The sequence below is a fragment of the Adiantum capillus-veneris genome, chromosome 24 (genome assembly GCF_014529385.1).
Source record: "Adiantum capillus-veneris isolate H3 chromosome 24, ASM1452938v2, whole genome shotgun sequence".
Taxonomy (NCBI): Eukaryota; Viridiplantae; Streptophyta; class Polypodiopsida; order Polypodiales; family Pteridaceae; genus Adiantum; species Adiantum capillus-veneris.
In genome coordinates this window covers 21,766,303-21,910,481 of record NC_140954.1, presented here as the reverse complement: position 1 = coordinate 21,910,481, position 144,179 = coordinate 21,766,303, and the positions used below count along the sequence as shown (strand labels likewise).

General features: G+C 43.2%; 2 protein-coding genes and 1 pseudogene across 3 annotated transcripts in view; 2 read left to right on the top strand and 1 right to left on the bottom strand.

The window, feature by feature from the left end:
- Positions 1–1,297, top strand: part of LOC147426068 (uncharacterized) — a 2,902-nt gene extending 1,605 nt beyond the window's left edge. The window contains exons 2-5 of the mRNA XM_086498953.1: positions 1–61; positions 452–619; positions 700–828; positions 908–1,297. The exon at positions 1–61 is cut by the window's left edge and continues 1,010 nt beyond it. Coding sequence (XP_086355079.1) covers positions 1–61; positions 452–619; positions 700–828; positions 908–1,006 — 457 coding nt within the window. The 3' untranslated portion in view covers positions 1,007–1,297. The remainder of the gene's footprint in view (positions 62–451; positions 620–699; positions 829–907) is intronic.
- A 53,956-nt stretch (positions 1,298–55,253) lies between these two features.
- Positions 55,254–59,855, bottom strand: LOC147426067 (uncharacterized; annotated as a pseudogene).
- A 1,732-nt stretch (positions 59,856–61,587) lies between these two features.
- Positions 61,588–141,661, top strand: LOC147426066 (uncharacterized). 2 transcript variants are annotated; one of them, XM_086497806.1, is made up of 12 exons: positions 61,588–61,999; positions 101,906–102,007; positions 102,099–102,370; positions 102,483–102,618; positions 103,585–103,701; positions 104,177–104,289; positions 108,224–108,314; positions 108,483–108,575; positions 134,202–134,294; positions 139,164–139,370; positions 140,211–140,381; positions 141,281–141,661. In XM_086497806.1, the coding sequence occupies exons 1-12, from the start codon at positions 61,613–61,615 to the stop codon at positions 141,548–141,550; spliced, it is 2,052 nt and encodes a 683-aa protein (XP_086353932.1). In that variant the 5' UTR covers positions 61,588–61,612; the 3' UTR covers positions 141,551–141,661. The 2 variants fall into 2 exon arrangements, with proteins under 2 accessions (XP_086353932.1, XP_086353933.1); XM_086497807.1 differs by having other exon boundaries at positions 61,717–61,886.
- Positions 141,662–144,179: the final 2,518 nt, after the last annotated feature.

Below are 144,179 nucleotides of genomic sequence, written 5' to 3'. Positions count from 1 at the left end.
CTTGACGGAAAGTTCACCCACAACCCCCATGAGGCGAGTGTGCAGTACTGGTGACATTCAGGTAACTTTTTCTCCATTTATCTACAATTAAGTACTTGCAAATTATTGTGTATTTATTTAAGCACAACATTTATGTGTATATGCAATCTACACTAGTTGTTCATCTTAGCAAGGTCTTTGCATTTGCTTGATCTATTGTGTGGAGAGAGAGAGAGCTAATTAAGCTTGCATTGTGATTATATAATGTTTTAATGATTGTACATATTGTTATGTATTTAAGCATGATTATATACATGTTTTAATGATTATATGCATATTTTAGCGTGATTATATACATATTTAAATGATTATATGCATATTTTTATGCAATTATATACATGTTTTAATGATTATTTGCATATTGTTATTATGAATTTAAGTGTGCATTGGATTTTATATCTGATGTGGTTAGGGTCTGCAATTATTGTACGGAGACAATAATCCAAGTCGATTTGAGCACCTTGCTAGTGAGGAAAATACGGGGTTCAAGGTTGGCCATTACTCCTTGGAAGAAAGGAAGCTAAGATTAAATCGATATCGTCAAAAGCGCAATGAGAGAAATTTCAGCAAGAAAATAAAGGTACTCTTTGATTAAACGTACCTGTATTTGCATAGTGTTGGTTTTCCATTCAATGAGATTCAACTATTTTTGTTTCAAAGTATGCGTGCAGAAAAACTCTAGCTGATAGTCGGCCGCGAATAAGAGGGCGATTTGCAAGGACGCTTGATGACTCTGGAGAACCACTCTTAAAAGACAATGGGGCTTCCTACGATGATGAATATGAGGAGGTATATTGAAGCTTTTTTTGAAATAAATCTTTATGACTTTGTGTGAAAAAAGCACTCATCAAACGCAAATGCACTTCAGGCGAACACACCAAATCTTTATTGCAACGGGGCTCACAATCGCGTAGTCAGCTTTTGGAATGCGACAGGAATGAATGCGACTATTCAACATCGTCATTAAGCCGACCTCAATCGGCATTCGCTAATCAATATTCTTTCAGGGGTACAACCAAATAGAGTGCCTCAATAATAACTAATCAAGTATTGATTAAGCTTACTTTGTTAGGGAGGGATGAAGACCTTTTTGGGTCGTGCATTTCCGGTCCCATGTACAGAACTGATATATAGATATATATATAAATATATATATGTAAGGTACTATGGTAGGTAGTAAGGTAGCATTGTCAGCCTCTTACCTTTTGTAGTGTGTGTATTGACAGTGGGTGTATATAACAAAAGTTGTTGTTTCATAGTCTGATCTAGCTCCTTCACTCTTGGCCTATTGCCACACATAAAGCATGGCTTTGGCATGCAAAAAACATAGAATACGGAATGGTAGTTGTATGCTTATTGTCATCAGATAAGTTTTATTAGATTGAAGTGTTCGAAGCTGCGAGGCTGGTTGGTTGATTGTATGTCACAGCTGGTTGGTTAATTGTAAAGTGGTAGTAAAGTTATGGTCAATTGCTTTGATGGATTGGCATTAGTTATATTGACGTCTTGTTTTATTGTCGAAAACAATAAGTAGGCTGCGCCTTTTTCTCTTGGGTGTGTGCGAGCTGACATGTTGATTGGTGCCCAAAGTGACAATGCTCTCACCCTCGCCGATGATGGAGACAAGCCCAAAAAAATCACAATAAATGGGGACTAATCTGAACCAGCATGCTACGATTTCACTTAATTTTATTTGCGTCTTTGTTGTCTGCAGTGGACATTGTCTGCATAGGACTGGCTGCACATCTCTCATGTGTACTCTTTATCATTCGACATTGAATCTTGAAGGGCTGCAGGTCTTGACATTTGTGACGTGTTCACACACACACACACACACACACACACACACACACACACACTAGTTGAGCTACTACTACATGTTCTTTGGTTGCTCAACAATAGCATTATCCAACTAATCGAAATGCTTTAAACAACGAAAAGGAATTCCTATGGGTTTCTCTTGTTCACATGTATTGTACTCTTGCTACTTGTATCTAGCATACTTCAAATACAAATGGTACATTAAACAACCTAATAATCTTGAATCACAAAAGAGATCAGCACAATTCACCCGTATTGCAAGATATATGGATGACATCTTCAGCTTAAATATTTGATATTTCAAAGAACTCTTGAGGGACATCTATCCACTTGACATTCTCACAATTGAGAATACTATCATTTTGCTAAACGATGAGTAGTTTCCGACTTGTGGTACTTATCTTACTTTAAAAACTACTAGAACTTTATGGGTGATTTACTACAAGACATAGATAGAAGTGGGATAAGTTTAATTTCACTATTATTGAGTTTGTAGTAATAGATCCTATTAGAACGTTCTAAATACTTGTTTGGATATTCTTTACCTCATTATGTACTCCTTTAGCAAACTTGTTAGTTGCATTCGAGAAAATCTCTAACTAGTCAACAAATTCCTACAGAACGGTTTTTTGAATCAAAAAATAATCAATACTACCACTAAAGCTCTGCTAAAGAGTGAATGGCCATGTATTAAGGCTAACAACAATAGGCAATAGGCCCACTCTATGGGCCTGCCGCCTCATAGAGTCAACGTGCCTAGGATTGGGCAAGAACACACACACATACACGTCATTGTTCTACTTTGGAAGTAATCACCGCTTCTCACGGAAAAGACTCGCTAAAATGGTCTTGTACCAGAAACTCATAACTCCTCTAGGCATTAAACCTATTCAAAACAAAAGGTTTTCTTTCTTTAAACTACATTTTTTAGGCTCTCTCTGAACAGTAAGTCTACAAAGGCACTTACAATATTCACTGCATCTCTTAGAAACTAACCCTCAACCACTAAGTTGTCTACTTTGGTGATTGGATAACGCCCATATGTTCTCCCACCTTCAAAGAAGAAAGAGAAAAAAAAGGGGGAAGCTCTCACTTTGTAGACCTTACTTAAAAGTTTTGGCGATGTAATTTTTCTATGCAAGGAGCAGTTATAAACCAACTTAGTATGCAAATAAATAAATATTTACTTGGTGAGAGAATTCTTGACGCAAGAAGAGGCCACTTGACGTGATCTTAGCCATTGGCTTTGATCCGAATCGCATGGCAAGCAGCTCTCAAGGATCTTTTTTTTGCCTTTTTGGCTTTCTAAAAGAAACCCTTAGTGTTGGGCTGGGTTAGGGGGACTTTCAGTGCATGATGGAGACTTACCTTTCATTTCACATCATGTCTTTACTTTTCTTGCATTTTATTGTTTTAGAATGCTAAAGTGAAGTTTCACCTTACATATTTTTAATAAATTTTACACACACATACACATGTTTTTTGGCCTGTGGAAGACCATAGGGTTTATTGTGCAAGGTTGTTGCAAGACTCAGGCCGTTGGATTCTTTGGCTGGATGAACGCCACATGGCAAGGGTCTTTGTAAAATATCTTCGTTGTCCTTTTTGTTTCCTTACATCACCTTCTTTGAGAGACAAGTGTCCCTAAGGGATTCAAAAGTCTTCTAAATAGAAAGCTAAAACTTTGGAATAGAAAGCTATTCTCCAAGGCAACATTTACTTTCTCTACATGCTTGAAAATGACTTTAGAGATCAAAACATTAAACAAAATATTCATAGGAGTTTGATCTTATGATGCAGTCTTCGAGAAAGTCCTTTTTGTCTAAGCGGCAAGCTTCCTCCTTATACAAATACTAAATATTCGAACTATTTTCTAGTATATTTTATCGGGTTTTTTCTTCTTTGCCATCCTTTGCAACCGGCTAATCTCGATTTTCAATCGGCTTAAGTCTAAGCTTAGACACATCTTTCTCAAACACCAAGGTATTGATAAAAGATTCTCTCATTTGAGGATTTTTTTTAAAAATTACTTCACTAAATTGTTTAATTATTTTTTATGCTTATTTGAAGCATTAAAATATTCGTTTGTTTTGATTTTTAATGTGTCTTTTTATTTTACTTCCTTTTTGTTTTATTTTGTTTCAAAATACTAACGTGGAATGTGCACCATTTACCTTATTATTGGGGCTCTTTCATAATATATAAGCCATTTGCAAGTAGCTAGTATCAACTAGAAGAACATTAAAAAATGGCCTCATTGAGACTTATCTTAAATGTTTTTTAAATTTTATTTGTTTTCTCTTACATAGCTTTATGTAGACCATAATGAACTTTCACATTGTTTTTTTGGAACTCCATAAGGCCATTGTAAAAGGGTTACATTTTGGGTGCAATTGTGGACCATTGGTTAAAAAGCTTGTTGATTAGTGTGGCAACAAACTATCTTTTTTGACTTTCTGAAAGAAGCCTTAGAGATGTGTTGAGTTAGGATACTTTCAATGTTTTCAGTGATGATTGAGACTTACCTTAAATGTTATTTTGGTTTTAAAGTATTAAATGGATATTTTTATTTCATCTTAATTCTAGTAAGTTCTATACTATATACATACACATATATACACACATATATATTGATGTGTTTTATATATATATATATATATATTTATTTATATATATATATTTATATATTTATATATATATATATATATATATATATATATATATATATATATATATATATATATATATATATATATATATATTTGAGCAAACCATGATAAAGAGAAGAAAAACAGGTGTAATGATGTCAATTCAAAAAATTTACTAGTATATTTGGTTTGCTTTTTTGAGAGGAGGATACTGGATCGCTTAATAAAAGAGACATTCTTGAATAGTGCTTCACCTTATATAATTGTACTTAAACTCAACCTAAAGATTTTATTACTTTCTTATTGTTTTAGAAAGCCATCGTGATCCTTTCACTTGTTTTGAATCGAGCACTCGCAATTGCTTTTTTTTTTTCCCGACTACTGCACGCACAACAGAACCCCTCCGCCTCTCCTGAACTCTATGCACAATGTCTTGATTGATCACATTCGTCTACCGGGTCCCATGCTCGAAAATTTACCAGGCAGCAAGGCGATATGAGGAAGCTCGAACACACACACACACACACACACACACACACACACACACACACAGATGTGGGCTTCAAAGGAGCAATAACTCAGAGAGGAAAAGATCATCAAGAAGCAGAGCAGTGCCAAGCAAGCAGCAATCTCTTCTATGCAAGCGAACATGGAGACGAAGAGATCAGCTCACGTAAAGCCTGTGCTAAGAACTAGGATACACGTTGATTGTAGGATATACTTGTCTCTCTAGATTCAATCATCTTTAAAGGCATGTGACACTATGCTCATATAGGATATCTTAGCTTGCAACTTCATCCATGTACCCCAATTCTCTGACGTCAGATTAGTGGCAGCGTCGTACGATCAATCGAAGCCCCTCTACGCTCGCTTTTCAAATCTATGCTCGCCTTTCATAGCCAATTGCTGATACCTTTTCAAAGATCTATATAATTTATTAGCAGCGATGTCATACGGTTTCAGAGCAACACCAAGAAAGCAACAATATCTTCTATGCAAGCAAACATGGATACGAAGAGGTCAGCTCACTTAAAGCATGTGCTTAGAAGTAGGATACATGCTGATTGCATGATATACTCAACAAGGGCAGGGACAGAAAGCTTTGGGCTGTTTTCAGTGGATGCAAAGAGAGAGCATTTATCCAGATGCAATCACCAATGCTTGCATCTTGAAGGCATGCGACACTATGTAGAACGACAATATGGGCAAGATAATTTATGATGATATTGCTATTCAAGGGCAGTTTAAACAAAAAGGTTGTGTGTGGCACTACCTTGGTTAGCATGTATGCCAATTGTGGTGTACTTTAGAAAGCATTTATGCTTCCTCACAAGCTTCTTGTCCGAAACATCATCTCTTGGAGCACAATATTGCAACAATTGAGAAGCAAAGACATCTCTCCATATGCAATCACCTTTGAAGGCATGTGACACTATGCAACATGTTCATATGGGCCAAAATATTCATAATGATATTAAGTCAAGGGTTATTTCAAAACAACATAGTGCTTGGGATTGCCTTGGTCGACATGTATGCCAAATGTGGTGTACTTCAGAATGCACTAAGCTTGCGACAGTTTCGGAATGTCATCTCTTCGAGTGCATTGATTGGGGGATTGAAGGATATGCACAGTAGGGATAAGGCCGGGAAAATTTTGATTGTTTTTAGTAGATGCAAAGCGAGGGCATTTCAATCACCTATGCTAGCAACTTGGAAGTGCTGCTTTTTCTCTAGAATGTCGTCTCTCGAAACGCACTAATTGCAGGATATACTCAACAGGGGTAGGGACATAAAGCTTTGGCCTGTTTTTAGTGAATGCAATTTGAGCGCATTTATCTAGATGCAATCGCCTATTCTTGCATCGTGAAGGCATGTAGCACCATGCAGAATGCCCATATGGGTAATATAATTCATGATGATATTGTTAGTCAGGGCTATTGAAACAAAATGTTGTTTGAAACGTCATCTCTTGGAGCACACTATTATAGTGGATGAGAAGCAAGGACCATGAAGCTATAAAACACGCAGAATAGGATGGTTGCAGTTGGCTCTGGGACATGTCTGCATTATTCGCATATTTATGGAGTACATTGGTGAGTGTGTATGCAAGCTTCTCTTCCATCTTCTTCTTCGTATCCTTGACTCTTATTTTCACACAACGGCTTTTAATCACACTATTAGAGTCTTTTTATCCATTCATTCTGATATAATTATGCAGATCTCGATTTTTAAAGTTTGTGTTTGAAAGATGACGATGTTTTCTACCACTTGGGTATTTCTCCTTTCCAGGTCATCCATTGAGCTTCACATTTACTGCCTATTGGATTCTTTTTGTCGTCAAATTTACTTGCGCTCACCAACTGGATGTTATACACTTCTTTCACGTAAACTAATGCAACGCCGGTCTTAACGTGTGTTTTGTGTTTGACAGAGACGACATATATTCACAACAGTGGACATTTCAAGTGCACAAGCACGTCTCCAACCGACAACACTGCAAGATTCGTTATCTGCATTCAATTCCCCATGGCTATGCGTTTGCTTTGTGCAACACATAAATGCTACGGAGCAGGGCACGGCTTTCGTTTCTTATAATTTTTGGAGAGACCACAATGCCAACTCTCCACCATACTTTTGTATGGCACTTTTGCATGACGTGCACTGTATACTTTTCATTTTCAGTCTGTGACCCTTCATTGCAAGGTGAAATGTTTAACTATTCACATTGCTTTTTCTAGCTTCACTCAAATATTGGCCGGCAATTTTGACAATCAAACGTACCTATACATCGTTACAAGTCAGTAAAATACTTTATTTCTTATTGCAGTTCATTGATGCTTTATCCACTTGCTTGTTTTAGAATTTTACACATTGCTTCCTTTAGCTTCATTTACATGTATGTTTTCTTCATTACTATACATTCAATGTCGATCAACATCTATACATATTAATTAGAGACGCAAGTCTTTGCATACGATTGCTAGACAATGCATGTAATGTACTACAATAGTGAATGCACCTTGTGTATCTTTACTTTAGTCCTAAATAGTTGATGCAACACTATATATTGTCCTGGTCTCTCCAAGATCAAGACTATCAAACTCATGTTTCTTTAATGTTTCCTTAAGTTTAGTTTAGCTACACTTTTTTCTCACTAGTATATGCTCAATCTCAATTATCATATCTTTATATCAATAGATACACACTTCTTTTCTCATGGATGCTTTATGTCAATCTGTGTATGCCATATTATGTTCTATAGCAACGCGCACCAAGCAAGACTAGTTATGATCGTAAAAATCCTTACGCGGAATCTCACATGCGACTCCATATTGGGCTCTTGTTGGCAAGTTAACTTAATCTAGTCTACAATCAGGTCTTCCCAATCTCAGAAAAATAAAAATTCTTTCAAAACATATTAAGTGTATAAGTGAAGGGGTGAGTTTAGGAAATGAAAAGACACACGAAGGTGGAAAGTCAAAAGATGAATGAAGGTGGAAAGTCAAAAGACAAATGAAGATGGAAAGTCAAAAGACCTTTTGTGTCTATATAAATAGGTGTTTCTCTGCTCTTTTATTTTTCCTATAGCGTTTTCTTTTAATTCTCTTTAGCGTTTTCCTCTCTCTCTCTCTCTCTCGCAATGTTGTATTGATCTTTCTTAGGTAATATTGTTGCAAATCTATGTGCTTCGTCATTGCCTGTCATTACGTACTATAGATTAACGCATAGTTTTTTTTTTTTTTTTGATTGGAATCTTTGAATTAGGATCACCTTTTAATTCTTTTTTTAATAAATCAAGGCTTTCTCAAAAAAAGGAAACAACTAATATTTCTCCTCATTACACATTTGCCATCAATTACTTTATTCCTCTTTACTTGCTACCCTTCATAAGTAAAGCTACCTAATGTTACCATATACATGTGGTAGTGATGTGTGTGAACACATTTAGGACCGTCGGGGCATTCTAGGAGGTTTTTTCTCATGGTGCATTGTAGATACGTCCATCACTCTAGAGGTATCTATCTTTCCATTGCACACTAAGTAATACACTCTCTGTTGTGTGCCTTGAGCTTCCTTTGTCTTCTTCAAGTTGTGTGTGTTACCCTAATTCCAACAATTGGTATAAGAGCAAGTTGTGTCCTCTCGAGCTTCGTCGCCAGCAGCTCCAGCACACGCCTGCTCACTTTCTCTGATTTCTGTGAGCTTCCACGAGCATCAACAGGTCGAAAAATACTTCAGGTCTCCTCAGATTTGTTATCCGAGCACATTGTGGCTTCTATTTCTGTTATAGGTAGTATAGCACATGTTATTTTGTCACTTTGTGCAGAATTTTTGTCAATGTCATTTTCTACATAACAGGTCCTTATGGTTTGTGGTATATAGCATGTCTTGTTCTCGCTTCATTTCTCCTCTTTTGCGGTAATTTTCACATCAGGTGTAGGCATTTGCCATGGCTGACATCAACACAGATGTGTTCAAGATGTTTGATGTTGAGGATAGATTAGATAAGAACAATTACCCTATGTAGGCTTACATGATGCAACATGTCCTTGTGCCAAAGGGCGTTTGAAACATTGTGGAGAGCATTGATATACGTCCTGGTTCTGTGGATACAGCCGATGTTGAGAATGCTGCAAGGATTGCTGCTATTAGAACTGTTTTTTCGACGGCTAAGCAAGCTCATTGGGATGCAAGAGATGCTCAATCTCATGCATTGATTGTGTTGTGTGTGAAGCGCACTATTACTCCCACATTCGTTCAACAAAATCTGCAAAACGGGCTTGGGATATTCTAGCTAGTCTTTATGCAAGTCGCAATGAGGCTAAAATTGTATTGCTACAGAAAGAGCTGGAGTCGAAGATTATGCATGAGGAAGATGAAATGGAAACTTTCCTTGTTGGTGTCAAGGATATAAATGAGCAACTTATTTCTGCAGGTGAAGTGATTTCTAACAGTTCCCTTGTGCATACTGTTCTTTATGCTTTATCAGATTCTTACCAGACTTTTGCTAGTACTTGCAGACCTATGACCCAAGGAAATCCTGAAATTGCCAAGTTTAATGCATTATGCACATTTCTATTGGAAGAGTCACTTTCCATAAAAAACAGGGCTAAACAATGTGCAATTGAACATGCTTTTATTGTTGCTCAAAGAAAAGGTGGTAACAACAATGTAGCCACTTCTCATGGTTCTTCTGCGAGTGAAAAATCTTATGTTCATAATGCTTTTGTTGGCAGCACTCCATCTAGGAATTCTAGTGATAAGGGAAAAAAGAAGATGTGTTGCCGTTATTGTAAACCTAATGATCATGTGATCAAGCAGTGTCCAAAATTGAAGGCAAAAGAGGCTAAGAAGAAAGAGGCTAGATCGACTGCACGATCCAATACAAGTGCAGCTATTGTAGAGTCTTCTGTAAAAGGAGATTGTGATGCTGATGTATATGCAGAGTAAGCTTTAGTGCATAGTGTACTTATGATCCTGTTTTTTGTGATGTATGCATGTTGTTGATGAAGATTCACGTGTGTGGTATTGTGATAGTGGTGTTACAAAGCACATTACCTCTCATCGTGATTTGCTATACCTCTTATCCGGTTCAAAAAGTTGGAAAGATTGTGCTTATTGCTGTAAATGACAGTTCTTTCACACGTGTTGATGCATTGTATGTACTTGAGATCAAGAAGATCTTTTGTTTGTATCTCTACTTGCTAGATTTGCACTTGTAGTCAAATTTGTGGATGATAGATGTACAGTACATGATCTCAATTTTGGTGGTGAAATTGTTGCATCCGGTATTTTATGTTGTGGGCTATATAAGCTCACTTTGTATGACAAGTGTGAGAAAAAATTTATAAATGTAGTTGTGGATTCTAAGGCTATTTCAGATGCAAAACTTTGGCACGCATGTTTTGGATATCTGAATTTTACAAGTTTGTTGCATTTGCAAAAATCTGATATGGTTGCGTCTTTGTTGCCTCTTGAAGCACCTATCAAACATGTTTGTGAAGGCTATATTTTGGGTAAGATGTAGTGTTCGTGTTAAGTATGGAGCCTGATTTACCCTTGTAATTTTCTGTGGTAAAAGCGCACATTTGTAAGGCCCCCATTATGAGGAGAAGCCATTGTGCGTGAAGGAAAATCACTCACCGGAAACCAAAATTTTCATGGACAAGAATCAGGGGCAACTTTAAAGGCCTCGGGGGCGGAGGCCCCCGAGACTTTTTTTTCGCCGGAATATTATGGCCGGACGGCGGCCGGAAAGTGGTCGGAAAACAACCGGTCGGTTGGCCGGTGGCCGGTAGTCAATGGCCGGTGGCCGGTAGTCAATGGCCGATGGCCAGTGGTCGGAAGTCAATGGCCAGTGGTCAGTGGCCGAATTCAATGGCCGGTGGCCGAATTCAAAAGCGGACTTGTCTTCTCAAGGACGGCCACACATGGGCGGATTGGAGGGTCCGATTTGGACTTATTCGCACAAGGGCGGCTACACATGGCTGTCTCTCATAAGAGAGGGCAGCCCTTTTGGCCTATAAAACAAGGCCATTTCTACACACATTTCATAGTGTGAAGTTGATGCAACAAGGTGAGTGTGAGGTGGTGAGAGTGAAGCAAGGCGGGAGCTCCATTAAGGGTATAATCCCTTTGTAAACTACTTCTTGTTTTGAAGTACTAAAGCCATTGAGTGGCTGCTTTTTCGTGGACGTAGCCCACATTGGGTGAACCACGTATATCGTGTGTACTCTCTCTCTCTCTCTCTCTCTCTCTCTCTCTCTCTCTCTCTCTCTCTCTCTCTCTCTCTCTATAATCTCGTGTATATAAATCTGTCTCTCTCCATTAAGTAATCTACTCAATTATCTATTTAGCTACGTCTTATTTTCTAACAACTGGTATCAGAGCAAGGTTTGCTCGTAGCTAAATTATCTCAAGGAAAGGATTCCTTGAATTGAGTGGGAGTTATGGCGGAGGAAGGGAAGCTCAAGATTGAGAAATTCAATGGCAAAAACTACCAACATTGGAAGATGCAGATTGAAGACTATCTCTACCAGAAGGACCTCTATTTGCCACTAGGCGGTCTTGCGAAGAAGCCCGCAACAATGGCAGATGAAGCATGGATTGTCCTTGATCGAAAGGCACTGGGAACAATCCGGTTAAGCTTGGCGTCAACGGTGGCCTTCAATGTTTCGGAGATGAAGACCACGGAGGACTTGATGAAGTCACTTGACGACTTCTACGAGAAACCATCGGCATCCAATAAGGTATTTCTTATGAAGCGCTTGTTCAATCTAAAGATGGCAGAGAATGGTTCAATTGCAGAACAAATGACTTTAACACAAACATAAGTCAACTTCGATCATTGAAAATCAATTTCGATGACGAAGTGCGAGCTCTCCTTATACTATCATCTCTACCGGATAGTTGGGACAGCCTTGTGATGGCTGTAAGTAATTCTATCTCTGGCACAAATACTCTTAAGTTTGATGATGTTGTGGGTGTTCTCCTAAGCGAGGAAATGCGAAGGAGAAGCACAGGAGAATCATCAAGTGCTGCACTATCAGTGGAAACAAGAGGAAGGCTTAAGGAGAGGTTCAAAAACCAAAAGGGTCGTGATCGCTCAAGGCGGAGCAAGTCACGCACAAAGTCAGTTCTTGAATGTTGGAACTGCGGCAAGAAGGGCCACGTCAACAAGGATTGCTGGTCCAAGAAGAAGAAGGAGACAGAGTCTCAAGACAACAAGCCAACATCGGAGGCCAATGTGGCAGGTAAAGTAGAGCAAGATGCTCTAATTCTCTCATTAGACAATGTGTCTAATTCCTGGATAGTAGATTCCGGGGCTTCATTCCATGCGACACCACACAAGCAACATTTCCAAGACTACACCAAAGGTAATTTTGGGTATGTATACTTGGGAGATGATGAAGCTTGTGAGATTTTCGGCAAAGGTACAGTTTCTGTCAAAACTGCTAACGGAAATGAATGGAAGCTTAAAGATGTTAGGCATGTTCCTTCTCTTCGCAAAAAATTTGATCTCTACAGGACAATCGGACGATGAAGGTCACAACATTGCATTCGGAAACAAACGGTGGAAGATCTCAAAATGATCTTTGGTGGTTGCCAAGGGTGAAAAAGTCGGTACACTTTACTTGTGTATTGTTAGCACGCAACCTTCAGCTTGTGCAGCAACTACAGAAGTTGACAGTGCGGTGTGGCACTACCGACTTGGGCATATGAGTGCCAAAGGAATGCAAATCCTTCAAACAAAGAAGCTTCTACCAGGTTTGAAAGAAGTGGACTTAGAGTTCTGTGAAGATTGTGTTTATGGTAAACAAAAGAGGGTAAAATTTCAAAAATCAGGAAATGAAAGAAAAAATAAAAAACTTCAGTTAGTTCATTCTGATGTTTGGGGTCCTGCAAGTACACCATCACTTGGTGGCTCATTATACTCTGTAACATTCATAGACGATGCGACTAGAAAAACATGGGTTTATGTCATGAAGAATAAATCCGATGTATTTTCCATATTTCAAAGGTGGAAAGCCTTTGTGGAGAATGAAACAGGTACCAAGGTTAAATGCCTCAGATCCGACAATGGAGGCGAATATTGCAGCCAAGCTTTTGAAAGCTTTTGTGCTAGCAATGGCATTCGGAGGCAAAGGACAACCCCAAGGACACCTCAACAAAATGGGATTTCGGAAAGGATGAACAGGACAATCATGGAACGAGCACGAAGCATGCAGCTACATGTAGGCTTATCGCTTGAGCTTTGGGCGGAGGCTGTAAGTACGTCTGTGTACTTAATCAATTGGTCACCCTCAACGGCATTGGATGGGGGAGTTCCAGAAGAGGCATGGACAGGTAAACCGGTGAATTATGCATTTCTCAAAGTGTTTGGGTGTGAGGCTTTCATGCACATAGATAGAAGCCTAAGATCAAAGTTAGATGCAAAGTCCAAAAAGTGTTTCTTCATTGGCTATGGAGAAGGAGACTTTGGGTATCGCCTATGGAATCCTGAAGATGGTAAAATCTTAAGGAGTAGGGATGTAATTTTTAACGAACAAAATATGTACAAAGATTACTTGGAAAGAAAACAAACAAAAGAAACAGGTGATGAGTACATGGCGCTTGAGGACGGTGAAGACTCAAAGACTGCAAACGGTGACAATGTGCAACAACGTCAACCAAATGAGGAGCCTCAACCTATTCCCCGAAGATCTACAAGAGCAAGTAGACCTCCAGAAAGGTTTGTTCCTTCCTTCAACCATCTCTTGATCTCAGATTCTGGAGAGCCGGAATCATATGCAACATGATCCAAAGAAGAATGGACGAAGAGCATGCAAGTGGAGATGGACTCACTACATCGCAACCAAACATGGGAGTTGGTTGAGTTGCCTAAAGGTAAGCGGGCACTTCAAAACAAATGGGTGTACAAGCTAAAGGAAGAAGAAGGTGGGAAGAAAAGGTACAAGTCTATGCTTGTGGTAAATGGTTTTTCTCAAAAGAAAGGTATTGACTTCAATGAAATATTTTCTTCTGTTGTAAAAATGAACTCAATTAGGCTTGTCTTAAGCCTTGTGGCTGCTCATGATCTAAACCTCGAGCAAATGGATGTAAATACGGCATTCCCTCACGGTGACTTAGAGGAGGAAATCTACATGCTTCAACCAAAGGGGTATGAAGTAAAAGGTAAGGAGAAAATGGTTTGCAGATTAAAGAAGAGCTTGTATGGTTTAAAGCAAGCATCAAGACAATGGTACTTGAAGTTTGATCGATGGATGTTGGATCATGGATTCACAAGATGCAACTCGGATCACTGCGTCTACACAGAGAATTTGGGAGATGGGAAATTCATCATCCTAATGTTGTATGTTGATGACATGTTGATTGCAAGTGCTAACATGCAGGACATCAAAGACCTAAAAGAGGAGCTGTCCAAATCTTTTTCAATGAAAGATTTAGGTGCTGCAAAGAGGATACTTGGTATGAAAATATCAAGGGACAAGACGAAGAAGACAATAAAGCTATCTCAAGAAGATTACATCAAGAAGGTACTAAAAAAGTTTGCAATGCAAAATGCAAAACCAGTTTCTACACCTTTGGCTGGTCATTTTAAACTAACGAAGGATATGTGTCCAAAGACACAAAAGGAGATAGCCTATATGTCTAAAGTTCCATATGCTGCAACGATAGGTTCTCTAATGTATGCTATGGTCTGGACAAGGCCAGACATTGCACATGCAGTGGGAGTTGTGAGTAGGTTCATGGACAACCCAGGTAAAGAGCATTGGCAAGCTGTGAAGTGGATACTTAGGTATCTAAAAGGGACAACAACAAATGCTTTGTATTTTGGAGGAACTGATATTTTTCTAGAAGTGTATGCTGATGCAGATATGGCAGGTGACAAAGATACTCGAAGGAGCACTACTGGCTATGTGTTCACGGTTGGAGGCACAGCAGTAAGCTGGGCTTCAAAGCTGCAGAAAGTGGTTTCACTTTCTACCACGGAAGCAGAGTATGTAGCAATGACGGAGGCAAGCAAAGAAATTATGTGGCTTCACAGATTCTTAGAAGAGCTTGGATTCAAACAAGACAATTGTGTCTTGTACAATGATAGCCAAAGCGCTATCCATCTTGCGAAGAACTCAGCCTTTCATTCAAGGACAAAGCACATTGAGGTGAGATATCACTTCATACACACTCTTTTGGAAGAGGGACAACTAACGCTAGGAAAGGTGCATACAAGTGAAAATCCTGCAGACATGTTTACAAAGGTCGTCAACAAGGAGAAGTTGAGCTTTTGCTCATCTTCAATCGGCATTCAAGGATAAGAAGCCAGAATGGAAAGCAGTCACAGGTTTGGTTTGGAGATCAGTCTCCAAGTGGGAGATTGTTAAGTATGGAGCCTGATTTACCCTTGTAATTTTCTGTGGTAAAAGCGCACATTTGTAAGGCCCCCATTATGAGGAGAAGCCATCGTGCGTGAAGGAAAATCACTCACCGGAAACCAAAATTTTCACGGACAAGAATCAGGGGCAACTTTAAAGGCCTCGGGAGCGGAGGCCCCCGAGACTTTTTTTTCGCCGGAATATTATGGCCGGACAACGGCCGGAAAGTGGTCGGAAAACAACCGGTCGGTTGGCCGGTGGCCGGTAGTCAATGGCCGATGGCCGGTGGTCGGAAGTCAATGGCCGGTGCCCGGTGGTCGAAAGTCAATGGCCAGTGGCCGGTGGCCGAATTCAAAAGCGGACTTGTCTTCTCAAGGACGGCCACACATGGGCGGATTGGAGGGTCCGATTTGGACTTATTCGCACAAGGGCGGCTACACATGGCTGTCTCTCATAAGAGAGGGCAGCCCTTTTGGCCTATAAAAGGAGGCCATTTCTACACACATTTCATAGTGTGAAGTTGATGCAACAAGGTGAGTGTGAGGTGGTGAGAGTGAAGCAAGGCGGGAGCTCCATTAAGGGTATAATCCCTTTGTAAACTACTTCTTGTTTTGAAGTACTAAAGCCATTGAGTGGCTGCTTTCCCGTGGACGTAGCCCACATTGGGTGAACCACGTATATCATGTGTACTCTCTCTCTCTCTCTCTCTCTCTCTCTCTCTCTCTCTCTCTCTCTCTCTCTCTACTCTATAATCTCGTGTATACAAATCTGTCTCTCTCCATTAAGTAATCTACTCAATTATCTATTTAGCTACGTCTTATTTTCTAACAGTTCGAAGTTTCCAAAGGATGGTTCAGTTATGGCCACATCCAGGTTGCAGCTTGTGCATAGTAATGTTTGTGGGTCCATGCAAACTTAGTCCTTGGGGAATTACCTTCAATTTGTGACTTTCATTGATAATTACTCCAGGCATGCATGGGTATATCCGCTTAAAGCGAAGTCTGAAGTGTTTATGTGCTTCAAACAATGTTTGGTTATGGCTGAAAATGTCTTGAAATGTACTATGGGCACCCTTCATTCAGATCGAGGGGGGGAGTATACATCTCGTGAATTTAATGCATTTTTTGCTATTTCAATGGTATAAAACACCAATGTACAACACCATTTACACCTCATCAAAATGGTGTTGTTGCTAAGAAGAAAAACATGCCACTTACGAAAATGACACAATGTATGGTCAAAAGTCAAGCTTTGCCGCATTCGTTTTGGCTTGAGGCCATCATGTGTGCCACTTATGTACTTAACAGGTGTCCTACGAAAGCTTTACAGTCTATGAATCCTTATGAAGCATGGCATGATAGAAAGCCTTCTATTGAGCACATGCGCGTTTTTGGTGGTTTGGCTTATGCTTCGGTGCAACAAACGCAGCGCAGAAAATTGGATGATAAGGCTGTCAAATGCAATTTTTGTTGGTTATAGTGCTGAAAGAAAAGGTTATAGGTTGTATCATCCGCAAACAAAGGGTATCTTGTCTAACGGGATGTTGTGTTTGTAGAAGATTATGTTCAACCCTTGTTGTCATGTACTAGAGATAGTAATGTAAGCTCACAAAGATATTTATGACACTTTGTTGCCTCTTTTCAGTGATGGAAGTTTGAATGTAATCCTAATGAGGCAAATGTACAGCCTATGGGGGTTTCTAAAAATGTTACATATCAACCTATTACTGATGCAAATGTACATGATGTACTTGATGAGGAAAGGGCTAAGAATAAGCAGGCTAGAGGTATGCCAAAATGGCTGGTGCATACTTTGGGTGACAGTCGTACTCGTTCAGGTTCTTGCCATGCATCTTCTGCATCGGATTGTTATGCTTTGGTTGTATTTAGCTTATGTGATGTTGAGGAATCTTTGTCTTTTGATGAAGCACAAATGACACATGGACTTTATGTGATTTGCTCCTGGCAAAAAGGCCATTGGTATGAAGTGGGTTTACAAGTTGAAACGCAAGACGAATGGTGAAATTGATCTCTATAAGGCTTGACTTGTTGCAAAGGGCCATGCGCAACAAAAAGACATAGATTATGAAGAGACTTTTTCTCCTACTTGTCGTATGACTACTGTGCATTTTCTATGTGCATTGGCAGCTCATTTGTTTGGGATGTACATCAGTCAGACATTCTTACTGCTTTCTTGAATGGTGACATATTGGGGGTTACTAATCACCAAGCAAAAAAATTCGAGCACAATCAAATTTCAAGCGAATCCAAGGAAAAATTAAATGAGAAAAATGACGATGAAATAAAATAGTTATGTCTTTCTTTTAATCACCACTCAAAACTAGTGGATTGCTTGCCAAAAAATCAAATTAAAGAACCATCATAGAAATCAATTACATACATTCCTTCATTGAACAGAAGCCTACCAAAAATTTGGGACCTCCATTTTCCAAAAAAGGCATAGTAGTCCAACCACACAACCTCACAATTCTACAATGCTACACGAGCACCTCCCAAGGCTTGAAACAACTCCACTTTTGCTAGCATCGCTTGATGCATAAACTCATGTGCAATAGAGTCTAAACAAAGCACTCTAAAGAACAGAAAGTAGATGTGGTTGCAAGACATGTATGTAGCTTGTTTACTATCACGTCTCTAAAAATCCTCACAAGATCACCAATGAGAAAAGTCTACAAGTGTGACAAAATATGTAATCCCTTTCTCTATTGACCCAAATGTACTAACATGAAACACATGAGATGTATTAGGGACCGTGATTACCTCCCTTACCAAAGTGGCATGGATACTCCTTCCACGTACAATCCTATCCTAAAAATCTTTTGTGAGTTTGATCTTTATCTGATGAGTTTGCCATCCCTGAACTTGGGATGAAATGAGCTCGGTACATTACCAGCTATCCTAATACTATGGTTGCACTCAACACTTGCATGTGCATCTTGTAGAATAAGTCCATTGTTTAGCAACCTTGAATGACTGTAGATTAGTGCCCTCTACCACGACCCAAGTTCCAAGTGCAGTTCCAGAAGGACCCACAATCATTTCATCCACATTCCATGGTTGCTTGCATCCAATTTTGGCATTTGAGTTTGTACTCCTCTTGATATGAGGGACACATACAGTTTGTGGTGTGCATAATCATACTCTCTTCTCTTAATGAAGCACACACAACCTTCTTTCTTTGGATTTTTATTCTTTACATCTCCAAAGTAATTGGAGGTATGAACATTAAAGTAATTGGTATGAACATCAATCCAATTTGCATTATCATAATCATACTCTGCTACCAATGGAACACACGTGATCTTTCTTTCTCTACCTTTTTATTCTTTGCACCTCCAAAGTAAATGATACAAACAACAATTCAGCTTGCATTAGTCTCATATGCTATGAAACCCCTAACTTCTGGCTTATCAAATCCCAAATCCATGACCACATTGTTTAGCATTTTCCAAAAGTTAACCTATAATGTTTTATTTTTATAGTAAGCTCTTATGTAGCAAAAGTCAAAAGTTCTCGAGCATAAGGATCATATACATGAGATGATATAGTAGACCACGCACCCACTTGATGCACATGATCAAAATAAATCCACATAAGCTGCAAGTTACATCTGATACGTATGTCTGAGACGCATGTAATTCACCAAGTCCACTCCACTACTAATTAAAACCATTGTGGACATTTAGCAAACATGAGGCTGATGATTGACACCCAACTACCCTAGTAATAATAAATGACTGTCGCATAGGTATTTATGCAATCTGGCATTTGATGACAATGCACACCTACTTACAATTCAACTTCTCAATTGCAATGCAATAATAAATGAGTACCGCACATGCATTGGTGCAATCGAGCATTTGATGACACACACAAGTTTGCCATATTCAAGGCCAATCAATCCTATACGATGTGCACATGCTAGTGGCCCCTTCCAATGACTCTCATTGGAAAGCTTTGTTCTCAAGGGATAGCTACAGTCAATATTCATACACCTCAAAAGACCACAATATCTACTAAAGTGTACAACTCCTTCAAACAGATCATTGAGGCAAGTGACTTACTCTCTCGAGGAATGCCCATCAAGACACTGTTCAATGCCATGCATGCCTAAGTGGTCACCTTGCAGTGGCAACTCAAAATCCGCATAGCCATCATATTGCAATGGAAGCTAATATAACTGCACAACCTCTCGTACTTGACACAGATCAACCATAAGATTTTCTTGCAGTGGTAGGTTTTTGATGATATTTGTGACACTTGCCCATGACGCACAAAGTTTTGTTGTTTATTAAATTGACACCAAAAGAGCCATCAAATGCTGCAATGCTTGTCGCTCTTCTATGACCCTTGCCCATTCTGAGACCTCCAGTGCCATAAGATCTAATGCCATCATATGCTGCAGATTTTGGCAATGTTTCCATAGATTCCTATGCCCTCATTGCTTATTTCAGCATTATTACTACTGCTCTCGACTACATCCCCATCGTCTAATTGTCAATGCTACTTGCTTGTGCCCCATCGTCATCTAGCCATGTCATCATCTATTACATTTTTATCCCCATGGCCTCCTCCACTGTCGCTCACGACAACGCGTTGGGTGACTGATGCAACCAGTTCGGGCCAGTGCTGACTGGTTGCAGCAGCTGCCCAGTACGCTATCGTGAGCGACAATGGGATAAAGTAATCAATGTTTTTTTTCCATTGAAAGGTCATGATTAAAAGATCAAAAGGACGTTTTGTTTTTGTCATCTTTGAATTGCTTGATTCACGAAAATCCCCTCTGGCGAGATACTTCGGTGTCAGACGGCTGCCAAAACCTATGGTGCCATTGAAATGGTTGATTAAAAATGTCTGTTGTGGTGGTGCTAGACGGTTGCTGAAACCGTTCCGCGGCGCGGCGGACTGGTTGCAATAGTAGCCCAACCCATAGTCATGAGCGGAAGCACAATATATGAAGAGATTTTTTATTTAAAACAGGTCCTCTGGTGTTGGTGTTACGTAGGTACCCCTCAAATTTGTGGAAATTCCCAAACTATCCCTCAAATTTTAAAAATTCCCAATATACCCTTGCATCATTTTGGGATGGATTTGCCTCAACTTTTGCATAGTCTAATGTTTATGACAATGGATATCTATCTTTTAGAGTCTTAGAAAAAAAAACATTCACCAATAAGCTCACAAATAGAGGAATTTGTGTTCAAAAATGATGAACAATTTCATCTAAAGAGGCCTACCATCTAAAATCCTAATTCTATCATCATCTATTGTAGAGAACCAATCTTCTTATCAAAAGTTTCAAAAGAAAAATGTTTTTAGGGTTAATTAGTGGTATTTTGAGAATTTTGCCAAAATTGAAGGGCATTTGGGAATTTTTGGCCAAATATGAGGGGTACATTAGGAATTTTAAAATTTTGAAGAGTACTTTGGGAATTTCCATAAGTTAGAAGGGTATTTTGGTAATTTTCTCTTTTTTCAATCGAACCTTTCAATGATTTAGTGAAATGGAAATGGTAACCTATATAAGGGCCAACAAATCATAAAAGCATCCAAGACTCACAAATAGTCTGTTTAAAATTTAGTTTTCATCATTTTGAACAATGATTCTCTTTTTTTCATGTGTATTGGGATAATTTGGTATGTAAAATTCATTTTATATTGTGAAAACAAACATGGCTTGTGTCATCATGTCGTTATTGATGATATTGTTGTCTTTTTGGTTGAAGCTTGGGTTTTTTTGTAGTCCTACAAGTGGGAGAGGCTCCTGTAGAAGAGGAAGATCATATGTTGTCCATTATCTTCCAATAGAAAGCACATTGTATGTAAAGCGTGAGGGTGATGTACTTCTCATTATCGTTCTCTATGTGGATGATTTGCTAATCACTAGACCAAAGAGAGACATATTGATGAACTTAAGACTGATTTGAATACTACTTTCAAGATGAAAGATTTGGGGCTATTGCATCACTACTTGGATATACAATTCAAGCAATGTGATGGCGATATTGCCTTGTGTCAGACAAGTTACATAGAGGCATAGTTTGGACTTGAGGATTGCAAACCTATTGTCACTCTCATGGAAACAAGTTTGAAATTGAGTCTTCATGATGCTGATGATCCTGCCGATGTCACTCTTTATTAAACTCCTATTGTCTGCCTTATTTATATATGCAACACAAGGCCAGATATTCAGTTTGTAGTCTCACTGGCCAACAGATTCATACATAGCACAGGGTCTAAGCATTGGCAGGCTATTTGCCACTTGAGTGGCACTTTACATCTTGGCTTGTTTTATGCCGAGGGGGATTCATTGCCGCCAGACTTACATGCTTTTTCGGACTCAGATCCTCGGGTATTATCACAAGATTCTTGTGCAACTTATGTACAAATTGTAATATTTGGTTTACAATCAACTTTGGATGCATAGCTTCAATAACGAACCTTCATTACTCTTTGATGCCTTCCTAAGTTGAGTAATGGGAGACTAATGTAATTTTTCAAAGTATGCAAACAATCGTATCTTCATCAATTTATTTGTTTACTCGTATATCAAAATGGATTGCTTCTTTGCATAATTATAAGTGTTTTTAAGACAAGACTAGTATGTGGTCCGCGCGTTGTTGTTGCGGCCAAAGAAACATCACCTCTATTCTCATAGGGCTATCTTCTCTTCCACGTGGAAACACTATCAATACTCTCTTCCTACATGTATAGTATATTGCATTTTTAAGTGTGATGCATGACACAACTTATTTATAGATTATAACAAACATGAATATATGTAAGATGCTCCAAGGCATTCTTTGATACCAAGCTTGCTATATTCTCTCAGACATTATTTTTCATGAGGTGCTATCCCTTATTCGACAAAATTAGGAGTGCTCTAATTTTGTTGAGAGAGAGAGAGAGAGAGAGGTGTGTGTGTGTGTGTGTGTGTGTGTGTGTGCATGTGCGCACGCTTGAATCAAACATTTTTCACAAAGGTTTGGAGGCCTCTTGCTATTGTTTTAATACAGGAACTATGTCATTCAAAATTTATATGATGCCCTCTCTCTCTCTCTCTCTCTCTCTCTCTCTCTCTCTCTCTCTCTCTCTCTCTCTCTCTCTCTCTCTCTCTCTCTCTCTCTCTCTAGTACGCATGCACATGTGCGCGTGCGAACACACACACACACATGCTGTTAGAAAATATGACATAGCTAAATAGATATTTGAGTAGATTACTTAATGGAGAGATATATTTCACACACAAGAGATTATAGAGTAGAGAGAGAGAGAGAGAGTACACACGATATACGTGGTTCACCCAAATGGGCTACGTCCACGAGAAAGCAGCCACTCAATGGCTTTAATACTTCAAAACAAGAAGTAGTTTACAAAAGGATTATACCCTTAATAGAGCTCCCGCTTTGCTTCACTCTCACAACCTTACACTCACCTTGTTGCATCAGCTTCACACTATCAAATGTGTGTAGAAATGGCCTCCTTTTATAGCCCAAAAGGGTTGTCCTCTCTCATGAGAGGTAGCCATGTGTAGTCACCCTTGTGTAGATAAGTCCAAATCGGACCCTCCAATCCACCCATGTGTGGCCGCCCTTGAGAAGACAAGTCCGCTTTTGAATTCGGCCACTGGCCATTGACTTCCGACCACCGGCCACCGGCCACCGACCAACCGACCGATCATTTTTCGACCACTTTCTGACCGCCGCCGTCGTCCGGCCATAATATTCCGGCGAAACTTCTCCTTGTTGACCACCTTTGTAAACATGTCTGCAGGATTTTCACTTGTATGCACCTTTCCTAGCTTTAGCTGTCCCTCTTCCAAAAGAGTGCGTATGAAGTGATATCTCACCTCAATGTGCTTTGTCCTTGAATGAAAGGCTGAGTTCTTCGCAAGATGGATAGCGCTTTGGCTATCACTGTACAAGACACAATTGTCTTGTTTGAATCCAAGCTCTTCTAAGAATCTGTGAAGCCACAGAATTTCTTTGCTTGCCTCCGTCATTGCTACATACTCTGTTTCCGTGGTAGAAAGTGAGACCACTTTCTGCAGCTTTGAAGCCCAGATTACTGTTGTGCCTCCAACCGTGAAGACATAGCCAGTAGTGCTCCTTCGAGTATCTTTGTCTCCTGCCATATCTGCATCAGCATACCCTTCTAGAAAAATATCAGTTCCTCCAAAACACAAAACATTTGTTGTTGTCCCTTTTAGATATCTAAGTATCCACTTCACAAGTTGCCAGTGTTCTTTACCTGGGTTATCCATGAACCTACTCACAACTCCCACTGCATGTGCAATATCTGGCCTTGTCCAGACCATAGCATACATTAGAGAACCTACCGCTGCAGCATATGGAACTTTAGACATATAGGCTATCTCCTCTTGTGTCTTTGTACACATATCCTTCGTTAGTTTAAAGTGACCTGCCAAAGGTGTAGAAACTGGTTTTGCATTTTGCATTACAAACCTTTCTAGTACCTTCTTGATGTAATCCTCTTGAGATAGCTTTATTGTCTTCTTCGTCTTGTCCCTTGATATTTTCATACCAAGTATCCTCTTTGTACCACCTAAATCTTTCATTGAAAAAGATTTAGACACCTCCTCTTTTAGGTCTTTGATGTCCTGCATGTTAGCACTTGCAATCAGCATGTCATCAGCATACAACATTAGGATGATGAACTTCCCATCTCCCAAATTCTTCGTGTAGATGCAATGATCTGAGTTGCATCTTTTGAATCCATGATCTAACATCCATCGATCGAACTTCAAGTACCATTGTCTTGATGCTTGCTTTAATCCATACAAGCTTTTCTTCAATCTGCAAACCATTTTCTCCTTACCTTTTACTTCATACCCCTTTGGTTGAAGCATGTAAATTTCCTCCTCTAAGTCACCGTGAGGGAATGTCATATTTACACCCATTTGCTCAATATTTAGACCATGGGCAGCCACAAGGCTTAAGACAAGCCTAATTGAGTTCATTTTTACAACAGGAGAAAATATTTCATTCAAGTCAATACTTTTCTTTTGAGAAAACCCTTTTAACACAAGCCTAGACTTGTACTTTTTCTTCCCACCTTCTTCTTCCTTCAACTTGTACACCCATTTGTTTTGAAGTGCCTGCTTACCTTTAGGCAACTCAACCAACTCCCATGTTTGGTTGCGATGTCGTGAGTCCATCTCCACTTGCATGCTCTTCGTCCATTCTTCTTTGGATTCGTGTTTCATAGCTTCTTCGTATGATTCCGACTCTCCAGAATCTTAGATCAAGAGATGGTTGAAGGAAGGAACAAACCTTTCTGGAGGTCTACTTGCTCTTGTAGATCTTCGGGGAATAGGTTGAGGCTCCTCATTTGGTTGACGTTGTTGCACATTGTCACCGTTTGCAGTCCTTGAGTCTTCACCGTCCTCAAGCTCCATGTACTCATCACTTGTTTCTTTTGTTTGTTTTCTTTCCAAGTAATCTTTGTACATATTTTGTTCATTAAAAATTACATCCCTAGTCCTTAAGATTTTACCATCTTCAAGATTCCATAGGCGATACCCAAAGTCACCTTCTCCATAGCCAATGAAGAAACACTTTTTGGACTTTGCATTTAGCTTTGATCTTAGGCTTCTATCTATGTGCATGAAAGCCTCACACCCAAACACTTTGAGAAATGCATAATTCACCGGTTTACCTGTCCATGTCCCTTCTGGAACTCCCCCATCCAATGGCGTTGAGGGTGACCAAACACTTTGAGAAATGCATAATTCACCGGTTTACCTGTCCATGTCTCTTCTGGAACTCCCCCATCCAATGCCGTTGAGGGTGACCAATTGATTAAGTACACAGATGTACTTACAGCTTCCGCCTAAAGCTCAAGCGGTAGGCCTGCATGTAGCCGCATGCTTCGTGCTCGCTCTATGATTTTTTTGTTTATCCTTTTCGAAATCCCATTTTGTTAAGGTGTTCTTGGGGTTGTCCTTTGCCTCCGAATGCCATTGCTAGCACAAAAGCTTTCAAAAGCTTGGCTACAATATTCATCCTATTGTCGGATCTGAGGCATTTAACCTTGGTACTTGTTTCATTCTCCACAAAGGCTTTCCACCTTTGAAATATGGAAAATACATCGGACTTATTCTTCATGACATAAACCCATGTTTTTCTAGTCGCATCGTCTATGAATGTTACATAGTACAAGGAGCCACCAAGTGATGGTGTACTTGCAGGACCCCAAACATCAGAATGAACCAACTCAAGTTTTTTATTTTATTTTTCATTTCCTGATTTTTGAAATTTTACCTTCTTTTGTTTACCATAAACACAATCTTCACAGAACTCTAAGTCTACTTCTTTCAAACCTGGTAGAAGCTTCTTCGTCTGAAGGATTTGCATTCCTTTGGCACTCATATGCCCAAGCCGATAGTGCCACACCGCACTGTCAATTGCTGTAGTTGCTGCACAAGCTGAAGGTTGTGTGCTGATAGTATACAAGCAAAGTGTACCGACCTTTTCTCCCTTGGCAACCACCAAAGATCCCTTTGAGATCTTCCACCGTTTGTTTCCGAATGCAACGTTGTGACCTTCATCGTCCAATTGTTTTGTAGAGATCAAAATTTTTTTAAGAGAAGAACATGCCTAACATCTTTAAGCTTCCATTCATTTCAGTTAGTAGTTTTGACAGAAACTGTACCTTTGCCGACAATATCACAAGCTTCATCATCTCCCAAGTATACATACCCAAAATTACCTTTGGTGTAATCTTGGAAATGTTGCTTGTGTGCTGTCGCATGGAATGAAGCCCCGGAATCTACTATCTAGGAATTAGACACATTGTCTAATGAGAGAATTAGAGCATCTTGCTCTACTTTACCTGCCATATTGGCCTCCGATGTTGGCTTGTTGTCTTGAGACTTAGTCTCCTTCTTCTTCTTGGACCAGCAATCCTTCTTGACGTGGCCCTTCTTGTCGCAGTTCCGACATTCAAGAACTGACTTTGTGTGTGACTTGCTCCGTCTTGAGCGATCACGACCCTTTTGGTTTTTGAACCTGTCCTTAGGCCTTCCTCTTGTTTCCACTGACATTGCAGCACTTGATGATTCTTCTTTGCTTCTCCTTCGTATTTTCTCGCTTAAGAGAACACCCACAACATCATCAAACTTAAGAGTATTTAAATAGATTTACTTACAGCCATCACAAGGCTGTCCCGATTATCCGATAGAGATGATAGTATAAGGAGAGCTCGCACTTCATCATCAAAATTGATTTTCACCGATCAAAGTTGACTTATGTTTGTGTTAAAGTCATTTAGGTGTTCTGCAACTGAACCATTCTCTGCCATCTTTAGATTGAACAAGCGCTTCATAAGAAATACCTTATTGGATGCCGATAGTTTCTCGTAGAAGTCGTCAAGTGACTTCATCAAGTCCTCCGTGGTCTTCATCTTCGAAACATTGAAGGCCACCGTTGACGCCAAGCTTAACCGGATTGTTCCCAGTGCCTTTCGATCAAGGACAATCCATGCTTCATCTGCCATCGTTGTGAGCTTCTTTGCAAGACCACCTAGTGGCAAATAGAGGTCCTTCTGGTAGAGATAGTCTTCAATCTGCATCTTCCAATGTTGGTAGTTTTTGCCATTGAACTTCTCAATCTTGAGCCTCCCTTCCTCCGCCATAACTCCCACTCAATTCAAGGAATCCTTTCCCCGAGATAATTTAGCTACGAGCAAACCTTGCTTTGATACCAGTTGTTGTTAGAAAATATGACGTAGCTAAATAGATATTTGAGTAGATTACTTAATGGAGAGAGATAGATTTCACACACAAGAGAGTAGAGAGAGAGAGAGAGTACACACGATATACCTGGTTCACCCAATGTGGGCTACGTCCATGGGAAAGCAGCCACTCAATGGCTTTAGTACTTCAAAACACGAAGTAGTTTACAAAGGGATTATACCCTTAATAGAGCTCCCACCTTGCTTCACTCTCACCACCTCACACTCACCTTGTTGCATCAGCTTCACACTATCAAATGTGTGTAGAAATGGCCTCCTTTTATAGGCCAAAAGGGCTGCCCTATCTCATGAGAGGCAGCCATGTGTAGTCGCCCTTGTGTAGATAAGTCCAAATCGGACCCTCCAATCCACTCATGTGTGGCTGCCCTTGAGAAGACAAGTCCGCTTTTAAATTCAGCCACCGGCCATCGGCCAACCGACCAACCAACCGATCATTTTCCAACCACTTTCCGACCGCCGTTTGGCCATAATATTCCGGTGAAACTTTCCTTGTTGACCACCTTTGTAAACATGTCTGGAGGATTTTCACTTGTATGCACCTTTCTTAGCTTTAGATGTCCCTCTTCCAAAAGAGTGCGTATGAAGTGATATCTCACCTCAATGTGCTTTGTCCTTAAATGAAAGGTTGAGTTCTTCGCAAGATGGATAGCGCTTTGGCTATCACTGTACAAGACACAATTGTCTTGTTTGAATCCAAGCTCTTCTAGGAATCTGTGAAGCCACATAATTTCATTGCTTGCCTCTGTCATTGCTACCTACTCTGCTTCCGTGGTAGAAAGTGAGACCACTTTTTGCAGCTTTGAAGCCCAACTTACTGTTGTGCCTCCAACCGGCCATTGACTACCGGTCACCAGCCAACCGACCAACCGATCGATCGTTTTCCGACCACTTTTCGGCCGCCGCCGTCCTGCCATAATATTCCGGCGAAAAGGAATATTCGGGCGAGTGAAAAATTTTACTCGAGATTGGGCGTGAAAATTTTGGTTTGCGACGAGTAATTTTCCTTCACTCACGATGGCTTCTCCTCATAATGCGGGCCTTACAAATGTGCATTTTTACCATAGAAAATTACAAGGGGTAAATCAGGCTCCATACTTAACACATGCTGGGTGGATAGCAGTTGACAAATTAGTGATGCGGTTGAAGTGACGAACCCCAATCAGCATGTGAATAGGACGGGCAAACTTCTTTTTATCAATCATTTTAAAGAAATGTATAGATAGTTGTGATTGCGCTCTCTCTCTCTCTCTCCCTCTCTCTCTCTCTCTCTCTCTCTCTCTCTCTCTCTCTCTAAGGTCTTGAACTTGAGACCATTGGATAGATCTTTGAGATCTCATCGGATCGTTCCTACAACATATTAAATTCTCCTTTCATCGAGACATGTGTGTGTGTGTGTGTGTGTGTGTGTGTGTGTGTGTGAGAGAGAGAGAGAGAGAGAGAGTGAGAGAGAGAGAGAGAGAGTGAGTCAAAAGGTGAAACAAAAATAATTTTTTTCTCATTCAAGCCGTCGGATATATCTTTTGGAATTGTTCCTATGGCATTAAGTTTTTCTTCTTCTTCTTCTTCTCTCTAGATATTCAATTGTTGAAGACTTTATTTGTAACTTTAACGTCTTTGTAAATAAATTCTACACCCTTAAGATTTTTTCTCTCTTTATCTCTCCCCTCTTCTCCTTGTCGTGTCATTCATTGGACGCTAAAACATTGCCATCTCTCTCTCTCTCTCTCTCTCTCTCTCTCTCTCTCTCTCATTTTTGATAGGCACCCTCGCGTGAAAATTTAGAGAATTTATAGATTTTTAAGCATGGCCCATAGTTTAACTCTTAAAAATAAAAAGGACCAAATATATTAAAACTGGGAAAAGGTCCATCAACTAGGCAATCTCTCTCTCCATTTGGTGTACCAATGTGAGGGTTGGCTTTTGTCGGGCATTTATCCATCTTCCATGGGTGAAAGATGTTAGCTACTCTTCTAAAATTATAATATAATGCCAAGAAAACCATAATGTCTTCCAAATTTTAAAGGCTTGAAGGATACCCTTAGTGAGACGTAGTCTTATGAGCTCGATGGTAGAATCTCTCTCTCTCTCTCTCTCTCTCTCTCTCTCTCTCATGCACGTGTATGCGTGCACACACACATAGGCAATGTGCTCTCTCTCTCTCTCTCTCTCTCTCTCTCTCTCTCTCACACACACACACACACACACAGGCAATGCAATGGTCCCTCTCTCTCATATGGTTAATGGATAAAGACCCCTTCCTTTGCATGCATATCCTCAAAGCGAGACAATGCCAAGTCAACGCCAAGCAAGCTTTTTTCTCGCCTCAATCTCTTTAGTGAGATAGAAACTTTTTTTTAAAAAAATATCAATATTGGTCTTGAAAAAAACCCTTAAAAAGATAAAGCCAAATATATCTTCAAAAATTATTTTTTTTATGAACTAACAAAATCTCCACTAAAACTATCTCTTTTTTATTATGTGGAGTTAAATTGGTACATTTATTCTATGTGAAATAGAAAGTATTTTGACTTTACATTCTCAAAAAGCTTTTCATTTCATGTTTGTATATCTTACCCTTCATTTTTGCATTTTACATTAGATGTTCTGTAAGGTTTTTTATGAAGCGAACCGATAAGTGACACGCGAAGGCCCTCTACTTCTTTGAAAATTTTAAGCTCCTTTATATGTGCAAGGAAAACTAAGAAGCTTGCGATTCTAAGGCAAAATAGCTAAAATACCATCTCTCTCTCTCTCTCTCTCTCTCTCTCTCTCGCTCTCTCTCTCTCAATCCGTTGTTAGGTTAGATCCAGTCAAAGCGTGGAGCTTTGTCACACATGCACATTACAAATCTGGTCTTTGACAAATTGGGTGCAATCTCTCTCTCTCTCTCTCTCTCTCTCTCTCTCTCTCTCTCTCTCTCTCTCACACACACACACACACACACACACACACACACACACAGCAGCAGCTATCTCTCAGTGCCCAGGAAATAGGGTAGGTAGCATGGAGTGTACGTGTAGGTCTTGAACTTGAGACCATCGGATAGATCTTTGAGATCTCATCGGATCGTTCTTACAACATATTAAATTCTCCTTTCATCAAGACATGTGTGTGTGTGTGTGTGTGTGTGTGTGTGAGAGAGAGAGAGAGAGAGTCAAAAGATAAAACAAAAATAACTTTTTTCTCGTTCAAGCTGTCGGATATATCTTGTGGGATTGTTCCTATGGCATTAAAGTTCTTTTTTCCTTCTTCTCTCTAGATATTCAATTGTTGAGGACTTATCGTGTAACTTTAACGTCTCTGTAAATAATTCCTACACCCTTAAAATTTTTTATCTCTCTTCCCTCTTCTCCTTGTTGTGTCATTCATTGGGCGCTAAAAAATTGTCATCTCTCTCTCTCTCTCTCTCTCTCTCTCTCTCTCTCTCTCTCTCTCTCATTTTTTATAGGCACCCTCACGTCAAAATTTAGAGAATTTATAGATTTTTAAGCATGGCCCATAGTTTAACTCTTAAAAATAAAAAGGACCAAATATCTCAGAACTGGTAAAAGGGCCATCAACTGGGCAATCTCTCTCTCCATTTGGTGTACCAATGTGAGGGTTGGCTTTTGTCGGGCATTTATCCATCTTCCATGGGTGAAAGACATTAGCTACTCTTCTAAAAATACAATATAATGCCAAGAAAACCATAATGTATTCCAAATTTTAAAGGCTTGAAGGATACCCTTAGTGAGACATAGTCCTTATAAGCTCAATGGTAGAATCTCTCTCTCTCTCTCTCTCTCTCTCTCTCTCTCTCACACACACACACACACACACACACACACAGGCAATGCAATGGTCCCTCTCTCTCATATGGTCAATAACGTGGATAATGACCCCTTCCTTTGCATGCATGTCCTCAAAGCGAGATAATCCCAAGTCAATACCAAGCGAGCTTTTTTCTCCCTTCAATTTCTTTAAAGGAATAAAAACTTTTAATTTTTTATAAATATCAATATTGGTCTTGAAAAAAAACCCTTAAAAAAATAAAACCAAATATATCTTCAAAAATTACTTTTTTTATGAACTAACAAAATCTCCACTAAAATTATCTCTTTTTTATTATTTGCATTTAAATTGGTACAATTATTCTATATGAAATAGAAAGTCTTTTGACTTTACATTCTGGAAAAGCTTTTCATTTTTTACAACCTTACCCTTTCGTGTTTGTATATCTTACCTTTCATTTTTGCATTTTACATTGGGTGTTTTGTAAGGTATTCTATGAAGCGAACCAATGAGTGACATGTGGATGCCCTCTCCTTCCTTGAAATTTTTAAGTTCCATTATATGTAGTATAGATAATAGATTGTGTTTCTAAGTTACGAAGACAAAAAATTTAGTTGATTTAAATATATATATATATATATACCTTTATGGCTTCATGATCACGTTCTCACCATCGCTTCCACATTGGGCCGAGCCCTGTTTGTACTGAGATTGCAGAAGATGAGATCCCGATTGGATGTCAAGGTGTGGGTCTTATGGAACATGAGCCAAATAGACCTCTATGGGAGAGTTTTGTGCCTTTCGACAAGAGTTGTCATTTTGCCTCCTTCCCAAATGCTTGCTACAAATATCGTAGAATTGGTCATTCTGCAAGGAACTGCGTCGAGGCGACAGGGGTCAGGAGGCCGACAACCAACCCCATTCCATAGTGCAGGACGACTTGGAGGCGGGTAAGTAGAGAGGACAAGCCTTCAGAGGAGGTCAATGGAATGGAGGTGAAGTCCAGTGAACATGATGGGATACGCGAGGAGGTGGCTAAAGAAATGGATTGCCTCTCAATGGAGATACAAGAGGAACCAACCGCGTCGATCGATCCCTTGGGTGAGACAAGCAAAGAGATTGAGGGCCCGATGGAGGAGATGCAGGATAGACCGCAGCCATTTGTTAACCAAAGCATTGGGACATCGGCGCCCAATGAATCTTGCAAGCCGGAGCCTGCTGCAACTAATGCTCTGGATGTTGAAATAGACCTTATCAGCCACATTGTTAAGGTTAAGGATACGAAGATCTGCACTAGTGCGGCCAGCTTGCTCAAGAAGAAGAAGAAGAAAATATGATATTTTTCTTTAGCATTCGATTCCAAGTGCCCTGGCTTGGAGGTCGAGGGGTGTGCTTGATAGGGCTATCTCCTTGGTGGCAACCCCCAGACAATCTTGGATCTTTAAGCTTCTTACAATCTTAGGGTGGCTCCATTTTTCATTGATGTATGGTTAGGATGTTGCTGGTAGATGTCATGGCTTGATTGGAGCATGGCTTTCATCATAACATTTTTGTTTTCATAAAATATATAAACTCACTATTGTGAGTTTGGAAGAAAATATATATATATATACATATACTTGACTGGAGCATGGCATTCATCATAACATTTTTGTTTTCGTAAAATATATAAACTCACTATTGTGAGTTTGGAAGAAAATATATATATATATATATATATATATGCGCTAAAACCTTCTTGATACATTGGTTTTGGGTACTAGGCTTCAATAAAGTTGCATCATTCTATTTGTATGCCTTAGTAAACATATATGAGACAAAATACAATTTTGCAATGATACAATAGGCTCTTAACTGTGTTTTTACTACTACTTATCTAGTGACGACCAATAGGAGTTACCCCTTTTAACACTAGGTTGGTAATGGGACACTTTTATGTTCTATTAAGTGTCCATTTTACTTGAATTATTTGAAGAGTTTGAAAATGAATTTCTAAGTGCTATATATCCACAAAGTTGCCTTGTGAGCTGAAAAAAACTTGACATTTTTTTGGAATATTGATCTCACCATTAACCTTACTCACCATTAACCTTACTCTTGCACAATATTTTTGGCCTGCTAAAGAAAGGCCCTAGTATTGGGTCAAGTTAGGCGTCCTTTAACGCATGCCGTCCATGTGGACGTTGTTTGTAAAATCCTTCGCTACAGGTGAACTCGCGACGTGAGTTGTCCAGTATTGCATTCAACACATCTGTGTCATTTTGAGAGAGAGAGAGAGAGAGAGAGAGAGAGAGAACAACACGTATGTTGCAGTTGCACCTGAGACGTCTTGCGTGTGCAGTTGCAGGGCGTGAGTTGTCGACCTGCATTCAATACAGCGTACGCTCCATCAGCGCACTGCAAATGTGGCAGATAGAGAGAGAGAGAGAGAGAGAGAGAGAGAGAGAGAGAGAGAGAGAGAGAGAGAGAGAGCGAGGATGTCATGCGTAGTGTTTCACTGCAGGCAGTGTTAGGGCTAAATGTGTCTCAACTTAATACCATGCCGTTTTCGATTTCTAAAATGTTGTCAACCTCAAACCTCAAAAGAGTTTCGTTGCAGGCAGTGTTAGGCAAAAATGTGTCTCAACTTAATACCATGCCGTTTTTTATTTCGAAAATGCTGTCAACTTAATACCATGCCGTTTTCGATTTCTAAAATGCTGTCAACCTCAAACCTCAAAAGAGTTTCGTTGCAGGCAGTGTTAGGCAAAAATGTGTCTCAACTTAATATAATGCCGTTTTCGATTTCGAAAATGTTGTCAACCTCAAAAGAGAGAAAGTGTTTCGCTACAGGCAGTGTTAGGGAAAAATGCGTCTCAACTTAATACCATGCCGTTTTCGATTTCAAAAATGTTGTCAACCTCAAAAGAGAGAAAAATAGTGTAAAAACGCAAAAAATAGTGCCTAATTTTCCAAAATTTCCTCTTGAAAAATTTTGTTAGGGAAAAATGTGTCTCGACCTAATACCATACCGTTTTCAATTTCGAAAATGCTCTCAACCCCAAAAGAGAGAAAAATAGTGTAAAAACCCATAAAAAATTAGCATGCTTTTCTAAATTTCCTAGCATTTTTGACATTCAAAATGGTATGGTGTTAAGCCGAGGCACATTTTCCTCGAATATTGCTCAACAATGTTGAGGCTCCTGCCTACTTCCATCTTGCGAGCTCTCTGCTTCATGAGAATGCTGTGTGTCTTAAGTTCCTCCTGTAGACGATGGCAGACCCTTGAATTGTCGATCACATCACACACACACACTATGGTACCAAAATATTTCAAGAGGAAACTTCAAAAAATTAGGCTATTTTTTTAAATTTTTACACTATTTTTGTCTATTTTGGGGCGGCATTTCTCCTTTTGCCGTGCCCTCAATCGGCACTTTTTAAATTGAAAACGGCACGATATTAAGACGAAACACATTTTTTCCGAACACTGGAGAGGAATTTCAAAAAATTAGGCTACTTTTTAAAATTTCAACACTATTTTTTATCTATTCTAGGACAGCATTTCTCCTTTTTCCCAAACACTATCGTGCCCTCGAGCGGCATTTTTAAAATTAAAACCCGCACACTATTAAGACGAGACACAATTTACCACGAGCACTGGTTTTTGAAAATCTATTCCCTCCAAGTGCTCAGGAAAAATGATTTTCTCGAGCATGCAAATTTCTTTTCGCTAAGTTTGTCAAGAGAAAATTTTAGGTTTGTTCATTCGTCATTTCTATGGTGTTCAACACATGAGCATGGTGGGAACCCTAGACCACCAACACACACTTGTCCACTAGTTTGTTAATCCCTTTGAATTTGATGTTACCTCTTGCATGTGTTTAAATGTGTCAAATCCATTTATGTGTCAAATCCATTTAATAGATGTGATTGTAGGTTAGCTTTAAGACATAGTGAATGTTGAGAAAGTCAAGGGAGCTTGTAGTATATAAGTGGTCTTGCTGCTTCAAAAATTAGTTCAAAAACATCCCTCTCCCTTATTGATCCTAAGATCCTTGTGACTGTGTGAAGTATTGTTTCTATGAACTTATTTATCCTTTAGCTAAAGGATGTTCTTTACCCTTTGCTTCTTTTGAACACATCAAGTAATAACTGTGTGAACATTATTTACCATGCTCTCTTAATATGGCTGCCTCTTCCTCTTTGCGAAATCCACTCGATGGACCTTACGAACTCAATTTTGGTGGAACGTTTTTGCGGTCAATGCAAATCTACTAAGATTCACCACCAACAAGAGGCATACTTTTTCTCTATTTGCTCAAAATCTACAACTATTGTTTTGGTGCCCAAGCTTGAAGGAAAGATTTTGGCCAACAAAGCTTCCCCAATTGATGTTTCCTTAGCGGGTGACATAGTCAACAAAGTATTGCACCTTGAAGGCCAAAGAGACTAAGAAGAAAGAGGGTGGTTCCACTGCAAATGCTGGTTCCACTACAAATGCAGCCATTGTTGAGTCTTCTGTAAAAGGAGACTGTAATGCTGATGTTGATGCAGAATGGGCTTTTAGTGCAGAGTGCACTTACAATCCTGTTGTCCATGATGCATGCTTGTCAGTTGCTGCATATTCACATCTGTGGTATTTCGACAGTGGTGCTACAAAGCACATTACCTCACATCGTGAATTGTTTACCTCTCTCGAGTCTGTCCCTCATGGGAATTCAGTCACTTGTGCCAGCAATGCCTCTTATCCAGTTCAGGGAGTTGGAAAGATTGTGCTTACAGCTGCTAATGGCAGTTCTTTCACACTTGTTGATGCACTTTATGTACCTGGGAAAGAAGAATCTCTTGTCTGTTCCGCACTTGCTAGACTTGGACTTGTAGTCAAATTTGTGGATGACAAATGTACAGTTTATGATCTCAAATTTGGTGATGAAATTGTTACATCTGGCCTTTTGTGCCGTGGGATGTATAAGCTCACTTTGTATGACAAGTGTTGACAAAATTTTGCAAATACTGTTGCAGATTCAAGGGCTATTTCAGATGCAAAACTTTGGCATGCATGTTTTGGTCATCTGAATTTTGCCAGTTTGCTACGTTTGCAGAAATCTGATATGGTTGCTTCTTTGCCGCCTCTTGAAGCACCTGTCAAACATGTTTGTGAAGGCTGTATTTTGGGTAAGATGCAGCGTTCTAAGTTTCCAAAGGATGGTTCAGTTCGGGCCACATGCAGGTTGCAGCTTGTGCATAGTGATGTTTGTGGGCCCATGCAAACTCCGTCCTTGGGCAATTACCTTTACTTCACGGCTTTCATTGATGATTACTCCAAGCATGCATGGGTATTTCCGCTTAAAGCGAAGTCCGAAGTTTTTATGTGCTTCAAACAATTTCTGGCTATGGCTGAAAATGTCTCAAAACGTACTATGGGCACCCTCCGTTCCGATCGAGGGGGGGAGTATATGTCTCATGAATTTAATGCATTTCTGGCTAGTCGTGGGATAAAACACCAATGTACAGTGCCTTATACACCTCAACAAAATGGTGTTGCTGAGAGGAAAAACAGGTCACTGACGGAAATGGCACGATGTATGGTCAAAAGTCAAGCTTTGCCGCATTCTTTTTGGCTTGAGGCCATCATGTGTGCCACTTATGTACTTAACAGGTGTCCTACGAAAGCTTTGCAGTCTATTACTCCATATGAAGCATGGCATGATAGAAAGCCTTCTATTGAGCACATGCGTGTTTTTGGTTGTTTGGCATATGCTTTGGTGCCACAAGTGCAGCGCAAAAATTGGATGATAAGGCTGTCAAATGTATTTTTGTTGGTTATAGTGCTGAAAGGAAAGGTTACAGGTTGTATCATCCGCAAACAAAACGTATTCTGGTTTCTAGGGATGTAGTGTTTGTGGAAGATTCTGTTCAGCCCTTGTGTCATGTACTAGAGACAGTAATGTAAGCTCACAGGACATTTATGACACTTTGTTGCCTGTTTTCAGTGGTGAAAATATGAATGTAAGTTCCAATGAGGCAAATGTACAGCCTATGGGGGTTTCTGAAAATGTTCTAGATCAGCCTATTACTGATGCAGATGTACATGATGTACTTGATGAGGAAAGGGCTGAAAATGAGCAGGCTAGAGGTATGCCAAAATGGCTAGTGCACACTTTGCGTGACAGTAAATTGGATGCACCTTTGTCTAGTCGTACTCGTTCAGGCTCTCGCCATGCATCTTATGCATCAGGTTGTTATGCTTTGGCTGTGTCTAGCTTACATGATGTTGAGGAGCCTCTGTCTTTTGATGAAGCACATAATTCAAAAAATTGGATGGCTGCCATGCAATCAGAATATGATGCACTTATAGAAAATGACACATGGACTTTATGTGATTTGCCTCCTGGCAAAAAGGCCATTGGTACGAAGTGGGTTTACAAGTTGAAACGCAAGCCGGATGGTGAGATCGATCGCCATAAGGCTTGACTTGTTGTAAAGGGTTATGCACAGCAAAAAGGCATTGATTATGAAGAGACTTTTGCTCCCACTTGTCGTATGACTACTGTGCGTTTTCTATGTGCAACGGCAGCTCATTTTGGTTGGGATGTACATCAATATTACATTGTTACTGCTTTCTTGAATGGTGACATATTTGAGGAAGTTTATGTAACGCAGCCTCGCGGTTTTGTCATTTAAAAACAAGAGGACAAAGTGTGCAAATGTAAGAAGGCTTTGTATGGGTTGAAGCAATCTCCCCGTGCTTGGTATGAGAAAGCTGACACTCACTTGGTTAAACGAGGCTTTCGTAACAGTCCAACAAAAAGCACATTGTATGTAGAGCGTGAGGGTGATGTACTTCTCATTGTGGTTCTTTTTGTTGATGATTTGCTAATCATTGGACCAAATGAGAGACATATTGCTGAATTTAAGGCTGATTTGAAGGCTACTTTCAAGATGAAAGATTTGGGGCTGTTGCATCATTACTTGGGTATACAGTTTAAGCGGTGTGATGGTGGTATTACCTTGTGTCAGAAAAGTTGGATAGAGACATTGCTATGTAAGTTTGGACTTGAGGATTGCAAACCTATTGCCACTCCCATGGAAACAGGTTTGAAGTTGAGTCTACATGATGTTGGCGATCTTGCTGATGTCACTCTTTATCAAACTGTTGTTGGCTGCCTCATTTATGTATGCAACATGAGGCCAGATATTCAGTTGGCAGTCTCACAGGTCAGCAGATTTATGCATAGCCCAAGGTCTAAGCATTGGCAGGCTGTCAAGAGGATTTTCCGCTACCTTAGTGGCACTTTACATCTTGGCTTGTTTTATCCCAAGGGGGGATCATTTCCGCCAGACTTACATGCTTTTTCGGACTCAGATTGGGCTAGTTGTTTTGACACGCGAGTGTCCACAAGTGGTTTTTGCTTCATGCTTGGTAGTTCATGTATAACATGGTTGAGCAAGAAGCAACCTACTGTGGCCACTTCGAGTTGTGAGGCTGAGTACAGGGCAATCTTCACAGCTATGGTTGAGTGTGTATGGCACAGACGCCTTATGACTGATTTGGGTGTTGGACAGGACACTGTCAACACTATCTACACTGACAGTCAGAGTGCATTGGCAGTTGCAAGGAACCCAGTCTTTCATGCTCGCACAAAGCACATTGAGGTGCATTACCACTATGTCAGGGAGAGGCTCTCAGCAGGAGAGATCAGCTTGGCTTATGTGCCAACACAGGACAACCTTGCAGACCTTTTCACAAAGGCATTGTCTCATGAGAAGCTTGAAGCTTTCCGCAAAGCTTTGGGCTTACTACCCTTTGTGGACTGATCATGTCCTTAGGGCATGGCACTTCCCTTTACTCATGTGCTAGCTCTCGTTCACCGCATCACTCCAAGGGGGATTTGTTGCCATATACATGTGGTAGTGATGTGTGTGAACACACTAGGACCGCCGGGGCATTTTTTCCCTCTTTAGGAGGTTTTTTTCCCCGTGCATTGTATATACGCCCATCACTCTAGGGCTATCTATCTTTCCATTGCACACTAAGTTATACACTCTCTATTATGTGCCTTGAGCTTCCTTGTTCTTCTCCAAGCTATGTGTGTTTCTCTGCAACCCTAATTCCAACAAGTAGAGAAGCTAAATCATTTAGAAAGCCGCCTTGTAAGTCCTAGGCTACCTTTCACCAAAATTAGGGAGCTTACATACGATTGTCAATTTGGGTTGCGAGGTAGTGTTGTTAATGTTTTGGCATTCTTGGGGAAAACACAACAAATATTGCCAAGGTTTATTCATGATGAAGCCTTGATACTAGTGGGTATTAAGCATTGTCTACAGTACAATCATTGCTACCTTTTCGGGGCTGTTCGACCATTGCTTACAATGAAAGCCACTGCTCAACTATTGTAAACATCTTTATACAAAAACGGAAAAAATTACTCTGAACAGCGAGTGGGTAAGCGGTTTCCATAGTCTTCATTGTCCTTTGCCTGATTATTTTGCCGACGACAATCAACCATAAGAAGAAGATGATCTAGCTACAGATGTCATGCTCCATGGAATTGAGAAGTCATCACAACAAGTAGTAGATCACAACAACAAAATCTTCTTTGTAGCTCCTGCCGAGTGAAATGATCCTTTGAGTATTTTCAAAGGTGAATACTGTGAAGAACTTAGTTTCCCTACTATTTTCTATGGTGAGCCCCGTAAATAGCATACACTTGCTAAGCATAAATATCAACACATGGCTCAATGGGAGCTTATGCATAGTGATAGAAGGTTCTCACTAAATTTAGAGAATCTTTTTTTCAAACAGTCAAAGTAATGACTCAAAAAATCATGGGGTCCATTTGGATCCGTATGCGCAAAGGCAAGCTAAACCACAATACACTAGTGGCCGCACAGGTGTTTGGAGATACTAACATTGAGAAGGTTTTGTCTTCCCAACTTGGATATCGTGACTTCGAGGCATTGCGAACATCACCTAACTACAAAGAGAAACTAAAAAAAAACGCCTTCGCTATTATTAGACAACTTGCACCACCAACATTCTTCATCATATTTTCTGCGGCGGTTGAGACACGTTGGAAGCCCTTGATTAGAGCACTTACTAAGCTCAACCCCATCATGCGTGCAAGCACATAGAGAGAAGCATCATACATACGAGATTTGGTCCGAGCCGACCCTGTAACAACAGCCCGCTTTTACTTGAACCGATTTAACGGGATGAAGAAATTGCTAACCAAGGATATAACCATATTAAGAAAACTCAAAGATTACTTTTTTGTAACCGAGTTTCAGAGCCGAGGTAGCTAGCATGATCATGGGCTCCTATGGATAGAAAATGCTCCTATCTACAGGAAAGATCCCAATGAAGATGTTGTGGATTTCATTGATAAGTACATAACAACTGACTCCATGCTCCTTCCTATAGATTTACAAGAAATTCAAACACACAAGCATAGGAAGACTTGCTTCAGAAAACGCAAGGGATACCGCTTTGAATTTCCTCGCTACCCGATGCCTTTTACTATGATTTTAGAACCTTGCCGTTCTCCACATAACAATATCCAATACAAAAGAAAGAAACACAAACAAATCAAAGATAATCTACTACTACTAGATTATAAAACAAATATTACATTCGAAAAGTGGATCCTATCTATGCACCTTAAATTTGACGATTACATCGAAGCAATATCATCCACAATCTCATGCCCAACACTTTTGTTGAAAAGAAATATCAAAGTTATTTACACAAATAACTTCGATCCAACCATTTCAAAGCTATGGGATTCGAATTCAGATATACAATACATTTTAAATGTGAAGGAGTACGAGCGGAAGTGCGACGCGAGAGAGAGTGCGAGAAGAAGAGCACGATGATATGGAGAACTCACTCTACTGTAATGTGTAGAGCATAGTGAGTTCTTATTAGGTTTTTACAAAAGAATATGTGTACATACCTGGCGGCCCGCCCACTTACCTGGGCGACCACATTGGGCTTTATGCCCCAACAACCTCCCACTTAAAGTCCAATGTGGTACTTTAAGTGTGAGAGAAGCTACTATACAAGCTAATATACAAGAGATGTAGAGAAGTGATGTACTACCCTACACCTAATTGCTTGCGAAAATGCGCAAAGCTCTCTGAGGGAAGTCCTTTTGTAAGTAGATCAGCAGGATTTTCTGTGGTGTGAACTTTGACAAGCTGAAGTTGCTTATCCTCGAGCATTTCCCTGATGAAATGATACTTCACATCCACATGCTTTGTCTTTGAGTGATAAACTGGATTGCGAGCCAATTGTATAGCACTTTGACTATCACAATATAACACAGGCATCTCTTCTTTGATTCCCAAATCTGTTACTAGTCGATTAAGCCAAATTGATTCTTTGCATGCCTCTGATGCTGCAACATATTCAGCCTCTGTAGTAGATTGAGTAACACAATCTTGTAATCTAGAACGCCATGATACTGCTCCACCAGCCAATGTAAAGACATACCCTGACGTAGACCTTCGGTTGTCTAAGTCACCTACATAATCTGAGTCTGTAAAACCCTTTACACTTAGCTCCTGACTCCCATAGCATATACGCATACTCTTTGTAGCTTTCAGGTATCTCAATATTCCTTTCACTGCCTCCCAATGTTTCTTGCCTGGGTTTGACATGTATCGACTTACTACTCCCACTGCAAATGCAATGTCTGGGCGAGTAGCAATCATTGCGTACATCAAACTACCCACTGCATACGCATATGGAATCTTATCCATTTCAGCATGTTCTTCCTCAGACACAGGACAATCTTGTTTGCTAAGTTTCACATATGGTGGCAATGGAACACTCAATGCCTTTCCCTTCTCCATATTGAAACGTTGCAAAACCTTGTCAATATACTCTGTTTGAGATAACCAAATCAACTTCTTTGATCTGTCTCTCTCAATGCGCATACCAAGTATATGACTTGCCTCACCCATGTCTTTCATGTCAAACGATTTTGCCATCTTTAACTTCAAAGCTGAAATTTCTTCCAAGTGCTTGCCAACAATCAACATGTCATCCACATACAAAATAAGGATCAGCCAACTACCATCCTTAGCCTTCTTTGTATATAGACAGTGATCGAACTCACTACGTTTGTAGCCTTGAGAAAGCACAAACTTGTGGAATTTATGGTACCATGCCCTCGGTGATTGTTTTAAGCCATAAAGACTCTTTAACAACTGGCATACCCAATCTTCCTTGCCTTTCTCAACAAACCCTTCTGCCTGCTGCATGTAAATTTCCAAATCTAAATCACCATGCAAGAACGCAGTCTTGACATCCATTTGGTGCAACACCAAATCTAATATGGCAACCAATGCAAGAAAGCATCTCAATGTAGTCATCTTGACCACCAGAGAGAAGACTTCATCAAAGTCAATGCCTTGTTCTTGCTTAAAGCCCTTGGCAACAAGCCTTGCTTTGTACTTTGGCTGACTATCATGAGCGGTAATCTTATACCTGTAAACCCATTTACAAGGTAGAGCCTTTTTGCCCTGTGGTAATTTAACTAGCTTCCATGTCTTGTTTTTATGCAGAGCTGTCATCTCTGACTGCATGGCCAATTGCCAATTCCCGGAGTCCTTCATTTGCACTGCTTCCTTGTAACATGAAGGCTCATTGCAATCAATCAACATGACATAGTTCATAGATGGAACAAACCTATCAGGAGGTCGCGTGACACGTCAAGATCTATGTACAATAGGTGGCTCAGGCTCGGCCACAACCTGTGGTTCCACTCTATCCTGTCCTTGCTCCTCTTGAGCCCTGACATTTTGTCTTGCACGTGCAGGTCCATCTTCTTGGAAGACAACTCTTCTAATCTCCTCAACCCTCTCTGGTTTAGAATGATATTTGGATTCATTAAAGTGAACATCATTGCTGCGGACAACCTTTCTGGATTCGGGATCCCAAAGTCTGTACCCCATCTCACTAGAATTACCATAGCCTAGAAAGATGCACTTTCTACTCTTTGGCTCAAGTTTGTTCCTAAATTCCTTTGGAACGTGAGTATATGCCTCACAGCCAAAGACTCTGAGATGCTTGTATGAGGGCATTTTGCCTGACCATACCATCTCTGGCATTGAATCCTTCTGCAAAACCTTGCTAGGAGATCTATTTACAAGATGAACAGCTGTTGATACAGCTTCAGCCCAAAACCCATTTGGCAGTTGTGCATTATACAACATACTTCTGACCTTCTCTTGTATGGTCCTACTCATCCTCTCAGCAACACCATTTTGAGGAGGATTGTAAGGAGCAGTAAGTTCACGTTTTATACCTTTTGACTCACAAAAGTCCTGAAAGGCCTTTGAAACATACTCTCCACCATTGTCAGTGCGTAAGCATTTAAGCTTCTTGCCACTCTGATTCTCCACAAGTGTCACAAACGTTTTGAAAACACTAAACGCTTCATCCTTGTGCTTGAGAAAGTAAACCCATACTTTCCTCGAGTAATCATCTATAAATGTCATAAAGTAAGAAGCTCCCCCTAGAGATAGGTTAGGCATAGGTCCACACAAATCACTATGAACAAGTGCCAACTGTGTATCTCTTCTATTGCTTCTATGCTTATGTGGCTGCTGTGTTTGCTTACCATACAGACAATGTTCACAGAATTCAAAATCATTAAATGAAAAGCCAGGCAAATAACCAGAACGAGACAAGATTTCCATTCCCTTCTTGGACATATGTCCTAACCGGCTATGCCACAAAGAAACGTTCGGCTGCTCGGTTACATTGATTACATTTTTAGAGACATTTGATACATAAATCATGTAAAGTCCTCCAGACTTTACTCCATGTGCTACTGTCATAGAACCCTTGGATATCTTCCACATGTTCTGTCCAAAAGTGGTGACGTAGCCAGCATCATCAAGTAAACCTGTGCTGATCAAGCTCTTTGTAATTGCGGGAACATGTCTCACATTTTTCAGCGTGAAAGAAGAGCCATTTTGAAACTTCAATTGAACATCTCCAACACCTAAGATCTCACATGTCTGCCCATTGCCTAGCCGAACATGATCTTTAGTGGTCACATAAGAAGTAAACCACTCCTTGTTTGGAGACACATGAAGTGATGCCCCTGAGTCTATAATCCAGTCACTCAGTGCATTTCCATCAGATGCTGTAAGAAGAGCTGAGTCCATTGTATTCTTCAAGAAGTAGATGTCTCCTGACACTAGACTGTCATCCTCTGCAACAGTGTTTGTCACATTTATTTCTTGAATCTTCACTGAGGACTTGTTCTTCTCACTATGGTCTTCAGCTTTCTCTTTGCCTTTTTCTACTTTCCATTCTCTGAAGTCTCTTTTCATGTGACCCTTCTTGCCACAATGGTAGCATTCTATGTCACTCTTGCCTTTAGCACTGCGGGACTTGTTACGAGACTGATTCCTCTTTCCACCTTTGTACTTTTCTTTGGTCCTTCCCCTGACAACTAAGGCTGTTCCTTTGCCTTTGTCCATTGTCTTTCTATTGGTTTCTTCAGTAAGCAGACTTCCTTCTACACCTGCTATGTTCAAACCATCTGGAGGTGCAGAATTACTCAAAGCTGTGCGAAAAGTGTCCCAACTTTCCGGCAATGTGATCAACAGGAACATAGCTCTAACAGGTTCATCAAACTTGACACCTTGAGTTGACAACTGACTATAGATTGTGTTGAATTCATTCAGATGATTGGACATAGGTGTCCCTTCTTTCATCTTCAAGTCAACAAGCTTCTTAAGCCAGTATACCTATGAAGCTGCACTTTGCTTCTCATAAAGATCACTCAGCTTTAACCATGCTTGATAAGCCGACATCTCGTCTGCTACATTGAAGTAAACGCTTTCTGCCAAAGTCAGCATAATGGTAGAAAGTGTCAATTCATCCATTTCGCTCCATTCATCTTCGTCCATATCTTCTGGTTTTATCCCTTTGAGCTTTATAGGTTTTATCTGCTTCTTTTGTACCAACATGTGACAAATCTGCTTCTTCCACAATGGGAAATTGGTTCCATCCAGCTTCTTGATATTGTAAAGAGCAGTGTCCTGTGATCCAGCCATAGCTACGCTTCACAGTAGTTTACTTTCCTGGGAAAAATTCGGCAGAGTTTCCCCTGTAAACTGACCTCTGAACCAAAATCAACCTGTCAAATGAACCAAGAAAGCTTCAGATTCTGCAGAAATTTTGGCAGAGTCTCCTTTGTAAAATGGCTCTGGTGTACTAAAAAACAGACCAAAAAACAGCTCAAAAACACTGTCTCTCTGACACTGTAAGCTGTGGGTAAACCTGTCCTGCACCTGTACTGTCTCTGACTGTTCTGTCACTGTCCTGTAAGCATAGACTGCGACAATGCCTCAACGGCAGTAAAGCAAAGATGCAATCCCAACTGTCTAACTCACAGTCAATACATCCTAGCTGCCTATCTAAGGGTGCTCGAGGGATCGCTCCAAGACCTGTATCACCGAAAGGATCTCAACATTCGAGAATCCCCCAGCTCAATAAAACCTCACTAGACCCTCAACAAAGGCTGCAGTAAATCTGACAGTACATAGACTTCCCACAAAGTCATACATCCACAATTTTCCCACTGTATGCTGTAACCGTTGCGGTGGTTGTTTGCTGCGTGACTCACAGCCAGCAAACCCTCAGCAGACATACATCATCTCTGACAATACATCCCATGTGGAAGTACCTGCAATGTCAGGATGAAATCTGGAATATCAAGCAGCAAACACAAGCTACCTGATGAACTAGTGGATGTCGCCTACAGTCTGTGTGTAGATGCGCTCGTGTCGTATGTGACACGCCTCCAAGAACTGTGAGCCGTCCTTCGATGTGTAGACAGCCACAAATCAACACTCTGGGAGTGTCGATATCCTCAGCACCTGCAGTCGTAGGCCGAAAAACCCCAAATTTGCAGAGTCGGATCTGCACCCGTCGAGACCACGTATTCGAAAATGTCCTGCGCAGACCTTTGTCGAAGCCGAACGGTGGCCGAGATGACCTCAGAAGGAGATTTGGGGCCGTGTCTTCGCCTGTCGAATTTCACTCCAATCTGAGTTGGTGACTCTAGCCTCATGCAGTGCTGCCCCGAGCCTCGATCTGAGCTCTGATACCAGTTGAAGGAGTACGAGCGAAAGTGCGACGCGAGAGAGAGTGCGAGAAGAAGAGCATGATGATATGGAGAACTCGCTCTACTGTAATGTGTAGAGCATAGTGAGTTCTTATTAGGTTTTTACAAAAGAATATGTGTACATACCTGGCGGCCCGCCCACTTACCTGGGCGACCACATTGGGCTTTATACCCCAACAAAATGCACACGGAGTAGCTACCTATCGCACGTCATATATAACAAAATTTGATAACACACTCATCAAAGCAATCAGAGAACAATTTGACTCTTGCATTGAAAACAATGCAACTACATTTGATAGACTTTGAAAAATAGGAAACACAATACTAAACACAGAGCAAATAAGCTCACAACAAGCAGTTTATATTGCACTTTCCCTAGCTCTCTATAGCGCAACTCGAGAATTTATGTTCATAAACACAAACCCTCCACGAGAGAACAATGCTTCCCAAGTGAAAACACCTCCTACAAAACATAGACCCGACTAGCACATAAATCTTTTATGAGACAAACATAGACAAATATTGTACACGTCCTGCCCAGCTCAATGCCATATCATTGGCAGAATTTGCCTCCACATACAATACAGCAAGCAAGACATACAAAAAACGTACCAAACCAAAAATTATACGATATGTCAAATATAATGCCGCAAAAAATCAGATAATTATTATAGAGAACAATGTATTCTATTTCTACCATGGATAAATAATGAAACTCAACATCTAACCGATGGACTCACATGGAAAGATGTATACAATCAAAATAAACCTACCATCGATACAAATGAATCCAAATATAACAAAACCACAATACTAAAAGACAACCTTAACACCGACTCACTAGCCACCAATTCACCTTCGACATCTACAACACTATCTAATATTTCCTCCCATATTCGTGTTGACATCACACAAGACTTAAATATCCAACACCACCATCTGCATACACACACTATACCAACCATAAAAATACTACTGCAGCCAAACGATATGTATTACAAGAGCATTCCACTACTTAACACACAACAAAGGCTAATATTCGATGATATTATGCTAAAAAAACGTATATTTCCTACAAAACCAATCCATATTTTCCTGACTGGAGGCGCAGGAACAGGAAAAACTTTCATCCTTTTGATTGTCCAGGGACTTCTACGTTTCTATAACCACAGATAACATTCCAACCCAACAACGACAAAAGCTTTGCTAATGGCATACATGGGCAAGGCTGCTTTTAACGTTGGTGGAACCACTATCCACTCGGACCTCCACTTGCCACTGCTCACATCATCTAACACTTCCCTATCACCTGAGAGGCTGAATGAGCTACGACTGCTTTATCGCGACCTGCAGCTAGCCGTTTTCGATGAAGTCTCCTTGATTGGAACCAGCATCTTTACTATGGCAGACTCTCTCCTACGTGCAATAAAAAACAACTACGACCTTCCATTTGGTGGTGTTGATGTTCTCTTGTGCGGCGATCTTTGCCAAGCGAGTCCTGCGCGCGACTCTTGGATTTTCTCCAGAAAACATCAGTTGCTCGAAGCTATCTCACCCTCTTTTTGGCATGACCGCATAAAGTGTTATGAGTTAACAAGCACCATGAGACAAACTAACAAGACATTCATCGACATACTCAACAGGATACGCGTTTCAAAACACACCAACGAAGACATTTCGTACCTCAATACACATTACATGCGCACAGTACCTCATCCAACCATGGTCTCCCACCTTTATTATGCGAACAAAGATAAAGACCTACACAACCAACATATTTTCAACACTACCATAGGGACACCACTATTTATTGAAGCACAAGACAAAGGGCAAAAAATTGCAGCAAAACTATTCAATACCAAGAGATCCAAAATTGACAGCAGGTCTTCACAAAAAACTTCACTTAAAACCAGGCCTAATTGTAGAACTTTGTGCTGGAAATATAGATGGCCTAGTCAATGGAGCCGACGGTATATTCAAAGTGATAACACAAAACTCCACAACACAAACCATCTGGATTCACTTTCAAACCACTAAAGTAGGCCAAAAAACTAGGTATGAAAACCAACAACTATACATTGCATCAATAGATAGGCAATGGACACCAATCCAAAAAATAACACGTGAGTTTCAAATAGGAAAGAACTTCCTGAACACTATTACTAGAACACAATTCCCAATTCAACCTGCAGCAGCTGCTAGAACCATACACCGTGCACAAGACTTGACACTGGATACCTTGGCTTTCGATCCAACCAGCATTCGAAGTCACGGCCTTGTGTACACTGCCCTCTCCCGCGTAAGAGATCCCAACAACCTTTACCTCCTGGCAGAATTAACTTCCAACCATATTAAAGTAGACCAAACAGTTCTAACTGAGTTACACCGCTTCAAAACACATGCTACTTGGCAACCTACACAGCTTGACCTCCACTCTTTTCCCGACAATCACTTGATAATACAATCTCTTAACATTGTGTCCCTAAAGAAACACCACAACAACCTTATTCATGATAATAGCTTAATGGCCTCCCACATTCTTTGTCTCCAAGAAATAAAACTACAACATCCTAATGCAGTGGCCATAAACGGTTACACACACACTTAAACAACTGGCCCCGTGGGAGTATCCCTCTTCACATCAAATAAAAACATACATCTACAACACCACAGCATCATTTCCACGAATGAAATAGAATGCATTACAGCGCTCCTCAGCACGCCACATAATCCACCAATAACCTTGATAACATTGTACCGCAAACCCTCAACTCCACTTCCCTTGCTCCTGCAAACATTGACTACACTACTCACACCTCACCTCCAACACACCCCTACCATTTTACTGGGTGACTTCAACATCAACGCTAACACCAAACACCTGGATACCTTGCACTTTCTAACCTTCTCTCCACACACAACATGACACAACATATAACCCAAACCACAACAATCTACGATTCAACTTTGGATCACATTTGGACTACAAATTCCTTCACTAACATAACAACAGGCACTAACTTCTCGTTCTGGTCAGACCACTCCATTATTTACTTACTGCTCCCACTAAACTCCAAAAACACATTCCATTGCTCCCCTCTTCCTACTTCTGAAAATCACCTCCACAAATCCTTCCATTGGCAGGCCCTCGTGATCCCTCACCTTGTTTAATCTAAATTGTGTGAAAACACAAGTCCTATTTTTTGTTTTTTTTTTAAGTTTTGCAATCATACCACTCTGAAATTCATGTTTGTGAGGTTTACATTTGTAGAGGATTATCCTTCGTAGTTCTCAACATGTTTTGATGCTTCCAGAAAGAATTAAGTATTAAAGTTGAAAGTTATTACAAGAATTGCATGATCCTATTTTTTGGTCAAATTTAGCATTTTTATGATTTTTTTGGTGGCTTTCTTGATATCCAAATGCAACTTTGGTTGTGTAAGTGGTATGTGTAACATAATGCTAGTCTCGCTTGAGTTTTGGGACACATAATACCCTATATAGCATAGTATATGACGATGGTTGAGTTTTTCAATTGCAGAAGAATATGAGACATTTTAGTGTAGCAAGTATAACTTTCTCAATACTACTATTTTATTAGACCAATTGTGTGCATTTTGTAGGTAGTAACCATATCTAATCATAAAATTCAAATTTGGCTAGATATTGAGTGATTTCTATGGGATTCTAGAGGTCATAATGCTAAACTTGGTTTTCTCATGTTTGCTGTATTTAGCACTTCATCATTGTCCCCAAGGTTTCACTTGGTAAGAGATCTATTATTGTTTTGACATGCTCCATGGCTCCTTTTGAATCCAAAGGCCCAAAGGGAACTAAGAAACCATGTATATAGTATTTGTATTGAGCATAACTATTGAAACTTTGATGATAGGTCCGTAGAAGGGAAAAACTGTAACTTTTTGTACCTTTTTTTTTTGCCAAATAAAAAAATAGTGAGGCAAAAGCATCCATATTTTTTGATCACCAACCCCATTAAACTTAACGTGGAATTTTATCTCATGTCCTATAAAACCCCTATCTCATTTATATGCAATAAATCATAAGAAATGGTTGTTTTGGGCGAAATGGAATGATCCATCAACTTTGTAGGCTTGTTGTGACCAAGAGATAAGAAATTTTACAAGTTTCTCATTTTTGCTATATGTAGTAGTCTGTGATTTTTAAGCTCGTGAAAGGATTTTCTAAGATGAGTGCATCTACTATGGTTTTGGATTTTTTTTTCAAAACCCTGAAATGCCACTTTTATGTCATGTTAGGTTACCAACCTAGTGTTAAGAATAATCATCTTTCATACTTATACTTGATGGATTACTGCTGGCTTTGATATTATATTGTACACGAATCTTCTGAGATCCGAGATTGTAATTCATTTCCTAGCTTGGCGCACACAAAGCAGCAAAATTCACAATTAGTATCCAGATTTGAAATTCGATGGGCCGAGCTTGGGTATCCTTAAGCTAACTAGCTCAGCGAGCTGCCTTCGGTGATGACAACTCACACTTTTAATTTATTAAAAAAATTATTTCAACCCCTTCCCAGGCCCTCGTCCACCTGTGCCTTGCTGCTAAAGTTCATGCCATGTGTATTGACCTCTCTCCCTCCCTCTTGCGCTTCCGCTCCCTTCGCCTTGTTGTTGCCCACGCGTCGACAAAAGCACTGTCATTTAACAACATCATCTTAGATTTGTGATATAATAACGATTTTTTTAACATCGTAGGGACATACTTAATGGATTATAGATAAAATTCAAGATGTTTCAAAACTATAAAAGGCTACTTCCAAAAAATTTGTTGTAAATAGGATGTGTAGAATCTTCTAACCATGCTCCCTACCAAAAAATTATTGTACATAGGATGTCCAGAATCTCCTAACCATCCTCCTTGACCAAAACGGAAAAAAATTATATTGCGTTGATTTAAGGAAGGTACTTCAAATTTTTGTCACTTTAAAAAAAGCTTATTTGGTTCAATTTTACAATTTTACCTTATTTGCTTGCCATACTTGCCTACATAAAAAGTCTTGAACTTCTATGTAGGCATTACGTTTAAATTATTCCCACCTTAAGATTATATAGTTCAGACTTGAGCTTCTTCGCAAGTTAAAAAAGAGACTAATTTTATCATGGTTCGTTTTAAGACTTACTACATTAGTTGGGTTTTTCCTACAAGCTCATATGTTTCATAAATTTAATTCCTCTAAATGTATTTTGTAATAACTCGTGATGTTTCTCCTAGAATTCTTCTTAGATGCGCTACCAATTTTTTGGTAGGCAGGAGAATCTTGGATTACCTTCACATTAAGTATAAGACAAACATTAGGGAACTTCCCTCATAAACAATATCTCTCTACTTTCTACTTTACCAGCTAAGGCTCTTTTGGAAAAAGCTTTTAACAAGCTTTCTAGAAACAAGGTACAAGAGCTCATTTTGAAAAATTACTTTAACCATGATCATACATGGATGTAAGACACAATATGCATTTAGTTTGTATTGAACAAACATGGATGCAGTGATAAGAGGGACATGGATGACAACTGTGAGGTTTGTCATGTACCTGCATTCCATGTTTAAACAAAAATGCTAATAATTTTTTGTTTGCATGATGGTTGTAGGTAACGACTCCGACTTCTTTTATCTCTGGAGTCAATGGCTTCTCATTTGATTGATGCAAAAACCACTTATTATCGTTGCAATATCTCTTTCATTTTAGAAGATATAGTCAAACAACAAATTTCCATATCATTTGTACAAATGTTCTCAAAAAAATATTTAGATCCATTTATACCAGGCTTTGCCAAATCTCTCGTTGAATCTCTAGGTTCAAGTTGTGGATAATGTATACAAATTAAAAATCAAACACACACACAAAATCAATCACAACTACATCTATGTCTTTGTACTTATATATGCGTGTATATCTATATTCTTATATACGCGTATAAACCAATGCACATATATTCATAGATGTATATATGTTAATAGATTTACCTTCACATGGCTACAAATGTCATTGGCGTTTCAAAATATAGATATAATAGCTAGTTTAAACATAGGAAGGCATGTTTACATGAAAGCGTTAAGATACATCATTTTTCTTCAATTCCAAATAGTTAATAGAGAGAATTTTTCCATCGGCAAAGTCTCAAAGACCTCAATGTGTTGGTTTAAAATTTAGAGAAAGACCAAAGTATGTCATTTGTGCCTTAATAGCTCATATTTAACATCTTCAAAGTATGGAGCATATATCACTAGCTAGTTTTATCTTTATTGTTGGGCAGTGATGAAGCAGTAAGAGTATTGATGTGTGCAATCACTTCTATGTATGATTGAGGTGAGATTTTTTTTTGTTTTTGGTCTCAATCCTTTCTTTACAGTTGGATTTGGGCTCTTTGTAGAGAAAATTTCTTGTTAAAAGCCATTTTACTCACACCAACATAGATACTTACTTTGGCCTCACCGTGAGAAATGTTAAGGATAATATTTTCTTTTCGGAATAGTAAAACTCAATTTTATGCGATGGATGGGTTATTTAATTGTATGGTGGCCAACTAAAACACCCATATCCTGTTCTTTGACTTGATACTTGATCAATTCACTTGGAACATGCAATTCAGGAAAGTTGCTTTGTACAAGTTCAAAGACACAAACGGGGCCTTCTTTGAAAAGTGATTCATGCTGCTTATTTTTTGGATATGGAAGTCCCATATTGAAAATTTGTAGTATTTGGTTGTCCATTGCTCTAGAACCCATGTAAAAGAGTTCCATGTACATCGCCTATAGTCATGAAAAGGCCTCAAAGCAATGAAATGGGAGAGGGTAAAGTTACCTCTTTGAAATCTTCCATATTGATGGGGTAAAGGATGCATGTGCCTTGCCCTAGGACGGACGTCCAGTGTACGTTGCCCACTGACTCCACTAACTTACTCACTTATTCTTTGTATATATAGAAGAGTAAGGAATAAGTGCTTCTTGCACCCCACTTTGTGGGAACCCAATGGGAGCTTGTGAGCCCTACTAAGAGTGATGTATGCTCTTGTGAAAGCTCAAAAGACAATGTGGAAGATAGTATGTAGGTGAAGGTGATAGCCAAAAAATGTTTGTGTGCAATAGCACTGTTTTGCATATTGTTTTCCTCCTTATAAAGTGCAGATCCAAACATTTTTGTCCGCAATTTTCATGTGTTTTGACATGGTCTACAACTTTGCAGAAAAGATTTTGTAAATTCCATTGTTTTGTTGCTATTCAACTCAGACTGATTGTATGCTGAAATTTCAAGTTTATTGTTTCAGGCAATGTGTGAGTATGATGCACTTTTGAAGGCACAATAGGTGCTCAAAGTTGGGTGCATAAATTCCAAGGTTAGACTGACTGTATACAAGAAATTTCAAGTTTTTGGTTTCACGCAGTGTGTGAGTATGATGCACTTTTGAAAGCATTAGAGGTGCTCAAAGTTAGGTGCATAAATTCCAAGGTTGAAGATGCAATTTAACCTTGTGCAAAGCTTGAGGTTTGAGGATTTTAGGTAGATTCGGATAAAGAAGAAGTGGCCTTGGAAGTGGCAAATTCACAGGTTTATAAGGATTTTTGACAAGTTCCATTGCTCATAGAACCGCTTGTTCCAGAGTGAGCTAGATTGATAGGATTTTGGTATTTTATGTATACCATATATAGATTTTCTATTGAGACATCGAGTGTCTGTTTACGGTCTATGCATTTTGATAATTTTTATATATTTTTCTCAAAGTACAAGGGAAAATTTTGTCTATCTTTCCCATGTTTTCTACATATCTATAGCTTGTTAAGTATGGAGCCTGATTTACCCTTGTAATTTTCTGTGGTAAAAGCGCACATTTGTAAGGCCCCCATTACGAGGAGAAGCCATCATGCGTGAAGGAAAATCACTCACCAGAAACCAAAATTTTCACGGACAAAAATAAGGAGCAACTTTAGGGGCCGAGACTTTTTTTTCCCTCGCCGGAATATTCTTTTTCGCCGGAATATTATGGCCGGACAGCGGCCGTAAAGTGGTCGGAAAACAACCGGTCGGTTGGCCCGTGGCCGGTAGTCAATGGCCGGTGACCGGTGGTCGGAAGTCAATGGCCGGTGTGGCCGGTGGCTGAATTCAAAAGCGGACTTGTCTTCTCAAGGGCGGCCACACATGGGCGGATTGGAGGGTCCGATTTGGACTTATTCGCACAAGGGCGGCTACACATGGCTGCCTCTCATAAGAGAGGGCAGCCCTTTTGGCCTATAAAAGGAGGCCATTTTTACACACATTTCAGAGTGTGAAGTTGATGCAACAAGGTGAGTGTGAGGTGGTGAGAGTGAAGCAAGGCGGGAGCTCTATTAAGGGTTTAATCCCTTTGTAAACTACTTCTTCTTTTGAAGTGCTAAAGCCATTGAGTGGCTGCTTTCCCGTGGACGTAGCCCACATTGGGTGAACCACGTATATCGTGTGTATACTCTCTCTCTCTCTCTCTCTCTCTCTCTCTACTCTATAATCTCTTGTGTGTGAAATCTATCTCTCTCCATTAAGTAATCTACTCAAAAATCTATTTAGCTACGTCTTATTTCCTAACATAGCTTACTCTCTAATGCTTTTGTCATCAAGATTTACTCTCACTTTGACAACAATCGAGTTTTGACTCTCACTTTGATAGGTTTTGTTAGTTTGGACATCGATTTAGTGTCCTTGTATCCACTCTCATAGGAGTGAGATTTGTATATGCTTGTGTGGCTACATCTTACATGTAGTCATAGACTTTACAAGTTCTATAGGTTTTTGCGTCGTCGTCAAATCGTTGCAAGCAATTTTCCTGTGGGATGTGTTTTGAGCACTATGTTTGCTCACTACTTATGTATATGGTTATCCATTTTGATGCTTGTATGATAGTTGTTTATCCAAGTCTTGTGTCTTTGCTACTCGTTGTGCCTGCATTATCACGTGGCGCTTGTTTATGCGCTGACTTTGCTTGAGATTTTTCTCAGTTTCAAGAGAGACTCCACCAGATTTCTCCTAGGATTTTTGCTATAATTTTGGTTTCTTGACATCCATCATGTGTGTGAGTTAAGATTTAGACTCGTGAGAGATTGTGGTCTCATAATTGCCAATATACGCGATGTTGACATTGCGATCACACATGACACATTACGTCTCATGTGCCAATGTATGCAGGGGACGACCATAATCGAAACGATTATTACAACACAACCCTCTTTGGCCAGAGCATATGTGCTACCATCAAGAGCGGAGAATCAAACAAGGGAAGCCTCCGAAGAAATCTTAGAGGTAAAGAAGAAATCTTAGAGGTAAAGAACGTTGGCCCTTGATAACATCATACATGTTGAGGTGAGAGTCACATCTAACAAAAACGCAGATGCGACCTGAGGGATGTATGGAAAGATCTAAAACACTATTTATGTGACCCTTCGTGGACTTGTAGAGAAGCCAAGATTTTGTATCCCACAAGCACACAACGCCACCTTCAGAAGCACTCAACAAGTTGCTCGAATACGAAGTGGAACCGTAGAAGAGAGCGTCGTGTCTGGAGCGTGACTACTCCAGTGTGATGAGTGAGAGTGTCCATATCTGTGTTCGTATTTGTATTGAAGATTTTGATAATGTCGTCCGCCTGGCCTGTGGCAAGCACGGAGCCCCACGAAGTGATGCATTTGATGGGGCCGAGATGAGAAGGGTAGGAGAACATGGGCTGCAGCTCCCCATTCTTCTTTTCCACCCTTCAATCCCATCTGCTTTGTGCTTAATCTTGTTTTGTGCACTCATACAATCCTATCACGAGCTTCATCACACTTAGAAGAGATCTCTCTCTCTCTCTCTCTCTCTCTCTCTCTCTCTCTCTCTCTCTCTCTCTCACACACACACACACACACACACGAGAACGAGAGAGAGAGAGAGAGAGAATCAATGGCGGAGTTGGAGGTGTGGAAGGAACTCGGGAGACACAAGGGCTTGTACACAACTGAGAAATAACAACAAGAGGTCGGGAAGAGGCACTTTTGTTGACGACAAGGCCGCCAACTAGTTGGGGATCATGTTGTAATGGAAAGCCTATTGGTTGAGAGGGTGGATTTGGGGCAAGGAGCACGACTTGAATTGTGATGGAGCCTGGAGATTATTGGCCAAGAAAGGCAGCATGAAGAGGGAGAGGATTACGCGGGGGTACTGAACAGATGACGAGAAAGGTGCTTTAGTTGCTACTGTTGGTGTGGAAATCATGTATGGTTTGCTCAGTCCGGCCGGACCCAAAAGACGTATGAAATAAAGTTTGATAACTTTTAGTTACCACCCACGAGCTCTCTTTTAAAGACTTCAAAAACCAAATAAAGAAAAATATGGCCAATTGGATAGTCAGAGAGGGGTTTGTCTTTGTTGAGGATGGCTCTCACACACCCAAACACACACCCTTAAGATTATGAAGATGATTAAGAGGGGCTAATCTCCTCCAAATCTAGAGGTTGCAAATGCAATTGAAAGCGTTTTTAGAGCACAATCAAAGCACAAATTTGTAAAATGGAAATGGGAATTTTAATTATGCAATAAGACGAAGCAAAGACCACACAAAATTAATGCAAAATGGAGCATAAATGAGCACAAAATTAACCAAAAATTGAACCAATGAGGGTTTAATTGCAGCAAATAATGAGCACACAAAGCAGGACTAAGCTAAGATCCCACCACAAGCTTCATTACACTTAGAAGAGCTCCCCTCAGAGAGAGCTTCCTCACAGTCTCACTGTGTGTATGAGTACAATGTGAGAATGAGTGAGAGCTCCTTATTCTTTGTATGTATAAAGAAGAAGGAGATAAATGTGGGCGGTCGAACACTGACCGGTAGACACGGGCAAAGCACGGTGAGGCACACCGCCTTTACCTAACATTCTCCCACTAAAGGCTGTGTGGCGATAAGTAGCAAGAAGACTAGCCTACAACTAGTATATACAAGAGGTGAGAGAAGACGGCTCTCAACCTATGTCCACTGGCTCACTCTGTAACCACTCTAGTGTAGATGCAACATGCATACCACTAGTGCTAGAGCTATGATGACACTCCTGATGCAGGTTGCATGGCTCCACAATGCACAATGACAGTGTCAGTCATCGCACAACTGATAACTCCCACTGCAAATGCACCAACCGCATAAGCAAGATCAGGTCTTGAGACCAAAAGGTCAGACATAAGAGACCCGAAAGCCGACGAAACATGCACTATGTGTGCCAACCCATCCCTGTTAGCAACCTCAGTGCCATATGCATCCTCATCAGGAACCACCTGACTATGCATCACTATGTCAGCATTGTTTGGCAAAGGCATATCTGCTGAGAATGACTGCAAAATAAAAAAATCAGCACCACTACAATCACACACAGCTGTCTGAAGGACATTGTTGCCCTCAAATGTATTAGACGCATTATAGAACAATGCATCAGTCTCTGGCTCAACTGATGTCACCTCAACTGATGAGTGACAAAACTGTGCATCCCCAGAGATACCACTATCTGCGTGAACATCACCACAAGACAAATGCACAACCTGCTCTCCATGCATCACATCTGCAAAAGAGACATGCCTCATCTCTCGCTTCAAACATGGCTGCAAATACACAGTGACTACACCGCCTCGTGTGTCAGAAATATGCAAAGGGTATACCAGACCACTCCTAGCACCTCTAGCTATCACCAGTGATACCCTATGCATCTCCACAATCTGCGAACTTTGCAAGCATAAACTGGGACAAACTGCTCAATCGAGCGTAAAGAACATAACCATAAACGCAAGTAGAGAGCAAACTAGCTCAAGACGCATCTCACAAGAGAAACCGCTTGCAGAAATCTGCAAAAAACCAGTGAAACCTATGACTAGCTTATATTGTAGCCACACAAGCATACCCAAATCCTCACTCCTGTGAGAGTGGGTACAAGAACACCAAACCATGTCCAAATTGACAAAACCTGTCAAAGTGAGAGTAAACACTCGATCACTGTCAAAGTAGGAATATATCGACCACTATACCATCAGAGAGCAAACTGCGAATATGCATAAACCATGGCGAGAAATCCTAGGAAAAATTCGACAGAGTTTCACCTGGAAACTGAGAAAAAATCTCACTAAATACGCATGAAAAATAGACACTCAGTGTCTCACTAGCAAAATCCAAAAATGGTCTATATGCAATGCCAAAAGTTTGGCAAACTGGCTCACTCCTGACCGTGTAGCTCTATGGATGTGTACCTATCCAAAAACACTGCAAACCTGCAAACCTACTATCTGTGAGCTATGGCTAGTTAACTATAACCGCATAATGCATACATAGCATGAAATTGCACAAAACCGTGCTAAAAAAGCTCTTTGAAATGCCCCACACAGTCAAACAATGCGCATGAAGCCGCATCCGGATTTGTGACGATTCGAAATTCACATCCCAAAGTATCACTTGCATACGCAAAAACAAGGTGAATTCTCTCTCTAATAGCACCACAGTGTATGGCCAAAGATGCAAACTGCATCACTCTCTACACTATAGGAATCAAACTGCAAAACCTCGATATGTCGAGATTGTTGACAGGCTGCTGCAAAAAAGTCAACGCTCAAAATAGTACGTTCAAAACATGCTAAAACCTCTGGGTAGACTCTTAAATCACATGTATCCGGGTCTGGGTATGAGAGTTATGCCAAAAACCTATGTTTCGGTCCATAAACTTGCTGCTGTTGCACCTGCTGTAATTCAGAGAAAAATTTCAAAAAATGAATGTTACCATCACGTATGGAATGTGCCAGAACCCCAACCTAAACTCCTGGACCATATCCATCCGACTCCGTACGATGGAGATATGCAAAAAACACTGTTTCGGGAGCCAAAAACAACAAAAACGAGCTGCAACACTTCTTGTTCCTGCTCTTGCTCTGCAAAAATTCAGCAATGGCTTGCTACACAAGCTCTACACAAGCTGAATATACATTTCTAAGCTGAGATCTGACACCGTCGAACCATATCCACCTCCGTCGAGCTCAAGCCGCCATAGCTGAGCTCCGTCGTTTCCGTCTCGTCGGAAAGCCGCCGCACGCACGTCGCCAAAGCTTTGATACCAATTGTGAGTGCGTGAATGCGATGCGTGTGTAGAGAGAGAGAGAGAGAGAGAGAGAGAGAGAGAGAGAGAGAGAGAGAGAGAGAGAGAGAGAGAGAGAGAGAGAGAGAGAGGTGGAGCTCCCAAATCTCATTGTATGAGCACAATGTGAGAATGAGTGAGAGCTCCTTAATCTTTGTATGTATAAAAAATAAGGAGATAAATGTGGACGGCCAGACACTGACCGACAGACATGGCCTTTACCTAACAACAATACCACTTCTTCATTTCACACTTCATCAATGAGTTCCTTTCCTTGTACAAACAAACAAAGGCCCATACTAGCGCCTTAGGTAACTTGTAGGCTAATATAAACCCAGACATTATCGTAGAAAAACCTAAACCCGAAAATCCGGATTGAGTTAAACCTTATGTCCTTGGGCATGAACACAGTTTCCTTGCGTGTAACCACGGTCGAGGGAGGCACATCTTGCCTTGCTCCCTATGAGGCTCTTCGACCTGCCACATATAGCATCCATCAATTGGGGCATCCTCATCGTCTTCAATAGGCCTCATTGCGTTGCAAATCACTTTGCATGGGTAACACCTTGTACCCCCTTTTCTCAACGGCCACCATCCTCTCATCTTCTTCTTGTGTAGCAACCATTTTCGCGGAAAAGGTTGCCTGCATCCTTCTTGCCACTAAAGTTGTGGGTGCCTCGGGCCCCTTGCTGACAAGCCTAGCAACGAGCTTTAATTTTGGAGGAGACGTAGAGTAAGGCCCCCTCATTCGCCCCTTCTGCGACCGCTTGCCATCCTCCCTCCGCTATGCTTCACCTCCTCGCCGTCATTGAGCATCTCAAGAATGCCTTGTTGCATGTCGAATAATCCACAAACTTCACCTCATCACCCTTTCTGAGCGCATTGCATACCTTTTTGCAAACCCGGGCTCTATTGCCCCTCTACCTCCTTAAGAAAACAACAGTTGCAGTGGCTCCGCCTCCTCACCCTTACTGTGTGCCCTTACTTTGTTGCTGGGTTACACTACCTACTCTCAACCTTGCATGCAAGCATAGTAAGGTTTCACTCGGCTCTGACCTACCACGTATCCGTGCCCACCCAGATCGATATACATTTGACGTAAACCTAGCCCCTAACCATCGCTATGCTCTCCAAATTCTGGCCCCAGTTTTGCGCTGTAGATGCCATCACATGGCTTCTTGCATGTCATATGTAGAATGGTCCGCCCCCTTGTGAGAGGCTTAGAGGGGCATGCGAGAAGAGGAGAGATGCCATCAAATAGCTTCTTAGACCCATGTTAAGACACGAGTGCCGGACATTGCCCTATGACGTAGCTTTGGACGCATTTGCCGTCACACCAGGTGGATGATAATTAATAATTTAAATTTTCTATCACTTATGCATCGAATGGGCATAGCCTAGCTGGTATAGCACCCGCGATTTCTCCGTGGCGTCTTCGGGGCAAATCCACTCAGTGCAATTCACGCTTCTACTTTTGAGCATGTCTGCCATGAAGTAAGGATGGGCGAGGGGTCTTCCTGGGTGATTTCGCAGAGCAACGAACACCCTCTTCCACGAATTGCCTTTTTGCCACCTCAATCTCACACACGTCCAGGTGGACGTGTGACACAGGACTTAAATGCCATACGTCGGATGGTCCGCCCTTGTGAGACCTCGTCTATAAAGGCCAGGGGCAAAAGTGAAGGGATGGTTCAATCCGCCATTGATCACTTCTTCACGCAATAAAAAAAATCATGCTCCCAACAATCGCAGATCCACCTTGATCCCCAGGCTTCGTACCCCACTCACGAGTCACCAATGTGCATCGCTGTGACTCTACAGGTACAGAAAAACTGTCCCACGCTGGGTAGATCCGACGGTCCAAAGCGCCCCCCGTCGCCCCCAACACTATCTCACACGAGCATGGGTTGGATGGGATCAATGGCCCACACCCTTTTTGGGGAGCGCGGGCATCGTGGGCCGTTGATCTCGCGATGCGCTCGAATTTACTAGTTTTTGCCCGATTTTACTAATGTTGACCCGAATTTACACAGTGACGGGTTTATCATAAAAGAAACCTTTCTCCCATTGCTTTCAACGAGCACGCATAAGTGAGGTGGTTAAGGTGATAGGCTTGCAAAGGTGGCGTCGGGGGTTCGAGTCCGGGGGATGAGAAGGGGAGGGGACGCCCGAATTTACAAGTTTTGGTGTGCCCGAATTTACTTGTTTTTCCGAATTTACAAAAGTCGCATCGGACGGCTCATATAGCACCGATCCCCGAAGTGGGCGTGGACCCCCCCCCCCCCCCCCCCCCCCCCCCCCCCCGGGCGTCGCTAAAGTTACCTCGTAGGAGAGAAGAGAGACCGTTAGTTCAGCGGTTTTTTGGGGGCGAGAGGGGTAGAGATGACAGAGACGCCGCCCTACACGCCCACCTGGAGAGGTATCAATTTCCGGACAGCAGAGAACCTGAGGTTTGCAAACACGCAGCAGCTCTTCCGCACCTATTGCTCCTGCATTTCGCTCCCCGTTACGCCACCCACCGTGCAAGCCTGGCTGTTGGGCTCCTACATAGGGCCTCTCTGTGCACAAGGGTTCCCACAGGGTGAAGGCACGGCAACACTCCCTGGCGGTTTGACCTATACAGGCACCTTCAGTCATGGTCTTCTCCATGGCCATGGTAACCTCACTCACCCAGACAATCGCTGGTCATATACTGGTTCCTTCAGCTACAACTGCATTCATGGATTTGGCATGTATCAGTGGACAAACAGCGCCTACTACAAAGGCCAAGTACAAACATTTTTGCTTAGTTATCTATCCATGTAAACCTGTGCTCTTGGTATTACTACACTGGTCAAGTACGGGCATTTTTGTCTCCATTGTTTTTGGGTGTGGTAAGCACAACATTATGGATAATTTTGTTTGCTCATGTATGCATATTGCACGTGTTTCCATGGGTTTTTCCCATTGCACAAGAGTGGAGGAGGCACTTAGTTACCGATAATTTTCTTTACTCATCTATGCATATTCCACGTATATACACGGGTTTTGCCCATTGCATAAGAATGCAGAGGCTCTCCGTTAGGGGCTCGTAAACACAATGCATCTATCGAGAAGAAAAACAATTTTGAGAGAGAGAGAGAGAGAGTTCATGACGCTTGCTGCTACTGCCCGCTTGCCATCGTTGCCCTCTCTTGCTCGCATATCCCCCCCCCCCCCCCTCGCGGCTTGTCCCTGTCGTGTTACTCTTCCTTCTTCAGCATTGGAGGAGTTGGAAGACCACTTTCTTCCCGACCTCGTTCGTTGTCACAGCAGTAGACACAGACGGAGGATTCCTCCGCTACAGAGGGACTCGACTGAAGCCCCTCGCCCGACCAAGCGGAACCCACCATCCAACTTGCTCTTTTGCCGATAGAGCAAGCGAGCGTAAGAGGCAAAGGTGGTGCGCCTTCAGGCCATCTCGGTTATCTGCAAGATCATCGGCACCACCTAGCAGAGGAGAGGTGCGTGATCTCCTTAGGCCCGCCTTTTAGCAGAGGTGGGAAAGATCATCGACGTTCAGTTTCTCGGGCGCAGCTATTGTCAGATTGAGTTTCAGAGTCCAGACGTCTAAGATGGCGTCCACGGTCATTGCGATGAGCCCCTTGCCGTCCGAGCAGCCAGTGCTCATTTTCGATAGTGGCGCCAGGGCTTTGATCCGACCTCTGATGCCCTTGAGGTGGCAGACCTATTGATCTTAGTCTACTTTTCTAGCCCAAGGAGAGAGTACCTCCCTCTACTTTCGAGGATAGGCTCCGAGATTGGGACTGCCTTGGAGACACCTCGCACAACAGTTTCTGTCGTTGCCAAGGCAACATGCATATCTACAATACGCGTTCTAGCTCGAGACACCTACACCCCTCCCAAAGGTTGTTTTACTACCTCGGGTGAGTGTGGTTGGCTTTGTCAGAATGTGGAGTATTCGGGCCTCCCGAATGAGTGCTTCATTTGTCGATAGATGGGCCATCTTGTGAAGGCCTGTCCACGGAGGAAGTCTCGACCAACGACATAGACCTAGACTCCTAAGGCTGGCCAAGCCTAGCAGGCAAAGACGTAGGGAGCTCAGGCAGGTTCTTTCTACGAGATTGGTGCCCAGGCGGAGGAGGGCCGGCAACAGGTCTATGGCCGACCATGCCAGGGACCACCACGTTAGTTCGGCGCCCTTGGTGGTCGACTTGCACCTGGCTAGCATTAGTGGAACCGTTTCGATCCCTTACAGCAGGATGAGCCCATGGATATCTTTTCCATCTCAGCTTTGCCACCGACAGTCCCTTCTCCTCCCCCTCCGCCTACCATCCCTACCACCCCGCCTCCATTACCTCCACCTCCTCCCCCTCCCCCTCCCCTTGCATCCCACCCACTAGCCCCCTTGCTCCGTCATCCACTCCCTCTTGCCTCATAGCCGGCCTAGGGGACATGACCTTCATCGATAGCTAGGAGGTCTCTTGGCAGTGCTTTTGCCACGAGCCGCTTGGCACAGGAGGAGCAACCATTCGTGTGGATGTCCGTGTTGGTGTAGACGTCACCTTTTCTAACTGTCACTCGAGGACTGACTAGTTTCGACATCCGTTGCCGGTGGGACTTCTTCGCTTACGACTTCACACGATTCCTCGGCAATTCCTTTTTCGACTTTGAAGCGGCTTGCTTCAGAGTCCACGAACTGTTCCTAGCAGCTAGAGGGGCAAAAGCCTTGGACACAACGGTTGGTTTCTCCTTCCCATTGTGTGGCAGGGACCAGCCTGACTGCACTCTGGACTTAGTGATGGACTTCAGGTTCAGGCTCTTGAGTTCTCTTATCGCAGGGGAGACTTGGGGGTGACAGATTCTATACAGGTTTTGTGGTTGTTGGCCAAGTTCTTTGTGACACCACCGGATACAGCAAGATGTAGGCTCATTGTGGTAAGACTTTTTTGCTGACACGCAGAGTACACTCTGCTATGTATATATACATGAGGATTTCTGGACAGAGGATGTAGCGTGATGGACGGCACGCTCTTCCTGGGCCTGGGTTGGACAGACTCTACAATCACGACTATCTCTACATAGCTAGGTGTACTCTGTGTCAGCAAAAAAGTGTACCACAATGTGCTTACATCCGGTGGTGTCACATAGAACTTGCCTAACGGCCACAAAATCTGTATGAAATCTGTCACGGGCAAGTCTCCCGTGTGATGAGAGAACTCGAGAGTGTGAACCTGAAGCCGGTCCATCTCTGAGTCCAGAGTGCACTCAGTCTGGTCCCTGCCATATACTGGGAAGGAGAAACCAACCGCTGCGTCTAGGGCTTCTGCCCCTCTAGCTGCTAGGAAGAGTACATGGACTCTGAAGCAAGCCGCCTCAAAGTCAGGAGAGGAATCATTGAGGAATCATGTGAAGTCGTAAGCAAAGAAGCCTCATCCGTGACGAATGTCGAAAGGAGTCAGTCCTTGAGGGACTGTTGGAAAAGGTGACATCTGCAAATACAGGCATCCGGCAGGAATGGTTGAAGGTCCTGTCTCCTAGGTCGGCCGTGAGGGGGTGGGGATGACGGAGTAGGGGGGACTAGTGTGTGGGATGAGAGGGGGGGAGGGACGGTAACGGGGGTGGGGAGGTGATGGAGGCAGGCGGGGAGGGGGGGGTAGGCGGAGCGAGAGGAGGGGTTGTCGGTGCCGAAGCTGAGGTGGAAGGGATATCCACGGGCTTTTCTTGTTGTAAGGGGTCCAAACGGTTCCCACTGCTTTTGGCCTGGTGCAGGTCGACCATAGGGGGCGCCGAACTGGCGTCATGGTACTGATGATGTCGACCACGAAACTGCTGCTAGCCCTCCTCCGGCTGGGCACTAATCTCGGAGGAAGAACTTGCCTAAGCTCCTTGTGTTTGCCTGCTGGGCTCGGCTAGCCTTAGGAGGCTGGGTCTGTGTCGCTGGTCGGGGCCATAGTCACCACGTGAAACAGAAACGGAAATGGAAAAATCGGTGTTTCGGAGTTTCGCCGAGGCAGAAACGGTTAGAAAACGGCTTTTTTTTTTTCAATTTGTAAACAATGTATTTCATAAAATAAGTAGCCTAGGAGGGGCCATAGGTGTATTCAGAATTGAAAAATGTGAAGTCCTAATTCAAAAGTTTTAAACTTAATGCTCAAACATAGAAACGGTAAACCTACCAGTTACAAGTTTACAACCAGAACCTAGTACTTCATGGTGTGACGAGCCAGACCAAGATACAATCATACATGGTACATGTAAGTTTGTAACAAGTGATGTGCCAAGATGTCAAGAGTCATGACTCATAGTATCCATGATCCAAAACATCAATGTGAGAGTCCTAATATGTCTAATATGTATCATTGAAATCACTGCAAAGGGTCCATAATCAAAATAGTAGTCCATAATGTGAACGATCGTGCTCAAGAATCTGAGTGCTGAGCATGATCCTCTGCCTCATCCTCTTCGCTCTCCCCACTGGAAGAAGAGGAAGAGTCCCTCTACACTTGTTGAAGCTACAATTGCACTAGTGCTAGCAAATCGAGCAACTCTCCTTCGCCGCCGCTCTCCCCTTGTATCATGAGCTGGAGCAATAGCCTCCTCATAGAGCAAGGCATACAAATCACACTTGTGCTGTGGGATATCTGGAATGTCACGCACCTTCTCAATGCCAATTTTATCGACATTGACCTGTGTAGGCTCGGGGGAATCAGAAAGCTTCTCCAACAATTGTAAGTTGCAATTACAAAACAGCAATCGCTCAAGTTGCAAGGTTGTCAGCTTATTTCTCTTCTTTGTATGGAAGAGGGCCCAAGTACTCCAATTCCTCTCACAAGGACCAACAACACAATCTTGTGATAGGAATTAAATGGCAAGGCGTTTCCGTAAACAACACATAACAATAAAGGGGGAAAGCTGCATTCAACGCTTGATTTTGCAACGCTTAAATGGCAAAGCCTAGAATGTATTGTGGGTGATTAAGAAGTGTATTTACCAAAGTAGGTGCACAATTCTTATACTTCTCCCATCATGAGACAGACTGGAGCTGTGTGTTCCGAAGCTTTGCAGTGCCAGCAAATCATTTTCTATTCTTCTTGCCATCATTACATCACCACACGTGTACTCTGCCACATACTCTTGAAATCTGTAACAAACTTGGACACTCCAAGTCAAGATTCTATCATGACACAATAGAGGTTCACTTCAAAACAGTTCACAAAATTGACACGGCCCGGCATAGTTCCGTGCCCAGAGGTATTGGCCCCAAAAATTGGCACCCCTTTCGGTATTTCTTTTTGTATTAATTTATGTTCAAAGTACAAGGTGCTCACTCTCAGACTCTGCGTCCAAATGCTTTCAGAAGTGAGGCCTTGCCCACTTATCTAAAGGTACAAGGGATGCCCAAAAGCATTAAACTCAAAAGCTCTTAATTCAAAAGCAACTGTTCCAAAAGCTTCAAAAAAGTAAAGCATTCAGCCCCAAAAGCTGTTGTAAATCAGCCAACGCTTTTTACGCAATTTCCGCACGGAAATGCCACGTCAGCATTGTCAGTGCAGATTGTGTTGCAAATTCCGGAGGTTCGTACACTGCCATGTGTCAGCCTGTCAGTGCATAATTCGGGACCTGCGGGTCTGTGTGTGTCCAGGGCTAGCCACGTCACCAATTTGTGACATACTCCCCTCTTGAAAGAATTGTAATCGCCTTCAATTACGCCTGCAAAACAGATAGAGGCCATAAACTGTCTGAACAGACATTGACTATTAGTACCGACGCACTAGGCACAACACATCTAACACATGTACCAATCGACAGTCATATCACCGGACATCACATGACAAATCACATTCAAATTCATTCCAAATCTCAGACCATGAGTAATCAGCAACGTACTTGGTAATCGCATCTAGATCTTGTCGGGACCTCATAGATGCCCGATGAACTGATCCACATTGCAATCATGTCTATAGAGATTGGTGAGACCAAAATGCTGTAGTCATTTCGTCTTTCAGTTCCGGCACTCAAACAAGTTAAGTGTTTCAATATCATTTTCATTTTCGGGAATTCTAGTTCATATAGTCGTACAACAAAATACTATTTGCCCAGCAGTATCCTTGAAACCCACAGGGACATCAGTGACTCTATATCAAAAATCGGGGTAATCTAGTGACAAAGGAGCGGAGTGACTTCCCTCTTGTGCAAGCCCGTTGCACTAGATTCACCCATGCTAAAATCAGGGTGCTATCGGAGTAGACTTTGCTAAACCAAATGCTTCAAGTTAAAGTTCCACAATCTGAGGAGTATCTGCCAGGTCCTTGTCACAAGACGGGCACCACGTACCAATAGAAAAGAACAGACTGAACAGACTTTTAGCACTTCAATAACAACTGAATTGAGAGAGAGACGACACGTTACACGGAGTGGCGGAATTCCACCCCAGAGAGTATTGGGCCCAAACCTTGGCACCCCTTTCGGTATTTCTTTATATTGCATCAACACATTACAAGCCGGTACTCCAGACTCTGCACCTTCTCCAGGAAGCATGCCAGAGAATGAGCCCTAACCTCATATTTAAAGACCCTTGGCCTGAAAAGTAGTTACAGTGAAAAGCCTTTAAAACTCAAAAGCTTCTGGGCTAAAAAGCAATGCCAAAAGCTGCTAGCACAATTTACGAAAATCCGTACAGTCGTGCCATGTCAGCACCCAACGTGATTTTCGAAAATCTGCCACGTCATCAGTCTGTGTGATTTTTGAAAATTTGCCACGTCATCAGCTTGCTCCGCAAGTTCTTGTGTGTGTGTGTGAGCCCTATTTTATTTCCTGCTGCTCTGCCTCTTCACTTAGGGTTTAGGCCCCTCGGCCGGCATCTGCAAGTTGACTCCATTCTTCAGGGCTTTGACACATCAGCAGTTTGTTACAATCCTCCTCCTCCATCCACTTCACATCCAATGCAGGATAGTTCTTGAATTTAACCAAGAATCGCCTAATCACTTGACCTTTAATCTTTCTGTCACGAGGACGTGGCAGTTATTAACCATGTCACAGAGATGTGGCAACTGCTAACCTTGGTTGTTGGTTTCTTTCCAGTGGGGTTTATTTTATTTGTTTAAGACCCTCTTTTTGAAGTAGCAAACGGTCGGACATTGTATGGCCAATGTGAACGGTAGATTCACCCGCAGACGGGAAGGGGTCGGCACTGGAATTCGTATGGTAAGAGGATGTCTAGGCTCAGAGCAAGATCATATAGGTCCCCCCGTCGCACTTAGCAAGTTGGTGGATACTAGGAAGTGAACTCAATTAAGGCGTAAAGTCAAGGTGGGACTACCAACCAAAAGTATCCGACAGTTGGGCCACATTGCATTTTTGGATGCGGTCCCAATGAGGATAGATGGTCAGAAGACCAGTGGGAGCCCAACGGAAGCATCTCCTAAAATTTAGGGAACTGCTATTTTGGGCCACGAAATGTGTTCGCGTCATTACCTTCGGTATGACTAAGGGAACACTTTACAACTCTGCCGCGAAGTCAACTGACGCACCAGTTGAGATATTTTTAGCAGGGAAAGCCCAAACTCGGAAACTGGGCGACGTGTCAGCTTGTGAGCGATTCTGCCACTCTGGGAGGCAAAAACGAGCTGCATATCAACAAAGGGGGCGCCATTTTCAGCCACAGGCGGATTGCAACAGGTACAGAAGCTATGGAATGCTTACCTTGCCCTCTATGCACAGTATGGTGACGGGAGTGATGCCCCGCACGCTACATACTGCTCTCTTTCTCCCCTACGTGCAATTATGTGATGCCCCACAAGAGGGCTACTCATTTGACTGATGTACAGTTGTGTGGGTTCATGCTTTTGTGCTGAGGCAAGAGCCTCCTTGAGCAGGAACAGGGGTAGCTAACTGCTGCTCCAAAGCAGGCACTGGTGAGGGTCATAACCTCACCGTACAGGTGCAAAATCAGCGCTGTGTATGCGCTGTAATTTGACTGTTTTTCAGCCATACGGACGCCAGGATCATTGGGAATCGTGCCCCACTGGCAAAGGACAGTTAGGGGACTGTTTGGGGCTGAAAACAGGGCAAAAACCAGTAAATACAGCGTGCTGAATTTACTGTTTTTGGACAGGAATCAGAGGGTATACGACAGTGCAAGCGAGTTCCAGCAGGGGAATTGGTTTCGCGCAAGTTTTGGGGCTGTTATGCTGCCGAAATTTGGCCAAATCAAATGGTATCTAGGTGGATACACGTGAAGGATTCCCAGGACCTTACCTTGTACTTTACCCTCCTAAAGAATAAAGAAATACCGAAAGGGGCGCCAATTTTGGGGCCTACAGGTTGTCGGCGTCTGCTCGGAGCATTCTAGCTTCCGAGCCGTGTGTGTGTTCAAGTGTTAACTCCCGTCGCAGGTTCTCTTTGCAAAGTGCTCTGTGTGTGTGTATAAAGTAAAGAATTTCGGGTGAAAGCCAACGCCTACCGCCCTACGGGCCGGTTTCATGGTTCCATTGCCGGGATATCAATCACTTTTTCCTCAAAGAGTGAGCCTGGATTGTTCAGGGTAAAGACACACAGCCCAAGAACGCGGGGATTACACTATGGCCGACAAGGGGAAGGGAATTATGGAAGAGGGTTCCTCTCCAAAGGACAGGCAGGAGATTCCTATGGTTTTTGAAATTGGCGAGAGCTCACGGCCACGTCAGTCTGTACCTCCTGTCAACGTGAATGTCCCTCCAGTAGTACAGGGCTTTATGACAGGGCAACTTGAGGATGATGCGTTTAAGACTCAGTTAGTTGCCGCGGTGAATGTCTTTTCGCAGCTGATGCAGAATCCGAGGTTTATGGAATTCTTGCAAGCGCCACCAGTGCAACATCAAAATAGGCAACCTACGCCGCGTACGGAGCTTGTTGAAGCTCAAGCCCAGGTACTTCATGAGGCGCAGGAGGAAAGGGAACACTCGCATGTTGCGGAGTCGGGGGCTCCAAAGCAGGTTCCTCCCGTGCTTGAACAGGTGGCTAGAACGCCTATTCCACAGGTTATGCCAGTTCAGCCCGCCACCTTTCAGAGCCAGCATGCTGTCTTGAATGGACAGGGAGCTGGATACCAGGCTATGCACTCAGTTTTTCCACCACCCACGGTACATCCTGGGTATTTCGGGGGTGGATCAGTGTTCCAAAGTATGGCTGGTTATGCGTCTGGAAGTCAGCCGTACATGCCAGGAGCAGTGTTCGGGGGTATGCAAGGCATCATGCCAAACCCCATGTATGGTACTATCGGCATGCAGCAAGGTTTCCACGGCAACCAGGGCCAGTTTGGGGTGCCACAGGGTCATTTTGGCATGGCTGGTTTTTCTGGACAGCAGCCAGATATCGCACCTCTTACGCAAAATGTGAATGGCCAAGGCGTGCCGATCATGCCTAGTACAGTGCCCATGTTGCAGACCATTCCGTATGACAATTTGGGGGCACTAGAGAAGCCGAAGGCTTACAAAGAAGGTGGTGCAGCGGTAAAGTTCAGTACCTTCAGTGGTTTCGAGGACAAGACTAAGGCACTCACTTTCCTCCAGCAGTTTGATACAGCTTATGCGGGAGGGAATTTTACAGAGGCCTCGAAAGTTAGGAAAGCTGCCACTTTCTTAAAGGACAATGCGCTTACATGGTGGACGACATTGTTAATGCAAGGACAGGCACCCGCCACTTGGGTTTACTTCAAGCAAATGTTTGCATCTGCTTGGCTATCAAATGAATTTGAAGCCGATGTCCTAACAGATTGGCACCAGCTTACAGCAGCTTCGTGCAAGAGCTTGCTGGAGTACAATAGGAGGTTTTGTAAAGCATTACTCTCAGTGACCTCCTACAGATTTGTGCCATTGACAGAGCAGATAGAGAAGTATTGTTGTGGGCTGCCTAAAGGGCTTCGCGATTACTGTACAAAGAATAGAGTGGCTACCCTTACTCAGCTTATGGAAGTTGCGAACACTGGTCTTGCCCTGTTGAAAGGAGAGGACAGTGGATTTCTGAGCAGTGATAAAGGAGGGCAGCAAAAGAAAAATTCAGCGAAGAAGCCCTTTGTGAAGACGGCTCCTGATGCGTCACAGGGGTCAGAACAGGCCACCAAAGATAAGGATTCAGCTGGGACTTCTGGAGCGCAGGCAAAGAAACAGAAAAGGAAGCCTTTTGTGCGCAAGTCGCTCGAGGAAAAGAAGGTCCTAATGGCTGAAAACAAATGCTTTATATGCGAGCAGCCTGGTCATATTTCTATCCATTGTCCACAAAGGAAAAGGCCAGCTGACTCAGAGGATAAAGAAGACCAGAAAGGCAAGAAGCCTAAACCCACGGCAGGTTTAGTGCCAGTCATGGTGGGTGACAGGCCCAGCACAGATGCCAGTGAGTTATGCAGGGCATGGGGTAAAGTTAGGGATTAGACGGCACTCATCTTCTTTGATCCAGGTGCCAAAGCCAACTTTATCTCACCAGAGTTAGCTATGAAGCTCGGCATCAAAGCTGAAGAGATGGGGTACACAGCAGAGGCAGGGTTGGCATGTCCTGGCCACTCAGAGTGTGTTACTCCCATCATTGGAAAACTGCGTCTGCATATTCAGTCGTATGTGGACACTGAAGAGTTCTACATCATGCCGCTGGAAGGTTGTGACGCCTTGTTGGGGATCCCGTGGATGTTCCGAGTGCATGGAGTCTTGGATGCCTACAACAAAAAGATCACTGTATAGCATAGGGGCAAAACTCACATCTTGGATGTAAAGCTTAAAGGAGAGTCAGTCCCTATTGTATCTGCTTCTGCTATCACTTCTGTAATAAAGAATCATCTTTCTGTGTACTTGATTTTTGCACGTGATGTCTCAGATAGGGATCAGTCAAATTTATCTGTGTTAGATAAAGAAAGGTCAGCATTTTTGCAAAAGTTTAGTGACTGTTTTTCTGATTCATTACCGTCGCAATTGCCGCCAGAGAGACCTGAGGACCATCGGATAGATTTGGTGCCAGGGTGTAGCCCACCAAATAGACCTCCCTACAGGGTTAGTGCGGCACAGCAGAAAGAGATTATGGGCCAGGTTGAGGAGTTATTAGAGAAGGGGCTGATTCAGCCTAGTTCTTCACCCTTTTGCTCCCCAGTGCTCCTAGTGCAGAAGGATGGCTCATGGCGCATGTGTATTGATTACCGTGCGTTGAATAAGAATACCATCAAGAATAGGTTTCCTATTCCTCGCATTGATGATATTCTCGATCGTTTAGAGGGTGCTGCAATTTTCAGCAGGATAGACCTGAAGAGTGGGTACCATCAGATTCGTATAAGCCTAGAGAATGTGCACAAGACTGCGTTTAGAACGACATTTGGTCTTTATGAGTTTCTAGTGATGCCGCCGTTTGGGCTAACAAATGCTCTAGCCACGTTCAACAAAATGATGGACCGGATTTTCCGCTCGCATCAACAGTTTGTTGGAACATTCTTCGATGACATGATTGTGTATTCGAAGAATGAAGAGGAGCATAGGCGTCACTTGACCATTGTGTTCGAAGAGCTGCGCAGTCACAGGTTGCTTGTCAATCCTAAGAAAAGTGAATTCTTCCTTGAAGAGATCCACTTTCTGGGCCACATAGTCTCAAAGGATGGTGTAAGAATGGATCCCGCAAAGGTCGAAGCTATCAAGACATGGCCAGACTTGAAGACTGTGCAAGATGTCAGAAGCTTCTTGGGATTGTGTTCCTACTATAGAAGGTTTATCAGAAATTTTGCAGAGATAGCATCGCCTCTTCACGCATTGCAAAAGAAAGAGGTCACTTTCAGATGGACCCAAAAAGAGATTTCAGCTTTTAGTCTCTTAAAGGAAAAGTTGACTTCAGATCCAGTTATTGTTTTGCCAGATCTCAGGAAGTCATTTGTGGTCCAGTGTGACGCGTGTGGCAGTAGCATCGGAGCAGTGCTAATGCAAGATGGACGGGTAGTAGCCTATGAAAGCCGAATTTTGCAAGGGCCAGAGAGGACTATGCAAGTCTATGAGAAAGAGCTCTTGGCCGTGATTCATGCGCTTTCTAGCTGGAAGCACTACCTCTTAGGTGCTGATTTTGTTGTCCAAACAGATCATCAGACCTTGCGATACTTCTTGACACAGTCAAAGTTATCCGAAAAGCATATGCGATGGGCAAACATTCTTTCCATGTTCCACTTCCAGATTATGCATGTGGAAGGCAAGAAGAATGTTGTGGCTGATGCGTTATCAAGAAAGCCACAAATTTCAGCTGTGTCAATTCCTTATCATCATGAGTTAGATGACATGAAGGAACAGTATACTGCTGATGAAGATTTTGCAAGGATCTTTGAACAGTTACAAGAGGGGCAACATCACGAGCACTACCTCCTCAGAGATGGTTTTATGATGATGCATGGCAGACTTTGTGTCACTAGGCCACTGCGACATAAGGTCATGGAAGAGAGTCATGTCCCACCGTATGCAGGGCATCGTGGCATTGATGCAACAGTTAAAGCGGTAGAGACGTTCTTCTATTGGCCTACCTTGAGGAGAGATGTGGATGCCTTTGTGCGAGCATGCATAGTTTGCCAAAAGGTCAAGTTTGACAGGCAAAAGGCACCAGGGTTGTTACAACCACTGCCGATTCCGGATAAGCCATGGGAAAGCATTGCTATGGACTTTATCTTTGATCTTCCAAGGACGCCAACAGGGAATGATGGTATATGGACCATTATCTGCAGGTTCAGCAAGCAGGCCCATTTTATCCCTGTCAGGAAGAAGATAAAATCTGATCAGATGGCACGCTTGTTCATGTACAATGTGTTTAAGTACCATGGTATGCCACAATCGATTATCAGTGATCGTGATCCTCGCATGACCAGTTTGTTCTGGAGAGGATTGTTTGAGAACATGGGTACTAAGCTCAAGTTCTCGTCTTCGTTTCATCCACAAACTGATGGACAGTCAGAAGAGGCCAATTCTACTGTCTTAGATCTGCTGAAATGCTATGTGTCAGATAATAAGGGCAAGTGGGAACAGTATTTGCCTATGCTTGAGTATGCGTACAATAATACGGTGCATTCGTCTATTGGCAAAGCACCTTTTGAGATTGTTGAAGGCGGCAAAAAGGTTCCTCCCATTTTGCACACAAAGGACAAGATCTTTGAGGCAGATCGATATGTTGAGAACATGGATGAGATGTATAAGAAGATTAAAGTTGCCTTAGAGAAGACTCAGGCAAAACAGAAAAAGGCTGCTGATCGTCACCGTCGTGAATTGCTACTATCACCTGGTGATTGGGTTCTCTTAAGGTTCGAAAAGGCAAGGTTAAAGAAGATGAAGGGCAAGGAACGGCTGTTTCCTAAGCTCAGCATGCGTTACTATGGGCCTTTTCAAGTGCTTGACAAGATCAGCGATGTGGCTTACAGGCTGAAATTGCCTGATGCATGGAAGATTTATAATGCGTTTCACGTGAGTCTTCTAAGACCCTTCGTGGGTGATGTGCCAGAAGATATGCCAGTTGAGGATCAGCCAGAAGTTGAGGAACTTGATGAGATCCTGGTACCTGAGCAAGTTTTGGCACATAAGGACAGAAAAGTTAAAGGACAAGTTGCAAGACGCTATTTGGTGAAGTTCAAGAACTATCCGCCTATGGATGCAAAGTGGATGGAAGAGCATGAACTGTCAGAGTCACCAAATGTATTGCAGCTTTACCTTGAAGCCTTTGGGTTACAGCCTACTTATGCCCCAACCCAACGTGTGCAAAGGAGGGGTAATGATAGAGCTAGTACATCAAATGTACATATGAATTCAGTGCCATAGATGGAAATGGCAAAAGTATGAAGGCCTCATTAAGTCATTTGTATCTATGTATGTTACGACCTTTCTTGCGGATACATGCGATGATAAAAGAGTGTTAATAGCACAAGATCATCAGTGGCGTGTATTTATGGTATGCAATCGAGGAAGTTTGTGATTTCAAGAGGGGGGTATGTCACGAGGACGTGGCAGTTATTAACCATGTCACAGAGATGTGGCAACTGCTAACCTTGGTTGTTGGTTTCTTTCCAATGGGGTTTATTTTATTTGTTTAAGACCCTCTTTTTGAAGTAGCAAACGGTCGGACATTGTATGGCCAATGTGAACGGTAGATTCACCCACAGACGGGAAGGGGTCGGCACTGGAATTCGTATGGTAAGAGGATGTCTAGGCTCAGAGCAAGATCATATAGGTCCCCCCGTCGCACTTAGCAAGTTGGTGGATACTAGGAAGTGAACTCAATTAAGGCGTAAAGTCAAGGTGGGACTACCAACCAAAAGTATCCGACAGTTGGGCCACATTGCATTTTTGGATGCGGTCCCAATGAGGATAGATGGTCAGAAGACCAGTGGGAGCCCAACGGAAGCATCTCCTAAAATTTAGGGAACTGCTATTTTGGGCCACGAAATGTGTTCGCGTCATTACCTTCGGTATGACTAAGGGAACACTTTACAACTCTGCCGCGAAGTCAACTGACGCACCAGTTGAGATATTTTTAGCAGGGAAAGCCCAAACTCGGAAACTGGGCGACGTGTCAGCTTGTGAGCGATTCTGCCACTCTGGGAGGCAAAAACGAGCTGCATATCAACAAAGGGGGCGCCATTTTCAGCCACAGGCGGATTGCAACAGGTACAGAAGCTATGGAATGCTTACCTTGCCCTCTATGCACAGTATGGTGACGGGAGTGATGCCCCGCACGCTACATACTGCTCTCTTTCTCCCCTACGTGCAGTTATGTGATGCCCCACAAGAGGGCTACTCATTTGACTGATGTACAGTTGTGTGGGTTCATGCTTTTGTGCTGAGGCAAGAGCCTCCTTGAGCAGGAACAGGGGTAGCTAACTGCTGCTCCAAAGTAGGCACTGGTGAGGGTCATAACCTCACCGTACAGGTGCAAAATCAGCGCTGTGTATGCGCTGTAATTTGACTGTTTTTCAGCCATACGGACGCCAGGATTATTGGGATTTGCAAAGTGCTCTGTGTGTGTGTATAAAGTAAAGAATTTCGGGTGAAAGCCAACGCCTACCGCCCTACGGGCCGGTTTCACTTTCTATCTTTATGTGCCAATATCTGTTCTGGAATGAGTATCTCCTCGCTTTCCTCCACTTCGGGTTGCTCATATGGCTCCTCATCATCGGGCACATCGCCTTTAAAAGGCTTCAAGAGACTCACATGAAAAGCATTGTGAATTCTCCAAGTATCGGGCAACTTCAATCTAAAGGAGACATAATTTATCTTTTCCTTTATCTGGAAAGGTCCATAGTATCTTATGCTAAGCTTTGGAAAAAGCCGCTCCTTTCCCTTTTTCTTTCTCAGGCGTGCCTTCTCAAAACGTAAGAGTACCCAATCGTCTTCCTTTAATTTCAAATCGCGATGGTGTCGATCTGCTGCTTTCTTGTGTCTTTCTTGAGATTTTGCTAAAGCCTCCCGGACCTTGGCAAAAGCAGTGTCCAAGTCTCTTGTGTACTGGTCGGCTTCAAAAATTTTATCTTTCGTGCTGAGGAAGGGTGGAACCTTCGTAAAACCTTCAATAATCTCAAATGGCGCCTTCCCCGTCGAAGAGTGGATCGTGTTATTGTAGACAAATTCCACCAAGGGCAAAAACTTTTCCCATTGAGTCTCTTGATCAGAAATGTAAGACTTCAATAAATCCAGTACGATTAAATTTGCAATCTCAGATTGCCCATCTGTTTGCGGGTGGAACGATGACGAGAATTGCAACCGTGTGCCAATGTTCTCCCAAATAGCCTTCCAAAACAAATCGGGGATCTCTTTCTGAGGCTATTGTCTCAGGCATGCCATGTAATCTGAATATTTAGGCAATGAATAGTCTCGCTAAATGATCCGGCTTGACTGTTTTCTTCACTGAAATGAGCTTGCTTGCTAAATCTATAAATAATAGTCTAGATACCATTGTGCCCACTCTGTCTTCGGGAGATCAAAAATGAAATCCATAGCAATACTTTCCCAGGGGTGGGTGGGAATGGGTAAAGGCTGTAACAATCCCTGTGCTTTATGCCTGTCAAACTTGACCTTCTGGCATACCAAATAGCCTTCCAAAACAAATCGGGGATCTTTTTCTGAGGCTATTGTCTCAGGCATGCCATGTAATCTGAATATTCTCCCAAATAGCCTTCCAAAACAAATCGGGGATCTCTTTCTGAGGCTATTGTCTCAGGCATGCCATATAATCTGAATATTTAGGCAATGAATAGTCTCGCTAAATGATCCGGCTTGACTGTTTTCTTCACTGAAATGAGCTTGCTTGCTAAATCTATAAATAACAGTCTAGATACCATTGTGCCCACTCTGTGTCTTCGGGAGATCAAAAATGAAATCCATAGCAATACTTTCCCAGGGGCGGGTGGGAATGGGTAAAGGCTGTAACAATCCTTGTGCTTTATGCCTGTCAAACTTGACCTTCTGGCATACCAAGCAACTGTGTACAAAATCATCCACATCCTTCTTGAGTCTCGGTCAAAAGAAATAACGCTCTACACCTTTCAAGGTGGTATCAATGCCGTGGTGACCCGTAAATGGTGGACAGTGGCATTCGGTTAGAACCTTTTTCCTCAACGGCTGTGTAACTCACAACATCGTTTTCTTCATCAAGTAGCCATCCCGTATGGAATATCCCGCTACTACCTCCCCATTCTGTATTTGACTGAATACATATGAAAAATCTGGATCCGTGGCGTACTGATCGACCATGTCATGGAAGCTTCTATGATGAATCGCGGAAATAGCCAAGACTAACGGCTTTTGGGACAAAGCATGCCACCAAGTTCTTCTGTCCCTGTACATGGACAATTTGGAAGTGAAACTGTGACAAGATGTTAGCCCACCGCATCTGCTTTTCTGGAAGCTGCTTTTGTGACAAGAAGTAGCGTAAATTCTGATGATCAATGAAGACCGTAAAATTGGATCCGAGTAGGTAATGTCGCCACCGAGTAAGAGCATGGATAACCGTCAAAAGCTCTTTCTCATAAATCTGTGCTGTCAATTCTGGCCTTGAAAACAATCGGCTCTCATAGGCAATGACATGGCCTTCTTGCATTAAGACCGCACCCAGACTACGACCACAAGCATCACAATATACTTCGAAAGACGTTTGCAAATCCGGAAAGTCAAAACTGGTCTTGTAGTCAATTTTTCTTTCAAAGTCTGAAAGGCAGTCACCTCTGTGGGTCCCCACGAGAAAGGGACTCCTTTCTGTGTCAAAATATGCAAAGGGGAAGCAACCTCTACAAATTTTCTAATGAACTGCCGGTAGTAAGAACATAAGCCCAAAAAGCTTCTTACTTCATGAACATTCTTCAAATCGGGCAGTCACGTATAGTCTCAATCTTTGCCAGGTCCATTTGTACTCCTGCTGCTGAGACGATGTGTCCCAAAAAGTGTATCTCCGGTAAGAAAAATTCACTCTTCTTGGCATTGATTACCAACTTGTGATGTCGCAATGCCTGAAAGACTTGTAGCAGATATTGTCTATGTTCTGCCTCATCCTTGGAGAAGAATAATGTCATCAAAGAAAGTGCCAACAAAAGGTTTGTACTCTTTGAAAATCCTATCCGTCATTCGGTTAAAAGTCGCTGGAGCATTGGTAAGGCCAAAAGGCATCACCAAAAATTCATATAAACCGAAGCTCGTCCAAAAAGCTGTCTTGTAGACATCCCCCGGTGTGATTTGGATCTGATGATATCCGCTTTTCAAATCGATCCTGCTGAAACAAGAGGACGCCTGTAATCTCTCAAGAATATCATTGATCCTCGGAATCGGAAATCTGTTCTTGATAATGATTTTATTGAGAGCTCTGTATATATAATGCACATTCTCCAAGATCCGTTTTTCTTTAAAACCAACAACACCAAAGAGCAGTAGGGTGAAGTACTCGGCTGGATAAGACCCTTTTTCAAAAGGTCTTTTACTTGGTTCATAATCTCTTCATTCTGGGCTCGGTTCACACAGTAAGGTGGCTGGTTTGGTGGTGTGCTTCCAGGTATCAGATCAATGGTATGATCCTCCAGACGAGATGGTGGCAACTCACTTGGCAGGCCCTCAGAAAAGCAATCGGCATGAGTGTGGAGAAAATCTTGGCGTTCTTTATCAAGTTCAGACAGATTCGTCCAGTGTTCAAACAGATAGAGTAAACAAACAGACTGGATTTCATTAATTTTGAAATGGCCGAAGCCGATACAATAGGGACCAACTCTCCCTTCAATTTCACATTAAGTACAATTTTTCGACTCTTTTCATTTGTCAATGTCGCTTTTTCTTCGCCCTATAATCGACCACGGCGTTGTTCTTATGGTACCAAGGGACTCCAAGGAGGACATCACAACCTTCCAAGGGCATTATATAAAAGTCCTCGTGCCCCAAATACCCCTGACAATGCAACCGAAGTTTGCCAATGACAGGCGTAATGGCTATGTCCCATCCGGGTGCTGCTAGAACTGCCTCTGCTTGTGGTCCCATCCGATTGGGTGTAATCTCGAGCCGCGCCGCCAATTCAGGTGAAATGAAGTTGGCCTTGGCTCCTCCATCAAAGAAAATCAAGGCTTCTTGATCTGCCCCAAGCTCGGCAAAGTTCTGTACTTCCATCAATCGTGCTTGGGTCAGTACCCATGCAATCTGGAACCAGTCCTGCTTTCATCTTGCCTTTTTTGCCACGTTCCTCATCTAATCTCGAAGTCTCTGGCCTGTCTTCATTCTGATCTTGTTGTGCCTTTTTAGGGCACTTCGCGGAGACGTGCCCATGTTCCCCGCATCCAAAACACTTCCCCTCTTTGATGTAGTTGGCCCTCTCTCGAAGAGTGAGCCGGGGTTGTGAATCCTTGTCTTTCTTTTCTTGGGAACTCTTTCTCTTTCTACTTTCATTATTAGAAGTCTATTGGGTTCTTTGATTCAAGATCTCATCAGTGGGGTAAGTAAAATTGCAGAATGTATCGCAAAACCGCGTTTCGCATGACCCATCAATTCTTGAATAGAATTTGACTTTTGTTCCAAGCAGTAGTCTCGGATCTCTGTAGGAAGTCTGCAACAAAACTGCTCAATCTGTTCTTTAAACGAGACCTTGTTAAATGAAGAGGCTGGTAGAAAAGAGCTCCAAAATCTCTCGCAATAAGCGTCTAGAGAATCTCCCTTGGTCATCCGAAGATGATTCCAAGCAGTTCGTATATCTCGTTCGTACTCCTGAGTCAGCCAAGAAGAAATAAAAAGCCTTTTGAATTTCAACCATTTAACTGGAGCTTCCTTTCTCAGCAGAATGGTGGACCACCATGTTCGAGCATTTCCCTCGAAGAAAGATGTAGCGCTCCTAATCTTGGAGTGCTCTAAGTAATGCCCTCCAAAGAAAGCTATGTCAAACTGTTGTATGAAGGCCAAAGCCCTCGGAGCATCACGGAATCTAGAAAAAGAGTCAAATTTAATTGATTGTCCAGCTTCTTTGAATTCTCTTACTTTCTTGCTTTTCTCTTCGAGGAAGTCATATTGGTTGGCTTTATAGAAATGCTTCTTCTTTGCATAAAACATGTGATCGTCGTAATCCGAACTATCTGAGGATGACTTCTCTGTAGAAGTGTCAGAAATTGGGCGAAATTTAGGCTTCTTTGCCTTTTTCTTGCCCTTTCCGAAGCTTTGCTTTTTGCTTCGCTTTTTGCCTTTTCTGACTTCTTTGCTCGAGTCAGAAGAGATAGAAGAACTGTCAGAAGAAGAAGAAGAAGAACTGGGTATTCCTTCAAATCGTACATGCTTCTTCTGCTTTCTTGCCGATGCAAAAGAAGATTGTTGACCCAAATAACCCGGGAAGTCAGTCCCTTTCTTGTGCTTTTTATCGTGCTTTTTGGATTTGTTCTTTGCGTCCAAAAGCAGGCTGATTTGTGTCTGAACCACCTCTTGTAATTCTTGCTCTGTAAACATCCTCGGAGAAGGAGGTTTCTTGATTTTGCTGGTGTGATGGGTGGCTCTGTGGCCTTCTGCCACTGGGTATGTACTTTTGCGAGGGATTGCTGAGACAAAAATTTTGCAAATTTTGGATCCTTCGCAATTTTAATCATCTGCTTTGTTGCCTGGTCAACCAATTGTCGACGTTCCATCTCTTCAATCTCAAATTGAGTAGGCCGAGGTGCGCCATACTCTTCCTCTGATTGATCATGAGAATCTTCTTCGTGATGTCCTCCGGCATTTGCAGATGCAGAAAAAGTTGACTGTTTCTTGTTAGAATCCATAAGTGCCGCGAGAAAAGGATCAGATTTTTCGGTAGAAGAGAAATGGGCCGCGCTCTGATACCACTGTAACAAACTTGGACACTCCAAGTCAAGATTCTATCACGACACAACAGAGATTTACTTCAAAACAGTTCACAAAATTGACACAGGTCGGTGTAGTTCCATGCCCAGAGGTATTGGCCCCAAAGACTGGCACCCCTTTCGGTATTTCTCTTTGTATTAATCTGTGTTCAAAGTACAAGAGAGCGGGTAGGTGCTCACTCTCAGACTCTGCGTCCAGATGCTCCCAGAAGTGAGGCCTTGCCTACTTATTTAAAGGTACAAGGGATGCTCAAAAGCAGAGCCCCAAAAGCATTAAACTCAAAAGCGGTAACAAACTTGGACACTCCAAGTCAAGATTCTATCACGAAACAATAGAGATTTACTGCAAAACAGTTACAAAATTGACACGGCCTGGCGTAGTTCCGTGCCCAGAGGTATTGGCCCCATAGGCTGGTGCCCCTTTCGGTATTTCTTTCTGTATTAATCTGTGTTCAAAGTACAAGAAAGCAGGTAGGTGCTCACTCTCAGACTCTGCGTCCAGATGTCCTAATGAGGCCTTGCCCACTTATTTAAAGGTACAAGGGATGCCCAAAAGTAGAGCCCCAAAAGCATTGAACTCAAAAGCTCTTAATTCAAAAGCAACTGTCCCAAAAGCTTTCAAAAAAGTAAAGCATTCAGCCCCAAAAGCTGTCGTAAATCAGCTTGTCAGGAGGACGCGGCAACTGCTAACCTTAGTTGTTGGTTTCTTTCCAATGATTTGTGTTTAATTTTTGAGACCCTCTTGTTGAAGTTGCAAACGGTCGGACATTGTATGGCCAATGTGAACAGTAGTTTCACGCGCAGACGGGAAGTTGGTCGTGTCACCAGCGTGTGACTACTATCTATCCTTTTTGTTGATTTCTTTCTTATTATCTATTTACTTTCACTTTTTGGAAACACCCCTCGAGAAATCTAACTGCCCTGCATTGCATAGCTAGTGTGGAACTGTCCAGAGGGAGTCCAGGCCTGAGAGCAAGAGAGCACTAAGGCTGGACAAGGACTATGGTTAGCCAAATTGGGGTCATTGACTAGCCAAAGTGGAATCCTTTGCTACAGAGGCTACATTTCAGTTATGGGTGTGGCTGCAGTGTACAAAGGGGGTCAGATGACCTAGAAAGATACAATGGCAGCATCTCCTAAAATTTAGGGAACTGCTATTTTGGGACCTGAAAATGTCTTTGCGTCATTACGTGCAGTTTGACATGGGGATCATTTTGTTACTCTGTGGCCAAGTCAACAGAGGCTGCAGGTGAGATATTTTTAGACCCGAGGGTCTAAAGCGGGAAAATGCACAAATGAGTGACACTTGGCACTCTGAGGCCAGTTTACTACTTATAGAGAAGGCAAAAACGTGATTTTCAGCTGTGAGCTCATTTTCAAGTTTCCTGTCACAGGTTAAGAGATATGGAGTGCTTGCTTTCCCTCCTATGTACAGTGCGGTGCCAGGAGTGATGCCCTGCACGCTACGCACTGCCCTCTCTCCCCCCTATGGCAATATGTTATGCCCCTCTAGTGGGCTTTTCAATTGACCAATGTACAGTTGTGTGGGTTCATGCGTGATTGCCGAGGCAAGAGCCTCTTGCACAGGTACTGGATTAGCTAGCGGCTAATCCCCCGCAGGTACAGGTGAATTCGGAGAGGTTTCACGCCAGAAATCTCGTCCGATTCAAAGGGCAAGTAGCCCTACAGGTGCAGGAGCTCGAGGACTTGCTACGGATGCGACCGGCACGCGAAACGGAGCCCGAAACAGTAAATTACAGGCTGCTGTGTATTTTTGCAGGTTTAGGGTTTTGGCCCTAAACGGTCCCCCCTAATACCCCCAGGAGGTTCGGGGATGCGAAGGGACCGATGTACAGGTGAATTGGGGCATTTTCGGGGCTGAAACAGAGAATTCAGCGCGCTGCAGATTCTCGCCAGGTTTTGCAAAGTGCCCGTATGCGTCGGGAAAGTCATTCCATGCGTGGGAATACTGACTGTGAAGGGTCCTAGTACAGTTATGTTGCCGAAATCGGGCCGGAACAGTTGAAATTCAGCCAAGTTTGTGCGGGGCAGCTTGTAGGGAACCACAACGTTTATTCCCTCTTTTTTAACAATAAAGAAATATCGAAAGGGGTGCCTAAGTTAGGGGCCAATCTGGTGTCGGTGTTCTCATATAGGTGCAATCTAGCAGCCTGTATCCCTTTCCCCTTTGTTGTGTCTTGAAAGTACTGGTAGAATAGACGACTAATAATGGGCGAAAGCTAAATCAAGGTTTGAAGTAAAGTCTACCGTCCTTTTTGGATTGAACAGGCCGGTTTCATGGTTCCATCGACGGGATTAAATCACTTTTTCCCATAGAAGTGAGCCTTGGTCAGTTTGGGCTTGAAGACACAGGGGATCATAGACCAGACACAGGGAATTGCAATTATGGCTGACAGACCAGATGATGTGACTGAAGAGGTTTCTTCTTCATAGGGTCAACAGACACATGAAGTGGGTGAGTCTTCAAGACCACCATAGACGGATGATGATATATTCAGGACCCAGTTGGCTACTGCAGTGGCTATGTTCACACAAGTAATGCAGAACCCGAGGTTTTTAGCCTTTCTGCAACCTTCTCTTCCGTCTCAGCAAGTTGGGTCACTGGATCATATTCAAAAGCCTATTAAGGCTCGAGCACAGGTGATTCATACTGCACAGGAAACACCTGTACACTTGACGGAGAATGTCTCCACAACCTGTGCCTAAGGTGCAAGAACAGGTGGCTGAGATGCTAGTCTTTCAAGCTGTACCAGTTCAGCCCGCCACCTTTCAACAGCCTATAGCTGGTTCTAATGGGTAGGGAAGCAACCTACAGGCTATGCAACAGGTCTTCCCACCACCTTCGGTACATCCTGGCTATTTTGGAGGTGGATCGGTATTCCAGAGCATGGTTGGTCATGCACCTGGAAATCAGTTTTACACGCTAGGAACAGTGTTTGGGGGTGCTCAAACGATGATGCCTAACCCCATGTATGGTGTCACGGCATGCTACCAGGGCTTCAAAGCACTCAGGGCCAATTTGGGATGCCACAGGCAAATTATGGTATGGCTGGAATTACAAATCAACAGCCAAATATGGCATTTCCAGGTCAACTTAATTGCGGTCAGGGAACACAAATGAACCCTAACAGTGTTCCCACGTTTCAGTCACTTCCATATGACAATTTAACGCCGCCGGAGAGGCCAACTCCGTACAAAGAAGGTGGCAAAGGTGTGACTTTCACGACCTTTACAGGGTTTGATGACAGGAAGAAGGCTCTCTCATTCCTCCAGCAGTTTGACAAGGCCTATGCAGGGGGAAACTTTACAGAGGCTTCAAAGGTTCGCAAGGCAGCCACTTTCTTGACAGAGAATGCGGGACAATGGTGGACAACTTTATTGCTTCAAGGGCAAGCTCCGTCCACATGGATTTACTTCAAGCAGATTTTTGCAGCAGCATGGTTATCTGATGACTTTGAAGCAGATGTCATGACAGAATGGCACCGGCTTAATGCTGCCACTTGCAAGAATCTGGATGACTACAATCGGAAGTTTTGGAAAGCTCTACTTCCAGTAACTTCCTATAGGTTTGTGCCATTGACAGAACAGATTGAAAAATACTGTTGTGGCCTACCCAAAGGATTGAGAAAGTACTGCACGAAGACCAAAGTCACTACTTTGACGCAGCTCATCGAGGTAGCAAACACTGGCAATGGTTTGCTCAAGGGAGAAGATTGTGAATTCAATACCGGCGTCAAGGAAGGATCAGCCAAGAAAAATTCAGCGAAGAAGCACGTTCCCAATGAGGCTCCCAAAGGGACTCAGGAGCTAGCCAATGCAGGGAAAGGCAAAGCTTCGGCTGAATCAGAAAAGGGACCAACGAAGAAATGGAAAAGACGTTTTCCTCGCAAGTCGAAAGAGCAAAAGAAGGTCCTGAGGTCAGAGAACAAATGCTTCATCTGTGAGCAGCCAAGCCACATTGCTTACAATTATCCTACAAAGAAAAGGCCAGCTGATTCTGAAGACAAGGAAGATAAGAAAGGAAAGAAGCCCATGGCTGGTCTAGTGCCAGATATGGTGGGCGACAAGCCAAATTCAGATGCAAGTGAGCTTTGCAGAGCATGGGGAAAGGTCAGGGATCAAACAGTTCTTATCTTCTTTGATCCAGGTGCCAAAGCCAACTTCATTTCCCTAGAATTGGCTTCCAAGTTGGGAATCAGACCTGAAGAGATGGGGTATACAGCAGAGGCAGGTTTGGCATGTCCTGGCCATACAGAGGCTGTGACACCCATCATTGGAAAGTTGCGCCTACATATCTAGTCCTATGTAGATGCAGAAGAATTTTACATCATGCCACTGGACGGATGTGATGTGTTGTTAGGTATTCCTTGGTTGTTTCGTGTACAGGGAATCATGGATGCCTACAACAAAAAGATCACTGTACAGAGCAGGGGAAAGACTCACATTCTGGATGTAAAGCTTAAAGGGGAGTCTATTCCCACTGTATCAGCTTCTGCTATTACTTCTGTAATAAAAAAGCATCTTTTTGCGTACTTGGTTTTCGCACGTGAAGTGTCAGATTGTGATAAATCAAATTTATCTGTGCTAGATAAAGAAAGGTCAATGTTTTTACAACAGTATAGTGACTGTTTTTCCAATTCATTACCGTCTCAATTACCGCCAGAGAGACCTGAGGACCATGCGATAGATTTGGTGCCAGGTAGTAGCCCACCAAATAAGCCTCCGTACAGGGTTAGTGCGGCTCAACAGAAAGAGATAATGAGCCAAGTACAGGAGCTGTTAGAAAAGGGGCTGATTCAGCCCAGTTCATCCCCATTCTGTTCTCCAGTGTTGTTGGTGCAGAAAAAGGATGGCTCATGGCGTATGTGCATCGACTACCGTGCACTGAACAAGAATACCATCAAGAATAGGTTCCCTATACCTAGAATTGATGACATTCTGGACAAATTAGAAGGAGCAGCTATGTTTAGCAGGATAGATCTAAAGAGTGGGTACCATCAGATCCGCATTAGATCAGAGGATGTGCACAAGACTGCTTTTAGAACAACGTTTGGCCTTTACGAATTTTTAGTGATGCCCTTTGGTCTCACAAATGCTCCTGCTACGTTCAATAGGATGATGGACAGAATTTTCCGTCCACACCAGCAGTTTGTTGGTACATTCTTTGATGACATGATAGTCTGCTCAAAGAATGAAGAGGAGCATAGGCATCACTTGGCCATTGTGTTCAAAGAGCTACGCAGTCATAGGTTACTCATCAATGCAAAGAAAAGTGAATTTTTTCTGGAAGAGATTCATTTTCTCGGACACATTGTCTCAAAGGATGGTGTCAGAATGGATCCTGCTAAAGTTGAAGCGATCAAGTCATGGCCAAATTTGAAGACGATGCACGATGTCCGAAGTTTCTTGGGACTATGCTCCTATTACAGAAGGTTTATCCGAAATTTCGCTGAGATTGCTTCACCTTTACATGCTCTTCAAAAGAAGGCAGTCACCTTTAGATGGACACAGAAAGAGATTTCAGCTTTTAATCTCTTAAAGGAAAAGATTACTTCGGATCCAGTCATTGTGTTGCCAGATCTTAGGAAGTCATTTGTGGTCCAGTGTGACGCCTGTGGTAGTAGCATTGGTGCAGTGCTAATGCAAGATGGCAGGGTAGTAGCGTATGAGAGTAGAATCTTGCAAGGGCCAGAGATGACCATGCAGGTCTATGAGAAAGAGTTACTAGCTGTGATTCATGCGCTCTTAAGTTGGAAACACTACCTGCTAGGTGCAGACTTTGTTGTCCTAACGGACCATCAGACCTTGCGATACTTCTTGACACAGGCAAAGTTATCTGAGAAGCATATGCGATGGGCAAATATCTTGTCCATGTTCCACTTTCAGATTGTGCATGTGGAAGGCAAGAAGAACGTTGTGGCTGATGCCTTGTCAAGGAAGCCACAAATTTCAGCTGTGTCAATTCCTTATCATCATGAACTTGATGATATGAGGGAACAATATGCAAATGATGAAGATTTTGCAAGGGTCTTCGAGCAGCTAATGGATGGACAACGTCATGAACACTATCTTCTCAAAGATGGGTTCATGATGATGCATGGCAAATTGTGTGTCACAAAGCCATTGCGACGCAAATTTATGGAAGAGAGTCATGTCCCACCGTATGCAGGGCATCGTGGTATTGATGCTACAGTTAAAGCGGTTGAGACATTCTTCGACTGGTCTACATTGAGAAGAGATGTGGATGCCTTTGTGCGAGAATGCCTAATATGCCAGAAGGTCAAGTTTGACAGGCAAAAGGCACCAGGGTTATTGCAACCACTACCTATTCCAGATAAACCATGGGAAAGTATTGCTATGGATTTTATCTTTGATCTTCCGAGAACGCAGACAGGAAACGATGGTATTTGGACCATCATTTGCAGATTTAGCAAGTAGGCTCATTTTATTCCTGTCAGGAAGAAGATAAAGCCAGATCAGATGGCACGCTTCTTTATGAGCAATATTTTCAAGTATCATGGCATGCCACAGTCGATTGTTAGCGACCGTGATCCACGCATCACAAGTTTGTTCTGGAGAGGCTTGTTTGAGAATATGGGCACAACGCTCAAATTCTCTTCGTCATTTCATCCTCAAACAGATGGGCAGTCAGGAGAGGCAAATTCTACTGTCCTAGATCTGCTGAAGGGCTATGTGTCAGAGCATAAAGGAAAGTGGGAGCAGTATTTGCCATTGGAGTATGCATACAATAATACAGTGCATTCATCGACTGGCAAGGCACCTTTTGAGATAGTTGAAGGTGGCAAGAAAGTTCCTCCCATACTGCATACAAAGGACAAGATATTTGAAGCAGATTAGTATGTTCAGGACATGGATGAAATGTACAAGAAGGTCAAAGTGGCCTTAGAAAAGACTCAGGCAAAGCAAAAGAAAGCAGCTGATCGTCACCGTCGTGAAGTGGTATTTTCACTTGGTGATTGGGTGCTTTTACGCTTTGAAAAGGCAAGGTTAAAGAAGATGAAGGGTAAGGAAAGAATGTTTCCAAAGCTCAGCATGCGTTACTATGGGCCTTTTCAAGTGTGCGACATAATCAGTGATGTTGCATATAGGTTGAAATTGCCTGAGAGTTGGAAGATTCACAATGCGTTTCACGTGAGTCTTCTCAGACCCTATGTGGGTGATGTGCCAGAAGATATGCTAGCTGAAGATGAGCCGGAATGGATGCTAAGTGGATGGAAGAAGGTGAACTTGCAGAGTCACCAACTGTGTTATCACTTTACCTTGAAGCCTTCGATTTGCAACCTACCTTGACCCCTTGAGTTCAAAAGCTACATGGATTGTCAGTGTGACAATGGCTTCTGAAAGAAATGATGTACATGGTATTTTAAAGTGAGCTCAAATGAAATACCTGTTACATGAATGTTAGAGCTGTACAGATTGTCAGTTTGGCAATTGCTCTTATGGAATGTCCAAAAGTATGGTTAGTGCTATAGAAGTGAGTATTTCTTGTCAGTTTGTCAAGGATACAGTAATTGCTTCTATTAAAGGGTACATGTGTAACTACATTCTTAAACTATCGGTTTGGGTATGCTCGAAAGTGTTACGGGATCCAACGTGTACTATAAGACAGTGGCAAAATGTGTAGCTACCATTTTGTCATTGGAAAGTTAGTGACTCAAAGCAATGGCAGAGTGCGAAGCTACCACTATGTCATTGGGACAGGGTTCACACGCAGGCAATACATGGGTCGACGAGGTGTTGAATACACCAGGGTTGACAATGAGCATGTATGTGTCGTACATGTGTCGACAGGTGTTGAATACATCAGTGTTGACTATGAGCATGTAGGACATAGATGCAAACGAGGACGTTTGAGATTTCAAGAGGGGGGTATGTCACCAGCGTGTGACTACTATCTTTCCTTTTTGTTGATTTCTTTCTTATTATCTATTTACTTTCACTTTTTGGAAACACCCCTCGGGAAATCTAACTGCCTTGCATTGCATAGCTAGTGTAGAACTGTCCAGAGGGAGTCCAGGCCTGAGGGCAAGAGAGCACTAAGGTTGGACAAGGACTATGGTTAGCCAAATTGGGATCATTGACTAGCCAAAGTGGAATCCTTTGCTACAGAGGCTACATTTCAGTTATGGGTGTGGCTGCAGTGTACAAAGGGGGTCAGATGACCTAGAAAGATACAATGGCAGCATCTCCTAAAATTTAGGGAACTGCTATTTTGGGACCTGAAAATGTCTTTGCGTCATTACGTGCAGTTTGGCATGGGGATCATTTTGTTACTCTGTGGCCAAGTCAACAGAGGCTGCAAGTGAGATATTTTTAGACCCGAGGGTCTAAAGCGGGAAAATGCACAAATGAGTGACACTTGGCACTCTGAGGCCAGTTTACTACTTATAGAGAAGGCGAAAACGTGATTTTCAGGTGTGAGCTCATTTTCAAGTTTCCTGTCTCACAGGTTAAGAGCTATGGAGTGCTTGCTTTCCCACCTATGTATAGTGCGGTGCCAGGAGTGATGTCCTGCACGCTACGCACTGCCCTCTCTCTCCCCATATGGCAGTATGTTATGCCCCTCTAGTGGGCTTTTCAATTGACCAATGTACAGTTGTGTGGGTTCATGTGCGATTGCCGAGGCAAGAGCCTCTTGCACAGGTACTGGATTAGCTAGCGGCTAATCCCCCGCAGGTACAGGTGAATTCGGAGAGGTTTCACGCCAGAAATCTTGTCCGATTCAAAGGGCAAGTAGCCCTACAGGCGCGGGAGCTCGAGGACTTGCTACGGATGCGACCGGCACGCGAAACGGAGCCCGAAACAGTAAATTACAGGCTGCTGTGTATTTTTGCAGGTTTAGGGTTTTGGCCCTAAACGGTCCCTAATACCCCCAGGAGGTTCGGGGACGCGATGGGACCGCTGTACAGGTGAATTGGCGCATTTTCGGGGCTGAAAACAGAGAATTCAGCGCGCTGCAGATTCTCGCCAGGTTTTGCAAAGTGCCCGTATGCGTCGGGAAAGTCATTCCATGCGTGGGAATACTGATTGTGAAGGGTCTTAGTACAGTTATGTTGCCGAAATCGGGCCAGAACAGCTGAAATTCAGCCAAGTTTGTGCGGGGTAGCTTGTAGGGAACCACAGCGTTTATTCCCTCTTTTTTAACAATAAAGAAATACCGAAAGGGGCGCCTAAGTTAGGGGCCAATGTGGTGTCGGTCTTCTCATACAGGTGCAATCTAGCAGCCTGTATCCCTTTCCCCTTTGTTGTGTCTTGAAAGTACTGGTAGAATAGACGACTAATAATGGGTGAAAGGTAAATCAAGGTTTGAAGTAAAGTCTACCGCCCTTTTTGGATTGAACAGGCCGGTTTCAGGTCGGCACTGGAACTCGTAAAGTAAAAGGATGTCTAGGCTTAGTTCAAGATCATGTAGGTACCCTCGTCGCACTGAGCAAGTTGGTGGACACTAGGACGTGAACTTAATAAATGCATAAAGTCAAGGTGGGATCACCAACAGAAAGTATCCGATAGTTGGGCCACATTGCACTTTTGGATGCGGTCCCAATGAGGATAGATGGTCGGATGACCAGTGGGAGCCCAACGGAATCATTTCCTAAAATTTAGGGAACTGCTATTTTGGGCCGTGAAATGTGTTCGCGTTATTATCTTCGGTATGACCAGGGGAACATTTTATTACTCTGCTGCAAAGTCAACTAATGCACCAGTTGAGAGATTTTTAAGCAGGAAGCCCAATGCGGGGAAATTGCATGTATGAGTGCCAAGTGGCACTTTTTGGTCAATTTACCAAGTCTGGGAGAACAAAACTTGTAACTGACTTTTGAGAGCAGTTTTGGAGGCTGCTAACTCTGATTTTCAGCCATTTCTCTCCATTTTTGAGCTTCCCATTACTTTGCCTAGGTCCAAGGAGCTCATTTTTAGCATTGGAAGGCATTAGAAGCGTGTTTACAGGGCTGTTTTGCTGCGTTTTCAGCGATATGCAGATTTTGGCAGCCATGGAAATCTTCCCCTTTTTGCATCTATTTGTTCACAGATGCATTACAGGTCACGGGCAGCAGAGGGGGCGCTTGATTTATGGATGCTTCATTGAGAATCTGTCACAGGTTAAGAGCTATGGAGTGCTTTCTGTCCCTTTTATGTACAGTGTGGTGCCAGGAGTGATGCCCTGCACGCTACACACTGCTCTCTCTCCCTCCTACGTGCAGTTATGTGATGCCCCATAAGAGGGCTCTTCATTTGACTGATGTACAGTTGTGTGGTTTCATGCTTTTGTGCTGAGGCAAGAGCCTCCTTGAGCAGGAACATGGGTAGCTAACTGCTACTCCAAAGTAGGCACCGGTGAGGGTCATAACCTCATTGTATAGGTGCGTTTTCAGCGCTGTGTATGCGCTGTAAATTGACTGTTTTTCAGCCATACTGACGCCAGAACCATTGGGAATAGTGCCCCACTGACAGAGGACAGTTAAGGGACTGCTTGGGGCTGAAAACAGGGCAAAAACCAGTAAATACAGCGTGCTGAATTTATTGTTTTTGGGCAGGAATCAGAGGGTTTATGCCAATGGAAGTGAGTTCCAGCAGGGGAATTGGTTTCGCGCAAGTTTTGGAGTTGTTATGCTGCCGAAATCTGTCCAAATCAAGTGGTATCTAGTTGGATATAGACAAAGGATTCCCAAGACTCTACTTTTTAAGTTTACCCTCTCAAAGTATAAAGAAATACCGAAAGGGGCGCCAATTTTGGGGCCTACAGGTTGTCGACATCTGCTCCGGGCATTCTAGCTTCCGAGCCGTGTGTGTATTCAAGTGTTAATTCCCGTCGCAGGTTTCCTTTGCAAAGTGCTCTGTGTGTGTGTCTAAAGTAAAGAATTTCGGGTGAAAGCCAACGCCTACCGCCCCACGGGCCGGTTTCACAGCCCGCGCTTTTTACGCAGTTTCCATACGGAAATGCCACATCAGTGCAGATTGCGCCGCAAAGTCCAGAGGTCCGTACATTGCCACGTGTCAGCTTGTCGGCGCATAATCAGGACATGTGGGTCTGTGTGTGTACGGGGCTAGCCACGTCACCAATTTGTGACAAAATCCCTTGTCTAGCTCATCTGACAGAAATTGGTCTTCACTACGCCATATAGGGTGTAACACATGCGCCATAGCATGGATTGGTTTGTGAAACCAATTCCATCGTGATTCCCACACCTCCTTCAACTCATCAACCCTGTGACATTGAATGGCATGACACATATGACTTAAACAAAGGTGCAAATAAAATTCAGCTAATTAAAACATGAGATTTGAAGTAGCTACAAATGAGATAGGAATTACTTTTCTGATGGCAAGTATGTATTCCTGTTGAGAGCCTCCCCAATTTTATCCATGTGCTTGTAGAGTAGGCCTAATGTGCTCCCCACCATGTCGGTGATGTGTAGAACTGTGTAGATGCGATTTATGCCTCCGCCTCCACCCACCAAGATTGATTGAAAATATTACGCCGGAACTCAAGGAACCTTGGCTTACTAATGTCATTCCAAGCAAGCCATTCATCACAGCTAATGGTGCGTTTAAGATTTGGCCGCACTCTAATAAAATGCTCAAGCGCAATCTTAGTCACAAACTTGACCATCTTCCTAGCAGTAGCAAAGAGCTCACCTACCCAAGGTATATTGCCAATATCCTCAATGAACAAGTCCAAGGAATGAGAAGCACAAGGTGTCCACACAATGGTAGGAAACTCATTTTCCAAAAGATAGACAATTACTGCCATTGTCAGTCACTACTTGCACAATTCCTCCTCACTAGAATCTGAGGAAGAGGAACTCTCTGAGCTGTCTAAAGACGAAGATGAAGACGGTGAACTGGGATCTTCCTTGAAGTGAACATGCTTCTTGGCTCCACTAGCCTCCTCAAAAGTTGATTTCCGGCCCAGATAACTAGGCTTTGATTTGCTTTTCTTCGGAGAGTGCTTTTTGCTTTTCATCAACGTGATTGATCTTTAGTTCAAGAATTTCGTCAAACACTTCCTGTGAATATAGTTTCCGCGTTTTTGTGCCCAACTTTGATTTTGTCTTCAAGGTCGACATGAGAGGTGAGTAGATGGCTTCTCACCATCTAGAGTGAACCTCACCAACTGGATCTTCCTTTAGGTACTTCACATATTTCGAGTCTTTGGAGTACTTGATCATTCTCTTCGCGCACGTGTCAACCTAGAGTTAATGTCAATACTCCGTCTTGACGAGATCCACCGTCACCATGGTCTCCCGAGTCCTTGGAAGGAGGCTCCCATCAGAGTCTTCGTTAGTTTCCTCCATTCCTCTGCTGGGATTTGAGTGCTCATCATCTTCCCGTTGACGCATGGTCGGAGGGGTGTCGTCTTTGTTAGATTCATTGCTAGAACCCCTGTGTGTTGTCAAAAAATAAAAAAAGATTTTATCTGTAACAGACTTGGACACTCCAAGTCAAGAATCAATCGCGACAGCACCAAATAACCACTTCAAAATAGTCACAGTTCACAATAGATTTGCACTGGCCCGGCGGACATCCGTGCCTAGAGATATTGGTTCCAAAGACTGGCGCCCCTTTTGGTATTTCTTTTTGTATTCATCAGTGTTCAAAGTACAAAAGTGGTTGGGTCTCACTCTTAGACTCTGCGTCCAGATGCTCTGCAGAGTGGAGCCCAATCCACATATTTATTTTACAAGGGATGCCAAAAGCAGAGCCCCAAGAGCTTAAAAATAAAGCAAGGGTTCTTTTTCTCTCTCAAGCTCTCTGGAGCTTATCAATTTTTAAAGCAAAGACTCTCTCTCTTTTCCAATTTGCGTAGGAAAAAGCACCAGCAAAAATCTCTCTCAAAATTGCGTAGCTAAAAAGCATCAGCGCAATATTCGGAATTCTGCCGTATGGTGCCACGTCATCATACCTCTGCACTTTCCGGGAATTACCCTGTTGCCATTAGGGTTAGGGTTAGGATTTCTGCTGTTTTAGGGTTTTTGGCAGATTTTAGGGTTTGCGGGTTTTAGGATTAGGGTTTCCAGAATTAGGGTTTCAGCAGCAGTTAGGGTTTCTGCTCTCGGGCTGCCACGTCATCACTTTGTGACATACCCCCCTCTTGAAAGCATTGTAATCGCCCTCGATTACGCTTGCAAAACAGACAGAGGCCATAAACCGTCTTAGCAGACAGTGACTGTTAGTACCTACGTACTAGGAACACACATCTAGCACATGTCAATCGACCGTCACATCACACGACATCACATGACATCACTAGACATCACATGACATTGAACATTCATTCGGATTTTAGACCATGATTTATCGGCAATGTAGCTAGCAATCGCATCAGATCCAATTGGGACCTCATCGATGTCCCGATTGACTAACCCCTATTGCAACCATGTCTATTCGAGATCAATCAGACCAAAATGCTGCAGTCATTTCGTCTATCAGTTTTTGCACTTAAAAAGAAGTAAAAAACAAATCAGTATCATATTCAGAAATTCCATTTCATAAAGTCATCCAACAGAATACTGTCAGCTCTCAATATCCTTGAAGCTCAAAGAGACATCAGTGACTTTAGTATCAAAACGAGGCATCTGTTGACAAAGGAGCGGAGTAACTCCCCTCTTGTGCATCCCACTGCACCAGATCTCCAGCCAAGCTGAATTCTGGGTTCCATTTGGAGTAGACTATGCTAAACCAAAAGCCTCGAGGTAAAGTTTCACAATCTGAGGAGTATCTGCTAGGTCCTCCTCCATCATCCACTTTGTATCCAATGCAGGACAATTCTTGAACTTAAACAAGAAACGCCTTCGGACTTTACCTTTATTCTTCGTATCCTTATGTGCCAAAATCTGTTCAGGAACAAGGATCTCCTCGTTTTTTTCCACTTCGGGTTGCTCATTAGGCTCCCCATCATCAGGCACATCACCTTTGAAAGGTTTCAAGAGACTCACATGAAATGCATTGTGAATCCTCCAAGTATCAGACAGTTTCAGTCGGAAGGAGACATCATTTATCTTTTCAGAGATCTGGAAAGGTCCTTGTATCGCATACTAAACTTTGGAAAAAGCCTCTCCTTTCCCTTTTTTTTAATGAGGCGTGCCTTCTCAAAACGTAAGAGCACCCAATCATCCTCCTTCAATTTCAAGTCGCGACGATGGCGATCCGCTGCCTTTTTCTGTTGTTCTTGAGATTTCTGCGAAGCCTCGCGAACCTTGGCAAAAGCCGTATCTAAGTCTCGCGTGTATTCATCCGCTTCAAAAATTTTATCTTTCGTGCTTAGGAAGGGTGGAACCTTTGCAGCACCTTCAACAATCTCAAATGGCGCCTTCCCTGTCGAAGAGTGTATCGTGTTATTGTAGGCAAATTCCACCAAAGGTAGGTACTTTTCCCATTGAGTCTTCTGATCCGAGATATAAGACTTCAATAAATCTAAAGCCACTAAATTGGCAATCTTAGATCGCCCGTCAGTCTGCGGGTGGAACGATGACGAGAACTGCAAGCGCGTACCAATGTTCTCCCAAATTACCTTCCAAAACAAACTCGTAAATCTGGGTCCGTGTCGGAGACAATCGTCTCAGGCATGCCATGTAATCTGAAAATCTGGGCCACAAACAGTATCGCTAAATGATCCGGCTTGACTGTTTTCTTTATTGGAATGAAATGAGCCTGTTTGCTAAATCTGTCAATAACAGTCCAGATACCATCGTGACCACTCTGTGCTCTCGGGAGATCAAAAATGAAATCCATTGCAATACTTTCCCAGGGGCGGGTGGGTATGGGTAAAGGCTGTAACAATCCCTGTGCTTTATGCCTGTCAAACTTGACCTTCTGGCATACTAAGCAAATGCGCACAAACTCTTCCACATCCTTTTTGAGTCTCGGCCAGAAGAAGTATCTCTTTACCCCTTTCATGGTGGTAGCAATGCTGCGGTGACCCGTAAAAGGTGGACAGTGGCATTCAATCATAACCTTTTCCCTCAACGGCTGTGTAACGCACAAGATGGTTTTTCTCATCAAGTAGCCATCCCAAATGGAATATCCCGCTACTGTCTCCCCATCCCGTATCCGTGTGAAAACGTCTGCAAAATCTGTATGTGTGGCATACTGGTCGACCATATCCTCGAAGCTCCTATGATGTATCGCGGAAATAGCCAGAACCAACGGCTTCCGAGACAAAGCATCTGCCACCACATTCTTCTGTCCCTGAACATGGACAATCTGGAAGTGAAACTGTGACAAGATGTTCGCCCACCGCATCTGCTTTTCCGAAAGCTGCTTCTGTGACAAGAAGTAGCGCAAACTCTGATGGTCTGTAAAGACAGTAAAATCCGCTCCGAGTAGGTAATGCCGCCACTGAGTAAGAGCATGGATAACCGTCAAAATCTCTTTCTCATAAATCTGTGCTGTCATCTCCGGCCTTGAGAACAATCGGCTCTCATAAGCAATGACATGGCCTTCTTGAATTAAGACCGCACCGAGACTACGACCACAAGCATCACAATATACTTCAAATGACTTTTGCAAGTCCGACAAAGTCAAAACTGGTCCCGTAGTCAATTTCTCTTTCAATGTCTGAAAGGCAGTCACTTGTGTGGGTCCCCACGAGAAAGGGACTCCTTTCTGTGTCAAGATATGCAAAGGGGAAGCAACCTCTGCAAACTTTCGAATGAACCACCTGTAGTACGAACACAGTCCCAAGAAGCTTCTAACTTCATGGACATTCTTCAAATCGGGCCAATCACAGATAGTCTCTATCTTGGCCGGATCCATTTGCACTCCTGCTGCTGAGACAATGTGTCCCAAAAAGTGTATCTCTAGTAGGAAAAATTCACTTTTCTTTGCATCAATCACGAACTTGTGATGTCGTAATGCCTGAAAGACCTGAAGCAGATGATCTCTGTATTCTGCTTCATTCTTGGAGAAAACAGTGATATCGTCAAAGAAAGTGCCAACAATAGCCTGTACTCTCGAAAAATCCTGTCCATCATCCGGTTAAATGTCGCAGGAGCATTGGTTAAGCCAAAAGGCATCACCAAAAACTCAAATAACCCAAAAGTCGTCCGAAAGACTGTCTTGTAGATGTCTCCCGACGCGATTCTGATCTGATGATATCCACTCTTCAAATCAATCTTGCTAAAGCACGAGGATCCTTGTAATCTATTGAGTATATCTTTGATCCTAGGAATCGGAAATTTGTTCTTGATGGTGATTTTGTTGAGAGCTCTATAATCGATGCACATTCTCCAAGGTCCGTCTTTCTTCGAAACCCATAACACTGGAGAGCAATACGGTGAAGTACTAGGCTGGACAAGACCCTTTTCCAAGAGGTCTTTCACTTGATTCATAATCTCTTCATTCTGTGCTCGGCTCACACGGTAAGGTGCCCAGTCCGGTGGCGTGCTTCCAGGTATCAGATCAATGGTATGATCCTCAGGCTCTCTAAAAAGCAATCGGCATGCATGAGTGTGGAGAAAAATTTGTTCAGGTCAAAACATATTCGACCTTTATCCATCGTTCAATTCTCTCCCAAAAGAATGAGTAAAGAAACTGAAGTTCATTAAGTACAATCTCTGGGCCCTTCACTTGTCAAAGTCGCTTTCTTGGCCCGGTAGTCAACCACGGCGTAGTTCTTGTGGAACCAAGGGATTTCGAGTAGAACATCACTCGCGTGCCCTGAACACCCCTGTTTGCCAATGCTCGGTGTAATGGCTACATCCCGTCCGGGTGCCAGTCGAACTACCTCCGCCTGTGGTCTTAGCCTGTCGGGCGTAGTTCCAAATCGAGCCGCCAATTCCAAGTGAAAAGAAGTTGGCCTTGGCTCCTTCAAAAGAGCTTCTTGATCCTTCACTTTGCCCCAAAAGCGGCAAAGTTTGTACTTTCATTCATTTGATTCGGTTCAGGCTTTAGAACTTTCTGGCCTTTCTTCATCTTGTTCATTCGGTGCCTTGTTAGGGCACTTCGCGGAGATATGTCCATGTTCCCCGCATCCAAAACACTTCCCCTCCCTGATGAAGCGAGCTCTCTCCTCAGGAGTAAGCTTGGGTTGTGCATCCTTCTTTTCTGGGTTGCTCTTTCTCTTTCTACTTTCATTCGTTGAAGTCTTTTCGGCTCGTTGTGTCATGACCTCATCAGTGGGGTAGGTCAGACTGCCAGAGTGAATGGCAAAACCCCACTTTGCATGACTCATCAACTCCTGAATAGAAGCTGACTTTTGTTCCAAGCAGTGATCTCGGATCTCTGTAGGTAGACCAACCGCTCAATCTGTTCTCTGAACGAGATCTTCTTGAACAAAGAGGCGGGTAGAAAAGAGCTCCAGAATCTCTCGCAAAAAGCATCCACTTATCTCTCTTGGTCATCCAAAGATGGTTCCAAGCAGATCGTATATTGCGTTCATACACTTGCGTCAGCTAAGAAGAAATAAAAAGCTTCTTAAATTTCAGCCATTTAACTGGCACAGTCTTGTTTAAAAGAAGCGTGGACCACCAAGTTCGAGCATTTCCTTTAAAATAAGAGGCAGCTCTCCGAATCTTGGAGTGCTCTGAGTAGTGTCCTCCCGCGAAAGCGATGTCAAACTGCTGTATAAAAGACAAAGCCTTCGAAGCATCTTTATATCCTGAAAAAGTGTCAAATTTGATCGATTGTCCACCTTCCTTAAACTCTCGGACTTTCTTGCTTTAATCTTCTAGAAAGTCATACTGGTTGGCTTTATAAAAATTCTTCTTGTTCGAATAACAGTTGGCGTCATTAGAGTCTGAACTGTCTGTAGACAAGTCCTCTGTAGAACTGTCACTCACTGGGCGAGATTTACACTTCTTTGCCTTTTTCTTGCCCTTTCCGAAGCATTGTTTCTTGCTTCGCTTTTTGCCTTTTCTGTCTTCTTCGCTCGAATCCGAAGAGCTAGAAGAACTGTCAGAAGAAGAAGAAGAAGAAGAAGAAGAAGAAGAAGAAGAAGAAGAAGAACTGGGTACTCCTTCAAATCGAACACGCTTCTTCTGTTTCTTTGCCTTATCAAATGTCGACTGACGACCCAAATAACCCGGGAAGTCAGTGCCTTTCTTCTGCTTTTTGCCGTGCTTTTTAGCTTTGTTCTGCGTGTCAAAAAGTTGAGCAATCCGTGCATCAACCACCTCTTCTAATTCCTTCTCTGAATATGTCTTGTGAGCAGAAGGTTTCTTGAGAGCGGGTTTCGGGGGTGGTGTTGTGGGTTTCTGCCACTGCTCGTGCACTTCCTGAAAAGAAGTCTCGCTCATATATTTTGCCAATTTTGGGTCCTTCGCAAAACTGAGCATCATCTTTGTTGCATCGCCGATCAATTGACGACGCTTCATCTCTCGTTGCTCCGCCTGAGTAGGCCGAGGTAGGCCATACTCTTTGCCGGAATCTTCGTTGTGATCCCTGCCCGCATCTCCGAATGCAAAGGGAGTCGATTGATCCTTGCGTGAAGCCATAGGTGATGCGGAAAAAAATTGGGATCGGATTTCCCGTAGAAGAGAAATCGGATGTGCTCCGATACCACTGTAACAGACTTGGACACTTCAAGTCAAGAATCAATCGCGACAGCACCAAAACAACTCTTAGTTCACAATAGATTTGCACTGGCCCGGCGGAGTTCCGTGCCTAGAGATTTCCCAAAAGACTGGCCCCTTTCGGTCTTTCTTTTTGTATTAATCAGTGTTCAAAGTACAAGAGTGGTTGGGTCTCACTCTCAGACTGTGCGTCCAGATGCTCTGCAGAGTGGGAGCCCAATCCACATATTTATTTTACAAGGAATGCCAAACGCAGAGCCCCAAAAGCTTAAAAATAAAGCAAGGGTTCTTTTTCTCTCTCAAGCTCTTTGGAGCTTATCAATTTTTAAAGCAAAGACTCTCTCTCTTTTCCAATTGGGTAGGAAAAAGCACCAGCAAAGATCTCTCTCAAAATTGCGTAGCTAAAAAGCATCAGCGCACTATCCGGAATTCTGCCGTATGGTGCCACGTCATCATGCCTCCGCACTTTCCGGGAATTACACTACTGCCATTAGGGTTAGGGTTAGGGTTTCTGCTGTTTTAGGGGTTTTGGCAGGTTTTAGGGTCAGGGTTTCCAGAATTAGGGTTTCAGCAGCAGTTAGAGTTTCTGCTCTCGGGCTGCCACGTCATCACTTTGTGACAGTATCCTCTATAGAACAAGAATCATTTAAGCTCTGATACCATTGTAACAAGCTTGGACATCCAAGCGAGAAATCAATAGCAACACACAAACAGAAACTGCAATAATTGAACTTGAAGAGAGAGAGAAAAGAGAAGAGTGGACACGAAGCAACAGAGTTCGGCTTCTAGATGCACTGGCCCCAAAGTCTGGCACCCCTTTTGGTATTTCTTTATTGCTTGACAAAGGTACAATAGCCGGCTCTGCTCTGCTTCCACCAACTAAAGGCCCTAGGCCTAAAAGCAATTGCAGTGAAAAGCTCCTCCCCAAAAGATTCGTTCAAAGCAGATGCCCCATAGGCTGCCCCATAAATCACGGGTATGTCCGTACACTGCCACATCAGTAGGCTGCTGGGGAAATCACCGACTGATTTCTGTCTGCCACATCAGCATGTCAGTGGAAAATCTGGGCTGCATGCCATGTCATCAGTTTTGGGTTTTCATTTGTCTTCTGACAGTTGATCATGCTCCTACAGTGAGAAACGATGTAAAAATGACACAAAATATGCTAGATCTTTTCACAGGCTGGGCATACTTGGAATCAAGCAGTGCGTTGTTAGAAACCAACACTGGATTGGTTTGTCAACTCGGCAGACTTGGGCATTTTTCTTGGCACAAACCAACACTGGGATCATGTGTGCATAACTTGACACAAATCATCACCGCATTGATATGTCAAATCTCTGCTCTTTGGTCTGTGGTGTCAGGATGTCACGCGCACACAAGGTTTACTTGAGCCAAGAGATGAATAGGATCACAACGCTAAGGTAACCCAATTTGGAGGCCAGTATGCTCTGAAAAGGAACTCCAGCTCTTCCATGTTGGGTTTAAATCAGGCTGGGTATAGCCATCAAATGACCCTCACTTAAGATCTTCCCTCAAGAGATACCAGGGCACTGGTACTTTTTCTAGAGGGTGATAAACTCTAGTTTCTCAGGTTATGCTGGTGACCTTAAATGGTGGTTCCATTGTATCAGCCGCCAGAAAAGGTGGGTAATTTACTTGTACTTTTCTAGTATCTTCCTGAGTTCCTTGTCATCATGTGCAAGGTGGGTTTTGCTTGTTATGTGTTGCTGGACAATCTTCTGTATTCTTCAATACTTTAGAGAAATGTATATAAATACATCAGGAAGCTTCATGACTGACACTGTTTATTCCGATATTCAGATTTATCAAGGTCTTCCACATGGGGAGGGCCTAATGTTCACAGGTGAAGAGGATAGCTGCACGTATGAGGGCAGCTGGAAACATGGATTACGGCATGGGCAAGTATTGCTCCTGTCTGCCTGGATTGTCATGTCCTGTAAATGGTTAAGAACCAATGAATTTTGCTACAAATTCTAAAAATGATTGCCCATAGGGAAAATTGACTTATGGCAAGACTTGCACTACAATCTATGAGGGACGATGGGTTCTTGATCACAAGCACGGGGATGGCTACCATACATATGATTCAGGAAGCAATTTCAGAGGTAGCTGGTCACAAGGAAAAAGAAATGGAAGAGGGAGATTGGTGTCATTGAATAGTGGCAGACCTACATCATTTCCATATCGAGGTGAACTTGGAAGACTCAGCCTCATGCCTGTCTATTTCTATGAGGGTGATTGGATGGATGACCTGTCTTCTGGAAGGTCTAATGTACATCTCTATCTACCACTCTCAAGTATTCAGAATGTAGAGTACATTGTTAATGCTAGATTCAACATTTTTGTATTCTGATTTCCTGGTGTTTGGTTGTAGCAGAGGCAAATCAGTTTGGATGAGTAATGAGCTTGAAGATAACTCCAATCACCTGCTAAACTATTATGTTGGAGAATATGAGCGAGGCTTGCGACATGGAAAAGGCACATTCTACTATGCATCAGGCGCAATTTACAAGGTAGGAAATTTCCATTTAGTGTTTGTGGTTTAATCTTGTAGAGTTGTTTGTTATTTAGCTGAAGCCTGGACAAGTAAAATCTCTTTAGTAATGCAAACTGCTTGTAAATTATCAAGTCGTATTCAATTCTCTCCAATTTCTGAATTCTAAATTACCTTACAAGGTAATTTGGAGGATTGTTGCCATAATGTAAGGAGGATTGGTGCGATGCCATGTATACGTTTGATAAAGCATAGCTAGTCATGTGAGCAGTTCCTTCTTTGTTTTGGTTTCATTATGTTTGGTGCTGACCAAGTGAGCAAGTGGTAGGTCTTGTCCAGATAATGCATAATAATGATCATACTATTTTCCCGTACAAGCAGTTTGTCCACAATGCTAACATTTACTGTGCTTGCACTTCTAAACTTATTGTTGTAGTAATCATTGACTGCTTATTGTAGGAAGATCAATCTACTAATGTGATTTTTTCAAACAATGGTTGGCTTTGTTGAAGAAGGCATCATTGTCTGAGCACCATTAACATAGTGTGGTACAACCTCAGTGATCATTGGAGCGTGAAACTTGATTGTAGTAGTATCATTTTTGTAAAAAAAATGATCAAAGGAAAAGGCGTAATTGATAAATATTATTTAGCACATTGATTACTATCGAATCAAAGTTGAATAATTGATAAGTTATCTAATACATTGTTTGGCATACTTACGTCGGTAGTTATGCTATTTTTGTATATCGAGGGAAGGGGGACTTGGCTGGTTATTGAAGTTATATCTTTTGATACATCGAGGTAGCGTTTACCCTACCTGCTCATTTGGCTTGTCAATCTACTCAAAATAAAACAGAGAGTCATGAGGTTAAGTTTTAAACTGTTGTTATGCTATTCCGCTTATTCAAAATGATTTTTAACTCTTTGGTAGCGATATTCTTATGATATAATTATGTAATTGCTGGTTTTTTAATTGAGTGTAGGGTGAATGGGCCGAGAACAAGAAAAATGGTGTTGGATGCTTTATTGATGAAAGCGGAATGGTTTTGCGAGGAAATTTTTTCAAAGATCGGTTGCAAGAAACTTTATCACTCACAGACGTTAGTGGCATTTTTCTTTGTAAGCTTTTTGGAGCATACATTCTTTATGTAGTTCTAGAGTGCAGTAGAAGAAGAGAGGTTTGAGTACACAAACGAGCCCTTCAACATGAAATAGACTATGTCTTAATTTATGGTTTGTAATCTCTCTAGCTTATGCATTGTCTAATTTTAGAGTAAGCAAGCACCACCAAGTTGAAAAGCTCCCCAGTTTTTCAGAATTATTAATTCTACTCCCTTTCTTAATATAAGAAGAGCTTTTGATATTACAAGTGAAACACTAATACTTGAAGATTGAATGAGCTGCAGCAAGATAGTATCAATTTAAGTTACTCCTATGATGTGCTTTTCTTTCCTGCTCCCTATTGTTCCTCGCTCACCATTCAAATTCGAAACATTCTATTGCAAGAATTGTTCAACTTCAAAAAACATAATTTTTTTTGGTGCAATCTTTATTTTGTGATTTGCTCCATTATAGCCTTTGGAAGCATATTTGGAGAATGAAGAGAATCCTGCTTTGCTGAAAGAAAGGTTATCAAATGTACTTCTGCGGCATAATTCAGTTTTAAGAGACATATATACTCATTATAGGTATATTCTCAGTTCATGTCATTGTACTTATGTTCAGCGTTTCAAGTCTCCATTTCCTTTAAGAGACATATATACTCATTATAGGTACATTTTCCGTTCATGTTATTGTACTTTGTTCAGCGTTTCAAGTCTCCATTTTCTTTAGCGTTGTCGTGAGAAGAGAATTATTAATGCTTTAACTGACGAGTGATATGTTGAAATGGTTTTTTCTGCTGGCTAGATATCTCCTATTTTTGACTGTCCCACTGTCAAGCGTTTGAAGCATGTGAATGAGCTCACCTCAGAAGCAGGCAAACTCTGAGAAATGACTCGGTGTCCAAAAGCTGAACAGATGTTCTGTGCTTGTGAGATTGCTAAGCTTATCCATCTTCTTCCTGGTGGCATGCAAGGAAGCTCGAGTGTTCTTTGATGAGATGTGGCCAAAGTCAGCCTGTGTATAAGCCTGTCTTGGCCATTCAGATAGCAATCATCTCTTTTAAAGAGGTGTCTGCCTGTGTCTTGCTTGAGTAGAATAAAACAAAAAGTGCTTATCTGAGCTACGGAAGAGGTCATCGTCCTCAAGATCATGCAAAGCATTGCGTATGTAGGACAGAAATTATGAGCCACAGACCAAGTGCTTGAAAATTCTCAATGCCCCACGTTACAATTGTTCAAAACTCCAAGTTAAGCATAAAAGATTCCTAGTTAACCAGAAAAATGTTATGATATGAAGCCTTCACAGTCTTCAGGGTCAAACAAAATTGAAGCTTTTTCGCCCTTGACTTGCCCCTAAGATCTGCCAAGTTTGCGAGGTCAATCATGGAAAGCAATGTCAATGGTGTCCAAAAAGAATTGAACCTAGAGTATAGCACGTTTATTAGGTTGTAGATCTGCAAAAAGAGTGGGTTTGCATAATAGGGGCTTGATGCGAAAAGTGTGAATAGCTTGGATACAATGATAACACCGATTGTTCTTTCGTAATTATTCTCAGTTGAAAGTTGGTACAATTAGATTGGATGGTATATCGGTGGGTCACCTAGAAGTGGAAGGTAGAGAAGTGGGTTTTGCCACAGTTTTCTCCGAAGCTAAGCATAGTTTTCCTTCCATCACATGATAGCTAATAGCAGCTGATCCATAAGCTCTTGCATCGAAGAAACTTTATTTTTCGCACAGTACTCCTGGAGAGAAGAAGTTAAGTCACAATTGCATTTGTCACATTGATCGCCCAAGGTACAATCTTTGAAAATTGAAGGCGGTAAGTTGGCATCCAAAACCTTCTGATTGTACCTACTTAAGTTCTCGGAGAGACAATTGCATTTTTCAAATTGATCGCCCTAGGTACAATCTTTGAAAATTGAAGCCGGTAAGTTGGCATTCAAAACCTTCTGATTGTACTTATCCAACGTCTTCTTGGGGTACATGGTTGATTGATTCCAAGTAGATAGGATGTCTAGCTCAATAATAGCAGTAAGATAATTCTTCGCAAAACTATTTTGAATTGCTGCCAATGTTTTGGCGGGTGTGGTGGAGCAATCAGGGCACTTCATCATTGTAGGGAATTGTCTTAAAGGAATATGGTCAATCTTTGAAGTTGGTGTAAGGCCCATTGTAGAAACAACATCAAATTGCTTAAAAGCCTACAAAGCCTACAAAGCCTTTGGATGATCATTGGAATATGTATCAAACTTGACTGTGGATCCTCCGTCTTTGAAAGGTTTAGGGCCAGGAATTATGGGAGGGTGAAAATACGGAAAGCATCCTAGATACATTGCTGGATAAGGCCCGTTATGTGGTTGAGACTTGGTAGTGGTGGCAAGATGTAGCAACAGATGTGCAAGGAATTTCTAAAACACGGTTCTTGTTCGCCAGTCTGAAAACACTCTTCCCATCAATGAAGTGTGTGGTGAAGGAATAAAAAATGTCGGATCCACCATAGTGTAATAAGGCATCTGAGTAGTCAAGTGTCCAGTGCAAATAGGTGGAAAATATCATGGGTACATTGCTGGATAAGGCCCGTCATGTGGTTGTGATTTGGTAGTGGTGGCAAAACGTAGCAACAGATTCGCAAGGAATCTCTTAAGAAGGGTTCTCGTTCGCCAGTCCAAAACACTCCTCCCATCAATGAAGTGTGTAGTGAAGGAACACTAGCAATAACCGCTGGAGGAAGAATTTATTTTGGATCTGCCATAGTTTCATTAAGGCATTCGAGTAGTCAAGTATCCAGTGAGAATAGGTGGTATGGTAGCAGAAGTAAATTCCATTGTTTTGATTGTTATGTCCTTGTAGTAAAGTACATGCCCAGATATCATATGGACTTGTCCTACATACATATTGTGCTTGCTGTTCAGAAGTGAATCAAAGTGCACTATCGTACGAAATTCACCAGGTAATCCCAATCCATAGAAGTTGTCATGAGAATCTCGTCGTTGAGATAATTTTGTAGAGTTCTTGTAGCTGCCTTCTGCATAAGTTGGATTAGGTGTGGCCTTCATCATTGATGATCGTTCCTCTTGTTAGAACCAGAGACTGAGCTTTGAATCTTGATACCACTGTAATTGGTCGGCACCAAGTGTCAACGGAAAATCAATGATACAAGCAAAATTAACTTTATGGAAGAGGTGGAGCTCTCTTTAGAAAGGGTTGGCGCCCAAGTCGGGCGCCCCTGGAGGTATATAACACTTGTTACAACCGTCGGGTGAGACCACTCACATAATTTGAGCTAGAAGTTACAACTCGCATGCTGACCACATATTTAAAAAGGTCCCAGGCCAAAAGAAACTTAAGAGCTACATCTAGTATTTCACTTAGGCGCAACTGATCCCAAAAGTCAGGTATAGTCAATAATCCATGTGGGAATTTTCCAAAAAGCTTGCAATGCCTTGACCACCTTGCACACTCCTTATGCTGCCTCAATCCATCCTATGTTGCGTGGGACTTGTTAGACCATGTTTGTGTTACTTTGCCTGTATCAAGCAACTAATGTCAGTCTTCCCACTGTTCAAGCATGCTGCAATGCTTTGCTCTTAGTTTTCCAGTGTGCTGCACCAACCTACCTCGCATGCTGTTTCTATTGTTTAGACTTAATCCCCAGGTTGCTTTATCCTGCGTACCTTCATGCCTTACTTAGTTCCACTGAGCCTTACTTCCGCCTCTTGCTTGAAGCATTGCAGCCCGCAGAGACGAGCATGAGGTGTATGGGTGCAACTCAATGCAGTTTTAGCCTTCTCACATTTCGCTAGTGCTGTCCTCTACACTCTTATCTGATTCTACAGATTCTCGTCTGAACTCTCAGATCTGAGGGGCCACACCTTATCTGGGGAATCACAATGGTTAAGAAATTAGTCCTAGTAGATGCTCATACATGTGAGTCTTTTACTGTGACTTTTTATAGGTAAAAGTCTTGCTGCAGTAAGAGAACAAGAAACTAGACAACCAAAACAAGAAAGACATTCCTAATCAGACATTGGAGGCTATCGATGGTACATCATTGTTGCAGGGCAGCTATGAGTGCTTAGTAGAGAAAGCTCTATGAATAAAGCATATATTTGTCACACTCATCAGTGGATATAAAATGCGACACAAGACCAATTTCCTCTCAAGTAAGTTATGGTTCTCAACGTAAGTTTGAAGGGATGCTCCTTATCTGGAAATCACAACATTCCTTATCTGGAAATCACAATTCTTTAATCCGATTCTAAATCTGATTAAGAAATTAATTCTAGTGGTGGCTCACATACATGGGTCTTCTTTGACTTCTTATAAGTGGAAGAACAAGAAACTAGACAACCAAAACAAGAAATGCATTACCAGTATTGTCTTTATATTTCAACACTAAAGAATCCCTTGCTTGCATGAATTGACAAGGACAATCTGGTCTTTTTTCCTTCAATAGATTTTTTCGGAAGCTTCAAAGTTAAAAATTCTCACCATTGTTTTTTTGTTTCTGCTTCAATAGCAACTCAACAAAGGAAGAAAACTTGACTTCCCCATCTCCGTCCAAGGCAATGTTTCTCCATCAAGTCTGGCAGCTATGTTATGATGCAAATGTACGCTGTTTAAATGTTTTATAAACGATGGAATGCTCCTTGTTCTAAATGTTTCAAAAGAGATCATAATTAACAAGTGTTACAGGGAGTGTGTATGTGTTTACACATACTCGTTCGTGAATGATGAGGTTTTATCTGAATTTGTTTTGTCACGTTGTTAATTTTTAGGTTGTTCAATGTGAGCTTGGCCTTGCTCAAATAGATTGGCTTTTGCGGCCTACGGAAACCTCTTGGGATGACTCTTCCAAAATACATAAACGGGTAAGACTCCAAAGATTCTCAAATTCTAGATAACAAAAACCATATGATTGTTTTCACTCGATGTTTTGAAGATAAGGTAGTGCAGAGACGTTGTTGTCATGAGCTGCTTGAAATTCGAACAATAGTAAAAAGCAATTGTAGGCATAATACATGACATAATGAAGTACAAAGCTTGTTATTATTGGTATGAAACTTGCTATAGAATATCTAATACTCACATTTTGGCTTGCTGTGACTTTTGTGGACATAATGGATTTAAACGTTAGGCTTGATCAGATTTGGATCCACTAAAAGACCAACTAGATTAGAACACTTAACAAACTACTGAAATTTATGGATACAAGTTTATGGCCTTGTAACACCTCAACCGTGTATTAGATAGATCATGAAGATACGATAGAGAATATAGAACACGAAATCCGAGGGATCTTTCATTACATATTCTTCTTACTCTGATGCTCATACAATATCTAAATCTTCTCCAAAGAAGAAAACTCCTACTACTTCTTTACGTAATACTAAAGAAAAGCCCCAATTTAAGAAGGATAACCGCAGGCATCACCGCAAGATGTGGGTTTTCAAATCTGGTGACAAGGATGTGAAGTTTGACTACACATGACGGAGAGAATTGAGTTATCTCCAAGGCATTGTCTTTCATCTGGCAACTCTGAATTGAGCCCACGTTGTGGCTTGTGTACCTTCCAGAATTTTGGCTAACCACCAGTTGCTTGCTGTCTCCTTGAGATGCATCCCAACATGACACAACTTCGATTTCTCTGTGAAGTTCATGGGCTCAATTCAAAACTGAATTTTATGGACAATTTCTTCCGCCTGACTTTGAGAAGGACATTATGGGACTGGCTCGCCCAGAAGGACCATGAGAAAGTCACGGCTTATGTTGACAAGTTTTGGTCGGTTCTTCTAGAAGTTACACCTTTCTTGAAGATTTCCACGAGGAACAGATGCGAAAGTTCGAAGAGTCCTTCAACCACCGCTTCGGAAGAGCATGAAGGTGTACCCACATGACACCCTTCAGCGGATGATGGAGTTGACAATCATTGCCGAGGATCTACATTCTACTAGTACCCCCAGAAGGATGGAACATAGCACATACCGTGCAAGGCAAAGAGCAATTTATGATGACCATGGCGACCAAGGCAAAAAGCGTCCCCCAGAGGACCAGGATCAGCCTAAGAGTGAGAGAGGACACATGAAGCCCGCTTGCCCGATTTGGTAGCAACAATAGGAACAAGCATCTTCGAAGAAGGAACAATCGAAGAAGGAACCCTCTCCACCGAGGTTGAGTTCCATTCTTGATGTGCTTAGAAAGATTCTTCTTCCCGGAATAGATACTGTCTCACAAGGAAAGGAAAGTTCAGATATTCCTCAGATTTGGAACTTTACCTTGAGATTTTGGTTTAGCTTCAACTATTCCGAGAGATCCGTGGATCAACAGGGTTGAATGTGGTGCAGACGGGACTGCACAATAGAGGAGTCACTCTGCTCCTTTGTCACAGGCTACCAAGATGGAATAAAGTCAGTGATTTTCCTTTGGATTTTAGGGATAATGATGGGCTGACAATATTCTGTCAGGTGACTTTATGGAAGTACTTCGAAATGGAAATTGCCGAAAATGACTTTGATTTTTGTGGTCTCATGTGATTGTGTTTGAGTGTAGTCTTGAAAGACAAAATGATTGCAACATTTCGGTTTTGAGATTCTATGGACATGATTGCAGTAAGAATTAGTTAATTCGACATCAGTGAGATTCGGTGTGGATCTAGATGCGATTGCTAAACACATTGCTAGGAATTATGATCCTAGATCTCGATGGATTCTATCTGATTTGATTTGAATGTGATTTGATGTTCGGTGATTGTCGTCTTTGTGCAAGTGCTAGATTTGTGTTGTCTAGTTGCGTTTGTACTTAGAGTCAGTGTCTACTGAATTGGTTTATGGCTTATGTCTGTTTTTGCAGGCGTAATTGAGGGCGATTACAATTCTTTCAAGGGGGGGGTGGTATGTCACAAAATGATGACAGCGTGACTCACTGGACACAACAAGTGACTTTATAAGTGTTCCGACTTATCGGTTCCTTCCGACGGGGCCCAGGGGACACTAAGGATAAAAGAAAAAGGCACACAAACTGTTGACGTGGACAACTGTACGGAAACCCGGAAATCTTGCTGATAAGCTGATGTGGCAGGCCATACGGAAACCCAAAAAACGCGCTTACCATGCTTACCGTGCTGACGTGGAAAGCGTATGGAATTCCATGATTTGTGCTGGCTAGCTTTTGGGCCTAAAGCTTTTGGTTTTGAAGCTTTTGAACTGATTGCTTTTGGGACTCTGCTTTTGGCATCCCTTGTAAGTTAATAAGAGCCCCTGGGGCCTCACTCTAGAGAGCATCTGGACGCAGAGTCTGAGAGCAGAGGTTTCTCGAGAGCTGTACTTTGCAATGATTAATGATAAAGAAATATCGAAAGGGGTGCCAGACTCTGGGGCCAATACCTCCAGGCACGAAACTTCGCTGGGCCGTGTCTCTCTCTCTCTCTCTCTCTCTCTCTCTATATATATATATTAAAGTTCAGTGATTTTGAAGTTTTGTTTCATGTGTTGCTATTGATTTCATGCTTGGAGTGTCCAAGCTTGTTACAGCGGTCGGTCACTTTTTTAACAAAACGTGAACCTGGGCAAAACTCAATAAAACTGAGTGATGGTATACAGTCACATTCCAGGCGTCCCCGATGTTGTTCTCAGGCACAGATGGAATGCAAACACAAATTCCTCACGGGAAAGCATCTGCTCTTCCCCGAAAGTACTTAAGAATATTTGCTTTGTAGAAAAAGCTTATGAGAACCCATCTTTATTCTTGTGCTTGCGTCTTTGTTAGATTTACACCACTCTGCTGCTTCATATAGGCCTAGGGCACTTCCTTGTACGGCTAGTGTCTCTAGGCTGGCCACCCATAGCATAGGTTGTACCTTGTCCGGCCACCTGAGTTTGGGGCCGGTCGCCCACTTAAGTTGGACGCCCACCTTCGGCACTCATATATATGGGGCTAGGGGGGTACACATTTCACATCATGTGATCATTGTACGGGTCTTCTGTTCTGGTAGTCATGGGGGGTTGATTGGCCCCTCTTCCCTACTTTGGGGTTTGTTGTGCTCTCTCTCTCTCTCTCTCTCTCTCTCTCTCTCTCTCTCTCTCTCTCTCTCTCTCTCTCTCTCTCTCTCGCGCGCGCGCGCTCGCGCGCGCGCGCTTCCGCACATGCGCACTCAGATGGTATCAGTCACCAGTACTTGGGAGATCCTGCGATCCGGCACCTGCTGAGGCCTAGCGCTAGCTTTCTGCAACATTCCACTGCGAAAAGTGCAGATTTTCAGCCTAGCGTTTTTCAGCCAGGTGGCGTTTTTGCAGATCTTGCCAATTCTGAGGGCGCTTCCACTACCGGCATCAGGTTCTCCTCTTTAAGATCAAATCAGCCAGCGTTTTCTTGTTTTTTGCTTGCCAAAAACGCTGGCAATTCAGCCCTAAAACGCAGATCGGGCGCCCTCCAGCAAAAACGCAAGGGTCTTCCTGTGCATGTGGTGCAAAAATGCTGATGTTCCTGCCCTGCACTTGCTGAAATTGCTGGTGGTTTCTTGTTGGACAACTCCACCAAAAATGAAGGTGAATGCTGAAAACGTAGGTAGAAGAGGGGGCATTTCCAGCGACGAAACAACTTGAGAAGGCTAGCGCTTGCAGCCAGAAGCAAAAAACGCAAGCAGTTAATGCAGAAAACGCAAGCAGGTCAGCGTTTTTGCAAGAGGGGGGCAGCGCTATCCGGACCCTACAGATCTTGCCTTCCACACCGGCTCGGCATCCGGTGCCTTGCCGGTCCTGTTCCTCTTGAGATCATCAGATTTCAGCCACCTACCCTTGTTGTTTTCTTTGTTTAGGCTGTGACATTGATCCCCCACCCTCCCTACACCCTCTGCAGCGCTCCGGATCCTGCCGGGAGCGTACGAGCATGCTGAAAATTGCTGGACAGCATCGTTTTCATCACCTCACAGTTGTGTTTTTGGGTGGACATCAGCCACATGGCTTGTGTTTTTCACAGAGGATGAAGTTGCCTCCTGCCAGGACACAATCCGATGGTGGTCCATGCGGTCTCTTAGTGACTGCTGTAGTACACAATATCTTCGAAATCCGCTTGATCATACAGGGGTGTTGACTTGTGGTTTGCTATGGACACACCTATGCACTCATCAGAGGAGTTCACACGAGATATGGCCATGCTCATGGCATATAAGATCATGACATTCCCAGAGAAGACACCACCATCTTGGGTGGACAGACACTTACCACTTGACCTCGACACGTCAAATCACTTGCTTACACAGGAGCATCTACATGAACTCAGGGAGAGGATCTTGGATCTGTTCTTGGACAGGTTCATTGCTTGGATCTACAGACTAGAGTGGGACTACTCTCTTGGAGAGTTTACCCACGAGATGCGGGAGATCAGGCATCATTACGCTACTACATCCGGATCACTAAAAGCTTGGCTTGGATGGTAGTGCAGTTGCTCTTCTACACTCCTGATCATTTGGATTGCTACCTTTACAGTTGCTTACACTCACCCTCAATAACCTTACAGTAGACATATCCCCCGACCTGGGCAATAGGCCACTCCCAGCTCATTTACATTGAGAGCCACACCGAGATGCGGTTTGGTGGCGTTGTTGGCGCGAATTCTGTTTTGGTTGACACCGGAGGATTGGAGGCAGGAGATACAGGCAAGACGATGCAGATAGATTGGTCTGGCCTTTCCTCTTCTCAGAGGATCTTCACAGCGCAGATTGCTAGTGTGGCTTCCCTTCTTCATACAAGATGATTACGGTGCAGATAGCTTGGTCTGACCACAACTCTTCTCAAAGGCCCTTCACAACGCAGACTATTGAGTCTGGCTTTCCCCTCATCTTGGATTACCCTGCCTACTGACAGGACCCCATCTGGTGGTGGTCTGTGCGGTCTACTGGTGACTGCTGCAGCTTACGGTAGCTTCTATAGTGCAGACTGTTTAGTTTGGCTAGTGTGGCTTTCGTTCAGTACCCAAAGTACCCCGCATTATCAAGTACCAAGAATCCGCAGTACCAGGCACCAAGTACCCGCAGTACCCCTCAGCTTCTCAGCAGTACCCAGCATCATTAGCACCCAATACCCATTAGCATCTCAACATTTAGTCATTGTATCAGCATGGTGCAAGTAATAAAGCAAGTACTTGCTCTGGCAACAGAGCAAGAGGGCCCTTGAGGGTGGTTGGGACCCGACATCTTGTGTCGTCTCTCTCTCTCTCTCTCTCTCTCTCTCTCTCTCTCTCTCTCTCTCTCTCTCTCTCTCTCTCTCTCTCTCTCTCTTTGTGCGTCTCTCTCGCTCCTGTTCAGTTTCTCTTTTCAAGTGAAATAAAGTAACCTTGTGTTTGTGCGGACTACTAGATCCGAGCTAAACCCTCAACACTTCCGTTGCACCTGACATTAATTCGGTAGGAGAGACCGGGAAACGGATATTCTTGATGTGTCATGTGATGGGTGACGGGAGCATCAGAAAGGGAATATTGCATTGGTCTTGCAGGAAATCCGAACTGGAAAAAGGAATACGCGTAAAGGTGAGAGAGAGAGAGAGAGAGAGAGAGAGAGAGAGAGAGAGAGAGAGAGAGAGAGAGAGAGAGAGAGAGAGAGAGAACACAACACCAAAACACTGGAGTAGGGAAGAGGGGGCGATCAACCCCCCATGACTACCTGAACAGAATACCCGTACAATGATCAGATGATGTGAAATGTGTACCCCCCTCGCCCCATATATATTCGAGTGCCGAAGGTGGGCAACCAACTTAAGTGGGCGGCTGGCCCCAAACTTGGGCGGCCGAACAAGGTAGAACCTATGCTATGGGTGGCTAACCCGGAGACACTAGTTGTACAAGGAAGTGTCCTAGACCTGTGTGAAGCTGCAAAGTGGTGTAAATCTAACACCCCCTCTCAACACCTGATGTTGAACAAACCGCATGAAGCCGAAGACGTGAGGAAAATGATGAAGATGCTTGCTGCAATGTCCATTGAAGGATACTCCATGAGTGTAGTTGTCTCTGGTGTCTCAACCTTTGAGAGATCTCCATGGTAAAGTGCCGTCACGAGCAGTGTAGAAAACTGCCGTACTCCGCCGATACAAAGTGAAGGTCCCGAACTGAGTGTGAAAACAACTCTTTGTCATGAAAGAACTGCCAATAGACCTGCAAGTGTCCTGCCCAAGAGGATCTGTGGTGTCTGTAGTCAAAATGTTTGGAGAAAATGGGGAAGCCCAGGAACCGTCATGAGAATGACCAAAAGTCTGTCAATGCATGAACCTGCAACCCAGTGTGGCCAGGTGGCTAAGGTGTTAAAAACTTCAGGACGGCTAGGGTGGTAGATGTCGGCGTACTGCGTCGACGACGATGATGAAGGGTACTTGAACTACGGTGCTGTTGAGGTACTAATAGGTTTTGCTCGAGATGCTTGGTTCTGTGACGACGGCGGCGGCGACGATGACAATGACGAGGAGGAGGCTGTGGGCTGATTTGCTATCGCCGAGGACGGCGACAGTTGAAAATTTGAAAACGTTGGTCCTACTGGCTGATCTGTAAACGTTGCTGATCTGCAAGGGATGATCGTTGAATTTAGGGTGCTTAGGGCTGAAAAACGTTGGTGGGAGAGGCAGAGGGAAAACGCCACGGCTCACTGAAAACGCTGATGGTTGGTGGGTACTCCTCAGAAGAGGGTGTTGTCAATACTACTTCGTCTTTTGCCTCTGCTACCTTCTCTAGCACCCAAGGGGCTTCATTTATAAGTCTTTTAGCCATTTGCCCTACCTACTTTTAATAACATGTCAAAGTAACTTATTAATAAATACTTAGGTGACTGTTTATATGCCTATAGGCTGAAATGCTGTACTGTGCAAGAGAGGGTATGCAACTATGAACGGCCTGGGCATACATACACGTCCTACTAGAGGCTCACAAAATGCCAAGTTAGGTCCTAAGCTAAGACTGACGCTAGGCTGTAGCAGAAGCTTGTCGATGTGGCGCAAGTGAAGTGCACACGTAACAACTAACGGTACAACCCCTTCGGGATGCTTAATGTCACCCATCATATTGAAAGCGCGAAGGAGAGGCTATCGGGAGATGCGCGAGGTGAAGGGGTGCAGGTCTGGGCAGGGTGTAGCCCAGCGTGAGTGCAGGAGAGCACAAGCGCTAGAGATCGAAAACAGAGAGAGGGAGAGAGCTCGCATGGTTGGGAAAAACTCATAACTCATTTATGAGTTTTGTGGGCTTTTCCACTTTTATTATAAGTGACTTTAAAAAATGTGGCCAGGTTCACATTGAACCTGGACAAAGTATAAAATGTACATAAAAAGGGGTTATTTAGGCCTTTAATCCAACAACCTCCCACTTAAAGGCATAAATGATGCCTTTAAATTAACCAACTCCCACCAGCTGTATGCAATGCTCATGTTGAGCCTTAGCAAGACTCTTGGTGAGAACATCTGCAGGGTTATCCTGTGTATTGATCTTAGTCAAAGTGACTAGACCATCCTCCAATACTTGACGTATGAAGTGGTACCACACATCTATGTGTTTGGTACGCGCATGAAACATGGCATTTTTGGACAGCACTCTGGCTATCACAACGCAACAGGAGTATGAGTAGGCATGCCAAGTTCTTTTGCAAGTCTGCCCAACCATAGGCCTCCTTTGAAGCCTTTGTGGCTGAAATGTATTGAAAGGTGCAGCGATGTGAATGTCGATCTTTGCTCAAGATGAGTGCTCTGAACTGCACTCAAGGGTTCCTTTTACTTACAGAAGGGAGAGCCTTCTGTTCCTTTAGTGAGAGAGTGCAAGTGATCACAAAAAAAGTGAATGACACTGTGAATGAAGGTGCTGAGACTGAGAGATAGAGAGAGAAGAATACGACACCAGAATGTTGTCAAACCCTCCTCCGAAGGCCCCACTCTCTATGGCGAGAGCGGTCTACTATTGATTGCACAAAACTCTACAATGCTTTGGACTTGCCGACGATGTTGATGACGATGAGGACGATGACGAGACGGGTTGAAATCTGAAAACGCTAAGGCTAAAATCTGCAAATCTTTTATCTGCTGAATTCTGACTCTGTCCATGACGACAGCGATGACGACGACGCGCTGAAAACGCAGATGCTGAAATCTGCGTTTTCCGGGCTGAAACTGTAAACGCCCATTGATCTGACCGTGCGGCGAGGATATGCTACGGGAAGTTGAGATCTGCGAGGTTCGGCGGTTCTACTGCGGAGTCTTGATGCTGAAAACTGAAAACGCTGATGCTATTCTGAGTTCTGTCGCGATGGAACTGCAAAACGCCGGGCTGCTATGCTGCTCCAAAAACGCTAGGGCTGATGCGTGTCTTGCTGCAAAAACGCTAATGATCTGATGAGTCCTGCCGTCGCCGGTTTGCTTGCAAATGCAAAATGCTAGGGCTGATAGCAATGGAAGAAAACGCTGGCTGTTCTTGTCTGAAAACGCTAGGTCATCCGCCGGGGAGGGGTCTTGCTGAGAAGGTGCACTGTGGATGTCAGGTCCCTACTGCCTCTTCTGCCAGAAAGTGCTAGCATTAGGGTTTCTTATGTACTTGACTTGCTAAATTGCCCTACCCAGTTTCCCAACAAAAGTCACTTAAAAATAATAAGTGAAAATTGTCTAAAATAGGGAAAATAGGTCTATGCACTATAAAAATGCTCTTGATGGGTTCTGATGGAAATCTGATGATCATGTTGTGTGCAACGAGAGGATATGCATCTAATCTAAGTGTCTGGACATGCATGGTCTGCAAACAGACTCACAAAAGTGCCAGATCACTTGCTAATCTAGGCTGACTGAATTGAACTGAACTGAACTGGACCCTTGTCATGATGTAGCTTGTCCACGTACACATAGGGTTAGATGTGCATGTGTGACATCCCCTCCTTTTCAAAGTGAGGTACTGGTACCGAACTGTATGGCGTCGAGGGAGATCGCCAACAACATCTGGAATCCTGAAAAGGACTCTTTGACGGCCCACTCTGATGCGTGGGTCATGCGATACTTGAACTTCATAAAGGTCTGCAATGCTTGCTTCTTTCGGCCGCGCCGAAAGCGACACAAAGTCTTCTGAGGCTCCTTCAATGCTTCAACTTCGTCTAGAGTCATGCGTCTACCTTCTTCAAGAGTCTCCGAGGATGAAAATTCTTGAAACCACTTCCAACACAAAAACATGAATATACCCATTCCATGTAAAGTGACTGGAAAAATTCTAGTCTTTCGAAAAAACTGTGCATGCAATGCAGATGAACAAAGTGACGGAGTGCCAAACCGTTCATCAAACATACGCAAACAATGGGGTTGAATCTTGTCTTTCTGATCTAAATCAATCACCTGTGGCAAATCACAATGGAAATGCCGATGCTTGATGCTCAATCCTTCTTGTGCTCTTTCGGAAATTGTGTCATGCCAAGGAAGAGACATGGAATGTGAATTCCTTGGGTGCAAACATTTCATCAGTTCATGAGAAATCCGCATACATTCGTGCTCATTCATGAGTGAATCGTGTTCAGCGGACAATATGTCATGCCTATGAAAAGGGATCACATAAAGACTGTGACTAAAATACAGGAAACCATCACGAATGAAACACAATGCGTGTTGACTAACCATTCTAACACATAATACTTCTTGTGGGGGTTCTTGGGATCTCGACTCGAGAGCCAAGATCGGTGCTTCGTGATTGATCGACTCTGGAATGAGGTTAGCTTCACTAGACAAAGTATCAACTAAACCATCATCCTTGTGAACAATCACATGATTATCCTGCAAATCATCATGCTTATCATCATCATGCAATTCATCGTGCTTGTCATTATCATCCAAATCATGTGTGTCATGCTTTGGAAAAGAAGAGATTGAGAGAGTCTTCTTTTCTTGATTCTTTTCAATCTTCGCCTGCACATTAGAAATGAGAGATGAAGAATGAACAACTTGCCACGAATGACAATGGGAGAGTCACTTTTAGCATTGAAAGTGTATTAGCTGCCCAATCAATGAGAGGGTTATGCTCACGAAACCATCGAATGCCTAAAAGCATATCACATCTTGAGAGAGGAGAGTCTACAAATTTTTTGCGGAAGGACGCTTTTTGAACAGTGAACAAAACATCAAGGCACTCTTGCGTGATGAGAGAGTCCATAAAGGGAGCGAAGCCCGACACCTCGAAAGGAGATGTCTTGCTAACCTCCAAGCGGGCTTTTTCGACAAGAGAGTCACTAATCACATCATGCATACTACCTAGGTCAAATAATATGACAAAACGCCGACCCTTCACACGACCATAACACTTAATGAGAGACTCATCAATGGGAGGATCATGAGAAACTTGGGTCACACTCGTGTTCTCATTTATTGCATTGATAGAGGAAGTGGGTTCTGTGGGTTCTTTAGATTCATTCGAGTCAAGCTTAGGTCATGTTCTTATTATGTGACCCTTGATGTGACAATGATAACAACGACCTTCTTTAGAATAAGTGCTTTGCTCCTCCGACGTGATATATCCTCCTAAAATTCCTTGTTTTGCCTTTTCATATGGAGTGAGCTCAGGTTTAGCGATTGTGTTAGCTTTACCCTTAGGTTCATTGTGAGTGTTCTTTTCTGAGAGACTAGAGGAAGATTGGATAGAATAGTTACCATTCTTACCGTTCTTACCATTCTGAGAAGTCTGAGTGGTACTTGGAGAAGTCTTGTTTTCCTTGGGCTTTCCCTTGTTGTGCTTCATCTCTTGTGCGAGAGCAACAGCTACCGCCTTGTTGAGATCGATTGGGTCGAGGACTTGGACATCAAACCTAATATAGTCGTCCAACCTGAAAATGAAAGCCTCCTTGCGCTCATCATCCGATTTGCGTAATTGGGTGCCGAGTTGCAAAACACGATTAGAGAAAAACATAACTGGCATACCATTTTGCTTGAGACTGCGCCAATTGTCTTTCAACCGTGTTAGGTACTGTGGGGGCATAAACCGCACCTTGAGCTTGTCTTGTAAGTCAGCCCAGTTGAAGGAAAGGGGCGTGCCGTCCTTGGCTTCCTTTAGGTGCACGGTCAATTGTGCCTCTTGCCATGCATGGTATCAATTAATGGCATCATCGGCAAGGTACATGGCTGCCGTCAAAACGTTGCTATTTCCTGTCTTCTTAGTTGTCGCAAAATAAGCATTAAATTGATGCAACCAAGAATGAATAATCGTAGCATCCATCTTACCATCATACTTACTGAACGTGATCTTCTCTATGATGGGATTGTTCTAGTCCAAATCTCGGCTTGCGCCACGTGATGAACCACCAACATCTTTGGCCGGCTCGGGTTTCGAGCCGAGAACCTGTCGGACCAACTCTTGCATGCGTAGGTCTCTCTGTACCTCATGCGCTGCCTCCGAAGCCGCTCGTCTCTCTTCGGCCGCCTCCTTTCTTGCTTCGGCTGCCAAGCGCGCTTGCTCAATAGCTGCCTGTCTTTCTTCGGCCGCCAAGCGCGCTTGCTCACGCTCACGCTCAATAGCTGCCTGTCTTTCTTTGGCCGTCTCTTTTCTTGCTTCGGCCGCCAAGCACGCTTGCTCACACTCACGCTCGATAGCTGCCTTTCTTTCTGCTTTTCTTTCTTTTCGTTCCTCGGCCGCCAAGCGCGCTTTGCTCATGCTCGTGATCCAAGGAGTCTTGTCTTTCTTGGTGTCGCGCTTCTTGGTGTAGCATCATGTCCATCATCGATTTGACCAAAGCCTCCATAGGATTTGGTGCAATCCTTGGCGTAGATGGGGAAGGGGGAGGGTCAGAAAAACCTCCTAGTGGGGAAATTCTTCTTTGCCACTACCATGCTCATCACCTCCATATGAAGTATTCATTCCGCTTCAGGTAATGACCCCTACTTTTTTCTCATTGGGAGAGTATCCCCATGTTTTTGATGTAGCCATCTCTCACAGAGGTGGTCTCCAACCTTTGGGCAGTTATTATTAACTAATGGAAGGATCTTTTTTTTGCAAAAAAAAAAACGTATGGTCAACTTTTTTATTTACATATTATGAAATCACTCAGTAGAGAATGTCAGTTAGCCACCACCCGGGCGTGAGTAGCGAACGATGCAAGGAGGGAGAGAGAGCAGCGCTCACTAGGGCCGTAGTGATGCTCGGATGGCAGTGGCCATGAAGCGGATATTGACGAGGGATGGCATGGCGCCCCTCTTCGGTTCTATTCTTGCCGGGTTTTGTGCAGTCGTCAACCCGACCTGCTATAACCGGCGTATACAACGTAGAGGGCGGCACTATTTCAATTACCTGTTAACTTTACACAGAGCACTGTGAAGAGAAGAGAACACAGTTGCGTCCAACGACTAGAATGCCACTGCGCACATGAGACCGACACCCTGTAGGCCCCAAAAATTGGCGGCCCTTTCGGTATTTCTTTATTCATTTAATAGTTGACGATCCGTACACCTAGGCCAAGCTCTCGCAAAGCTGTCCAAACTTGGCGAGGGCTGAAAACTCAGGTTTCTGACCTGATTTCGGGAGCACAACGGCGCAAAAACTCCTGTAGGTCAAAAACACCAGTCTAGGACGGATTCCCTCGCAATCTGGTGAGCTGTAACATAATTTCAGCGTGTTGTAATTCTCTGTTTTTTTGCTCTTGGGTGCCCAAAACCCTGTAAACGCATCCCAAGGCTTTCACGGAGCTCCCCTGGTGTTCCCTTGCAGTTTAGGTGCGAAACCCTAAGCCTGCAGAAAAACACAGCAGGCTGTAGTTCTCTGTTTCGGATCGTTTTTAGCAGAGCGAACACGTCTACGCGTGTCCCAAGGGCTCCCGCACGCAATGGGACAGTTCTCCTGTGAATTGGACGAGTTTTCACGCGAGAAAACTCTCCAAACTCGCAATCTTCCGCGATGGAACTGTGCGTACCTGTGGGGGATTAGCAGTTAGCTAATCCGGTTCTTGTTCAGAAGGCTCTTGCCTTGGCAAACGCACATAAACCCTCAGAATTGCGCATATTCATCTGAGTAGCCCAACTAGTGGGGCATTACCATATGTGCCAAAGGGGAGAGAGAGATGCAGGAGAGAAAATCATCGCGCTACATGAGACATAGGAGAAGGCAAGCTTTCCATTAAAGCTGTCAACCTGCACCCACTACTCACACACACACTGTAGGTCACTTGTGTAGTTCAGATCAGCCCCCAACCTCATTTGGGCACTTTCTCTTGCTGAGGTGTCCTCCAGGTTGCTCTCCTTCTGCCAAGTGTCCAGTTTGCCCCTTTGAGTTAATTCCCTAGTTCCTAGTGCCCACTCACTTATAAAGTTGCAAGTGACTTGAGTTTGCCGACGACATAGCCTTGTACTTAGAGGGCCAGGAGGCCAATTTACACAGGTGTGGGCAGGCTCTTGAGACCTTCTGCTGTGCATCGGGCGCATTGATCAACTGGAGAAAGACAGTGGCTTTCTCGGTTGGCAGTGCTCCTGTGCCAGAGTGGATGCCAGGAGAGGGTTTCAAGTGGATTCCCCCAGGGACTGCAGTTCGATACTTGGGTTGTCAGGTTGGTTTGGATTTGTCCCCCGAGCAGCAGATTGCTCCTCTTCTCCTGTCCATCGGGAGAAAGCTGTTACACTGGAGCTCAGCACGACTTTCGCTGGCTGGTAGAGTAGTAGTTGCCAACCAGGTGTTGTTGGCAACTATGTGGTACATCACTTCTTGCTGGATCTTCTCGAGTTCTTGTATCAGCTAGGTAGAGAGGCTGATCAGGAACTTCCTTTGGTCAGGTCGCGACACTCAGGTTGCTCGAGCCAAGGTGGCTTGGTCGGTCGTCACACTTCCTTGTTCTTAGGGAGGGCTTGGGATCATTGATCCAGCACAGCAGAGCAGAGCCCTTCTTGGGAAGTTCGTCGTCAGAGGACTTCTTCCAGGCGAGGAGCCCTAGAAAGAGTTCTTGCTGCAGAGGCTTCGTGCCAAGGTGCCCCAGTCAGGAGGCCCTTGGCAACCTTCGACCAGATGGATCTTTACAGAGTTGCACCGAGTTGGTTTGAGCAGGAGACTGGAGGACCGATTCGCTGTGAGTTTGCTTCGCTCTTGGGAGCTCTTATGGTGTGGCCTAGAGCAGAGACAACCGACATGCACGGAGGAGCGCCTACGACGGCCCCTCGTCTAGAACCCCATGGTTAGCACTCAGAGAGGCCACTTGGTTGGGAGTAGGCCTCATGTTTCATGGGGTCCCATGGCAGCAGGTCTAGGGCGCTCTCTAGGTGACTGGCTAGAGTTCACAAGTTTGTCAGAGGAGGTGCAGGGTGTCCAGCTACAGGGCATGAGAGGGGTTCAGAGCATGTGTCATGACATCTCAGAGTCAGTTCCAGCTGAGTGGCTCACGCCTCTCGAGCCAGTAGCACCCCGATGGATGGGAGCCTTCACACGACTGGAGGTTCTCATCTCAGTCAGGGCTTGTTCAGAGACTGTCCCAGCCCTGTTCTTTGAGCTTCAGGGTGGGGGACGATTACAGCGAGTTACAGTAGAGGCCCCGCAGGTAGCAGAGTGTTGTTTTCAGAGGATCCGAGTTGTGGGCATCTGTGGGAGGACTTGCGTCATAGACCCTGACCCAGCAGCTCTCGAGACAGGACACTGGAGGCTATGGGCTTGGGAGTGTTGTCCACTGGCACGAGTACAGTGGGATCCTGGTGAGTGGCTATGGAGGGACCCCTTCTCTTCTGCAGACCGCCCAGGAGTCCCTTTCTTTCAGTACACTGTTCGGCTTGGACGTCATATACTTGCAGCACAGAGAGAGGCCCGCCCCGCTGCAGCACGTCATTGGCAGGCGGAGGGTCTCACAGTTGAGTTCTTGGCAGGTTTTTGACAGAGGCTGTGGGACTCCAGACAGCCGAGGCGCGTCACTTTGTTCCAGTGGTTGGTTGCACACAGAGCCACAGCAGTAGGGAGCTGGCTTGTGCATAGTGGTCTCTCGGCCGCATGTACAGCCTGTGACCAGTTGGTGGAGAGTCAGCGACACTGTCTTTGGGACTGTCCTTCGGCCCAGCAGGTGTGGCTACGAGTTCTTCGGCTGATGCCTGCCCTCTCCGCGGCTCGACAGTACACTTGGGGGGCAGCGGCTTGGTCCACCCTCACGGGCCCGGCACTACAGTTTGAGCTATCTTCCACCAGCAGGATGATAGTGATACAGGGGGGGCGACCTGCACTCCAGCCTGCTACAGACCTTACTCCACAGGAGTGGTGCAGTGAGAGAGAGGAGTGCTGGGAGCTCATCAACGGCCTAGCTCTTTGGTTCATCTGGCGGGCCCGTTGTTTCCGCATCTTTGAGGCTCGCCCTGTGCCACCAGCAGAGACTGTTCGTGACTTAGCAGAGACTGTTCGTGACTTTTGGCTAGAGCTGATCCATACTCTCAGAGGACAGCTTGAGGGACTATAGGGCAGCTCCGACCGCATGCGGGAGCGCCGCGAGGCTTTCCTTCGACTCTAGCGCCCTGGGCCTTTCTACACCATGATCCAGGGGGTGCTCACATGGCACTACTGTCCACCTGTGTGGCTCTTCCCTCCTCCCATTTCTTGATTTAGCCCCATTGTATATATGCTATTTTTTCATTGGGAGAGTCTCCCCATCATGCTTGTTGTAGCCCTCTCTTGCAGAGGTGGATGTAGCCCTATGGGCAGTTTTCATTAACTAATAGAAGGATCTTTTTCTTGGAAAAAAAAAAAGTTGTAAGTGACTTTTCGAGTGGCCCAGATTTCATTTGGGGCACACAGGCTTCCATACTCATCAAAATTCAGTGCTAACTGGCCCGACCAGTCCCAGACTGACCGACCTAGACTCCCGATGTGAGAAACCCGTTCGGCCACAGCCGTTTCACACTGGCCATGTAATGTCCACTTGCACCTTTTCAAGAGTTCCGGGAAAACAAGTAAAAATAAATTAAAGAAAAATATGTATTACATATTTCGAGAGGGCAACAGGAAAAATAGACCTCTTGGTGACACCTGCCACATCATCACCCCCATTCCCACGACAACAGCGCCGTCGTCGTTAAAATTGGGTGGGGGGGGGGTGGGGGGGGATTGTAACCATATACATGTGGTAGTGATGTGTGTGAACACACTAGGACCGCTGGGGCATTTCTTCCCTCTTTAGGAGCTTTTTTCCCCCGTGCATTGTATATACGCCCATCACTCTAGGGCTATCTATCTTTCCATTGCACACTAAGTAATACACTCTCTATTGTGTGCCTTGAGCTTCCTTCGTCTTCTCCAAGCTGTGTGCGTTTCTCTGCAACCCTAATTCCAACAATTGGTATTAGAGCAGGTTGCGTCCTCCCGTGCTTAGTCGCCAACTGCTCCAGTACACGCCTGCTCACTTTCTCCGATTTGAGTGAGCTTTGGTGAGCGTTCGCAGGTCGACAAATATTTCCGGTGAATTCGTAGATCTCGGTCTGCTCAAATTTTTGATTTGGGCTCATTTCGGCCTCCGTTTCAACTACAAGTAGTACTGCATAGGCTATTTCGTCATTTTGTGCAGAATTTCTGTTAGTGCCGTTTTCTGCATAACAGGTGTCTTATAGTCTTCTACGGTTTGTGCTATATAGCACGTGTTGTTCCCGCTCTGTTTCTCCTATTTTCGGGCAGTTTTCACGTCAGATGCAGCATTTACCATGGCTGACAACAACAACACAGATGTGTTCAAGATGTTTGCTGCTGACGACAGGTTGGATGGGGACAACTACCCTATGTGGGCTTATATGATGCAACATGTTCTTGTGTCAAAGGGCGTCTGGAACATTATGCAGGGCATTGATGTACATCCTGGTTCTGAGGATGTAGGCGATGTTGCAGGTCTTGCTGTAAGGATTGCTGCTGTTAGAGTTGTTTTGCCTACGGGAGAACTAGCTCGTTGGGATGTAAAGGATGCGCAGGCTCATGCATTGATTGCGTTGTCTGTGAAGCGCACCATTGTTCCTCACATCCGCTCAGCAAAATCTGCAAAACAGGCTTGGGATATTCTAGCAGGTCTTTATGCAAGCCGCAATGAGGCTAAAATTGCTTTGCTGCGTAAAGAGTTGGAGTCGAAGATTATGCATGAGGAAGATGATATGGACACTTTCCTTGCTAGTGTCAAGGATATCAATGAGCAACTTATTTCTGCAGGTGAAGTCATTTCAGACAGTTCCCTTGTGCAGACTGTTCTTGATGCCTTACCAGATTCCTACCAGACTTTTGCTAGTACTTGGAGACTGATGACCCAAGGAAATCCTGAAGTTGTTAAGTTTGATGCATTATGCACATTGCTGTTGTAAGAGTCACTTTCTAGAAAAAACAGGACTAGACAGCGTGCAGTTGAACAGGCTTTTATTGCTTCTCGAAGAAAGGGTGGTAACAGTAATGCAGCCACTTCTTATGGTTCTGCTGCGAGTGGCAAAAATTCTGTTTCTAATGCTTCTGCTGGCAGCAATTTGTGTGGAAATTCTGGTGATAAGGGCAAAAAGAAGATGCGTTGCCATTATTGTAAAGCTAATGATCACTTGATCAAGTTGTGTCCTAAGTTGAAGGCCAAAGAGGCTAAGAAGAAAGAGGGTGGTTCCACTGCAAATGCTGGTTCCACTACAAATGCAGCTGTTGTTGAGTCTTCTGTGAAAGGAGACTGTAATGCTGATGTTGATGCAGAATGGGCTTTTAGCGCAGAGTGCACTTACAATCCTGCTGTCCATGATGCATGCTTGTCAGTTGCTGCAGATTCACATGTGTGGTATTTCGACAGTGGTGCTACAAAGCACATTACCTCACATCGTGAATTGTTTACCTCTCTCGAGTCTGTCCCTCATGGGAATTCAGTCACTTGTGTCAACAATGCCTCTTATCCAGTTCAGGGAGTTGGAAAGATTGTGCTTACTGCTGCCAATGGCAGTTCTTTCACACTTGTTGATGCACTTTCTGTACCTGGGATCAAGAAGAATCTCTTGTTTGTATCCGCACTTGCTAGACTTGGACTTGTAGTCAAATTTGTGGATGACAGATGTACAGTTCATGATCTCAGTTTTGGTAATGAAATTGTTGTGTCTGGCCTTTTGTGCCGTGGGCTGTATAAGCTCACTTTGCATGCGAAGTGTGGACAAAATTTTGTAAATGTTGTTGTAGATTCAAGGGCTATTTCAGATGCAAAACTTTGGCATGCTCGTTTTGGTCATCTGAATTTTGCCAGTTTGCTGCGTTTGCAGAAATCTGATATGGTTGCTTCTTTGCCGCCTCTTGAAGCACTTGTTAAACATGTTTGTGAAGGCTGTATTCTGGGTAACATGCAGCGTTCTAAGTTTCCAAAGGATGGTTCAGTTCGGGCCACATGCAGGTCGCAGCTTGTGCATAGTGATGTTTGGGGGCCCATGCAAATTCCGTCCTTGGGCAATTACCTGTACTTCGTGACTTTCATTGATGATGGGTATTTCCGCTTAAAGCGAAGTCCGAAGTTTTTATGTGCTTCAAACAATTTCTGGCTATGGCTGAAATGTCTCGAAATGTACTATGGACACCCTATGTATATGTCTCATGAATTTAATGCATTTGTGGCTAGTCGTGGGATAAAACACCAATGTATAGTGCCTTATACACCTCAGCAAAATGGTGTTGCTGAGAGGAAAAATAGGTCACTTACGGAAATGGCACGATGTATGGTCAAAAGTCAAGCTTTGCCGCATTCTTTTTGGCTTGAGGCCATCATGTGTGCCACTTATGTACTTAACAGGTGTCCTACGAAAGCTCTATTACTCGATACAAAGCATGGCATGATAGAAAGCCTTCTATTGAGCACATGCGTGTTTTTGGTTGTTTGGCATATGCTTTGGTGCCACAAACACAACGTAGAAAATTGGATGATAAGGTTGTCAAATGTATTTTCGTTGGTTATAGTGCTGAAAGCAAAGGTTACAGGTTGTATCATCCGCAAACAAAACGTATTCTGGTTTCACGGGATGTAGTGTTTGTGGAAGATTCTGTTCAGCCCTTGTTGTCATGTAGTAGAGACAGTAATGTAAGCTCACAGGACATTTATGACACTTTGTTGCCTCTTTTCAGTGGTGGAAATACGAATGTAATTTCCAATGAGGTAAATGTATAGCCTATGGGGGTTTCTGAAAATGTTACAGACCAGCCTATTACTGATGCAGATGTACATGATATACTTGATGAGGAAAGGACTGAAAATAAACAGGCTAGAGGTATGCCAAAATGGCTGGTGCACACTTTGCGTGACAGTAAATTGGATGCACCTTTGTCTAGTCGTACTCGTTCAGGCTCTCGCCATGCATCTTATGCATCAGATTGTTATGCTTTGGCTGTGTCTAGTTTACATGATGTTGAGGAGCCTCTATCTTTTGATGAAGCACAGAATTCAGAAAATTGGATGGCTGCCATGTAATCAGAATATGATGCACTTATAGAAAATGACACATGGACTTTATGTGATTTGCCTCCTGGTAAAAAGGCCATTGGTACAAAGTGGGTTTATAAGTCGAAACGCAAGCCGGATGGTGAGATCGATCGCCATAAGGCTCGACTTGTTGCAAAGGGTTATGCACAGCAAAAAGGCATAGATTATGAAGAGACTTTTGCTCCCACTGTTGTATGACTACTGTGTGTTTTCTATGTGCATTGGCAGCTCATTTTGGTTGGGATGTACATCAATCAGACATTGTTACTGCTTTCTTGAATGGTGACATATTTGAGGAAGTTTATGTAACGCAGCCTCGCGGTTTTGTTATAAAAGGACAAGAGGACAAAGTGTGCAGATGTAAGAAGGCTTTGTATGGGTTGAAGCAATCTCCTCGTGCTTGGTATGAGAAAGCTGACACTCATTTAATGAAACGAGGCTTTCGTAACAGTCCAACAGAAAGCACATTGTATGTAAAGCGTGAGGATGATGTACTTCTCATTGTGGTTCTTTATGTTGATGATTTGCTGATCACTGGACCAAATGAGAGACATATTGCTAAATTTAAGGCTGATTTGAATGCTACTTTCAAGATGAAAGATTTGGGGCTGTTGCATCATTACTTGGGTATACAGTTTAAGCAGTGTGATGGTGGTATTGCCTTGTGTCAGAAAAGTTACATAGAGACATTGCTATGTAAGTTTGGACTTGAGGATTGCAAACCTATTGCCACTCTCATGGAAACAGGTTTGAAGTTGAGTCTACATGATGCTGGCGATCCTGCAGATGTCACTCTTTACCAAATTGCTGTTGGCTGCCTCATTTATGTATGCAACACGAGGCCAAATATTCAGTTTGCAGTCTCATAGGTGCAACAGATTCATGCATAGCCCAAGGTCTAAGCATCGGCAGGCTGTCAAGAGGATTTTCCGCTACCTTAGTGGCACCTTACACCTTGGCTTGTTTTATCCCAAGGGGGGATCATTGCCGCCAGACTTACATGCTTTTTCGGACTCAGATTGGGCTGGTTGTTTTGACACGCGAGTGTCCACAAGTGGTGTTTGTTTCATGCTTGGCAGTTCATGTATATCATGGCTGAGCAAGAAGCAACCTACTGTGGCCACTTCGAGTTGTGAGGCTGGGTACAGGACAGCCTTCACAGCTACGGTTGAGTGTGTATGGCTCAGACACCTTATGACTAATTTGGGTGTTGGACAGGACACTGCCAACACTATCTACATTGACAGTCAGAGCGCATTGGCAGTTGCGAGGAACCCAGTCTTTCATGCTCGCATAAAGCACATTGAGGTGTATTACCACTATGTCAGGGAGAGGCTCTCAGCAGGAGAGATCAGCTTGGCTTATGTGCCAACACAGGACAACCTTGCAGATCTTTTCACAAAGGCATTGTCTCGTGAGAAGCTTAAAGCTTTCCACAAAGCTTTGGGCTTACTCCCCTTTGTGGATTGATCATGTCCTCAGGGCATGGCACTTCCCTTTACTCATGTGCCAGCTCTCGTTCACCGCATCACTCCAGGGGGGATTTGTTACCATATACATGTGGTAGTGATGTGTGTGAACACACTAGGACCGCCGGGGCATTTTTTCCCTCTTTAGGAGATTTTTTTCCCCCCATGCATTGTATATACGCCCATCACTCTAGGGGTATCTATCTTTCCATTGCACACTAAGTAATACACTCTCTATTGTGTGCCTTGAGCTTCCTTCGTCTTCTCCAAGCTGTGTGCGTTTCTCTGCAACCCTAATTCCAACAGGGATGCTAAATATAGGAAAGAAGGGGTTTTCTTTTGGGGGGCGAATGAATAGCGAAGGGAGGGGAAGGCAAGGGTATCAAGGAAGGACCGTGAGGGGATGGCAAGAGCTAGGTGCGATGGGAGAAGGAGGCATTATCTTCATGACGCCGAGGGCTGTATATGAAGAGGAGGTAGCGCCAACAACATGGAAAAATTAAAGGAAAGCACCATACAAAAGGTGAAGGTTGGGGCAGTTGAAATGCCGTAAACTGTATCAAGGAAGGCATCCATGAGGGGGGAAGGCGAGGAGGAACGAGAGATGGGGATGGCAGGCCCATGGTGCAAAGAAGAAGAAGGTGAGGGGAGGACTCTCTCCCTCTATCTCTCACTTGGCCTCGGCAAAGGAGAGGCGTATCTCTTCCTCTCGACTAAGTGTAGCAAGAGGCTCGAACTCTCTTGCTATGGACTAAGCAAGGCAAGAAACCAAGGACATAAAAGAGCGAGATGGGGAAAAGAAAGAGAGGGGACGAGAAAGGGAATTGTGTTGTGAAGCAAAGCGGGAAAAGCAAGAGAAGGGAGAAGAAGATTGAAAGGGCACAAGGTGCCAATCTCGCTCTCGAGGACGACAAAGCTCTCTCAAGCTTGGAAAGGAAAATAAAAGGAGGTTTTCTCTTTCCCTCTTGCTCTTATATCTTAAGAAAGGGGAAACTATGGTGATAGAAATTGACAAACAACATCAAAAGCTCGAACATAAGGATATCTAGCGGGGTTCAACTCTATTGAGAAGATATTTGAAGTAAATAAGCGGTTGGAGGCGGCCATAGCCGTGGAAATCAAGCGGTGCAAAGGAGACGCATTCTGTAGACCGAAGAGTAGTAAAAATCGACCGAGCATAAGCATAAGGGAAATTTTGGGAACTAAGGAGCAGGGGAACTATACAGGGTTGAGTTTTCCTGATAGGTACAGATCGCTTCCATTGAGTTGGGGATTATCTGAATAGGGGTTTGCAAATCAATAGGCATACCGACAACGGCATATGCAACCGATTTGTATCAGAGGTTTCAAATATCAAATTAATGGAAGCATTTGTTGATTGCCAGTGCCAATTAAGTGCTAGTAGGGGTTACCCAATCATATTAAATGTAAAAGAAATGCGAATCTAACTTGATGCGGCAACGTGGCGGGAGCCTGCATACATTTTGGAAATCTTTGAGATAACACTCTCTCTCGTATCCGTGCGGTGGTGGCGGCAACACGTCTCACTGAACAGGTGGCAGATCGTCCTGGTGCATGCAGACATGCGATTGTGAAGCAATGGGCAGTTGTAGAAACGAGACAAGCCCCTCCTTTCCCTCTCGCGTGAGCGCTGCTGTTGTAGAAACGAGGCAGTCCCCCTCTCTTGCGAGGGCTCTTTCTTGGGAGCTCTCTCTCTCTCTCTCTCTCTCTCTCTCTCTCTCTCTCTCTCTCAGCTTTCTCAGGCCCTGCTGGAGGACGGCATGGGGATGTACATGCCTGGGTGCAGAGGAGAGCCAGGTTGGATGGATGCAAGGCGAGTGTACGGCCATGTTGGAGGGATGAAGGGCAGAGAAATGGGGAGAAATGCAGAGCGATGCCAGGGTGTCAGAAGGACATCTTCCTGTTTAACTAATAAATTTGATAAAAGAGACGCCAGTAGGGAGTGGTATCTTGTTTTAAATTTGTTTCAAGCCATTATTTCTGTCTTGTGATATGATTTTATTCTACAATTGCTCTCTATGGGTCACTATATCTTCTTACTAACACAAAACCACTCCTAATTGTACGCATTTCACTTGGTTTGTGCCTTGGCTGCTTCTCCGTCTACAGCTAGAAGCCCGGCGCTTTCCCAATCGACCCCGGAGAGACGCACACTCCGATGACAACGTGTTGCCAGCCATCAACTGATTGGCCACCTATCTTTGAAAAGGTGCCAGCCTGTGCACCCTGGGGCTTTGATTAGCCTTGGGAGGTTGAGTGTGTGGCACGGGTTAAGTTCTTGTGTGAGGACAGGCCTTCGTAAGATGGCCCATCTATTTTCATATGAAGCATTGGTTCAGGAGTCCCGATGAGATGGGTTGAGTTCTCTTGCGAGGACAGGCCTTCACAAGATGGCCCAGCTATCTGCATATGAAGCATTGGTTCAAGAATCCCGTGTAGTCCACGCTCTGGTAGAGCCAGCCGCCACACACCCTAGGGAGAAGGACTACCTTCGAGAGTGTAGGTGTCCCGAACCAAAAAACGTACTGTAGGTATACTTGCTGCATTGGTAGCGTGGCTAAAACTGCCGTGTGCGGGGTCTCCAAGATTGTCCCAATTTCATAACCAATCCTGGATAGAAGCGAGAGGTACTCACTCTCTCCTCAGGTTGGGGAAGTAGACCAAAATGGGCAAATCTGCTTCGACAAGAACATTAGAGGCTGGGTTGAAACCATGGTGCCACTGTTGAAAATGAGCCCTGATTGCTCAGATGGCGAATGGACTCATCCAAATGACCTTCGAAGCCATCTCGGGAGTCTCAAACTCGATCTAGTAATTTTTACGCCCGAGGAGCTGTATGTCGATGATCTTTTCTACCTCCGCAAGGAGGCAGGCCTGTCGCCCACCTCGCCTTTGCTGGGCCGGGTGCCGATAATCTTGCAGATGACACAGGTGGCTTGAAGGCGCTCCACCTTTGCTGCAAGGCTCGGTTGCTCCCTTGGCGATAGAGCAAGTCGAATGGTTGGCTCTGCAGGGTCAGGTGAGAGGGCGCTTCATCAGTGTTTCTCTGGGGCGGAGCAGGAGCCTTCATCCGTGTCTGCTGCTGTGGAGAAGAAGAGGCGAGTCTAAGTCGAGGGAGGCAAGTCGGAAAGCCAAGTGCGAGCGGTTAGTTTGGGGTGGGGGGGAAACGGGGGAGGGCGGGGGGGCTGCAGCGCGAGGGCAGAGGGCAGATGGAGAGCAGCGATGGGGTACACATGAGCAGTCAGCACGCTGAGCCTTTACTAGAGGCTTAGAGTTCGGAGCAGTGTTTGTTATTGCAACACAAATGTTTTACCTAGCTTCTTTACCATGCCCATATTGGACAAACCCTGCAGGATGAAAGCATAGGTTGGTGGTATAAAAAGTAGTGTCTTTGACCATGTATTTGCATTATTTGTTTTTATTGACGGTATTTACAAGCGCTGGCTCTACATCTGCTCTTGGCTGACAGTATATCATTTCCGACCTTTGCAAGATGTTACATGTACTTATCGAGAACACCGTCTTGCCCTTAATCTGCAAGGTTGACCGTCTTGCCCTTGCTGCCTAATATGCAAGGTTGTGGGCCACAGTTCTTTGGTAGTGCTTTATTTCAGACATGCTTCTAGAGCAAGTTTATTTTAAGGATGTGGTCGTCTCCCCTTTGGGAAAAGGCTGCTTCATGGTTCGAATCGAGACATTGGACCAAGCTGATAAAAGTGTCTCGCATGGAACCCTATGGATTTGCACACGGTGTTTACCTATCTCAGGCTATGGACCTCTCTTGCTTGGGCAAGGATCTCGCAGTTACAGTGAGATTGCTTTGTTTTCTCCATAGTATTTGCCCTTCTAGTGATTGGGAAGAGTCTTGGAGTTCTTTGGGGTGAGGATAGGGTATCCCACACTCACTACTCGTTATGCTTAACCCCTCTCGTACGAAGGGTATTCCTTTCTTTATCTCCCCACCATCCATAGCGGGAATACTAATAAGGTGTTTCTCATTGGAATTCTAGGTCGCTAGTGTGTGTGTGGTAGACCATGCGGGTGCTTCAAGAACATGGACAAGAATCAATTGACCGATAGAGACAGACGTGCCTCGGACCTCGTATGACATGTATATAGTCCTACGGATTCCACAACTGCAGTTCCTCCACGAGACATCCCCTCTTCTCCTCTATAACACAATAATACCACCATTTTCTCTAGAGCGTTATGATTTTCTGCTGACTGTATGCCTTCTTGTACTTGTAGCAATATTAGAGATGAGACTCTTCAAGCTTTGTTGACGACTCAATGTGTGAAGAATTTTTCACCATGCGTCAAAAGCATGTAAGATCATTGTAAGAAGATTTGAAAGGTTTGAAAATAAAGAACTAGATGTGGGAAATTCACTGCCAGCATTGGACCTTTGGATCACTGCCAAGTATGCAACCAGAAGAGAGAGTCGTTGATTTTCTAACACCCCAGCCGAAGGAAGAGAACGTGGTTGGCATCCCCCCCCCCCCCCCCCCCGGGAAGATGAAGCATTCTTTTTCATATCTTTGGCTTGCTGTGAACATTACTAATGAACAAACTGTTAGCTTTCTTCCTCAGTATCTGAACTCCCAATCTCATTTGTACAGGATCGCCAAATCATATTTCGAGAGTTTCGTGGAGCTGTGATCACTTTAGCTAAAACAAAATTTTGCAGTGAAGATTCTCTGCTTGACGATAAGGTACGATGAGCTTCTTTGCTTGATGTATATAGTATTGTTAGCGAATTGAATGTCATGAATGAAATGTGAATTTTAGCACTATGCTGTAGATTAAAGGAGTTTGAGTCATCTTTAGCATATGAATCGTCTTGTTCAGTACGACACATGAGGAAAGTAATTCACCGGTTGCTTTTTGTTGTATCGTACAAAGAACTCTCCCAAGTGTACAATATCCACTTCAAATCCTGTTGTTGTGCGTGAATTACATGTGTATATGTATTTACGTGTGAATGAGGTGTGCGTATTTCTTGTGTGCGTAATGATTGTATAGAATGTATGATGTGTGTAGAATACGCATATGAGAGAGAGAGAGAGAGAGAGAGAGAGAGAGAGAGAGAGAGAGAGAGAGAGAGAGAGAGAGAGAGAGAGAGAGAGAGAGAGAGAGAGAGAGAGAGAGCGAGAGAGAGAGAGAACTTAAACATGCTAGTGTTAGTATGGCTAGTGCTCACATATCCTAGTGTGTAATATAAAGTTCGTGGTTGTGGTTTCATTTAACCTTAAGTGTCTAGCTCAAAAATTGTCCATTTTAGTTAAATATCGCAGTAAATACCTTAGTTTTTGGCATGAATGTTTGTATCTTGGTTGTTTCATTAGTTTGATCTTGTATACGAAGACCAAGAAAGTGTTGTTTCCCTAGCAGTGAGAATGACCACTGTGTTCACTGAATGCATGAAAGAAAAAATATTGTCCCTACACAAAAGGTAGAGTATTTAATACTTCTTTTAGTGCTAGGCTTCATTAAGGCCGAGTCTACCTTGCATCTCTCGAGTTATGACAGAAATTCAGTATGCAGATTTTTGTATTGATGTATGCTCTGCTAGGCTTCATTGAGGCTGAGTTTGCCCTGCATCCCTAGAGTTATGACAGAAACTTAGTATGCAGATCGTTGTATTGATGTGTGCTCGAGTGTGTGCGTGTGCGTCTCAGCAAGATGTGTTGGTTATGCAAGTTGACATCGAAAAGGCCTTTGATACCATGTTTTGGGATTATATCGCAAAAACAATGCGAAGGCTAGGAACCGGACCGAAAATCTTTCAGGTGGTCTTTCTCTTATACGCTCATAGCACTTTTGTAGGATTGTTGGGTGGTTCTCTCACAAATGCTTGGACTCTAGGGCGTTCGGTCAGACAAGGGTATCCTCTTAGTACTTTGGTTTATGCAATTGTTTCGCATCCCTTGCTGTTGCATCTTGAGGCCCTCACTTCCTCAGGCCGTTTGCATGGTCTTGCTCTACCTTCTAGAAATCAATTTATAGGCCAAACATATGCCGATGACTCTCTTTTCATGCTGAGAAATGTTAAGGAGTACAATAGATTATGTATGCTCTGCATTTATTTGGCTTGGCAGCTAGTCTTGCATGTTAATTTTCGTAAATCCAAGTTGCTGCCTCTAAATGAATGTGATTGACACAAGATTCTATGGCGAGAGGAGGTTGTTTCCCCTCTAGCAGCATGTGCGACTTAGAATTGCTCAATGCATCATGATGGCCTATGTGCAATTCTATTTACCACTTTTATGCTGGCCACTGTCGCCTTGGATCTCTTATGTCATGTATGTCGAAACATTTATGGCGTATATCCTCCCACAAGAAGGGATTGCGGTTTTTATCTATGGATAAGTTATGGATGCCAAAGCGATTGGTGGGGATTAACATTTTGGACTTACGTCGGCATGTTTTGGCCCAGAAAGCTATGCTTTTGCCTATTCTGGTGGATGAGCGGTAGCCTTGGATGCTCATAGTTTCACATTTATGTAATGGTATTGTCACACAATGTTTTGGTCATTGGCATCCTTCGTATTGGGATGTCATTTTTGGGAAGCTAGATGGCCATATTCTGGGATGTCCCTTCACTTCCGCCTCTTGTTGCGGATTGGAAGGCTGTTACCTTGCAGTTATCCTGGCATGGTCACGAATCCCTTCAAGGAAACTCACTTTGGTTGGAGAACATTCATTGGAGTAAAGCATTTTCTTTTACTCTGATTTAGCGCTCTCCTCGACAAGCATACTTTCCTTCACAAAAAGGGAGCTGCCAGGTTGATCAAGTGGTGGATGACTGGAGACAAGTTCTTTCTTTTCCGGCTACCGCTATTCGTTATGAGCTGGGACCTCATTATCGACAATTGTGGGAGAAAATTGAGCAGTTGCTTGCCGATGTTTCTCTGGTGCCTCCATTACTTGGGGACGCTCGGCGATTGGCGTCTTACTCACACTGGTCAGTTTATGCTTTGATGCATGGATTGTAGCTCATGGAAATCAATTGTGGTTGCTCTCCAAATCTCAGTTGTGGGGCAAAGAACGCTATCTTGCATTTGGAAGAATCATACCATTGAAGGAACGCATTTTCCTATGGCGAAGCATGGTGGTGCTCTACGAGTTGGCACTTTGTTGCATGTACGACGTATTGCCTCCTCTCGTTGTGTCCGGTGTCATGGGGCTGACGAGACTGTTCCACATTTGCTTTGGGATTGCCGCTGCTCCCGGACTTTCATCCGGAATCTTTCATAGACGGTTTTGGATTTTTGGGCTTCTCCAACCTGCACAGTTTCCGTTTGAGGAGTTTTTCAGTTGGGTCAGATTTTGGGTTATGTGGACCATTTGGCACCAACGTAACTCTCAGATGTTTCATGCATTAGAAATTGACCCTTTCCCTTCAAGTTATCGCTTGGACAAGCTCTACACTATGCTTATAATGTGGGAGATATCTCTCTTGAAGCCTATAGGATTTTCTTTGACTGTTTTGGAGCATTGCAGTGCTCCTCCTTTTGTACTTCTTTACTGTGGGTTTTCCTCGCTTTGAGGTTTCCCACTTGTAAATTAAATCAAGATTACAAAAGAAAAGTGTGCGTGTGCGTGCGCACACGTTTGGTGTGGGTGTGTGAAAGCATGTATTGATACCTAGTTCTATACCCACTATTGCGCATCGATGACAATAGTGGGGGTGTCCTAGTATTTAGTCAATACTATGCATGATGGAGCTTATGGCTATATTGTATTGTGGATGACTACCATGAGTCTATACCTCGCACTTTCCTTTTAAAGGTGAATTTGGGCTTATGCTGGATTCATCTAGGTATGTAATTTTTTGCTACACAAAAGATAGTATTTCAGCTAGACTTGATTCGTAAGCCCTTTCTTTGGTGAGAGGAGAAATGGTGAGCCTAAATAAGTGGTATGTACCAACAAAGTAAGAGTGGCTCATGTCCACCATTATTACTCTCTTCTAATGGTGCTTGCATGTTAATGCATGCGTAACATGCAATCACGCTTCATCTGCCAGTTGGTGGCAGTGCGGCATTGGTCGATATGTATGCCAATTGTGGTCTACTTAAAGAGGCACAAATGGCATTCAGCCACCTTGTAAGATGGGACATCATATCATGGAACATTTTGATTGCAGGTTACACCAGGTATGAACGTCGCATGGAGGTGTTGAAATGTATTGAGGAGATGGCATTACAGGGAATACAACGAGATATAATCATGTTACTCTGCAATTTGAGAGTCTCTTTTAATGTTTGTACATCACATCAGGAAATTTTGGATCCAAATATCAAATCTCTTGGAGACAATCTCTTACTTAGCAACAGCTTGGTGGACATATATGCAATGTTAGGCTGGTTTTCAAAAGCTCTTGAACTGTTTGACACTCTTCCTGCTCGCAACAATATTTCCTGGAAATGCGCTAGTCAACTAGTAAGCGAAGTGTGGCTGCCTGCTAGAAGCACAAGAGCGCGTGGTGAAACTATCAATTTACAAATACGATAGCAAGGACTGCACTTTCGACAAGAACCAAGTGACACAAAGTACCATTCAGCATTGAACTAATTTCATTTCTGCCAGAGTATCCAAATTTGGACATGCAAAAACGAGTATGCGTATGTGATGTATGCTCAAAGACAACATGAGGCGGTTAGTGTCAATGCTTGATCCGACAAATTTGGCACATGCCAGAGGATGTGCAGGTTTGGCGGGGGTGCATGTCTTGCTGTGGCACATACATAGTGGAAATACTGATCACAACAATAATTTAGCAGTTTTCCATGTGTGGTGTTGGTCATTGATGTACAAATAGTTCTTCATGAACTTCGAGTGTGATAGATGTACCATTATTTGGGATTTTCCTCAGTTCATCATAAAATCTTCATTACGTACATAGGTAGAATGCAGCAAAAAGTGATATAGCAGGATCCGAGTGAGTTTGATCAGATCATCTCTGCCCATAAGTGGTATCTCGTGTTGCATGCACGAAAAATATGCGTGGATAAAGATTCTGAGATTACGACGAGATTCTGGGATTGTGAAGCTTGGCAAAAGGCCAACGTAAGTATAGAACTAGGGGACTTGGCCAAAAACAGGAAGTGCAGAAATAGGGGGAAATCACTAGAGGAAGATGAGAACACCTGGGTAGATTGGCATCTCAATTGGCATAGGAGGGGCAGTTAGCATGTGAGCCTTGAGGAGGCCACAAGGGTGAGCAGCACCTCTAGTATAGATTTTTCATCCGCTAACTCACTCCAACACAGCATAATTCCAAAATTAGAATTTGGGGTTTAGTGAGATGCTTATGGAGGATGATAAAAATTTCAAATGCACAAATCTTTGAATGTTTATAGTGGTGCATACATACCATATGCAATTATCTTGAAAACAAGCATGGTGGTACAATGACTAAACAGGTAATTTACTGTCCTTCCACCTTATAGATTCATCAGTTTGACTTCATAACACGATCCCTCCTGCAAATTGCAAGCACATCTGAACAAGAAATTGTCTTCTTTTTGTTTTTTGACTTAAAACTACACATGTAAAATCTGAATCTTCTTGTGTAGGTAGATAAGTTGGTAAGACTACACTTGGCCCCTGTGCTGTCTAGGGATTGTGAAGGAACCTCGAGTGTTCTCAAAGATGTCGATGCCATGCAAACTGTTTTTGAGGGATATGCCCCTCAATTACAGAAGCTCTTTTTTGAGACACTCCGTGGGGTTGGTACAAGTGATGATACAATACTGTTACGGACTTTGGATCTCTTTTCTCAAGTATGTGTTCAAAGGTCATCTCATTCGTTATTATATCATGTTAAGGTTGCACGCATGCACGTGCACACACAATCTCTCTCTCTCTCTCTCTCTCTCTCTCTCTCTCTCTCTCTCTCTCTATATATATATATATATATATATATATATGTGTGTGTGTGTGTGTGTGTGTGTATACGTGTGTGTGTGCACGCACGCACGCGTGTGTGCGCACACACACACGTGTGAGAAAAAGTGCTTCTTCTGATCTGCCGCTTTGCATTACTTGGTCCATGTACAAAACCCTTAAAGATATTCCATGAGACCATCAAGTAAAATCCCAAAACAAACCACTTCAGCCTTAGTGTTGGCCTCGTCATCTCCGTCGTCGTCGTCGACATAGCCTAGACTTGCATCAGTCACATGCATTCCCATTGTACCAGTTTGTGCAATCAATAGTAGACCACTCTCGCCGACGAGAGTGGGGCCTTCGGAGGAGGGTTTTACTTCTCTGGTGTCGTATTTCTCTTCTCTCTCTATCTCTCAGTCTCATACACTTGCACGCACAGTGTCCATTCACTTTGTTGTGATCATAGCACTCTCTCATTAAGAACGGAAGGCTCTATACATCAAAGGATAAAGACTCTCTCTCTCTCTCTCTCTCTCTCTCTCTCTCTCACTCTCAAATGAAATACATGTTAGTCTCCTTGGCCATATTTTTTGGTTTGAAAGATGAGAAATTCCCACTCACGAGACTATTTAAAGGGGTTTGTGGCGGGGGGGGTTTTGCAAAATTTTGAATGTAAGGTTTTGGCTAACTAATGCTGAAGCTGCTATATTTTCTCCTTCTTGCAAAAATTGAAGAGGTATAAGCCACAATGGGGATTGCAAAGAGAGCGGCTTCTCTGTGCGTTGATCAAAGGATTATATCAATGTGACATTGGCTTTGGAGATGATGGTGCCATGTACCTAGACAATGATATCAATTTCATGGAGTTTCAAGTGGCTATCTACATTTATGCTACTGCCATCAAGGTATATTTGCTGACTCTAATGCTCTTTGGGAAATTAAGTACATGCTTGAAAAAGCTCCTCTACACATGTTATCTAATTTTAGAACAAATTTATGGTGTACGCTCATTTTTGTATGTGCACATGAACATGCTCATTTAATTTAGTCCACTTCTTAGGGCGAGCTATAACACCTCTTATACAATAGAAGAATGAGAAGCTAAGCTCATAAATACCTGCATTTGGCTATACTTTGTAATGTAGAACTTTCGTTGCCACATTATTGGAGTTGAATGTATACTACATTTTAGCATTCATCTTTTTGGCCTACATAACGTCCTAGTAAAGTTTTGAACTCTTGGGAGCAATTGCGGACGGCTGGATAATACTTGTTGGTTTGTGCCTTTCCCTTTGAGAGGGGCATTAATGTGGCATCATTTTAGTATGTAGTATGTTCACTTCATTAATAATGTCAATCAGTAGCTGATTATGATTAGCTTTGTATCTGACTAATTGATCATTCATCGGTTACTTTTCTTACAAACGTGAAATTTTGACATTCTATTAATCATTGTCTTCTTTCTTTCTCCTGTATGACATGTAAAATATTATGTTCTCTTTTAGTAATGAGCGAAAGGAGGCCGAGGGACTCTGATACTCTTGCTTTTAGAGGGGATCATGGACTCTTTGCACAATGTGGGCTATTTGTTCTTTCTATGGGAGGAAACAAGTGCAGGGTTTGAACTGGAGTGTTGTTCACATGGAGTGCACCTGACAATAGAGGCGTCAATTAATCTCAAGGAATTGGGGGGAAGGGGGGTTCAAATGATAGATCAACACATAATATTATGCAAATTTGGATGTAGAAACAATTCTAACATATTGTTTTGTTAACATTTCCAATTCTTTGGCTGCCTTTATAGGATCAAGGTGCAAACAGTGAGCCCTTGATAATGTTGAATAGCTTTATCAAGGAAGCAGTCATACCCAATCTTTCAATCGACCTTGACACACTCTTAAATGAAGATACAATTCCAAATCTTCCGAACATAAACACCAAGGGTGCTGATCGGAATTCTCCCGGCAAAGGTGCTCGAAGTGTGCCCGGATCAAAAAGATCTACTCCAAGAGAAGGAAAATTACCTCAAGGAGCCAAATCAGCTCCACAAACTCCATTGAGAAAGAAGACTTGACATTTGTAATTTTACTTGTCCTACCCGTCTTACTTACAATTTTGCAAAAACATCTCTAAAATGTGGAAAAGAAATCACAATGGCAATTTCTAGATTTGATTTTGTTTAAAATTGGTCTTGGGTTCATTTAATTTACATATTAGTGAAAAAATTTGGCCCAATTTTATGAAAAATTAGTATTGCTGGTTAGAAGCAAGAAGAAAAGTAAATACTGTATAGAATTTGAGAAAAATGCTCTACAAGTTTTTAAAATACTTTCAAATTTTTGAAATGTCCTCTTTGGAAAAGCATTAGGAGGAATTGTGTTGAGATCAGGAAAACAATTTTTCCCGAACACTGTGTATATGTGACGGCAATCGCAACAGGTTTAATCATTGAATCAATAAAGTGGCAGTTCACGTATATTCTTGGTTTTCACAACGCTTTGTAGTTTTTCTTTGGGTTAATGTGGACTTTCTAGAGAAAAGTTTTGTATTCCATGGAGGCTTCAAAGGAACATCCCTGCCATTATGCCCTCAAATTTGACGGCCAATGAGCTACGCACCATTCATCCCATTTGAACTCATGTGTGATATATAGTGCGTGTTTGTGTGTGTGTGTGTGTCGCGGTGTGGTGTGATTGACACGTGACTGCTCCACGCTTTTGCTCTCGATGTTGCCTTCAACCTCTGCATGCGCTGCCTCTCATCCCCTTAGTGCTTCGTACTGCTGCTGGGTTTTGCCACGCATGAGGGAGGACCGCGCGCTACTTGAGTCAGTGGTTTTTGGCAAGTCAAGGTTCGGCCTAGGTGCTGCTTCACTTGTATAATTGTGTGTGCACGGGTGTGAGTGTGTGGGTGTGTGTACAGCTTTTGACCTCTGTTGTGTGTGTGCGTACGTAGTGTACCCTAGGTTTTTTGAATTCAGCAGAGCGTGTGACTGTGCTCCGTGAGTCGAAAGGTTTTGAAGCCTAAGAACAGTGTGGGGTGTGCGTGAATGTGTGTTTTGCAACTATGAGAGTGATTTTGTTGTCTGATGGATTCGCCAGAACATTGCATTTACAAACTGTGTAAAGTCTTGGAGTATTGGGCTATGGATCCCTTGACCCTCATCAAAGCATGTTTACATGTAGATTTCGAAGATGTGCGTTGAGCCTGGGAAGGGCTTGCTCTTGTCATAGAAGTGTGCATCTCTTAAATGTGGTGTTTCTCTTCTTCTTGGGTGAAATGCCTACTGCTTAAGATGTAGGCCAATGGGTTAATTTCTTGCTTACGCGGCAAGCAGTCCTGGGGTTTACTTCGACGCGAGAGGATTTTATAAAGTCTTGTTAGCAGACATGGTTGCTAGGGATGCTTTGCTTGAAATGTCTTCAACTTGGGCGTCACAAGTCACTTTCTTCCCTTGTTGGATGCTTAGTTGGGCAAAGTCATTTACCCTCCTAAGATGGATGCAAACACAAATCATTTTTGTATTCTATGGGGGACATGCATTTCGGCCAATTTTGGGAATGCATTGGTTGGAAAGCGTTCATTCAATCTCAAATGGGGTAAATTTGCAAACTCTTGCTTCCATTGTGGAAAATTTGGTCATATGCAATCGCAATGCCCGGAACCAAATCTACAATCACATCCTGTAGCAGTTGTCCCTACTCCTCAGCCTCCCTCACCTCCGAAATCATTTATTGAGGTACAAACCAAAGGTGCTTCAACTTCTTCCTTGACAGCTTGGGCGAATAAAGGCAAAGGGAAACAATTACAATTGTTTGTACTTCCTGCTTCTCCAAATGTAAAAGACAAAGGGAAGAATAGGTTTCAACCTTTCAAGCTTGGATAGTACCCAAGAAAACTGTTAAAGCCCGTATTCCGACATCTTCTCGCAACTATGTGCCCCCTTTGAAGAATGTTACTCAGAAAAACTTCCTTATTTGGCTGAGGCATGGGACAGGGTTCTTCTCTCCTACAAGGAAGTTGTTACAGGAGAAGCCTCTCCATCGCAAGGTGCCTTATGTTTTGACTCATCTCCTCATGTACATATAGTTGGGGAGGATGTGTCTGTGGGCACTGGTACTTAAGTCCCTTTTTCCGTGCTTCCTCGTCCACTCTATATACCATATAGAGTGCATAGTTCTTTGAATTGCATCTCCTATAATGTGCGTGGGTTATGCAATCATGGCAAGTGGCAGCTTACCTGGCACTAAACATAGTGGTTCTTTAAAAGCATAACCAATATCAATTTACCAGGCAAACTTCTTACTTTGCGGGCTATTGGATAGCTTATGCAGGATTTGTTGGCTATGTAGGCGTGCTTATACTTATTCGACATGAGCTATTCTCGCCCTTGGTCTTCAATGACCCGGTTGGAAGATGGATGGTCATCCAATGTATTGTTAATGGGGATGTCTTTGAATTTGGCAAATTATATGCATACATAACATCTGTAGATAGGACACGGTTGTGAAGTGGTCTCATATTGTTGGCATTCCAGTGCATTTCTCTGTGGAGATTTTAATATGTACCAAACCTTGGGGATAATACTATTGGGCAGTCTCACATGCTTCATACAGAACGACAGTCATGGGATCAGTTTATGTAGACATGTAATAAGCTGGATTTGTGGCCCCTTTTGCATGTGGATGTTCCATGATTCACTT

Excerpts from the sequence above, each read along its gene's own strand:
- LOC147426066 (XM_086497806.1), top strand. The coding sequence starts at position 61,613 with ATGACAGAGACGCCGCCCTACACGCCCACCTGGAGAGGTATCAATTTC. Across the intron at positions 102,619-103,584 it reads CATCAGGCGCAATTTACAAG|GGTGAATGGGCCGAGAACAA; the intron begins GTAGGAAATTTC and ends AATTGAGTGTAG. Across the intron at positions 108,576-134,201 it reads CTTCCAAAATACATAAACGG|GATCGCCAAATCATATTTCG; the intron begins GTAAGACTCCAA and ends TCATTTGTACAG.